Source organism: Gossypium hirsutum, chromosome D11 (genome assembly GCF_007990345.1).
Source record: "Gossypium hirsutum isolate 1008001.06 chromosome D11, Gossypium_hirsutum_v2.1, whole genome shotgun sequence".
Classification (NCBI taxonomy): Eukaryota; Viridiplantae; Streptophyta; class Magnoliopsida; order Malvales; family Malvaceae; genus Gossypium; species Gossypium hirsutum.
Window position 1 is genome coordinate 69,210,574 of NC_053447.1, and position 144,179 is coordinate 69,354,752.

At 31.9% G+C, this 144,179-nt stretch overlaps 10 protein-coding genes and 2 long non-coding RNA genes across 17 annotated transcripts in view; 5 read left to right on the forward strand and 7 right to left on the reverse strand.

Annotated features, from left to right (window-relative positions):
- Positions 1–15,149: 15,149 nt before the first annotated feature.
- On the forward strand, positions 15,150–16,744 carry LOC121223502 (acyl-CoA-binding protein-like). Its single transcript, XM_041105065.1, has 4 exons — positions 15,150–15,322; positions 16,157–16,274; positions 16,370–16,432; positions 16,527–16,744. The coding sequence occupies exons 1-4, from the start codon at positions 15,311–15,313 to the stop codon at positions 16,604–16,606; spliced, it is 273 nt and encodes a 90-aa protein (XP_040960999.1). The 5' UTR covers positions 15,150–15,310; the 3' UTR covers positions 16,607–16,744.
- Positions 16,745–22,237: 5,493 nt separating this feature from the next.
- LOC107943045 (acyl-CoA-binding protein-like) lies at positions 22,238–24,156 on the reverse strand. Its single transcript, XM_016876771.2, has 4 exons — positions 23,959–24,156; positions 23,272–23,389; positions 23,115–23,177; positions 22,238–22,546 (listed from the first exon to the last, which is right to left on the reverse strand). The coding sequence occupies exons 1-4, from the start codon at positions 23,968–23,970 to the stop codon at positions 22,470–22,472; spliced, it is 270 nt and encodes an 89-aa protein (XP_016732260.1). The 5' UTR covers positions 23,971–24,156; the 3' UTR covers positions 22,238–22,469.
- Positions 24,157–29,366: 5,210 nt separating this feature from the next.
- LOC107943042 (plastid division protein CDP1, chloroplastic) lies at positions 29,367–37,938 on the reverse strand. Of its 3 annotated transcripts, none has more exons than XM_041105067.1 (12): positions 37,304–37,936; positions 37,085–37,222; positions 36,373–36,477; positions 36,156–36,278; positions 35,418–35,786; positions 35,195–35,290; positions 34,945–35,064; positions 33,203–33,268; positions 32,349–33,137; positions 31,453–31,643; positions 30,390–30,510; positions 29,367–29,582 (listed from the first exon to the last, which is right to left on the reverse strand). In XM_041105067.1, exons 1-11 carry the CDS (start codon positions 37,709–37,711, stop codon positions 30,426–30,428), a joined length of 2,490 nt encoding a protein of 829 aa, XP_040961001.1. In that variant the 5' UTR covers positions 37,712–37,936; the 3' UTR covers positions 29,367–29,582; positions 30,390–30,425. The 3 variants fall into 3 exon arrangements, 2 of the variants coding, with proteins under 2 accessions (XP_040961001.1, XP_040961000.1); XM_041105066.1 differs by having other exon boundaries at positions 29,367–29,586; XR_005920820.1 differs by lacking the exon at positions 29,367–29,582 and adding an exon at positions 30,702–31,392 and having other exon boundaries at positions 37,304–37,938.
- Positions 37,939–40,230: 2,292 nt separating this feature from the next.
- On the reverse strand, positions 40,231–44,127 carry LOC107943044 (GDT1-like protein 3). Its single transcript, XM_016876770.2, has 9 exons — positions 43,700–44,127; positions 43,524–43,592; positions 43,057–43,200; positions 42,750–42,848; positions 42,496–42,568; positions 42,169–42,254; positions 41,670–41,753; positions 41,495–41,554; positions 40,231–40,674 (listed from the first exon to the last, which is right to left on the reverse strand). Exons 1-9 carry the CDS (start codon positions 43,775–43,777, stop codon positions 40,486–40,488), a joined length of 882 nt encoding a protein of 293 aa, XP_016732259.1. The 5' UTR covers positions 43,778–44,127; the 3' UTR covers positions 40,231–40,485.
- A 19,367-nt stretch (positions 44,128–63,494) lies between these two features.
- Positions 63,495–66,440, forward strand: LOC121223503 (protein ASYMMETRIC LEAVES 2). Its single transcript, XM_041105068.1, has 3 exons — positions 63,495–63,758; positions 64,096–64,831; positions 66,135–66,440. Exon 2 carries the CDS (start codon positions 64,111–64,113, stop codon positions 64,786–64,788), a length of 678 nt encoding a protein of 225 aa, XP_040961002.1. The 5' UTR covers positions 63,495–63,758; positions 64,096–64,110; the 3' UTR covers positions 64,789–64,831; positions 66,135–66,440.
- Positions 66,441–79,226: 12,786 nt separating this feature from the next.
- LOC121223504 (uncharacterized) lies at positions 79,227–80,055 on the forward strand. Its single transcript, XM_041105070.1, has 2 exons — positions 79,227–79,470; positions 79,602–80,055. Exons 1-2 carry the CDS (start codon positions 79,370–79,372, stop codon positions 79,915–79,917), a joined length of 417 nt encoding a protein of 138 aa, XP_040961004.1. The 5' UTR covers positions 79,227–79,369; the 3' UTR covers positions 79,918–80,055.
- Positions 80,056–91,653: 11,598 nt separating this feature from the next.
- Positions 91,654–98,849, reverse strand: LOC121223506 (uncharacterized). Of its 2 annotated transcripts, none has more exons than XR_005920822.1 (2): positions 98,560–98,849; positions 91,654–92,695 (listed from the first exon to the last, which is right to left on the reverse strand). It is a non-coding gene; the product is annotated as an uncharacterized lncRNA (long non-coding RNA). The 2 variants fall into 2 exon arrangements; XR_005920821.1 differs by having other exon boundaries at positions 91,654–92,713.
- LOC121223505 (transcription repressor MYB5) lies at positions 91,876–93,107 on the forward strand. Its single transcript, XM_041105071.1, has 2 exons — positions 91,876–92,171; positions 92,475–93,107. Exons 1-2 carry the CDS (start codon positions 91,876–91,878, stop codon positions 92,923–92,925), a joined length of 747 nt encoding a protein of 248 aa, XP_040961005.1. The 3' UTR covers positions 92,926–93,107.
- Positions 98,850–101,383: 2,534 nt separating the features above from the next.
- LOC121223507 (uncharacterized) lies at positions 101,384–102,348 on the forward strand. The gene has a single exon (XM_041105072.1). The coding sequence runs from the start codon at positions 101,529–101,531 to the stop codon at positions 102,174–102,176; it is 648 nt and encodes a 215-aa protein (XP_040961006.1). The 5' UTR covers positions 101,384–101,528; the 3' UTR covers positions 102,177–102,348.
- Positions 102,349–103,481: 1,133 nt separating this feature from the next.
- LOC121223508 (probable E3 ubiquitin-protein ligase ARI8) lies at positions 103,482–112,377 on the reverse strand. Its single transcript, XM_041105073.1, has 16 exons — positions 112,159–112,377; positions 111,840–112,055; positions 110,452–110,576; positions 110,133–110,238; positions 109,910–110,000; positions 109,244–109,416; positions 108,629–108,733; positions 108,400–108,488; positions 107,590–107,697; positions 107,190–107,280; positions 106,984–107,073; positions 105,815–105,862; positions 105,193–105,264; positions 105,021–105,120; positions 104,392–104,518; positions 103,482–104,209 (listed from the first exon to the last, which is right to left on the reverse strand). The coding sequence occupies exons 2-16, from the start codon at positions 112,029–112,031 to the stop codon at positions 103,936–103,938; spliced, it is 1,791 nt and encodes a 596-aa protein (XP_040961007.1). The 5' UTR covers positions 112,032–112,055; positions 112,159–112,377; the 3' UTR covers positions 103,482–103,935.
- Positions 112,378–137,429: 25,052 nt separating this feature from the next.
- On the reverse strand, positions 137,430–138,774 carry LOC107938986 (uncharacterized). The gene is made up of 3 exons (XR_001695021.2): positions 138,674–138,774; positions 138,113–138,197; positions 137,430–137,474 (listed from the first exon to the last, which is right to left on the reverse strand). It is a non-coding gene; the product is annotated as an uncharacterized lncRNA (long non-coding RNA).
- Positions 138,775–140,706: 1,932 nt separating this feature from the next.
- Positions 140,707–144,179, reverse strand: part of LOC121203098 (ubiquitin-conjugating enzyme E2 22) — a 4,219-nt gene continuing 746 nt past the window's right edge. For all 3 annotated transcript variants that reach the window (XM_041105074.1, XM_041105077.1, XM_041105075.1), the window contains exons 2-7: positions 143,926–144,037; positions 143,580–143,724; positions 143,418–143,495; positions 142,647–142,759; positions 142,379–142,482; positions 140,707–141,198 (exon numbers count right to left, since the gene is read on the reverse strand). In XM_041105074.1, the coding sequence (XP_040961008.1) occupies positions 140,829–141,198; positions 142,379–142,482; positions 142,647–142,759; positions 143,418–143,495; positions 143,580–143,724; positions 143,926–143,928 (813 nt within the window). In that variant the 5' untranslated portion in view covers positions 143,929–144,037 and the 3' untranslated portion in view covers positions 140,707–140,828. The remainder of the gene's footprint in view (positions 141,199–142,378; positions 142,483–142,646; positions 142,760–143,417; positions 143,496–143,579; positions 143,725–143,925; positions 144,038–144,179) is intronic.

A 144,179-nucleotide genomic window follows, 5' to 3' on the forward strand; every position in this document is an offset into this window, starting at 1 on the left:
CTATTTGCAAAAGTCTTAAAAAACAAAAATTTCAAGAAAAGAGTAAGAATTGAACTCACATGTATCAAAATATGAAAACCAGCTTCTTAAGGGCTCTTAAATGGTGTTTTTGGCTGATAATTATGAAGAAATTCACTAGAATTCTCTTTTTTATTTCTATTTGTAAACTAAAATTTTCAATTTTCCAATTTTGCCCTTAATTCACCGATTTCTTTTGATTTTTCTCTACCTATGCCGCCCAAGCCATCATCTTTGGGCTAATTGGCCTTTTAAATCCTCCCTCATTTAACACTTGAGCTATTTAATTATTTTAGAAAGTTTTGCACCTTTTTCAATTTAGTCCTTTTTAATTAATTAACTATCAAAACGTTAAAATTTTCTAACTAAACTTTGATACTAACCTAATGACACTCCATAAATATTTATAAAAATATTTAAGACTCGTTTTATGAAATAAAAGTCTCGATACCTCGTTTTTGGAACCACTTAACCTTATAAATTCTTTTAAAACATAAATCACTAATTCAAAATTCTTTCTAAAATCACACTTAACTCATAAATAATAAAATTTTCAAACTCACTTGTCGAATTTAGTGATCTCAAATCACTGTTTTCGACACTACTGAAAATTGGGCTGTTACATTTACATTTTTACAAATAGAATGACATACATATTACATTTTTTTTTTAACAATCTCATTATAAGTTCTAATCATATCTACTTTTTTTAGATAATGCTTAGAACTACAAATAGCACCTCCTTAATCATTAAATAGGAGGATAATGCGCTTCAGCACACTCAAACCCACATCTTCGTACATTGACAACAATATCCATACCAATTGAGTTAAGACTCAATCGACATTTATTATTTTATTTCTAACACTACTATTTTTATTATATATTATTTTATCAAATCAAATATTAAAATGTTTATTTTAAAATTATTTATCCAAAAACTAAAATTACAATTGCTAAAATCTTAAATGGATCCAAAATTTTAAAGTTCATCATTTAAATGTTTCCTGATTATTTTTTGTATCATTAAATCAAATAATACCTGTAATAGGCCAATTTGCCCGGCCCATTTTGTTAAACCAAATAAAAAAGAAAAAAAAACAAACAAAATATTAAAGTTTAGCCCAAATGTCCATTTACAAACCCAATACAATATAAACCTAACCCGAATTACCCTAATACACCCCAGCCCAATAGCCAACTCAGCCCAAATGGCCCAATACCAGAATACACAACAGTAAACCCTAATGTCATGGGTTGCGCATGGGAACACGCAACCATGACAAACTTGTGCGATCCATCGTATTTGAAGGAGGTCATTTGGCCCAACCAAACTGGCCCGTTGCCCGAGGAGATTAAAAGCCCATCCCAAGGGCCTGATAAATAAGGGAAGAGACCCAAGAATATATGATTATTTAATCTTAGAGTTCTAATTGTATACAGCTTCTAATTATGTCTTAGAGTTCTAATTGTATACAGCTTTTAATTGTAGCCTTTGATTTACTTTGAGGCTCAACTATAAATAGAGACCTCTTTACTCATTGTAATTCATTCAGTTGTTAATAAGAATTTTGAGAAGTATTCACTCAAACCTTTCTCTCAAGTGTTCTTACTTTTGTTCATCTTTCAAGGCTCGTTCTTACTTCGTTCTTCTGCTGTTCTTCGTGAAAATCTTAAGGTAATTCTATTAAATACTTTATTGTTGCGAGTTAAGCTGACTTGGGCATTTTTGCTGTTGAATCCTTTTTTGTTTCAAGTTAGGCTAACTTAGGCGTTTTAAGCAGAAAAACTACCTAAGGTCGCACGGATTGCGTGGGAAAACTCTAAGTCCGTGACAGTTGGTATCCGAGCTAAGGTTCGTTGCTACCGTTGAAAGATGTCGAAACAAGTTGAGGGAATGGAGACCCGTGGGAGGGCAAGGAAAGCTAGTCGCTCGAGGGACATATTGTCAGCTTTAGAGGATCGTGTCGTCACTCTCGAAAATTCTGCGGGGGATATCAAGGAGAGGATTGATGATGTCGACGATAGGCTCCATGATGGATTGCAGTCCATGCAGGAGCAGCTCAAAGTGTATGTGACTGATAATGTGGAACAGTTGACTGGTAGAGATGATGCCATTGAGGCTATGGTGGCGGCCTTGAAGGGAGAGATTGCGGAGCTCAAGGGTGAACTCACAATCTACAAGGTTGCTTTGGGCAATGGTGGGTTAGCGGCTGTCGAACCCAAGCCCAATATTGATGTTCCCAAGCCCAAGGAGTTCAAGGGAACAAGGTCCGCAAGAGATGTGGACAACTTTTTGTGGGGAATCGAGCAATACTTCTGTGCCAAAGGCATCACGAAGGACGTCACTAAGGTAACTACTGCTGCAATGTATTTATTTGACGTTGCTTTGTTGTGGTGGCGTCGTAGGTCCACCGATGTGAGACGTGGTGGGACCGAAATCGAAACATGGGAGGAGTTTCGATGTGAGTTCAAAGCACAGTTTTACCCAGAGTATGCCGAGGATGAGGCTCGGGCAAAGTTACGTCGGCTTGCACAACAAGGCACTGTGAGGGAGTATGTGCAGGAGTTTAGCGAGCTTATGCTCCAAATCTCAGATATGGGGGAGAAAGAGGCATTCTTTTCCTTTATGGATGGATTGAAACCGTGGGCGAAGCAAGAGTTGCAACGCCGAGGAGTTCAAGAACTCACCAAGGCTATGTCAGTAGCAGAATCGCTTGCTGAATTTGGTGGAAAGAAAGATAGCCCCAATTCTTCAAAGCCTAGATTTAACCAAAAGAGTAATAGTGGGGGAGATAAAGAAAGGCACACTAGGAACGGCAATGGTAATAAGCCCTTGGACAAGAGAAAAAGTGGGCCTATAAGATGCTTTCACTGTGATGGTCCACATATGATCAAGGACTGCCCAAAGAAGGCCGCTCTCACGGCTATGGAAGCAAATGGGGAGTCCGACGTGGAGGATAACAATCTTGGTTCGATACTAGGGGGTGTCGAAGATAAAATGAGCCATGGTTTGATGTTTGTAGATATCATAGTGGCTGACAAAAAATTGAATACTCTCGTTGACACAGGCGCTTCTGATTTATTCATGTCCGAGGAGGCTGCTTGTAAACTAGGCCTCAAGATAGATAATGAAGTGGGTCGGATCAAAACAGTGAACTCAGAAAGTGTTCCAATCAAGGGGGTTGCAAAGGGAGTGGACCTTCAACTCGGCAATTGGTCAGGGAAGGTATCCATTAAGGTAATACCACTGGATGACTATGACTTTGTGGTTGGACTAAGCTTCCTTGATCAGTTAATGCTCTTATTTCCCCTTCGAGCAATTATATGGTGATTTCAGACGCGAAACATCAATGCATGGTGAAAGTGACAATGAAGAGAAGCTTTGAGGGAAAAACACTGTCAGCAATTCAGTTTGCTAAAGGTGTACGGAGAAATGAAGTCTCATATTTACCCACCTTGAAGATTAAAGAGATCGCTGAGTCTGTTAGTGAGACCCCGAAAGAAGTGGGACAATTGTTGCAATCATTTCAAGATGTAATGCCTGCTCAGTTGCCTAAAAGTTTGCCACCCAAGAGGGAGGTGGACCACAAAATCGAGTTAGCATCCAATGTGGTGCCGCCAGCAAGGGCCCCTATCGTATGTCTCCGCCAAAATTAGAAGAGTTGCAGAAACAATTGAAGGAACTTTTGGATGCGGGATTCATTAGACCATCTAAATCCCCATATGGTGCGCCAGTGTTGTTCCAAAAGAAACACGATGGGTCCTTGAGAATGTGCATCGATTATCGAGCTCTAAACAAGATCACTGTGAAGAATAGGTACCCTATTCCTCTTATTGCAGATTTGTTTGATCAGCTTGGTAGTGCAAGATGGTTTACCAAGTTAGATTTGAGATCGGGGTATCATCAAGTTCGGATAGCCGAGGGGGACGAACCAAAGACAGCTTGTGTGACACGGTACGGTTCGTATGAGTTCCTTGTGATGCCTTTCGGACTCACGAATGCTCCAGCTACATTCTGCACTCTAATGAATAAGGTACTTCAACCCTTTCTTGATCGTTTTATGGTTGTTTACCTTGACGATATTGTGGTGTATAGCAAGTCACTTGAAGAGCACATAGGACACTTGAGGGAGGTGTTCCAAACTTTGAGGGAAAATGAGTTGTTCGTCAAGGAGGAGAAATGCTCATTTGCCCAACAAGAGGTGTCATTCCTAGGCCACATTGTGGGAAGTGGCAAGATCCGAATGGACAAGAGCAAGGTTCGAGCCATTTCAGAGTGGGAGCCTCCAACCAAGGTAACGGAGCTGAGATCTTTCCTTGGGTTGGCAAATTACTATCGATGCTTTGTCGAAGGCTACTCCAGAATTGCCACTCCCTTGACAGACATGTTGAAGAAGGGGAAGGTATGGGATTGGAATCCGGAATGTGAGAAGGCCTTGAACCAATTGAAGCAAGAAATGACGAGGGAGCCCGTACTTGCCTTGCTAGATTTTACGAAGCCTTATGAGGTACGTACGGATGCATCAGATTATGCTATTGGGGGAGTACTGATGCAAGATGGACACCCAATTGCTTTCGAGAGTCGAAAGCTTAATGAGACAGAACGTAAATATACGGTCCAAGAGAAAGAGATGACTGCGGTAGTACACTGCTTGCGCACATGGAGACATTATTTATTGGGTTCTAGGTTCGTGGTCCTTACCGATAATGTTGCCAATAGTTACTTTCTAACCCAGAAAAAGTTGTCTCCCAAGCAGGCTCGTTGGCAAGTTTTACTAGCAGAGTTTGATTTCACAATGGAATATAAACCAGGAAGTGCCAACAATGTGGCTAATGCACTTAGTCGAAAGATGGAATTCGCAGCAATCAGTCAACCCAGTGGCTCTTTGTTGGAACGCATTCGAGAGGGATTGTCCCATGATCCTACGACCAAAAATTTAATTGAGCTTGCCAATGAGGGAAAAACAAGAAGATTTTGGCTTGATGGGGAGCTAGTATACACTCATGGACACCGCCTCTATGTGCCCCATTATGGGAAACTCCGTAAGGAAGTCATGAAGGAGTGTCATGACTCGAAATGGGCAGGCCACCCAGGGATGCATCGCACTTTGGCCCTTTTGGGGAACGTTATTACTGGCCTAACATGAGTGTTGATGTGGAAACCTATGTAAAAAATTATCTAGTATGCCAACAAGACAAGGTTGAGTTAAAGACTCCAGCCGGTTTGCTTCAACCCTTGCCAGTTCCGGAAAGGCCATGGGAGAGTTTATCCATGGATTTTATTATTGGTTTACCTAAGTCTGACGGGTTTGGGAGTATTCTTGTTGTGGAGGACAGGTTCTCAAAGTATGCGACTTTTATTCCAGCGACCAAGGAGTGCCCTGCTGAAGAAGCAGCTCGGTTGTTCCTTAGACACGTAGTGAAATATTGGGGAGTGCCACTGTCTATTATCAGTGATCGAGATGGACGATTTACGGGCCGGTTCTGGACGGAGTTGTTCAAGTCAATGGGCTCAGACTTGAACTTCTCCACAAGCATGCATCCACAAACCGATGGGCAAACTGAAAGAGTAAATGCATTGCTGGAGACATATCTTCGACACTACATAAGTGCCACACAAAGGGATTGGCCAAAGTTGTTGGATATTGCCCAATTTTCATACAACTTGCAGCGAAGTGGGGCCACAAATCAAAGTCCATTTGAAAATAGTGACGGGTCAACAGCCACTCACACCCAACGTTGTTGTGACCCATTATACAGGACCAAATCCGGCAGCCTATCGTTTCGCCAAAGATTGGCAAGAGAAGAATGACTTGGCTAGAGCTTGTTTACGCAAAGCAAGTAAGCGTAACAAGAAGTGGGCTGATAAAAAACGAAGGGATGTGCAGTTTCAAGTGGGTGACTCAGTCCTTACTAAACTCCACTTGATTCTACGATATACTGGCTTGCACAAGGGTCTTGTACGAAGGTATTAGGGGCCGTTCAAAGTTATGAAGAGAGTAGGCAAGGTGGCCTACAAGCTTGAGCTGCCAGCAAAATTTAAAGTCCACCTAGTCTTCCATGTAAGCATGCTTAAGCCATTTCATAGGGATCAAGAGGATCCAAATCGAGGTAAGTCCGAACGAGCACCGATGGGGGTAAAGGTGTCGTACGATCGTAAAGTTGAAAACATTGAGGCAGATCGGATAATTAGACAAAAGTACCACCGACCACGGCATGAGTACTTAGTTCGATGGAAGGGACTTCCTAATAGTGAAGCAAGTTGGGAACCTGCCGAGGCATTATGGCAGTTCCAAGAGAAGATTGACCAGTTCCATAAGGAAGATGCGACGAGGGCGTCGCTAGAACAAGTGGGGGAGAATGTCATGGGTTGCGCATGGGAACACGCAACCATGACAAACTTGTGCGATCCATCGTATTTGAAGGAGGTCATTTGGCCCAACCAAACTGGCTCGTTGCCCGAGGAGATTAAAAGCCCATCCCAAGGGCCTGATAAATAAGGGAAGAGACCCAAGAAGATATGATTATTTAATCTTAGAGTTCTAATTGTATACAGCTTCTAATTATGTCTTAGAGTTCTAATTGTATACAGCTTTTAATTGTAGCCTTTGATTTACTTTGAGGCTCAACTATAAATAGAGACCTCTTTACTCATTGTAATTCATTCAGTTGTTAATAAGAATTTTGAGAAGTATTCACTCAAACTTTTCTCTCAAGTGTTCTTACTTTTGTTCATCTTTCAAGGCTCGTTCTTACTTCGTTCTTCTGCTGTTCTTCGTGAAAATCTTAAGGGAATTCTATTGAATCTTTTATTGTTGCGAGTTAAGCTGACTTGGGCGTTTTTGCTGTTGAATCCTTTTTTTGTTTTAAGTTAGGCTGACTTAGGCGTTTTAAGCAGAAAAATTGCCTAAGGCCGCACGGATTGCGTGGGAAAACTCTAAGCCCGTGACACTAGCAGCTTCCTACCCTCGCGCCGCAATCAAACACAGGCTCTGCCCTCGTGCGTGCGCCACCTCTGAGCCGTTCCTCGCACGCGCTTCCGTACGCTCCAGCTGGTCGTACCTGCACACAAGCAAACAAACAGCAAGCAAAGGAAGCAAAATAACAAAAAAGGCCAGCGAATATAGAGATTTTTTTTTATTTACTGTAATTTCATTCGATTTTGGCTATAAAATGGCCAAAAGAATATGTACGAAGGATCCTTTTTTTACACACAATCAACACACGCATATTCGAATACAAAAAAAGACAGAGATTGAAATACAAAAAAAAAGAAATCAAAATTTTTAGGTAAATCTGAAAGTTTGTTTTAGTTTTTCCCTTTTTTATTTTCTTTTTCCTCCGATTTGTTCTTCATTTTCATATACACGAAACAAAAAAGAAAAGAGGGGGATCTTACCTCTACAAGCGCGCCGACGGAGCCCTCGTCTACTCCGCCCAAATCAGAGTTTGGATGGAGGTTTCATGTTTGAAACGGCGCAAATGGATAGGGTTTTTTTTTATTTCTAATGCGGCGCAAAAGGATGGTTTAGGGTTTCTTAGGTTTAGTTTTTTTATTTAATGCTGATTATTGAAACGGTGTCGTTTAGACCTTGTTTCAATGGTTTAAAACGGCACCATATTGAGCTTACCCGATGACCCAACCCAGATTGCGGCTAGATCCGCGTGTTCTGGAATGGGGAGGGGTAATTGCGCACTGAGTCCTTGTCTTGCGCTGTATTTCAATTCAATACCTCTTTTATTTTTATTTCCTTTTTAAATTTAATCTTTTATTTAATTTTTGTTTCGATTTGATCCGCAACGAAGTGCCGCGTTTTGAGGGACAGGAATATTTCCCTTTTGGTCCCCTTGTTATTCGCGTACTGCAGTCGGCCCCTCCGCTTTATTATTTTTTTGCCTTTCGATTTTACTTTTAGTTTGATTTAATCCCTACTATCTTAGTGTTACTATCTTTATAATTATTAGTATTATATTTGGTATTAATTTAGGCATTTATTTTCCTATGTATATTTTGTTTATATATATATAAATAATCGTTATGATGTATTTTATTATTTACATTATTACTCTAAGTTTTGTATTATCATCATACATTAATATGTAGTTTCATTACATTTTTTATGTAGTATTATTTATTTATCCATTTACAAATAAGTTTACATTACCATTTTGGATTTACTATATGTTATGTATTCTTTATACGTATATGTACATATATATAATATGTTATTTCATTTCAAACTATATATCGATATACCTATTTTCTACATGTATAGACATAGATATTTTATTTCTTTTAACAATCCAAATATATTTAGTTTATTTCACATTTTTCATATATTTGAATATTATATTGGCATGAAATTCCAGCCCCTAGGTGTTATTTATTTAAATTAATATATTATTTTGATTTATTTTTACATAATATTTACCTTAAAATTTATTTGGACACTATTATTTTATGTAGTATTTATCTTTAACCATATTTTTAATTTATTTCAAATTTTCATTTATATATTATTTATTTTAAATTTATTTTAATATATAATTCCCTTTCTTTCATGTAATTTTTCAAAACTAGTTGCATTTCTTTTATTGATCTGCTTGGAGCTTCGTTTAAGATTAGTTTTTAGTTTATTAGCTTTTGAATATTAAAACTACCATTTGTATGTGATGTGAGATAATTGCTCTTACGTGAATTGTATTGTTTGCTCGTACATCTCGCTTCTTTGACATTCATTAGTATACGTTTTAATTTATGAATCACCATTTCGCGTTGTATGTTATTTTTCATTGTTTTTATTTGCTCAAAAGATTACGTTTAACATCATTCAAGTATCGAGAGCATTTTTATACAAAGTCTTTCAAAATAACGCGACACTCGGAATTTGGGATTCTCGAAAAGATTGTGTCCTAACTCACTGGATTCCAATCTTTATCGGGATCTAAAAAACGAATATCCTTTTTAATTAAACATAAATAAAAAGCTCATTCTCGGGAGTTCGACACGTTGTGTCCTAACGCATTGGATATGACAGGTTGTTTTCTCGAGTTGAGGATTTTTCTAATAAGTGAAAATAAAGGCAATATTGGATATTTAGGAATTTTGTGAAATCGAGCCCTAACTTACTGAGTTTAGATTTCTCATTTGACCCAAATAATCAGATATCCTTCTCAAAACGCATGAATTTTTAAAATTTAAAAAAGGGACAAACCTAATTTCAAAGATTGAACTGTCGCACTTTAACTTATTGAGTGTGGCAATTCATCTCCTCGAAATAAGTGAGTCTTATCATCCAATTCATTTTATTCGAATTTTCTTTTTAAAGGATCGTATTTTAAATCTTTTCAAATTTTCGACATTAAGAAATTAAAAAATCAATTCGGTACCAATTTTGGGTGTCACAAGGGCGCTAACCCTTCCTCGTGCGTAACCGACTCTCGAACCTGTTTTCTCAAAATTCGCAGACCTAAAATTATTTTTTGGTGAACCGGTCACACCTCGATAAAGGATCGGTGGCGACTCCCATTTTATTTTCATTTTTTTTAGTCGACAACAAACTTTTTTTGTTTTTTCAAAAGAAAAATGGTTTCGACAATACCAATTTACTTAAAAATCATTTTATTAGGATTATTTATGCCTTAAAATAAAATATAAAAAAATCACCTCTGCCACTTAAAAAATTATTATTTATTTAAATTATATATTTTTACAAATTACTTTTTCTTTTCACCCTTAGTAATGTGATATATATAATTTATCATAAATATCTTTATATATAATTCATAATTTATGTCCACCACAACCAATGAGAGATTAGTTAATATGGCAAGTTAAAACCTTGAGAATTTTGATATTGTTAAGTTTAAGTCTCATTAAGAGAGTAGTGAAGGTGGTACTTTTGGATCAATAGTATAATTGTAGTTGTACTGTCTTTTAAATGTTAATTGTTCAATTTAATCCATTTTTATTTATATTTAATTGAAATAATTGTAATTTTGACTTTTTTTTTAGTTTAAAAACTAATTTAAGATATTTTAGTACAAAATTGTTTAGCTTTCGCACTTAATTTTTTTTAATTTTATCTCAACTCCTTCACATAAATTCTAATTTTGCCTTGGTAGATATATTTCTATATTCAATGTAATTGTGTTTTCTACATTTTAATTCTGATTATATTATTATATTATTTAGGGTAAAGTACATCAATAATCACTCAACTTTGGTTCCAATAATAAAATAATCACTCAACTTTCAACTCAGTCACTAAACTTTATGAAAATGACAAATAGGTCACTAGTGGACATTTTCCGTTACAATGTAATGGAAAACTTAGGTGACCCGTTAACTGGCCATATTGGAGGTTAACTAGCTACGATGGAACTCCAATTAAGAACCCTAACTTTTGGAAGAAAAAGAAGCAAAAGAGAAGAGAAGAAATGAAGATACCCATTGTTGATTTGAGTTTTCTCTTTCATTTTCTCTATTGATTTTCTCAGCATCCAAATAATGGAGAGTTTAGCCCTCTACGCCACGACTTCCTCTGGCTTCTCTTCAACCCCTTCTTTTTTTCATAATCTCTTCTCTTATCTCCTTTTCATTTTTGGCGGCCAGCTTTGTCTATTCCCTGCGATCCATTCCAGCCCTAAACCCTCGACCAAATAAAAGTTGTGCCTCGTGAGGGAGTTTGGTGTGATGCAGATAACGATGGTTCTTGGATTGCTTGCTATAGCAAATTCTTGTATTGGGATGCACCAAGTTAGTAACACAAACGCAGGAGAAGATTTTTATTTTTAGAAAAGGATTTCGGATGAGGGCTTAGCAGAATGGGAATCAGAGGTATTATTGGCGGTGTCATTAGAACGGTGGTGGTTTTCAAGGCAGCGCTTCTATAGGGCATGTTGTTCTTCAAGGCGCTGGAGCACAAGTTGTTCTTCTCCATTTCTTCTACAACTGATATGCACATGTTAGTGGGACAAATTACAGAAAGAAAAATGCAAAACCCTAGAAATAGAGAGAACAAGGGGGAATGAGGAAAGACCAACTTGAGACTTAACCTTAGCCTCGTTGAGGCATTTACTAAATTCGTAGAGCTTCTCAATTTGCTCGGATTCCTCGGAAGCATCATTCATCTGGTGGATTTAAAGGCTGAGAGAATACTAGAAGAAAACTAGGATGGCTTTTTTTTTTTAAAATTTTGATTAAAGAAAGGAACCCAACAGATTCAATGTGGGAAGTTAATTAGCCCCGCAACTGATATGAATATGTCCAACGTGATTAGTTAATGGCCACGTTACTTACGAATACTTCGTAGGCTTGTAACAGAAAATGTTAATGAGTAATTGATCTGTCATTTTTCGATAACGTTAGTGATTAATTTATTATTTTTTTAAAATTTAATTGAGTGATTATTAATATATTTTATCCTATTATTTATTATTGCACGCATATCAGTATTTGTATACTTGGAAAATGTGAAGTCCCTAAGAAAAATTATGGCTAGTAGACATATCATTTCGTGCAAGCAAACAAGAATCATCGAAAATATCGACATTATTATAATACTTAGGACTCCCAACAACTATATCAACAATTATTAACCTTAATAAATAAATAACTTCTTTGTTTTTTCCGCCACTCAATCTTTCCCATTTCCTTTACTACCTTTTTAATATTAATAATTTTATTATAAATTGTGATTGTATATGTTTTTTTGACATAATACTTAAAACTACTTATAGTCCTTCCTCAACCCATAAATAAAAAGATAATGCGTTTCAGCGCACTCGAACCCACATATTTCTACATTGACAATAATGCTTATACCAATCGAACTAACACTCAATCGACTTATTTAGACTAATTTTATGCGTTACTAATAAAAAATATTTCTTTTTAGTATTAATTTATTTTTTATGCAATGTGTAAATTTATTCATAACTTTTATTTTATATTTTTAATTTAATTCAATATCAAAAGGCATTGACTTCAACTACAATTAGTCACACATTAGAATTCTCATTTATAATTGTAGTATAATATTTTATAAAAAAATTTACTAAAATAGTTACACACACTCAAATTTGAAAGTTTACTTTTTTTTATTTAATTATTTTATGAATTTATTTAATTTTTATAATATTTCGTTAATAATTTGGTTATGAAATTAAACCAGGTTGATGCGTCGGCATGTAATAGTTGACAAATATCTTAGAATTAATTTAGAACTTATTGTTATTAAAATTAGTCTGAAACTCTACTTTTTTTTTTGTAAAAATAAGAAGGAACAACCCTTAACAACTAATCAACAGAAAGCTTAGCAAAACTTAGTCCTAAATAATCTGCTAACATACTTCTCCTATTCGAACCGAGGTTTAAAACCAAATTTCTCTTTAGGAGGATAAATGAAACGATTCAGGTGAGATTCAACGTAGATTAAATATTTTATTCACTCGAGAGATCTAGGCATTTCGAGAGAGACCACCACAGTTCCTCTTTTTTCGATAATCTATACATCTCTTGTCAATATATGAACAAGAGCACAAATGGAAAAATAATTTCTTCACGTACCAAGACGGAGGGATATATATGACATCTTGTGGAGGTTGAACGAACAAACGCACATCCCCATTACAGACAAACTAGACTTCACCAACCAATCAGCTACGAATTTTTTTTCCTTTGAAACATGAACCAAGCTCCAACAACAATCCCTACGCCATGCTCGTTGTATAGCGTCAATGAAGTAGAAATACGGATGTCGGTTTTTAACACCATTCAGAACAATCTCTGCAGCCATCGATGAATCCGATTCAATGATAATATTTGGAATATCCTTCCTCCATGCAATCCCAGTCCCATGGAAAATTCCCCACAACTCGGCAACAGTAATACTACAAAATTCCCACAAAATGCAGAGAATCCGACTACCCAATTCCTATACCAATCAGGAATGACGCCTCCAGAACCTGCTCTCGCCCATGACTGATCCCAACTCCCATCCACGTTTAGTTTAAAATAGTCACTGCCCGGCTTTTCCCAATGAACCAAAATACTCCGTGGCACACGGGAACAACTAACTATCTATATCACCAAAGCCATCTCGAGATTCAGACAGGACACAGAAGCTCTCCGGAGAAGACTCTAGCATTTCTCCAGTTCCAACTGAGCCAACACACTGTGCAGGCCAACTCCAATCACCAAATCTAACATTCTTCCAAGTGATTAGATGATAATGCCATCAATCATCAAACATAACCTTAAAGAACTGGGATGCCACAGCCGGACTCAATAACCTGGTCCAAACATCCTTCACCGAGGGGCAAGTCCGAAGAATATGATCCCTACTCTCCCTTACCTGCCAACATAAGCTACAGCTTGGGTCATTAGCTACAGCTTGGGTCATTAGCTAAATTACGAGCCACGCGATTCTCATTCCACATAAGTCCATCCTTCCATGCCAGTCAAACCCTATTTTATATATACTAAACAAGAAGAATAAAATAAGGCCTTTGATAAAAATAAATAAATGTTATATTTATTTTAATTCCGAAATCAATTTAAATTTAATTATAATATGATATGATTAATAGTGAAGTATATAATATAATATAATAATTAAATTAAATTAAAATATTATATAATGTTTCAAAATTTAATTTTAAACCGAAAAAATCAAAATTTAGGGGCAAAAAGGGATCATTTTCAATGAAAAGTGTGGTAAACCGCCTTCGGCAGTTTGTCAACGCGTAGATCTCGAAAAGTTATTCGAAATAAAAAAAATTCGTCTCAATCAGACAACCGAGCGAAAAGTTATGGCCTTTCAAAGTTTTCCAAGCTAAAAATGAGAAACTGTTCATCCACGTCAGCAAATCGCGTCCTAGAGGGCGCGATTTGTGTCCACGTAAGCAAATTGCGCTGACGTGGACGCGATTTCCTGACGCGTACCCTGACATCGCGCTGACGTGGACGCGATTTCGCGGAAAATAGACCATTCCGGTAAATAATTAAATAACTGGTCCATTTCAGTAATTTTTGAAAAAAAAAGGGCTTTTTTTGGTCATTTGCCCTGAGTTTTGCCCTTATTTATTTTGATTTAAGTCCAAATATATTTGGACTATAAATCCAATCACATTTTGTAATATTGATTCTACTTGTAATTTTTGGATATATTAATTGTAATTATTACACTTATAATTTATTTTTAAAAAATATAAAATCAAATTATTCCAAATTAAAATATAAAATTAAGTCTAGAATAAATAATTAAAGCTAGAGTATAATTATATTTTTGATAAACTACCCAATTTTGATGCTTTCATTTTAATAATCCAATCATTAAATTTCTAACGGCGGTTGAGTGCATAGGCAACATCATATTTATAACTTCATTTTGATCACCTAACTTCTAGAGCACTTACATTTTGGTCATCCAAAAAAATATCCTTTTTAAAATATTGAGGGGTAAAAAAAATAAGAATTAAAGTAAAAAACCAGTAGAAACTAAAATAATGCATTAAAAAGTTATCAGATCGTACTTGCTTATCCCTTCGTCAAAAGTTTTATTTTTTTCAATATTGAAATTTTAAATTTCAAAACACTAAATTAATTAAATAATTTATTGAAAAAATTTTATCTTTTAATTGTGTCAACTTTATTTTATGTTTCCAAATAATTCATAATGAAATCAACTCAATTAACTAATATTCAATAATTGTCTACGAAACTCAAATTTATTTTTTATTAGATGATCTTGAATATTCTATGTTAAGCTAAAAGTAAAGAAAAAAACATTACAATTAATGAAATTAATTAATTTTAATGTTATAGTAACAAATCGGTTGACATTATCACGGACAATTTGATAACTTTTTAATGCATTCTTTTAGTTTTTACCACTTTTTCACTTTAATCCTTAATTTTTTTACCCCGATTAGTACTTAAAAAAGATATTATTTTGAGTAACCAAAATGAAAGTGTAAATATTATATGGCGTGTACAATCAATCGTTTGGGTGACTAAAACGAAAGCACTCTAAAAGTTAAGTGATGAAATTTTAAATATTTCATTTTGAGTGATCAAAATGAACACGCCTTAAAATTAGGTGACCAACTGAAGAGTTTACCCACTTCATTTTCTTGTTTTATTTTCCCAAGAAAAGCTACCCCGCCACGCCATTGGCGGATTCCTTATAAGTAAACGGTAGTCTCTTGTGTCCAAGAAACAAAATCACAAAGAAATTTCAAGAAACTGCTCTCTCTGTCTTAACGCTATAATCATAGAAGAAAAATGGGTTTGAAGGTTTGATTTCCTTTCTGTTTTTTGTTTTTTTTTCCATTATAACTCCATTCATAATCTAATTTATTGTTTATTTTCTGGGTTTTTTTATCCTGTTTGTATGTTTTGGTGATTCATTCGTTCAACCGAAACTTTTTGATTAATTTGTTTATTTTGATCGATCTTATGATTCTTTTTTCTGTCTGATTAATTGCTTCCTTTTGATTTTCTTCGCAAAAATGTTAATTAATGTTAAAAAATTTGATCTGAAGTAGATTACTCCCATATCTGGAAATGTATTTGAATTGATTCCACTGAATTTTTAGTCCACAAATCTATGGATCTTGTTGAGTATTCTCGATTTTGTCGAGAAAAGTTTGTGAAGTGTTGTCTGTTGAGAGCGGCTATCCCTCAACACGTCTGGAGTTGTCTTTGGGGTTTTGTCTCCTAACTCTGTCATACAACGCAGACGACGCTTTATAGACTTCTTTTGGCTAGAGTCGGGAGACAAAATCCTCTCGGAGCAATTCCGAACGTGGCGGATGACACTTTGTAGACTTCTCTCGATAAAATCGAGAATCCTCTATCAGATCTATCTTTGCTTTGTACAAAGCTTAAATCTTGCTTGAAACATCTCTTATTTCTACTACTCTTAGTACAAGTACTCGCACTCTGCTTATATTTGTGTTCCATAAAAACAAAATCAAACAAGATTTTACTTAGAAGCTTCGCGGATTTCGACCCGATTACTAAACAAAAACATTGGGGTTTTCCTTTTAGCTATCATTTCACTTCAATCTCCATTAAATTTTGATATTTTAGTACGATAATCTTGTACCTTGATTGTTGACTGTATAGGAGGAATTCGAGGAGTATGCGGAGAAAGCTAAGACCCTTCCCGAGAACACTACCAACGACGACAAACTCATTCTCTATGGACTCTTCAAGCAAGCTACTGTTGGACCAGTGAACACCAGTTAGTATACACACATGTACATATATATATTTATATAGATATAGTCACCATGTAATAAAGGGACTAATTGGTTTTATCATTTTCGCTGTTCAAAGGCCGTCCTGGAATGTTCAACATGAAGGAAAAGTACAAGTGGGATGCATGGAAGGCTGTTGAAGGTAAGCTTATATTCGAATCAATATTCGATATTATTGTTTCGTTTCCATTGAAAATCCATTAATGAACCGGAATTGGGTTTTCGGTTTTTGATAGGGAAACCGAAGGAGGAAGCAATGAACGATTATATCACTAAGGTAAAACAGCTGCAAGAGGCTGCTGCTGCATCTTCTTGACGTGTGTGTGAATAGAAAATGGTGTAATTTTCAAGCCCTTTGATACCTATGGGTTTGAAAAGGTCTAAAACTATGAATAAGCAATGTACTATGTTTTATTGCTATTAAGTTATATTAATGAATTATGGTTTATTTAAAGTTAGATGTGTAAGTTTTTATTGTACTTATAGTATGAATGTGTTCAAACTAATCGATGTTTATGGTGTTTTGTGCTAATAGAAAACTACCTAAATACCTAAATTTAGTATAAGTCAATGCAATGGTGTAAGTTTCGAGCCTAAGACCGTATGTATTTTCGTATGTTGGTGCAAGTTCCGAGTCTAAGACTGCACGTGTTTTGTATAAGTTTTTCGAGTCTACTAAGGCTGCACGTATTCTCGATTAGGGATGTCAAATGTTGGTTCATGGTTATCTGTTTTTGTTGTTTAGCTAATAACAGTTCTGAAATTAAGTATTCATGAAAGTAGTATGGATTGGTGGTTTGGTCGATTTCCAGTTGTTAAGAATTTTTTCCGTTTATTTAATAATTTTGTTTTGGTAAATTACTCACTTTTTATTATCTAACTTTTAGAGTGTTTATTTTAATCATCTAAGCGTTAAATCTTTAATAATTTTAAATTAATTTCAATATTGTAATGTAAACATCAGAGTATAAATCGAATTTGACATTGTGTGAAAAAAAAATTAGTGATCAAAATAAAAATTAGGTCCTTTATAAAAATTTTATATACATGTTTTATCTTGTAGGAACATATAATATTTAGTGTAGTTAATTTTTAACATTAAGATAAATTGGAATTTTTTTAAAAAAATTACTTTATAATTTCAACAATAACTCAATTAAAGAGATCGTAAAAGCTCTTCAAGATATTCATGACTCATCTTCAGCTTTGACAAGAAGGATCTACATAATTTTATAAGCCATAAAACAATGGCAAATAAAGCATATCTTAAGGAAGAGAAATCAAGTTGTTGATTGCCTTGCTAAGATGACTACAGAAAAGAGTACAAATGTGCAGGTATTTGATGACGCCCCAAAGGAGTTAATAGTTGTTCTTGAGACTAATAAAGTAGCAAATTATTCAGTTATGTTCGTTTAATATAGATAGCTAGTTTATTCACAAAAAAAAAGGTTATTAACAAGGGTGTAATGATAATATATATTGTACTCTTAATTAAATAACATATGTTCGATTTTTTTTCTTTGAAGATGACACTATTAGGAGGAGCAGTTATGAACTCCAAATATAAATCATAAAACGGATATGAAAAATACCAAAATAATTATAGATTTGACATTGGCCACTTATGAAATGATTTTTACTCTCATTAATCCCAAGCATTTTGACTAGAAGTAGAGGTGTGCATGGCCCGGGCTGGGCCGGGCTCAACTAAAAATTTCGGCCCATTTGCTAGGCCTAGCCCGAAAAATGGGCCTAAAATTTTACTCAAGCCCGACCCAGATAAAAATGTTAAAACCTAGGCCCAACCCAGCCCGCTCAAATTAATTTTCATATTATTTTTATATAATTTTGAAATATATATAATACATCAAAAATACTAATAACATCAAAATAAATATTTCTCAACAAATTGAAAATAAATTTGTAAAAAAATGTATACTTAAATAACACTAAGATAGATGCAACTTAACAAGCAAATGCCTCTAAAATAATAACAAAATTAACAAATGTATTTAAAATAATAACAAAATTAACAATAAAATAAGTTTTATACAATATCCAAACAATAACAATAAAATAGTAGCAACATAATAGTAAAATGGTAGCAAAATAGGGAGAAAACAATAAGAAAATAATATTAAAAAACAAAAAAAAATTATCTTTTAGTGAATTCGGGCCAGGCCCAGGTCAAAATGCCTTACCCGAGGCTCGGCCCGTTTTTTAAACGGGCATTATTTTTTGTCCAATCTCATTTTTCGAGCCTATATTTTTGCTCAAACCCTCCCACATTTCGGGCAAGCCTTCGGGCGGAGCTAGGTGGCCCCAACCCATGAACAAGTCTAACCAAAAGAGGTCTAATGTCAACCTTAAAAGACACACATAATTATAAAAGAGTGTAATTATTAATATGGAAAGTCTCTTATAATTGTAGAAATTACAATTTTCGCAACTTCTTTTTTTAAGTGTTAAGTTTGCGTATTAATTTTTTTATATCATGTTTAGTAGTATAGCTGTAATTACACAACTATATAATTGAAAAGGAATAAAAAAAAACAAGTTTGGAAGTCATCATTACTAATTATTCAATGTAATTCTCCTAATTCTCATCGTCCTCTTAAAACTTGGATAAAATAATTGAGATGCTTCAATTATACACAATTATGTCGGACTTACTAATTATAATGGCCTTTTAAACATGCCATATACATATGAAATTACAAACAACTATATTTAAATCTAATTACTGGATGACTTCATAAAATGTCATTATATAATTTTAATAGGTAATCATGCAACGAAATTCTCCTCTTCTTTATCTCCCATAAGAATTGAAAGTAATTGAAATGTTATAATTACGTTCAATTCAATAAGAAACACTAATTACAATAATTATTTAAATATGTCACACATATTTAGGTAAAAGTATTATAAAGATCCCTGTATTAAGAGTTAAATTGTATATTAGATCAAAAAGCAAACTGGTCCTTTTTGTTAAAAATTTTATCAATTTCTACTATTAAAACCGGCATGGCCGACGAAATAACCGAATGGTTATACTTGGCGTACCACATGTATCTTATGTTGACATACATGAACGGACCGGTTTTTAATAGTAAAAATGGATGAAATTTTTAACTGAATAACTAATTTGCTCCTTGGTTTGATGTATAATTTACCATTCTTTAAGTAGAAAAACAAATTACAACGCCACTCTTAATACAACGATCTCTATAATACTTTTACCCACATATTTAATTTACAAATATAATTACATTCAAATTTAATCACGAAATCACTTTTCAAACCCACACTTAATGTGATTATGTAGTTAGAATTAGGTGGACGAAAAAGGCAACTCTAATATTCTCAAGATGATGCCAACGTATATATATCTACAATGATCAATGGTCCATAAGCATCAAATAGCATCAAGGACCACGCCCTTAGTGTGATTATGTTCTATTAGTAGTGATTGTACCATGGAGAATCTAAAAGCTATGGTGCTCCACATTCAAAGAACCCCAACAATTTTAGTGCAACACAACATAATTGATCAAAAGATCCTCATATTCCATTCCAACTATTACCATTATCACCCAACATTGTTCTCTATATTTTCAACAAACACAAATATTCCTTTCGTGTTGTGAATGAAAATGTGACAGTAATTTTTTAGGGTAAACTGAGATAAAAATGATAGTTCAAATATTAAAATGAGATAAAAAATTAAAATAAAGATCAAATTATAACTTAAAACCTATCGATAAAGCAGAATGGATTGTAAAATCAGCTTGGGTGAACTTGAAAATTATCAAAAATTTATACAAACAAATTTCGTATAAAAAATTTGAAGAGAAATGAAAATTTTTATATGTTATTCTTCTCTTAAAAGTCTTCACAACTTTAGGTTAGAGAGAGAAAAGAAAAAGAAAATGGAAACTAAAAGTGAGAAATCACAACCTTTGAATTTTGTTCATTTCTTTTCATTTTTCCAAGATTCTTTTTTTAAAGTTTGAAATTGTTTTCAAATATAAAATTTTAGGATGTTGTTTTCCTTTTTTTTTTCTCTCTCTCTTTCTGAAAGATTCCAAAATATTTTTAAGATAAAAATGGCTTTTAGAATAATTTCTCATAATATTATGGCATTATTTATAAATCAGAATTTTGGATGATAATTGTCCTTATATTTTTTTACTTTTAAATTGATTTAAAACGAACCGTTATCACCCTTGTTGATACACGGTATTGACAGAGGAAGCCCCCTTCTTAAATGGAGTGTCTGAGGTTACTTGAATCATAGGTATTTTGAGTTGTATAATCGGGTCGAATTTCAAGACAGATTATTATATATTTTATTATAATTGTATAACAGTATCTTTATTTATTAAGATATATTATAAAATATTTCAACATGATTATTAATAGGACATGTGTGAAGTTGATAAAATTTCAAAACATGTCAAATTAAAATATACGAGGCGGACAAAAATGTGAACATAATCAATTCTAAGAGTTCCAAACTGAAAAAATAGGAAAATATAATTCTTAATTTTTTAAATTACAAAAATAAATTTCAAACTTTTCCAATTCGAGGGTTTTTTTTTTCTTTTGCCGAGTAAATTTATAACAGTTCAATAATGTAAGTCGATGCAAATTGTGTAAAAAGATTTAATGCATGGAAAAAATAAGGTATAGTGTCAAATTTAGCCCTCAACGTTCATATTCATTGTCAATTTAGCTATTTTTTAAAACTAAATTTGACCCTTAACCTTTTAAAAAAATCAATTTGACCATAAACCTTTCAAAAAGAGTTAAATTGTTGTTGTTTTAATAGAAATATTGACTAAAACATTAAAATTTTAAACATGGTAGCTCGAATGATACTCCACATGTATTTCACGCTAATTTGTATGAACTTTTTATATTTTTTAATTTTAAATATTTTAATTTTTATATTTTTAAAATTATTTATTGACATGGCATATAAAACTAATAATGCTATGTCAGTATAAAGTACATGTGGAGTGCCATGTGGGTTGCCACACCATCATCGTTGAAAAAATTAATGTTTTAGTCAACATTTTCATTAAGAAAAACAATTTGAATCTTTTTTGAAAAGTTAAGAGTCAAATTTAGCTAAAAAAATAACAATGGTCAAATTAACAATAGATGCAAACGTTGAGGGTCAATTTTGATATTATACCAAAAATGGAAGACTTGACATTTTCTTAAGTCAACTTGAGGGTTAAAAAATTTAACTTTCAATGTATCAAATAATTACACATTATATATATATCTTTCTATATATTTTATATATTAAAGTTTTTGTGAATATATTATCTATTTGTATTATGCACAGGTGAAATCAGAAATATTTTACGAGCTAAATTGATTTATAAATTTTTGAAATATCAAAATATAAATTTTATTATGTATTAATTTATGATTTCATCATTTTTTAAAGGATTAAATTAAAAAATCGTTTTTGAGAATCAAAGCATAATTTTATCATATATTAATTTATAATAGATTAAAATTACAATTTTTCATTTTGAGGACCAAAGCTCCTATTTGCCCTTGTATTCGCCCCTCATTATACATACTAAATAATTATATATACCTAAATTATGTTTATGATTAATTTATAAATATACAACACTATGATATTAAATCGAAAACACATTAATAAAAATGAAATAAGGTGGAACAGTATGAAACATGTGGAGTTACACATATATATCCAACATCCATGAACCTAAATATTTTCAACATCAATGCAAACATATAAAACAGAGATATGGATAAGACAAGACAATATCCATATTACTGTCTCGTTTCATTATCATCCTTATCAAATGTTGAAAATATAACTGTCTCGGTTCATCACCATTGGAAATAACATGAAAAAGAGTACATGGTAACAATGTGACATTCATAACATAACATATATAAATGGATGAGACAATTCATGCAATTGCTCTCGCTCCGTTCCATTACCATCCTTGTGTAAAAATCTCCTTTGTAATAACCACAAGAATAAAAGTAAATCAAGGAGTTTCTACTATAAATAACATATAGCAATAGAAAAAGAGTACATAATTTATTCATAGTAATGAAAACCCCAAGTAACAAACAAGGGCTTGAAATTACACCATTTTCATTGGCCATACACACACACATCAAGAACTTCCAGCAGCCTCAAACAGTTGTTTTACTTTGGTGATATAATCCCCCATTGCTTCCTCCTTTGATTTCCCTATCAAAATGCCAAAAAACCCAAATTCAACACATAGTTTTAGTTCATAAATTGCTATCTGATAGTCACATTAAAGCCCCCAATTGAATTCAAAGTCGAAACTGATTCAAACCCCTAAACAAGAAATAAAGCTCCTCTAAAGTTGCTTTCTTTCTCCACAAGATTCCAACACAATATTGGTAAAAATATCATAGAGGTCCCTATATGAGAAGTCAAATTGCATTTTGTCATTTCTACTAAAAAGGAGCAAATTAATAAGTTAAAACAAAGAACAAACCAGACATTTGTATCAAAAATTTCATTCTTAAAAAATGGTGTGGCTGTGGCTGATGAAATAACTCGACAATGACATGTGGCGTGCCACATGTACCTTATGTTAATATATATGGACCAGTTTTTAATCATAGAAATAGATGGAATTTTAAAAAAAAATAAACAATTTACCCATTTTTTAGTAAAAGAGACAAAATATAATTCAACTCCCCTTACAGCAACCTCCATGGTACTTTTACCCCCCACAATACCTTACTTAAAAGGACATCGGATTGAACAACTAGCTATTACATACCTTCAACAGCCTTCCATGCATCCCACTTGTACCTTTCCCTCATGTTGAACATTCCAGGACGGCCTTTTTTATAGACAACAATACAAAACACCATGAATCCCTTTACTATATAGTGACTAAAAGAATATGATTAAATGAGTTATATATATGTACTAACCGGTATTCACTGGTCCAACAGTGGCTTGCTTGTACAGTCCATAGAGAATGAGCATGTCATCGTTCGAAGGGGCGGCCGGGAGGGTCTTAACTTTCTCGGCATGCTCCTCGAATTCCTCCTACAGTCAACAACAATCAAAGGGATTAGATTGAAGTGAAACAATAAACATACATGCAGTGATCTAATTACGGTTTTAATCTCTTCATTATACTGAAATTCGAGATTTATAATTAGCAAATCTGAACTGATAACACCCTTAGTAGCTGCAGATCACATTCAATCAATAACAAATTTACATACACTTAATAGAAGAGGCTAAAACCATAACCATATATAATTAGATCATATGTAGTTAGACATTTGGATTTAGGGGTTAGTTTAGAAATTCAAAAATCCTCAATTAGACGTATCAGTAGATTCAAGTTGATTGGCGTTAGATCTAGGATCCGATATCTGTAATTGTAATTCATTCACAAAAAAACTTCCAGATCTAAAGGTAATCTACTTCAATTGACTTCGTATTAAACCTAAAATCCCCCCCCCCCAATAAAAATGCAGATGCAGTTCTTTGGGGTGAATTAATGAATAGATCATCGGAACAGAAAACCAGAAACACAAGTAAACTAATTAATTAGATTAGATTAGATTATGAATGGAAGTGAAAGGAAAAAGGAAAGAAAATCAGACCTTCAAACCCATAATTTTGTGAGCGATGGATTAAAAGACGGGTGAAACTATGGGAAAGAGAGAGAGAACAGCAGCTTCTTGGTTTCAGTGTGTTTCAATGGATCCAAACTAGCATGTTATTTATAACTGTAAACCACTGCCATTAACACGTGGTGGGTAGACTTTGAAATTAAGTGTACTTATACAATTTATTACTATATGAAATTATTATTGATTTAGACTTATATAATATGAATTATCGTAATGATGCGGATTGAGTAATATTGGTATTGTTATCAGTGTAAAAAGATGGAGGTTCGAGCACGTTAAAACGCATTATTCTTTCATTTAAGAGTTGGGGAGAGACTATGGGTAATTCTAAGCATTTTATCAACATTAGGAGTAGGGATGAGGTAACAATGATTAGATTCGTGCCAAACAGGTGTGAAATAATTAATGTGATAAATTTATAAAAAAATATATTAAAATTAAACGTGTTCTTAAATTAATGTTAAAATATGTTATAGGTTTTTGTACTTTTCAGAAATTTGAAATTTAATTTTGTAATTGTATTTTGAGGAATGTAGTTCATCTACTTTTCAATTTTCAAAGTTTAAATATTATTGTTTCATTTTAGTTCTATTTTTTATCGTAAAAATAATTTATCAAGATCTTTTTATTTTCATCAATTTAGGTATTTGAACCTCTTTTAGAGTATTATCATTAGTTATTTACTGATCTTCTTCATTAGTACTTGCCTCTATGATACAACTATCTTGAGTGTTTACTCATTTTCTTTTACTTTTTACCTCTGGAACAAACTGGTTTACTATGCTTTAGGCGAGACTTACTTTCATTTGCACTAGCAATTTGTCTTATAGGGGCCTTGATTCGATTTGGAGCATTTTCAGCTGATATATGAGATTAAAAGCATCTAACAATTTATTTACAATATTTTACTAAAATAGGAAATGTTTAGTTCTTGATTAAAACCCAAGTACAATGGGAAGAATGTATGCTAAGTACTTATTAGTCCGATGCATGCAAGTGCTGCAACATGTAAAACAACATATCCCCAGGTTGAAACATAAAGCTTTATCCTCGTACGTTATGGTCTAGCAATTAATTGAAGGTGTTTAACGAATTATTCTACTAAACCATTTTGAATACGAACATGAGCAACAAGCCTTTCAATTATTATTCCAATAGACGTACAATACTCGTTAAAAGCTTAAGATACAAACTCACCGGCATTATCAAGACAAAGTTGTCTAGATTGCATAATTTTAATTATTTTCACAAATAATTTCGCGAATGTCAAGTTGCAAGTTTACAATAAACATGCATGGGACCATCCTGTAAATGAATTTATCAAAACCAGGAAATACTTAAATGACCCACATGATAAGTTAATAGGCCCACGTATATAAACTTGAATGCATTTCAAAAATGCAAATGATTCCAAATCAATTTTAATCAATATTGGTGTAGTAATTAATTTACCTTGAAAACAAGCAACACATGAAAATTCGAGTTGAAAAATCTTTTGTTTCTTCAATAGATCATCATGTGAGTTCTCAATAATTTGCTAAATAATAATTAGATTTGGATCTGTAATCTTCTAGTTTATTGCAACGTGTGTTTCAATTATATTAATAATTGTTTGTTATGATTTGCAGATACTCAATAATTTTTTCATTTTTAATCTCAATATAATATCTATTTCGACAACTTTTTTAATACTTAGATAAAAACGATACATATCTCTAATAATTTTTTTTCTCTGAATAATAATATTATAACTCTTCTAAAGCTTTCAATTAATTTTTCACTTGATATGATATTAATATTTGCATCACATGTTATTAGAGCTGCTTCAACGAGGATCTACAAGGCTAGACTTTTCTACCTTAAACAAGAAAGGACGACTACTTTTAAGCAAAATAGTGCTAATAACATATTTAAAAAAATTAAAAGGAAAGAGTGAGAAAAAAAAAAGACCAAGTTCAAAGAATTAGCTACAATAAAGTTGATGGGAACCTATATTAATTATTGCTTGATGAATATCTTCTTCAAACAAAGATCGAACATGATCAAACGGGTCTTTAAAAATCGAGAAATTGTTAAGATCACTAAGAACAACTTTAGCCATACAATCTGTTAGTCTATTATGCTCTTGCGGGACATGTTGAAATTTATGTTGCTAATCTTGCATTAAACGAAGTTTAAAAATTATTATCAATCATATAACTATTCCCAAATATATCAATCAGCAATGCATTGTCACTTTCGGTCACAATTTTTGGAAACTTTTTTTCCAAGATAAACTGAGTCGTCAGCCAGACTGTCAGCCTCCTGTTGAATAGCAGCATTAAAATACTGTAACGAGAGTGTCCATCGGTATTTATAATACAAAAAACGATAAAACTTACAAAATTAAAGATAAATAATGAATAAATAGTGATAATTAAGAAAAGATGAAGAAATGACTCATCTTCAATAATTGCATTATTTATTACTCTACACGGAGATGAGTTGCAGAGATTAAAGATAAATGGCGGAGAAAACAATGAAAATAAAATACCCAAAAAAATCAATGCAGGGTATATTTAATGCAGACAGCTAGACGTTGGATAATTTAATGGATATCTATGGAGGAGTGGATGGCAGCTGCTTATAATTTCGACCCCATTTCCTTTTATTTTCTAATGAATTTTAAATGTTATAATTTATTATTGCCTTAATTTTTATTTTAAAATTTATGTTGTTCATATTTGTACATTTTTCGCTTATTATTTATTTATATTTTTACATATTCTCATATTATTAATATTCACGTTCGTTATTAAGCATCTTTCATTTTTATTTTTTTTACTTATTTTAAATTACCTCATTTATTTTATTATTATGATGTTATTTTTAATATTAATTATAATTATGTTATTATTATAGTATTCTTTATTTACTTATTATTTATCATTCTACCCACATATCCATTTTAAATTATTTCATTATCAGTACATCAAACATTAGGTTTAAACATTTATCTATTTGTATATTATGCCCGAATAAGCTAAATGCACGATGCATAAAAAAAAGAAATTTTTTAAACCGAGGCAATGTTCATTGTTCTTGGAATTAGAAGAGTCGTGTTCCTAACTCACGGGATATGGCTTCTTTCTAAAACCGAAATAATCGAATGTCCATTTCAAAAATATAAAAACGAGATTCAAGCAACGATCAAATGGCGTTTATTCTTGATTTCGAGGATTTAAGGCATTATGTCCTAACTCACGGGACATGATCATTCCTTTTCGATTAACTTGAAATAAGCGCTTTTCATGAAAATTAATTTAGTAATGCCTTAATACAAAAAGAGATCGTGTTTTAAACTCCCTTCAAATTTTTAATTCTCAACACTAAGACATCAAGTAATGAACTAGGTACCAATTTTGAGTGTCACGAGAGTGCTAATCCTTTCTCATGCGTAATCGAATCCCAAACCCATTTCCTAAATTTCTTAGACCAAAAATCATTAATTTAGTAAATCAAACCCTTTACTAAAACGATCAAATTACGAGGTGACCCGATCACACCTTATAAAAAGGATTAGTGACGACTCCAATTTTTTGTTTTTTAGATAAAAGTCAATTTCAAAAATAGTTTCGGCAATAATTTAATTTGTATATGAAAGAGTGTTTTGATAATTTCATATTTGAATTTATGCTCAACTAATCCGTAACACAAACTCAATAAAATATTTCAAATAAATATAATAGTATAGATAGATGTAGGAGCGAAGCTAGGGGGCTAGCAAGTGACTCCCTCTCCCCCACCCCAAAATAAAAATTTTCACTTTTTTGATACTTTTATAATTTATAAAATTTTAAATTAGTATATAGTAAAATTACTTTTTGTTTCCCAAATGATAAAAATTAATTTAATCTTTTAAATATTATAAAGACATACTATTAAGGATAAAATTACATTTTTACTATTATAAAAATATATAACTTATTTCCACCCCTCCCAATATTATTTAGACTTCGCCCTAAATAGATAATATATTAATAACTGAAATTTTTATTAAGAATAAAAGAAAGCATTATTATATAATTTTTTATTTGATAAAAACACGTGACACTAACTATATTAAAAAATGAATAAATTTAATATTAGATCATCTTTTGTATATGTAATAAATAAACGATGGTATATTGGTATGGATGTTAAAAAATGTGAAAGATTAAATTAAAATTATACAATAATATTATAATAAAGGCAATTTTATATCATTGATCAAAGATAATAATAAAAAACTAATCATCCAAACTTTTAGTGCACTTTTATGTTAGGACTAAAATGAAATTTTTATAATTTCGTCACTCAATTTTTAGTACACTTCTATTTTAGTCACTCATGTACTAAATCTTTAACGACGATATACATCATATCATATTTACATTTTTATTTTGGTCACCCAAAAATATATATTTTTTAAGTATTGATCAAAGTAAAAGAAAAAAAATTAAGAATTAAAGTAAAAAACGATAAAAACTAAAATAATGCATTCAAATAACTCATATTTACCCTCTTGCTAAAAGTTCTATTTTTTTTCAATATTAAATAGTAAATTTCAAAACATCAAAACCAATTAAATAAATTACTAAAAACTTTTATCCCTTAATAGTGTTAGTCAATTTATTACTATAATATTCAAATTAATTAATTTGATTTACTAAAATTTTAAATTTTATTTAAAGTTTCCAAATTAAAATCAACTCAAATAATTCATATTTGACAAAAATTTCATAGTTTTTCACTTCTTTACCTAAAAGAAGGAAAAAAAGAAGCAATTAATTTGTTTAATTAAGAAAACTTCCTTTGAAGATTTGACATCATATAATAAAAAAAAATTATGTTTTGTAAGTAGTTATTAAATATGAGTTATTTGAATTATTTTTGTTAAAGCTAACTCAAAAACCTATTTTAAAATTTAAAATATTAAATTAATTAATTTTAATATTATAGTAATAAATAGTTGACAATATCAAATAAAAAAATTTAACAATTTATTTAATTTATTTGATGTTTAGATATTTAAGTTTTCAATATTATTTTTTTTTAAAAATTCAAAATTAAGATAAAGATGTACAATTTGACAATTTCATGTGTTATTTTAGATTCTACCTCTTTTTCACTTTAATTCATAATTTTTTTTAACCCAATCAATACTTAAAAAAGAGAGATTTTTTTATAACCGAAATGAAAACTATTTAAAAATTGAATGACTAAAACAAAAATGTAAATATGATATAATATATATAGTCAACTAGCGTTACAAATTTAACACTTGAATGACTAAAATGAAAACATTTTAAATGACCAAAATGAACACTCTAAAATTACTAACTTGTCAATCAATGCTCTAAAGATCAAACCAATTTTTTATTTAACAGACTTGTGATTCGTGAGTCTGACAATAATTAAATAAACACTTAAAATATATTAAAAATTTTATAAACCGATTCAACCATCTGCTTTGTCCTGGTTTCTCTGTTTTTACCTATTCCAAGCAATTCACTCAAAGGCCAAACTATGTCTGAACCAATATAGTGAACCATTTTCGGTTCAATCGGCTAGTCCTGTCTGGTTCCAACAATACAAGTGTCAATATATAAGTTCAAATCTGCTGTTAAGTCCCTATACTTCCACAAAATTTGATATTTAGTCATGTAATTAAAAAATTAAAAATTATGTCCTCTTACTTTTTTTTATTTAAAAATTTCAGTCCAATCATTAAAACACTATTACTATTTCCTATCAAAATTTATCAGCTTGACATGATTAAGCCATCTTCATATGATTGACAAAAACTTTAACGTGTTAACAAATTTTGACGAAAACTACCAACGACAATGATCGGACTATAATTTTTAAATAGAAAAAAGTAAAGAGTACTTAATTTTCAACTTTTTAAGTTCAGGGACTAAATCGCAGATTTTATTAAAATACAAAGACTAACAGCATTTGTTAACCCAATATATAAAAGTTTATAATTCCACAAACATGATTATATCGTGAAGCATAACACGAACACGATATGAATACATGAATTGCTATAGATCTAACTGAAATCTTAAGAAAGAACCACCTCAAAACCAAGCCTAATTTAATATAGCCGCATGGATCTATCCATTACTACCGAAACATACAGCCATTATATAACTTAACAGTGTGTGTAAAGCAAAAAAAAAAAACCCAATTTTACAATAAAATAAAAAAATAAATAGAAAATAGGTTCTCAAAAGGTTGGATTTGGACATTTAAAAATTGTTAGATCTTTTCTAATCAGGCAAATCCATCCATAAACTATTAGACTTATTATAACACAAAGGCTTCAATTAGAAACTAGAAACTAAGTTATGAAAAAGATTAGCAGTCAAACTGACCGTGGCTTGTTATGCATATGCTGTCTGTTTTTGGTCTCATGATGGCATTTCAATGTCACCTCCACAGAATTTCCATGATCCATCATCTTGCCTTCTAAGAATATATCGGATTTTATATGTGCTGCAAAAATCGATAAAAAACCGAATACATCTCAGTCCAATGAAACAATTTCGAGTTCTAGAGTTGATGGTAATGCATTGGCAGGTAAAATGTAGAAAATTTTCCCTCAGCGTGATTTTTGAAAGAATTTTTTTTACAAGTAGAAATACAATCCAAGTACAAGTAGGAGTAACTATAAAGTAGAATCAAACCATTATAATGCACGTATGGACGAATAACTGCAAATGATCCGGACTAAAACCTACACATGCATAATTGTGCATGGTAGGACTCGAACTTGGGCAGTCAGGATTCAAGACCTCAGACCTCAGGCCTCAGCCTTTGCCACGGCTTCGACCCCTCAGCATGTTTTTAAGCAGTGTAAATCTGTGGTAAAAATATCTCTCCAGTCCCTCTCAATTTCAAAAAATAGCAAATTGGTCCCTCTCAAAAAAATCGGAGCAATTTAATCCCAGTCAAATTCAAAAGTAATTAATTAAGGACAATTAATCACATCGTTAATGTTTTCTGTCAATTCTACATAACTTTGATTGGTATAATAACAAATTTAGCCCTTAAAGTTCACACATTCCGTCAATTTGGTAACGATTTAACAAATTTAGCCTGCAACATTTATGTTAATGTGTAAATGGTGAGGCTAAATTTGTTGAAATTTCTAAAATCTAGACCAAATTAACTAAACATGTAAACATCAAGAGCTAAATTTGTTGTTATACCAATCAAAACTAATACAATTGACTGAAGACATTAATGCAATGATTAATTGTCCTTAATTGCTCGTTTTCAAAATTGACAAGGATTAAATTGCTCCAATTTTTTTGAGAGGGACCAATTTGCTCAATTTCAAAATTAAGAAAGACTAAAGAGGTCTTTTTACCTAAACTGCAAATATGATACATTCAGAGCTCTGAAAATAGAGTAACCCAATGTGTATTTGCTTACCTGTAATAATTAGGATTCTTTGGCTGAGACTCATCGACAAGCTCTGCTGCTTCCTCTAGGAGAGCCTCAATTTCAGCAATCTCCCCCCTGTGAATATCCAATAGAATGTCCGCTCGCAGAATGGTCAATTGCAGCAAAACAAATCTCCAATAACAACATCTAGCTTTCGCCATGTCGGCCAAAGCTTGCCACTGCAGACCACAATAATGTCAACAAAAGGAATTCAAAGGTTTTACACATCATGAATTCAGAGTTAGTGTCTTGCAAATGTTCAGTTTTGAAAATCGAAAAATCTCAGAAATGATTGAATCTTGATTTTATTTTGGTTTTGATTTTCCAAATGTTTAGTTCAGACGACATTCATTAAATTTTTTAGACTGATCAAGCTCCCCCAAATTTTGATTAACACGTGCTGTTCCTTTTCACCGCATGAGGGAAATAAAATCAAATAGGCAGCGCTAAATCACAGACAATTTGCCATCATCAATAATATCTAAAATCAGTTTCTCCAGAAGCAATGTTCTTATTTACCAAAGAATACACAAGTGGCACTAACTGATCAACGGTAGACACTCCTTTTAACCTATGCTGATTGGACCTAGATGTAAGTGTGGAGTATGGGTCTGTGTCTGACACAGGTATGGTTAGGTTTTTCTAAGTTGTTCCATGTATTTGGAGGATCCTTTCATGTTCTCATGTCCAGGTGTCAAACAGGAGAACCGGACAGGGGTACTTCAACAAAAATTAAGAGTCTGAGCAACAGAGTTTTAACCTTTCTTATCCTCCCTTCTGAGGTTCGGGTGGTCAGGCAAGGAGACAAGAGAAAGTTCATGTATCATTTTATTGTTAACATAACAAAAGCATGAAATTAAACGAGACCCTTCAATAGATTTTACCTGAATTAACATTGACTCATCAAGGGCTTCAGAGAGGGTATCAACCTGATGGTTAGGTCCGAGAGCTTCAGCTTTAATTGCTTGCCATTGCCTGACAAGAGCTTCAGCTTCTTCCACAGACATTTGCTTTGTGTCAACTGTCGTGATTGAAGTTGACAGGCTAGCAGGAAGGCAGGAAGTTCTTGAATTCCTAGCTTCAGAAGGGTTCATGAATTGAACCTTAGCCAAATCCAAAAGTTTCTTTATCCTAACACCAATACCACTTGCCTTGTTACGAGGAGAGCCTATATTGTAATCCAAGAAAGAATCTCCTTTACTGGTAAGGGAACTTGTGTTCATATGTGGTTTACTGGAGGCCCATATTGACATACGCCTGACCCCACTTAAGTTCATTCCAGATAGCTTACAGCTTGTTAAAACAATGCACCCTAATATAGCAACAAAAGTTACCCTTTCGGTGACATTACTTTGCGAAAACCAGCTTTCCCAAGTTTTATTCTGGTTTACTCCAAATTTTCTTTCCAACTGAACAGAAGATGCACTGACATTGCTTCCACCGCTACTGTCACCCATTACCAAAGGACTCTGCAAATCAGTTGGTCCTAATTGCTTAACAGCTGACACAATATGAAGAGAAGATTTCATACGGGGAAGGGAATCCTCAAAATCTTTCCTCTCCGATGCAAGAGCAGTAGGTAGTGATCTATGGCCTAGATTAGGGATGGTTTGAGGGGAACCTTTAATTTTCTTGCTCCTAGGAGCTCTTCTTTCACCACCAAAATAGTTGGCCTGCAGACAAGTACATATGTTAGTACATCCTTGTTAATCTGATAACTCAATCATTGTGCTCTTACCAAAGAAGGAGAACAATCTCTTGTATCAGGAAAGAGAGAAAGCACAGCATCCTTCAGCCAAATTTCCTGATTAAGTCAGAAGTCAGTTTGATATTAGAGAATGCATCAATCTTGATGATAAACAAGAACTTCAAACGACACGATCCAACTAGTGACTGAATAATGACTATTTTCAAATGCACAACCTCACCAACTTACCCGTCTTCAAAACATAAGATAAGGAATGAAGAAAAAATAAAAATCACCCCAGGTGCAAAAAGGTGTGCTCACTTGAGTGGAGACACTAATTTCAAAAGGAAAATTAATAACTACAGGATAAAAGCATTCTCTGTATTGTGTCTAATAGCTTAAAAAATATTAGAGATTACACCATTACAGTACCTAATGTGCTCCAAAAGACATGAATTATCACAAGCAACGTCCCTTTTATGACCACTAATTTTTTATTCCCATAAATAGAGTAGAAAATGTCCCCTTTTAACCACTGAAACAATAGCTAACAAAAGATGAGAAAAACTTGAGAAACCAAAGGACACTAGAGTCAGGCATGTTTTTTCTCTGCCTTTAGCCTAGGAGAAGGAAAAAAGCAAATGCCTAGGCACAAAAGACATGCATCTTATTGAACACACCTTCCTGAAGGGGTGTAAGGAGCTTTGCTTGATTGACACAGTACCTTAGCACCTAGGTATGTGCCCTGACAATGTTGTATCTACCTCATGGAATCAGCTACAAGGAACATTGTGTTCTTTTCAGAATCCTAATTAGGGTAATATCATTAAACGCTAAATTGCAAGTTTTCTCCTATCTCTTCATTGCAGAATCCTTCCTGCTTTTGAAATGAACTTTCGCCATTAAATCATAGACTCCCAACAAAAGCATTTACAGACCTCTGTCCCACATAGCCAAACCATTACACACACCTCCATGTTTTATGCTTACTACTGTTTCCACCTTTTCCTGAAGGCCTGTGTGCATTCACAATCCTTTTTTTTTAATAAGCTCAAATATTTTTGCAGCATCCTCGTTTAACTACTTCCATCTTTGCTTAACCACCCAAAATTCAATAGCATAAAGCAATTGTGGTGTTATTGCTATCATGCAGAAGTCTGCCTTAAGCTTAAGAGGTATTTGCTGTCACACAAGTAATTTCTCCTATGTTTGCATGATTGAGCCAAGATACTAAAACAAATCACTTTGCAGTATATATCTTTTTCTCTAATTTTTACACTTGCTTCATTGCCAGTCCTTTACTGAGTGTTCATCTCATAAACTTTCTTGTAGATTTACTAAACACTTTTGATTCTATGGTTTCCCTCCATAGCTCAAGCATTAGTCATGGCTCTCATCTCACCCACCAGATTGATATATCATTTACAAAAGCATATACCAACAAATTGATCGATCACCAAGGAAAATAGATAGGGCTCAAGGCTTACCCTTGGTTAAATTACTGCTAGTGAGCAATGCTCCATCACCCCCTCTATTAATCTTTAAACAAGTCACTACATTATATGTAACATTCATTACCTGAAATAACACACCGACTCCCTAATTCTCCTAAAGTTCCTAAGCAAACATAAAATCACAATTTGATAGTCAATCCAAAATAAGTAATAATGAATCAAAAAGGTAACATCCACAGTCAAAAGAGTAAAAATTAAGCATATTTGATCTCCCAACTGTTGAACTTTCTACTCACTGCAATCTTAGATGCATAAGCAGGAAGATGGTTTGAGACATACCAGTGAGGAATTTGTACTAGAGCTGCTTAGTTTCTCCTTTCCTGTAATAGAATTTTGGGGAGCAGGATTTGAATCTGATTCAAGCTGTTGAAGCTTTTCAATAATCTCAGCCTCACTTCCCTAATAACCAACATATGAGTTATAAAAGTATTTCGATGAAAAAATGCTCCAGCTTCCAAAGACACAAAACTTTCAACTTTTACAATATTTAAATGCAACATTAGGTAAGGGGAAGATATAAAATCTATACCTGTCCAAGAAGGAACAAGCAGAAAGCCTCCTCAAGCTTTAGATCAGTACCCTCGGATGTTATCAAACACTCGCATATAGTTTTTGCTTTGATAATCTACAAAAATGTAGTAAAAAATAACAACAATAACAAAGTATTGATAGAAAACAGTCTCCTCACCCAACCACTCCAAAGCAGAACCCCCGAGTTATTATTCAGAGACCAAGCAGAATGGAGAGATTACCAGATCAGTTTGCCTGCTTGAAAATCCAAGAGCAATATGAGCAATCAATGCCATGTAGAAACAGGTAAAATCAATTACAACCCTTTGATTCTGTGATTCAATTGATTTCTTATTCTTCCTTGCCATAGCTAAATTATCCCAGGGAAGAATATCAACTACTTCTGAGGCCAACAGCCGATTAAGAGCTTGGCTCAAGAAGCTTGACCAATCTTGGACCTGGCAAGAAGATTCCACATCAAGCCCCTGTCTGAGCAGTTCGCGCAAGGCAGCAATCGCACCTCGTCGCCTGTCAGCATTTTCAGGTGATCGAGGCAAGCCTAATAATTCCAATGTGCACGCAGGTGCAAGTTCCTCCAAAGATTCTTCTATCTAAGAACCATAGCAAATAATTAATGTAAACAGAAGGCTATTACTAAACCTTCAAGAATAAGGAAAGCACATAATTACAGATTGTCTAAATGCGGCACCTATCCTCCGACATTATTGCAGTTGTCACTATGCAAAATATATTCAATTCTTAGCCATCAGAAGAATTCATTAGAAATTTTGTATTGTTTGGCTCTGTTTACCCTTTTTTTTTTTTTTTTGGTTACAAACAGTGTGCTAATGACAATTACCATTGTCATTAGCACACAAGAAACCAAGAGGATGCCTATTACTGATTAAAGCAAAGCAAGTTGTGGAAATCCTTGAATAAGTAAAATGAAGGCAAAAGCATAAAATAGAAACAACAATTACCTGAGATAACAACATCATTTGTTTAAGAGATTTTGTACTCCTCAGAAGACACTGAGCACGAGCAAGAGCTTCAAATCCTTCAGAGACCTTGTTCTTTTCGAAACCAATCTTTGCGATTGAACACTTCAAGAAAGCACCTATTATAAGAAAAGTGGGCATAGCAAAGTTGATGTTAAAGCTGGTAAAAGATGCTAAGCTCTTCACCTATTTATCTCACCTCAGCAAGTGCCATTGATAAAAGCAAATCATGAATATATGGCTTAGCATCTGTACGCTGAATAGCTGCCCTCCCAACTTCAAGGACAAGCTCCTCTTCTCCAACCTAATACACAAGAAACCCATACCATATCAGTTCTATCTATCCAAGCAGAAAAAAGATGTTTTTGCTACTTACGGTATACTTCCAAAAGCAAATAAATAAATATGTAAATTTAGATGATATGATTTTTGAATAATAATAAGTTAAAATTTTAACTTTATTAATAACAAAATGTACAATTTTAACTTGATATGCAACAATTACATTTGACTATCTGTTATACTTGTACATTTTTAGCCATTCACTAATGTTTTATGAAAGCCAATTAGCCTATTTAAAATTTTCTTAAACATAACGAGCAAATATGAAATCCCAGGTCTCATTAGCTTATTACCTTTTGCAATGCTTCCTCAAAATTTTAAAGCAAAAGCACAAAATAGAATGTGAAGTCACACTTGTTTTATAAGGACCAAATGACTAAAATATAACACCAATTCAAACATAGTGGTAACCATGAACACTGTTTTCTTAAATTTAATAACTTCTAGCACTTACTTTTACATTCAAATGCAAATCGAACATTATTTCTCTAAATGTTCAACAATATCACCCAAATACTCTAATTAACAATATCACCTAATTATAATAACTACAAATTAGAGAATTGCACCTCTTGAAGAAGGCAAACAGCAGCAGGCAACCAACGCCATGGAATTTGAAGAGATGATTTCGGCGGAATCTTCTCCTTCACATTTCCAGCGTACTCCGTTTCGAAAAGTAGCTTATCCCTCACATCCATCAGAATCTCCTACAATAAAGAGTGAAACGACACTGAAACAATAAAAAATATTTAAAAATACAAAAAAAACGATTTCTTCGATAGTTTTACCTGACGAGAAACGACAACGTCACTAGTATAACCATCATCAACCTCACTGCCCTTCAAATTCATCACCGACTTCACAATCTCATCTTTCTCAGCTTGACTCGAAACGCCGATCAGCTGGTAACAACTAACCGGTATGTCAACGACCGCGTTTCCAACGACGGAGGAAGAAGGAGAAGACGAAACAGGCGCCGCGTTGTTGTTGTTCTCCACAATGCCGACGCCACGAGTGTCGATAGCACCGGACTGAAATCGGCTTCTCACGGTCGGAAAACGGTAGCCGTTTGATTTGATTAGGGTTTCAAAACCTGAAACCTCACAGTAACTAGAGCTACGAATGAAGAAACAACAACAAGAAGACGAAGAAGAAGGAGGAACAATAGGAGCCAACGTCAAATTACTCAGTGCCATTTCCCACTCCAAAAAAAAATTGAAAAAAAATTGGAAAAAAAATTAGAAAAAAATGGAAGCTTATTTGTTTACATGAATGAAATTTAACGGAATTATTTGAGTGAATTGCTGTTATTTCGTGTTTATGGATTTAGATTGCGTTTGTTTAGCTCAATGGAAAAATTGAAAAAAAGAACAAAAATTGATGGGTAAAGCTAAAAAGTGCTAATGCCGTCGGTCCGGATAGCGGTCCGATCTTTTTTAAAGGTTAATATTCCTTCGGTTTGGTTAATTTATTATTTTAGAAAATGTTTTATAATTAAATTTAGGGATAAATTACACTCAAAGTCACTAAACTATTAATAATTTTATATTTTGATCACTCAACTTCAAAAAGTTATAAACTTGTCACTAAACTATTCGAAAGTTTTCAATTAAATCACTCAATTGTTAAGATCTTTATTTTATGACCCTCTCTTTATTCTCATCCCCTCTCCAAAGCTCTCCTTCCCCTTCCCTTTTATAGTTTTTTTTACATAAAATAATTTTAAACATCGTAAATTTGTAAATCAAAATTCAAACATCTTTAGCCTTTAAATTTCAACACTTAATACGCTAATAACATAAAACGAAAACATTCGTACAGGTTTTTTTTTTAATTTACTAAAAATATACGAAATGGTTCTACCAAATATATATATATATGAAATATATGAAATGGCAAAATAGTAAATAATGAATATCATATTTAAAAATAAAAAATATATAGACAGACGATCTTGGTTTAGCAAATTTCTATATAAATAGAGTTAAATGAGTTTAGTTTAATTATTTATAAATATTAAATAAAAATAAATTTAAAAATAATATAAATGAATTTATATGGGATTAAGTTAATTATTTTTAAATACGGTAGTTGGATCAAATAATTATATATAGATTTTATGTTATATATGAACCTGACTAAACTCAGTGTGTATGAATATCTCTAATTGATCCTAGATAGTAGAGAGAATATGTCTTTATGAAATGTAGTACTTGCATATAGACTTGTCCAGTAGGCTTGGTTCGACTTAAGATGGTTTTGGACAAGGAAATTTGTGTATCGAGTCAACTAGATCTAGCCTGAATTTAATTTATATAATAAAAATATTTTTTTATTTTCAAGAAGACTGAGAGATTTGAATCTGCAACATTTTAGCCACACACATCCATTGATCTTCACCAAAAACCATGTTGGAGGCAAAGAGATTGATTAGTCTGTGAGAAACCATTGTTCAGTCCAACCTAATCCCCCTACTCAATAAGTCGAATGTCTATGATTTTTGTGATGAATCTTGCAACGGGTTTGTTTACCATTGTTTTTCATGCGAGTTCGACCTTGACGTCTCATGCACTTTCTGCCCTATCGAGTGACCTTGGGATTTCCTAGAGCTCAAGCAGTTCAGCCACCGATATTAGTCGGTTTTCGTTGGAAATCATGACGAAAATGTTTGTTGCTTCGAATACAAGGAAGTGATATATGGTCTTGGATACAATTGCTCTCGGTGTGAATTCTTCTTTCAAATGAAATGTTCGATGTTATCCCTAAGATTAATCACCTCTACCACCGCGACCATCCCGGACTGTACTATTCCAGTTGCATCTGCAATTTTCGTCACAAAACATGTTGAGGCTTCGTTTATCACTGCTCTGCTTGCAAGTTCGATCTCAACGTCAAATGCACTTTGCTTCGTTGATGCATTATCAAACCTGAAAATCACAAACACCAATTCATCCACTTGATGAAGCTACTCTCATTTACATCGACGCCTGTGACATAGACGGTGAATGTTGCCCTTACTTGTATGTACACCATGCCAAGTAAATACTCCATGAAGAATGTAGATTTTTGCCCAACACCATTGAAATCATAGACCATTGCCATCTTGTTACACAATTCTGCCATCTTGTTACACAATTCTATTTCCTTGAAGGAACCAGTGATTCGAGCAACCATCTTTTGGGAGGGGATATTAACATAATGGCTATGGTTGTCAAGCATCCACACAATTTAACCCTTAACCCTCAATGAAAAGGTAGTCAATAGTGCCATGGCTTCGCCAACCGCAAGCAATGCCTTTTCAACCTCGATGTTCAGTGCAGTTCATTCTCGAACATTGTTAAACACAAAGCACATGGGCGTCCCCTTTTTCGGCATGGGAAACAAATGCAGTGATTACACCGGTTATGGTTACCGTAATGAGGCCTTACAACTTTGCCTTGGACTTCGGCTACACTTCGTTACCAAGTACCGCAATGCATAAGCACCACAAACACCCTCTTGATCTCACTTGCAGAGATGCCACGGATCAGATATAAAACGACATTTGTGAAGAGGACATCAACCCGAAGCACTGGTTCTACTACTGCAAAGCATACAGCTTTCCGGCTCACCTGAAACGTGCTTCGGGGCAATATCTGTACATCAGGTTGGGAAATACATACACGTATAAACTATATAAAAGGCAAAAAAACTATATATATTTAAACACAGTAGATAAAAACCGACATTTAAGATTAAAATTGATTGACGAAAAACTTGATTGATAACACCTTACCCTAAGAAACCATACATGTATGCATGTGTACAAAAAAAAGGAAAAGGACATTGATCTGGTTTTTAACCAGTTAGTATAAAACACTTTCAGTGTTGCATATATAAACTATAAAGGCAAAAACAATGAGAAAAATTGAATTGAAAGGAGCAACGGGAGTTGGGTTCTTCAAAAGAATCATGTTTAACCTACAAATCATCATAGGGGAGGATAGAAATACGAGGAAAGGGAAAAGCCAAGGAAGAGAAAGCCGCCGATTGCGGCCACTGTTCGCTGCGAGATCTTGGCCGCCAACATGCTCCCTCCCACCACGGCCAGTGACGTACAGATGGTGTGTCCTATTATGGCTCCCACCGCTACCCCCACTGCATTTTTATGTGTTGCTAGCTGAAACATCAGAAAGAAAACTAGTGATGAAAAACTTTATTGTAACTCTTTGCACCGATTACAGACCAGTTTTTTTTTTTTAAAAGATTACAACAGTTTCAATAGAATCAATCATTACAAGTATTGAACTGGATAACTAACTCAACAACTAATTCAATTCGATCGAACTAATTAATCAACCAGAATAAATCTGGAGGAGAACCCACACATTTACAAATGGTGAGACATGAACTTCGGATCCTAAACTTCTCAAGGCCTCAACCTTACCATTGAACCGAGGCTTCATTGACCTCCTTTTACTGATTACATACTATTATCAAAGGGTTTTCACATATCAAAAAATTTTACTTGTATCTCTGTAAATAAGTCAAAAACCTAAGGTTTTATGGTGTTGTTAACTCTAAAAAAACATAGGGTTATCAACATCTCTGGTCTCTGTCTATTACTTGAGAGAAAATAATAATGATATGGCCATAAAACTTGTTTTACAACACAAGGTTTAATCCTAACCCTAGATTTAAACCATAAAGATAATTAATAATCCTAGTCATCTTTTTATATCTAATAATAGTAAATAAGTTCCTGCATCATTTTAGACTAGCATAAGTAACTTTTGACCTAAGTGCCAAGACCAAGGAGGTTTATTATTTTTATATAGCAACAGAGGTGATCTGCGATTTTTAAGAAAACATGTTAGCTATTGTTCCTTAAAAACTTCTACTCAAGAACAAGAACCCGAAAATATGAGTAACCATTAGAAACAAATGAACAAATTGGAATCATGGTAATAACTTAAGATCAAGGATGGGAATCATCTTACAGCAATTGTGGCAATTTGGCTTCGATCCCCCCATTCGGCTAGAAATGTTAAAATAAATGACTGCATAGAAGGGAAAAAGAACAAACACAATTCAGTGACAATAGATGATTTGAACAATGAGTGAAAATAAACTACATGTAAATATTTAAGACGAGGAGTAAAGTGGAAACAAAACCTCCAAAAAGATAGGTGTACAAAATCTGGTAAGAAAGCGCCGGTAATATGTCTTCCCTTGGCCAGTCTCAAGTTTCTCTTCTACCTGCAAATGCGAGTTAACCAAAAGCGCATTCAAAAGAAGTTCACATGCTATATGATGCAATCTATAAATATAGTACAACTCATTAATATTAGATAGGTTACAATCCAAAGAATACATATGTATATGAAAGAATGTGCACCCATTACACATGAATAAGAAAAGTTCAAGATCCTCTAAAAGAATTTACACACTTCCCCGAAAAGGAACATGAGCTTTTCCAACCTTTCATAGTGTAGAAAACGGAGAAAGGAAACACTTTGGTAATCCGACTCACAAAATTACAAGTATAAACATTTAGACTTCCGCAAAATTAAATGTCACCTTATACCGATTTTTTTATTGTGAGAAGCATCTCTTATATATGTAAAATGGATGCATAAAAGGAAAGATCAAACTGAGAGTTAGAGAGACATACTTCTTCCATTTCCTTTTTCTGAGACCCCTTTGTATCTGCTCTCCAAGCAATGTAAAGTAACCGAAGCCCAAAAAATGCATAGAGAACTGTGTATCATCACAAATGGTTATAACAAAATGACCATACAATGAAGTCAGGAAAAAGATTAATGCATGGCGAGCAAAAAACAAAATGAACACAAGAAAACCTATTATGAAAAATTCATGGTACATAAACTAGGGGCAATAACAGTTTGATTCGGTTTTGAAGAAAAATTAGGTTGTCTCGGTTTTCTTGCTCAACCCTAGCCCTAAGAATAACGTGAAAAGACAAAGTCAATATATATACCTGTAGCTGCACTATTTGTGTGCTTCCTTGATATCAAATTCGGTACAATCCTACCTAGTCCAGTGGAAAGTACCTAATTGGCAAGAAAAATTGAATACTGATAACATTATGACTTTAGAATAAATATCTTAGGCAGTACCAAAAGCATTTTCATCACACCATGCAATTGAATTGTATTCTATGGAACAGAAAAAAGGGGCAGGGACTTGAAACATTTCATAGGTCAAGAAAAAAAATGGGAACAGCTAACTTACTGTCATAACAAACAGGGCAGCTAATGCACCGGATAAAACAGTTGACTTTGGGTGTCGCATAGCCATAAGAGCTGCTATTATAAAAGTTTCATCTCCAATCTGTCATTGTATCCATATAACATATCAGTTATAAAATATATATATATGTGATGAATTTAAGTAAAATAGTTGGCAATGGAATAGCCATTTGACATGCATCTTAGTAGAAAATCTTCCTTTCAAGCACATGATAGTAAGATCAGTGGACAATCATATCATTTTTCAAATATATATATAGAGAGAGAGAGAGAGAACTCAATGCACAAACCTCACTGACAATTATCATGGAAAAACTTGCAAAGAATGCATCAAGGACGCCGAGACCAGCTGGATCGAAACCAAGATTAGTACCTATGGAATCGGTACCGACCTTCTCGTCTAGTACACCATTCTCAGAGTTCTTTGAAACAATCTGTACTCCCATAAATCAACTCATCAATATAATTCAAATACCAACACAAATTACAACATCTTTAAGAAGAACCCACAATTCCCAAGGATGAAGAGGTTGCATAACATTGTAAGTTGCAAGTTAAAACATGAAAATCTCAAAATGAAGCTAAAGTTTACGCTTTCATGTGAATTAAATTAGAAACAGTTAATAACTAAGCAATTAAAAAACAAGTTAAAGAAATAATTCTCCACAAAATAAAACTAAATAAGCCATTTGAACTCTATAATTTCTAATTTTCCCAACAAACAAACAGCAAAAAAAAGGGGGTGGGGAAAGCAAACCATGCCGCGGCGGCCGAGATCTTTAATTGACCCATCAGATTCCTCCTTCTCAGCTTGAAAACCTGAATCCTAGTAAATTAAACAAACAAGTAAAACCCCATTTTAATTATTTACATAAATTTGAAAAAAAAAAGGCTTTAATTTTTTTTTAAAGTAAAAAGAGGGATGAATAATACCTGAGAAAAAGTAACGGAAGCGAAAACGAAGAAGAAAAAGGAAACAATGAAGAGAAAGCGAATTGGAGTGAAACCCATTACGAAAAATGAAAGAAAAAACTGGGTTTGTGAGAGAAAATCGAGGGATCGTGAGATTTAATCAAAAGATAATTCTTTTTCTTTCTAAAAACGTCAAAAAACTGAATCACAGAAGAGAGATCTGAAACATGGGATAGAGATCTAAAGGAACGTTTGATAGAATGGAAGGATTCATTTGTGAGTCAATGAGATCGGAGAGTATGAAAAGAGAGAAGAGATGACGCGAATGGGGGAAGATCTTCCCATCGAAAATACACACTAGCTGTTCTTATTGATTAGCTAAATTTTTCTTAGTTTAAAGTTAACTTTTGATAAAAATTTTAAATATATATCGTAATCAACACCTTATTTTAAAAATAAATATTAATTGCAACTTGCATCAAGCTTGTATACATATTTTATTTGCGAGTAGCCTAGAATTGTTCATTCATCCAATCATATGATTATTTATTTGATTCGATTAGATTTGAATTTGGGTAAAAAAATTTTGTTGTTGAGATAGTTTGATTTAATTCGAATTTAAATTAAATAATTTTAAATATATTTTTATCGGGGTGAATTGAATTAAGTTAAATTTGAGATCGAGCTCAAGCCTTTTTTTTAATTTGATCGTGATCTAGCCTAATCTATGAATATCGATTATTATTGTTTGGTAATAAGATAGATTGCAAATAATGTAATAACATAGTTTAATTGGATCCTAATATTATGTGACTAAACATACCATAATCCAATAGCAAAATCCATTTTTTAGGCCATTAAGATGACTTTTTGGGGACGTTTGGTTCATCGAATATAATATTACGACTTGTGTAATGTTACATTCCAGAATGAGATTACGATGTTTTGATTGTCAACATTTTGGAGATCTCGTAATCTCACATTATTGAATAGTGTTAAGATGTTATAATATAGGGTATAATCTCATTACGGTCTATTCCTCATGTTTACTTAGGTTATAAGTGTAATCTTAAATTTTGAACTATTTTGCGTTTTGCTTTTATTATTTTGTCAATTTAAGCTTTTTTATTAAATAAAGTTTAAGATTAGTTTAAAACAAAAGGATTTTTTTCTTAGTAGTGAACCAATGAAAGTCATGCATTACAAGTACAATTATTATATTTTATTAATAATTAATTTATTTATATATTAATTGTAGTTGTAATTATAATTATGGTTGGTGTTGTAATCACTTTCCATCAATTATTATAATTATGATTTATAAATTTATTTCAACATCATGTATTTACTTATTAATATATAAATTGTAATAAAAAGTAAGAATTCTAATAATTTATCATAATTGAAATTTGAGACTAAAAAAAATATTAAAGCCAAAGGAATCAACTAAACTAGAGGTGCTCATGGGCCAGGCGGCCTGGCCCGGCCCGATGGCCCGCCCGAAATATGGGAGGGTTCGGGTAAAAAATAGGCCCGAAATAGGGGTTTCGGCAAAAAACGAGGCCCGTTTAGAAAACGGGTCGAGCCTCAGGCACCACTTTTTTCGCCCGAGCCCGGCCTAGTCCGGCTCGAATATAATAAATAAATATTTTTTTTATTTTTTTATTTTAAAATATTTTTAAAATACTGTTATTTATTTATTTATTTTTAAAATAAATTTTTGGTGTTTATTAAAAATAGGCCAGCCGGGCCGGGCTGGGCTCGAGCTTAAGAATCTTTTCCCTGGCCAGGCCTAGACCAAATTTTAGGCCCATATTTCGGGCCGAGCCGGGCCCGAGCCTAAGACGCGGGTCAAAATTTTTTCTGGTCTCGGCCCAAATCGGACCCGACCCGGCCCATGAGCACCTCTAAACTAAACTTGTTAAGAAAATAACTTTTATAACAAAGACAATTGAGTAAAATTTGTTTCTATGTAATCTTACGTTCCTTTAGCTAAACACCTAAATCTTACCTTCCAGCGAAATGAAAAGTTGTGGTATGTGTCTCACATTTATTGGATACATTGCAGACACTTAAGACAAGAATAGACAAGAAATCAAAAAGGAGTAGAAAGCCACAAGACGTCAGGACGAAGAGGTCCCAGACGTCGGGACGATGCGACGTTTCTTTGGAAACCAAGCAAGGCTGGGACATCGACAATCAGGTAGGCTCAAATACAGTCACATTTTTTTACTCTCAACAAGACTTCTTTTCTCAGTTAAACTTTATTTCTTATAGGGTTATTTTAGTCATATTAGACCCACATCCTAAGCCTATTTAAATGGCCTTTGAAACCCTGTTTAGAAATAAAAAAATAGATTTAGAGAATCAAATTTGCGTTAAATATCTTTTGTATGAAATATGTTAAAGAGTTTTTGGGGAGAGTTTTTTAGAGAGCTTTCGTATTTGGGATATTTGGGTTTCTTTTGAGATTTACTTTTTGTATTCAGGTTTTGGATACTCTCCATCATTGTACTCTTTGTTTTTTGCTTAGTGAAAAGTTGAAGCCTCTTTTGCCAGTGATTTTTTATCTTTCAATGAGGGTTTTTCAGATAAATATTTATGTTCATTATTCTCTACTTCTACTATCTCATTGTTCATACAAGTTGATCCCCAACAAACTGGTATCGAAGCCTGATTCAAGCTTTCTCAAATTGACTCGTTCAGGATGGCAACAACGAGATTCGACATTAAGCAGTTTGATGGGATCACAAATTTCAATTTATGGCAGGTTCGGATGATAGTACTTCTAGTTTAGATTGGCTTAAAGAATGTCGTTAAGGGTAAAAATCCCAAAGGTACGGAAAAATCGGAATGGGAAGAGGTTGATGAAAAAGCTTTATCTACAATTCAGTTATGCCTCACAAATAATGTATTACATGAAGTACTCATAGAAAAAACATCGGTTGCTTTATGGATGAAATTAGAAACCCTTTATATGAAAAAATTGCTGGCCAATCGGTTGGTATTGAAGTGGCGCTTGTACACATTTCGTATGAACGAAATAATGTTCATTGGGGCTCACGTTAGTGAGTTTATTACACTTCTGAATAACCTGAAGAACATTTAGGTTGACATAGATGACAAATATCAGGTTATGTTATTGTTGTGTTGTTTGTCCCTTTCGTATAAATCTTTTAGGGAGACATTGATTTATGGCAGAGATAAACTCTTATTTAAGGATGTGAAGGGAAATTTGTTGGGTAAACAAAAACTCAACAATGAATTACGCTCAAGCAAAAAGTCTAATGAAAAAGCTTCGGTTTTGGTTGCCAGAGGTAGGCAACAGTCTAAGTCAAGGTCAAAATCGAGGAACCATGACAAAATATGCAACTACTGCAAAAAGTTGGGTCACATAAAGGCAGAATTTTATAGTTTAAAAAATAAAAATAGGAGGGTTGTAGAGAGCGACGAGGATGAATAGCAAAATACTGAGGTAGCCAATGCTAATGTGACCGTAGAAAAAGGTGATGGTTTCTTATTGGTGTCAAGAAGCAAAAGCTCCAAACTTATGTCCGAGTGGATCCTAGATTCGAGATGTTCTTTTCACATGTGTCCCAACAGGGACTGATTTTCCACATACAGTTCAGTTGAAGGTAGAGTTGTGCATATGGGGAAAGACTCATCTTGTAAAGTAATTGGCATTGGTACCGTTCAGATTAGGATGCATGACAAGACAATCAAGACACTATCAGATGTCAAGCATGTTCCTGATTTAAAGAGAAATCTCATCTCATTGGGAAATTTAGACTCGAAGGGTTGTAGAATCAACATCAAGTCAAACGACAGTAGGGAGTCCCGTGGTTCTTTCGTTTTGATAAGAGGTCGAAAGAATGATAGTCTTTATATTCCGCAAGGATCAATGATAAAAGATAAAAATACAAGTTCCTCGTTGCTTAAAGAGTTAGATTCGACTCAGTTAAGGCATAAACGACTTGACCATACATGCGAAAAAGGTATGAACATTCTAGACAAAAGAAGTGCTCTTTCATGTACAGAAGTTATAAAAATAGTGCATTGCATTCATGGGAAGAAAAATCAAGTCAATTTTGATTTGGCAATGCACAAGAAAAAGACTAGAAGCCTTTCGATTTCAAAGTTCAAGTAGGGCTTGAGCTCAGTTAAAATCATGTAAAGTTCAAGATAGTCCCGTAGCAGGCTTTGATAAAGGAAGCACGATAAATACGAGTCAAGGTTGGGATTTGTGGGATGTGTCTCGCATTTACCCGATAGGTTGTAGGCACTTAAGACGAAAATTGACGAGAAATCGAAAAAGATCAGAAAGCCACATGATGTAGGGACGATGCGGTGTTAGGCAGCCAAGCAAAGATACATTGTGACGAGTAAAGTAGGCCACATCACGATGAGGCAATGCTTTTTGCTCAAATACAATCACATTTTTTTTACTCTCAATAGGACTTCTTCTCCTAGTTAAACTTTATTTCCTATGGGGTTATTTTAGTCATATTGGACCGACGTCCCAAGCCTATTTAAAGGGCCTTTGGAACCTTGTTTTAAAAAAAATAGATTCAAAGATCATATTTCCGTTAAATATCTCTTGTGTGAGATTTGTTAAAGAGTTTTTGGTAAGAGTTTTTTAAAGAGCTTTTGTATTTGGGATATTTGAGTTGCTTTTGAGATTTGCTCATGTTTTCGGGTTTTGGATACTCCCTATCGTTGTACTCTTTGTTTGCTACTTAGTGAAAAGTCGAAGACTCCTTTGCCCGTGATTTTTTATCCTTCAGTGAGGGTTTTCCATGTAAATACTCGTGTTCATTCTTCTCTATTTTTACTATCTCATTGTTCATACGGGTCAATCACCAACAAAGGTAATCTCACATTTCACTAATGACATTACATTCTCATAATTTTTATTACAAAACGTAATCTAAATTTTGGCGAACCAACCGCACCATTAGTACTTCAACCCTAATTTAGATGGCTAAACATATTAGTACTTGGGTCTTAATGTTAGATGGTTAAACATATAAAAAAACTAATAGCAAATTTTAGTTTTTTTCTTATGTCTTTAACAATATAAACAATAAAATATTGGAATGATTTACAATTGAGGTACATCTAAATCCACTTTAGTTTTTGACGAGCTAGAACACTAAAACACACAAGCATATCCCCAACATTATTGGGATCTTTCTTAAAGCAACCATAATTTCATTTTTGATTTTTCCTTCAATTTTGGACAACTTTTTAAACAAGGTTTCATATTTTTTAAATAGCCATTGTCTTAGTTCCAAAGTTCTTACCTAAACTATTCAGTGAAGACTCGAACCTATCACCAAGCTCTTTTACCATATCAACAAGATCACATGTTTCATTGATTTCCTTCTTCTTGTTAGCCTTAGTAAAACTAGTAGCTTTGTCCCCTTTTACATATGTTGACGTAGTTAAGGTCAGGGGCGAAGCTAAGAATTATGTGATGAGGGTAGAAATAAAATTAAAAAATTTTGGGAGGCCAAAGTTAAAAATTTTGTATTAAAATTACTTCAATTGAACTTTTTAACTTGTTGAAAAGGGCCAAAATTACAATTTTTCTATTTAAAACAAGCTAAAAAAATATTAAAATAAACCATTTACGTTTAGAAGACACTTAAATAATAATTAAACAATTCAACTAAGGGGCCAAGGCCCTTGCCTATCCTATTAGCTACGCCTCTGCCAATATCTTATTATCAACAAATTTTTTGGAGAATCCAAGTCCTTGTACATGCCTTTATCATTATCTTCTTTTTTGTTAATCTTGTCCAAGCTATTTGTTGATTGGAGTCGATTCCTTCAAAAGAAGTTTTTGAAATGTCGTCTATTAGACAGTTGATTAATCCCTCAACAACTAAAGGTATTGTCCCCCAATAGGGATTTTGGCTTATGTTCTCTACCATAAGTAACTACCTGATGGACCTCATTCACAGAGCCAACAGGGCCTCGATTGGTGGACCTGCAAGACTCAGGAGAGGTGTTAGTATTTCTCATGAGAATAATTATGAAGTTACCTAAGCATGGGGAGAATTGAGCCACCAACTTGAAGCATATAGACCATCTACCTGCAACCATAGTACCACTTAGACAAACAAATTAATGTATCATTTTAAATTTTATTAGAGCTCGAACCAAACTCGACCCAACCTGATCTATGAACAACTCTAATATATATACAACAAACTTGTGTATATGAAATAAAGTTATATACTGCTAAACATCCATTTTAAACCCGTGCATACGATATATACAACAAGATGGTACCTAATAATGTTATTGAATTTTGGAAATCAAGCATAGAGTATAAATGGGAGAGATTTTGTTATGCTTTTTATTTGTACAAATCGTTACACCATGTTTCGATTGAGATTGTGTAATGTATTGCCATGATATTATTGTATCATAATTTCTATAAGGCTTAAATGGCGTTACAAGCACTCAATTTTTTTAAAAAAAAGTAATTAAGTCTCTATTTTTTTCACATTGAATACTTGAACTTTCAAAGTGTATCAAAAAGGCCCTCAAACTTTTTCAAGAAAAAGCAATTAACCCATTGTTTTTTTCACTCAATTGAGTACTTGAACTGCCAAAATACATCAAAAAGGCCCTCAAAATTTTTTAAAAAAGCAATTAAGTCCCTGCTTATTTTTTGCACTCAATTGCCAAAATGCATCAAAAAAGCCATTTTACCGTTAACTTTAACGATTGACTGTTAAATTTAACAGTTGACCATTAAAGCTAACAGTCGCTATTTTTTTAATTAAAGTCACCACGTGTCACAACCACGACATGACATGTGGCAAAAAAAGATAAAAATCAATAAAAATTATTAAATTTTACTAAAAAATTTAAGAAATATTTATTTTTTATTAAAATTTAGAAAAATATTATAAAAATAATAAAATATTATAAAATATATAGAGATATAGAAAAAATATATAAAATTTTATAAAGTCGTAAGAAAATGATAAAAAAATGTAAAGAATTATAAAATTCGTAAAAGAATTATAAAATTTTCATACCAAAAGAAACATTTTATAATTTTTCTATAACTTTTATTGATTTTTATTTTTTATCATTTTTCACTACATGTCACGCTGTGTTGCAACACGTTATGGCATTAGCTGAAAAAAATGGGGAACGTTAACTTTAACAGTCAACAGTTGAAGTTAATGGTTAAAGTTCCTTTTTAATGCATTTTATATTTTTTTATTTTTATAAAATTTTCCAATTTTTAATACTTTTTTATGATTTTTTCTAATTTTGAGTAACTTTTTAATATATTTATTAAAGTTTAATAAATTTTATAAATTTTATTGATTTTTATTTTTTATAATTTTTTTGTCACATGTGACGTAATGGTTATGACACGAGGTGACTTTAATTGAAAAAATTAGGGATAGTTAACTTTAATGGTCAACTGTTAAAGTTTACAGTTAAAGGGCCTTTTTGATGCATTTTGGTAATTGAGTGCAAAAAAAAAAGCAAGGGCTTACTTATTTTTTTAGATAAATTTCGAGAGTTTTTTTTATACATTTTGACTGTTTAAATATCTAATTAAGTGCAAAAAAAAGCGGCTTAATATTTTCTTTTGAAAAAGTTTGAGGGCCTTTTTGATTCATTTTAAAAGTTCAAGTAACCAATTTAATATAAATAAAAAAGCAGGGGCTTAATTGCTACTTTTTTTTTTAAGTTTGAGGGCTTTTTACCCCCTTAAGCCTTTCTATAAATATACACCAAAACATGACAATTTCAAAAGAAGAAAAAAAAATTACAGAAAATCAAAGGTTTGATCGTCGAGGCTTAAAGTTTTGAAAATTCTAATTATATCCTTAATATTTTAATAAATCTTAATTAGGTCTTCAAATTTTTTGAAAACTCCTATTAAATATTTGGAAATTTTTAAAAATTTTAATTAGACTCTTCAAATTTTTTTGTAAATTTCTATTAAACCTCTAAAATATTTGAAAGTTTTCATTAGAACTACCAAAATTTTTTAAATTTTTTATTAAACCTCAAATTTTTTAAAATTTTAATTAGACCGACCAAAACTTAATGTTAAAATCTATCATTGTAAAAAATTAAGAATTATTTTAATAACATTTATTATATTTGGCAATTTCTTTGACAATTTTGTGTTACAATTCCACATTTTCTTTTTTGATGAAAATGGGTTTGGAATGACAAATACTCATAAACCCATGCAACCTTACAGCATGCCTAGCATTTTTGGGGTTGAGTACAAAAAAATTCACATTGCGAGCTTATTCTCAACAGCTTCGTTTTGCCCAGACACCAAGGTTGCCCTTGTCCTAACGACCTAACATAACAACCATCTATCGGTTGTCTTGAGGACAATCTGACCTCAAAAACACAGAATCTATCGTTGTAGAAAGCATTTAAGAGTTCTTACCTTAACTCTTTAATCCATAAGTTAGAAGGGGTAAGGAAACTTACTAGTTACTAAATTCCTCCACTATCAGATTTCCACTCACACAACAACCGCAACATACAAAGCTTTTTTCGGTTGAATTATCCTCCTTTCAGGGTAGCTAGAGAAGATGATGCTACCTGAAGAAGAATGTATAAAACAAATTTGAGGAATCCGGTCTTCATACGTGCCTATCTATATATATAATTCTTTGGCATGATTTTCATTGATTTCCACCACCGTACGTTCTTAATCATTTTGTCTCCCACTATGGAACCAGTCATTTCCATCCTAACCGAACCGAAATTGAGATCCAACTATTCACATTTCAGCCACTAAATTTTCTAATGTCCTACTGGAGCTCGTAAATATCCTAGTCCATTCAATTAAATCCTAGAAATTCTGATTATGATTACAATATATTCATGATACATGTGATTCATGTGAACACGAAGGTCATTATATGATTAAATGATAGAAATAAATAATGAATTGTGTTTAGTGATTTGTATATTATTTAGTGAAAATGCATGAGTTAATTAATATATAGATCGTACAAGTAACTTGTCAATTTGTTTTAATTTAAATATTTTAATTATGTTTGAATAAATGGATGGTAAGTTTCTGAATTCAATTAGGTGTTTACTCAAATAACATAACTTTTCACAATCAACAACACAATACCAAGTTAAACTTGCTTAATAAACTTACTATGGAAACAATATAGCTACCACAAACCGAAAGTTGTTACTCATCGATGATTATTTCTTTTCTTTGGAAGATTCGACTACCTCATTGGTTAAAAGCATCCTCCATGCACTAAAACTAAATTAGAAATACAAATTCGAGTAATAAAACCATAAAAAAACTAAACATATAACGCACCTCGCATTCACTCGACTCCTTAAGGCTCTACGAACTGATTTTTCCATAGCTCAAAATCCACTCGTTTGAATTCAATTTTCTTAATAGGTATACACTATAAGAACCTTAAACTATTCAAAACTCACGTAAAATTCAAAACCTAACGTTATCTTCCCCCTTGATTACCCGAGCACTCAACAATGGGAATTCGCCCAATGTTCTAACTTGATATTTGATTAATCCAACCTATTCTAAACTTATTCTCATAAAAAATTAAACCCAAAACAACAAGAAACAAATGAATCAAAGCCCTTTTCTTCCAAAATGAAAATCTCACAAAAATAGAGGAAAATGTAAAATAAATTGAAAATCATACTAAATGATCAAAAATCATAATTCGAGAGAAACATTTATCAATGCAAAAATTTTGATAGGGGAATAAAAGAGTGTTGAAAAAGAAGAAAACCTTTCCCTCTCTTTTATTCATAAAAATGGGTATTTTTCTTAGATACCCTTGGTAGAATTATCACATAAAGACCTCTTTTGTTTAAAATCATATTTTTTGAAAATCTCACATTGACTCCACTAATTTTACTAACTTCACAATATAGCCCTTAAGCCTCAATTACTAACTCTACTGATTTAATCTCTCCCTAATTCTAATTAAGCCTAATTTCCCACTAATAATTTCTAACTATATTGCCGTAACCATTCCAAGAATAACTTGATTTAAGAATTCGACCCAAAATCAAATTTTTTGAGCCAACGAAAAATGGGTCATTACATTTATTTAGCTACAAAATAAATTATAAATTCGTGAGTACTTGAGTTAGTGTTTTTTAGTTTTGGTTACCTTAGAGAAATTAAACTTTACCCACTAAAAAGTTACAGTTTTCATTCTATGTTCGGTTCAAATTAAGAGCCCATTCTCTTAGAAATTGAGTGTTCAATGATAGCAGAGAAGATCATTTGATTGAAAGTTAAGAACCAGCAAGTCTCACAGCTAGTCCAAAAACTCATATGCTAAGTTTGGTAAAATTTATTGTCATAGACAATACAACAAAGGTTTGATTTTATAAAAAAATTTAAATTTTCGTTGTGCAACAAAACTATTTTTATAAATAAAATTTCCAACAATAACTTGCTTTAATACATTCTCATTTTTTCTCAATGAACCAAATTCACCACATATATATAATTGGCCCTTAGAACGTAATGCCAAGATTCACCACTGAAACTAATACATATTAGATACTTTCATTGAATGGAATGCATGTATTTTTTTCTCAATCAAATTCTGGTATTAGTATTTTTATTTTAAAAAAGTCGTGGGTTTAGTCCTTATACTTTTAATTGGTTTCGTCCTTGTACTACTCAAAATTTAAAATTTCACTTATCGCCAAACAATAATTGTTAAATTCATTAAGTTCTATTTTCAAAATTTGATGCAGCAAACATATTATCATATATGTAATGTAATTTCAACTTATTATTCACTAAAAATCCAGTTAATGGATTAATGATTGTTATTTACGCCAGACTGAATTTCAAAAATAAAAAATTACAAGGACTTAAAATGATTCAATTACAGAATATGGACTAAATTTACAACCATACACAAAGTATAACACTAGTAATAGAATTTAACCCAGCAGATCTAACTGCTATTATTCGGGTCAAGACTAAAATTTTAAATTTCAAAAAGTGAAGGGACTAAGATTAATCAAATTAAAGCATAGGGCTAAATCAATAATTTTGTAAAGTACAGGGACTAATAACAAAATTTAGCCTTTTTCACAAATAGTCAAATGCTGTTTCCTTTTCTTAACAAATGCCTTTAGTCATTGGTCTGTGGAATGACCTTATTTGTTTGTGTCAAATTTTGAAGTAAAAATTTGAAGTTTCAAATATTCTCTAAGTTTCTATATAGTTTGTGCATTAGAATTCAGTCTTCTACTTCTATTTTCAGAATTTAAGCCCTCTACTTTTCAAATTTAAAAATTCAGGTCCAATTATTGTCATTGTTAAATTTTTTTTATTAAATTTACTAGAGTGGTATTTTGATTTGACATTTTTAACTTTTTGAAATAATTAATAACATTATAAAAATATAGAGATCAAATTATGTTAGAAATTAAAGTATAGCGATTAAATTATAAATTTAGGAATAATAGAATAGCCAAAATTGAAGTTTAACCATTAATCTATAATACGAAAGAAAGAAAAAAACATCACAGCATGAGATGCCACGTGTCAATAGACTTTTGTTTTATATATAGTTTATAGATGGCCAAATGCTACTATTAAAATCTTTCTTAACGTTATCATTTTTTCCTTTGTTAGTATTTTTTTTAACTCTACAAAAAGAATTAAATGAATAACATATATCTATTTTGATTTTTTTTTAAAATTTTAAAAATTATTTAAAAACACATGGTAGTAATTTACAATTGCTTGGGGAGTTTTTTTTTAACTTTACTAGTGGATCAAATAATTTTTCGTTTTAGTCTTCAACAGATTGTAAAATGATAGCAAGTCTTTCTGTTTTTAGTTTAATAGTGTCATTTACCACAGAAACTTATGAAGATAATGTAAAGTTGTTGAAGCTAAGACTAAAGAGAAGGAAAAGGTTAGCGGTTCACACGAAGTTATACAAAGAAAGAGCCACTTATGGAAGAGTTTAAGCTAAATTTTTGGCGTTACAGTTAGAAGTCTGTCTTAATGGTGAAGGAAAAAGGTTTATATAGGTAAGGTTGGTCACCCCTTTCTATATAGCCTTGACATGTTTTCGTACAAGTCTTATATTGGTTTGCTCTATAAGGGACATGACAACCTTCTAGCTCTGTGACGATGAGATTAATGTATCTGGTGATCATATTGCGATTAGACTTCCATGGCCTTAATGAATCTCCACATTCCATTCACTCAGTAGGGAGGTTGAATACCTGTTTAAGTGAGGTAGATTGAAGGTACTCTATGTGTAATACTCGTTACCCGGTCCAATCATTGAACCCGAGTAATAGGATGCTATAAACAAATACAGAATAATTACATACCATTCATATTTCGAAATCTCAATAAAATATCATTTCACAACATATGATCATGAATACATGCAATTTAGTCGATTTCAGGTTTAAATCGAGCTTGCGAAAGCTTTAAAGTAACTCGGAATCAATCAGGATCAATTTGAAACAAATATAGAAAGTTGAGAAAAAATTGTAAATAGGGGTCACACAGTCGTGTCCCTAAAAGTGTGAAAGGTTGAGGATGTGTGGGGATGAGACACACGGCCGTGTGGGCAAGCCTTGTAACAGCCTAATGCTGTGTGGAGTTGGAGTCACACAATCGTGCGAACAAACCATGTAACTCACTGATGTCGTGTAGGTTAAAAATGCAATTATTCAAAAGATGTCACACGACCGTATCGTCGGGCCATGTACCAGATTGTGGTCATGTGCACCAATTATCACTCAAAACATACAGACGGCATGACCATGCCATACGCTCGTGTATGACACACGATTGTGTATGAAACCGTGTATACTGGAGAAACCTTTCAAAACAAGCTTCTAGTCCTAGTCCACTTGAGCCACAAGCAAGCACTATACCATTTTTCAACCAATTCAAAAGCATCACAATCATGTCAAAAACATCACTTGTAACAATCGTCCTAAGTGTCTAACCAATATGCCACAATTGACACTTCAAAACAACAATTCAAAATCAACCAAATTATTACATTCAACCCATTTCAACATGCCTTCAAAGGCACCTCAATACAATCGACAAATTTTCTTCTATTTAGCCATTCAAGAAACCTCAATTCAACCTTATAAGCATGCACTCTTCCAACCTATTGCATAGCACATTATCTAATCAATTTTTAAGTGTAAGTACCAAACCATTCAACAAGATGACATTGCCATCACATACATATATACATATGCATGATTCTCAAAATGCTAACAAAACTCAAGATAGAACATTGTATAACCAAATGACACCTTAGGTCATGCCATGACCAAAATAAAAACATCACCAACACTTGAGTCCGGGATTGCCACTAAATGTTGAAGTTGACGATCAAATCGAAAAGTACCTAGCTTGCGCACGGAAAACAAAATTGTACGCTAAGTATAACTAGTTGTATTTCTATAATCCGAACATTAATATAACATAAGTCATCTAAAATGCCTAAGTTAAAAATAAAAAATGATATGAAATTAACATGTCAATTATGCCAATTCACACGTTCTTTGTTCAAATTTAACACATTTTACGAATATTAAGACATGATAAATCCACTTCATATATCATTTGATATCTCAATTCATATGGTGGCACATTCCAACTCAATTTCCAAATTCATGAATTTAATGAACATAACTATCAATGTTCCAAATCATCTCACAATTGAATATTTCATTTCACATTTCACTGCCATTTCTTAACCATTTGTCAATTCAATATAAAACATTACATCTCATATAGATTCTTCAATCTCATGCATTGGAGGACTTGTTCATCAACATCAATTCAATTATGAATATTTCGTTGTTACCATTTATCCCCTATTAACACGACTCAGACTTAGACAGATACACAGATCCAACCAACACAGCAATTTGGAACCCAGTGCCTCATTGGATAAATCTGAAGCATAGTTGTGCCCAACACTTATCATTAAATTTGACACCCAGTGTCTTATCGGTATAACCGAAGCAATTTGGCACCTAGTGCCTCATCGGCTCATAGTCGAAGTAACCCTGAACTTTTCCTATCCTATAACATGCCAACTATATCCGACCCTACCCGAACAGTTAATAAGGTATTTATATCACCAATATTTATTAACCAATGTCTCAAATCATAATGTAATATCATAATCAAATCACTAGTTTAAGCATATGATAGCATAATTCATCTCAATATGAATACAATTCCACATCTATAACAATATACAGTACTATCACCTTTATTCAATTTAGTCCTTGTAATTATCAATCAATTCAAACAATTCATATTATCAATACAACTCACCTCATGATCGTACCATGCAAAACAATCCAATATACAACAATTCAAATGTAGTTTGGATTATAAAAACACAAACCGTAAACTCCGAGCTATTCGTCGACAACTTTGTCTTTTCCTCTCTTTTTCGAGAAATTCGGGTCGATATTAGCTACGGATTTATACAAACTTATAAAATTAACAATACACAAATAATTTCACATTCAATTGGTAATTTATGCAACTTTTTTATTTTATTCAATTTAGCCCCTAAAATCGAGATTAACATAACTTTCAAAGTTAGCCTCCAATTTTTATGCACTTTAGTCCTAATTGAACCCCGTATTTTTCATTTCTACCACAAATTTCAAAATTTGTGCAATTTAGTCCCTACTGAACAAAATCATTAATTGAATTTACAATTTAGACCTTTTTCAATTTCAATATTAAAATATATCAATTTGACACCTAAAACTTCAACTATTCAACAATGGTAACATCCTTAATCTTTAACAGTACTGAAAAATATGACATGGGTCAGCTAACTTAACCTCCTAGGATTCCGAAATTATAAAAAATACAAGGACTAAATTACACTAACCAATTTTTGAATTGAAGTTGAAAACCCCGAAGCCAAACGTCCTCTTCTCCCTTTTAGGTTTTGGTTTCTTTTGCATGCAAAGATGGAAGAAAATGTTTTGTGTTTCTTTCCACCAACTAAGTTTATTCTTATTTTTTTATTTAATAATTTTATAACATTTTCAACATTTAAAACCCATGTTATCGTCCACTCTTATTAACACACTGGTTTAATTACTTCATAAGTCGCTTAGTCTTATTCTAATTAAGATTCCTTAGAAATTGAACTTTAAACACTTTTATGATTTAGTCCCTGTACCCTAATTAAGCACTAATTTGACAAAATTACCTATCTAAAATTCAAATAACTTCTAATATAACTCTATAAATATTTTAATAATAATATTTACAAGTCTGATTTATGAAAATGGGGTCTCAATACCACACTTTTCGACACAATTGACTTTCAGGTCATTACACCATGTATCATGCACACCATACACTAACGAGGTCCGTAATCAACGAGGTATAAATGGTGGATAAGGTGATCTCAACCATGGCTAGCGAGAGATCCTCCTTGACATGGTACGCGTACGATGGAAGGAAAGTAAAAGAGAAAGATTGAATAAGTTAACCATTAAATTGAATAGTAAAGAATTCGATGCGTGTTAAACAAAATCTCTTATTTGAGTCTTGTAGATAAAGAAAATATCAGTAAGAGAACTTTACTTTTCATTTCATTTCATTTCATAATGGCCCAATATGAATCGATTCTAAATTTAATCGAAACTTGATATCCAAATATCTAAAAAAAGAACAAGAGATGGGGTTGTACAACAAAAAGGAGAGTTGATCATAGAAACCAGATATTGAGGATTTCAGTTTGACCAGCCAAGAACATGTGTCCAAATGCGACCAAATCTGCATACTGATTAAAGCCCACGCACCACTATTTCCCATTCAAAGCTTTCTTCATTGTGGAAAAGAAAGGATATAAGGAGTTTCATACGTGGAACCATATCCACCATAGATCTTCAACTATTGCAAACAAATATATCTCCCAAATGCTACCAAATTCATAATAATTATCACCAAGCAACTCCTGCACCGTTGATTAGACTTGTCCATGCAACAAAATCCCAGTTTTAATTTTAGGATAAATTGCACTACTAGTAACTCAATTATTAGTGAATTTCCTTTTTAATTATCTAATTGCAAAAAGTTACAATTTAATCATTCAATTATTCGTATTTTTTGTCACTCAACTATTCAATTTTGTCTTTTTTTAATCACTCAATTATCTTGAATTTTTAGTTGTTTCTATTTTTACGTTAGATAGCTGGTAATAAAAAAGAAGAAAATAAAATTGAATAATTGAGTGACTATTTTGTAATTTTTATAGTTGGATGACAAAAAAAATTTACTAATAGTCGGTGATCATTTTATATCATAATTAAATGATTAAAAAATAAATTTACGAATAGGCAAATGATTACTAAACGAATTTACCTTTTGATTTAAATAAAAGTCCAAAAATTTTAAATTAAAGAAATATTTTAATTTGGATTAAATTCGAATTCATATATCATAATATATTTTATAAGAAATATTGAGAACAATGTTTTATTCGCATGTATTGAAATAAATGTTTTATGTTGTTACATCATTATTTAATAATTTCGTCCATTAAATGCTCCATGTAAATATGTTAATACTTTTACATTTGAAAATATAAAAATTAGAGGATTAGTTCTATATTTTTTTAAAGAAATAATTTCTTCAAAGTATAAATATAATTAATTAAGTATTAAGTACATCTTCTAACAACTATAAAATAGAATTAAATCAATGCAACATAAAGATGGATAGAAAATCGAAAATGATATGGACTAAAATCGACGCAGCGCAATCATGTATGATGAGATTGAAGACTTATATGAGTACAATTGCGCACGATGAGACTCGAATCTGGACGCTCTGAACTCAAGATCTCAACTTTTACCTATGATATCAAGGCTTTATTGGTGGGACGAACATTATTATACACCCTCAAACTATGACATAAATTTTAATTTGGTCATCGAACTTTAAATTTTAAAACATTCTAACTAATCTTAAAGCATCCTTATCATATCGATGAGATCGATCCTTTCATTAATTTGAGTATTAAGTATCATCTAAAATATGACGTGAAGTGTAACTAAAATGATTAAATTAATGATGATTGAGTCTTGGCTCAGTTGGTATCGGTATTCTTATCAATGTAAGGAGAATGTGGGTTCGAGTGTGTTAAAACGTATTATCCTCTTATTTTAGAGTTAGGGGAGGGGCTATAGGTAATTCTAGGCAGTTCTAGGCATTGTATCGAAAAACAAAGACTAAGAAATAAATAAAAAGTGGAATTAATTTAAAATTAAATTAATAATTTTTGTTTACTATGGGAATTATATTATCTCGTATAAAAGTTGTAATTCAGAAACTTTTTGCATTGTTTTAAGGATCGACTCCATTGAGATATCGATCTAAAATACAAGTTTAAACTTATTGATTTATAAATTAGTTGAATCGTTTATTTTTATTTTTATAATTTATTCAATTAAATCCAACTATTTAATTTAACTGATCGGACCAAAAATTGATGATTTATCAGTTTCTGAAAATCTTGACTTTTTTTGGGGTTAATAATTTGACCATTGAAAAAGTAAGTAGGTGGGTGGGTAAAAACAAGAAGAGAGACACATGCACAACCTGAAAGACTAATAAAAACCATAAAAACAAATAAGAAAAGAAGAGATGGTACAAACAAAAAGCAGTATACAGAGAAAGAAAAGAGAGGAAGGGTCATGTCACAGCAACCCAACATGCCCCAAAAATCTCTGATATGTCTCAGTAATTATAGGAAAAAGCAAACAGCTACCCATTGCTATTTAATAGAAAGAGAAAATGTAGAAAGAATGCAGTCAAAATTCCATAAATGGTCCTTCTACTATACATTTTTAATTTTTTAGACCTCCTTTTATATTTTGATGTTTTTGAAAAGGTATATTTTTCAGTCTAGAAATTTATTTTGTAATTAATTTGACATTGTTTCTTTAGAGTTTATAAATGTAAATACAATTATAAATACACGTAGGAGCACCTACAAAATAAAATCAAACTAATGTAAAACACAAACGGATTAAAAAATCAAAATATAATCGAACAAAATTCATACGTGGCAATTGCGTAAAGTGAGACTAAAGACCCCACACATAGTAGTCTTGGATATTCAAAAACTCAAGGTTCCTACCTTTATCGATAATGCTAAGGCCTCGTTGGCTTAATGTTTTCTCTTTTTTTATCTTATATACATACAAAAATTAATTCAATTTTTAAATTATGATACACCTACGATGTGAGTTAAAAATTTATATAATAAATTTATAAAAGAGACTAAAAAACGGAATGTGACTTTAATTGAAGTGATGAAATTGAGATAGTAAAAAATACAATGCATTCTGTTCAAATCTCATGATTTTTACTATTTGTTTATATTTTTCTAGATTTAACAAAACATAAAAAAGATATAAATATACTTGATAATTTTAGAATTGAATTGAAGACCCGATTAATGGATCGGATCCAATTGATAGATAAGATTAACTTCATCAAGCTCTTAATAATAGTAAGTATAAATACAAAAATATCTCAAAATAATAATAAAAAAATACTCATTTCCATCCGAGTTTGAGCGTCTAGGGGAGCAAGTAGTAGACCTTTATTTGGTCAACTCCCTTTGGACTTAGTATATGCATGTATGGCGTGGGTATGTCCCTAGCGTGTGTGTATGAGTATTAACCCTCTAATTTTACAATACCAAAAATTAAAGAGACTAAACTCTCCAAATTACAAATACAAAGGACCTTTTTGTAGAACTAGAATCCACTCGAGTTCAATCCTCTAAGGAACCAAGTGGTAGACCTTTATTTAACCAGCTTCCTCTCGATGTAACGTGTGAATACATGGTGTGGGTATGTTTTTACCGTATGTATATAAGTACTAATATTCTAATAAGGGACTAAATTCTCCAAATCAAGAAATAAGAAGGACCCCTTTGTAGAATTTAACCAAAGAAACCCCCTTCTTCACCACCCTAAAAAAACTCACTCATTGCAAAATTGCCTGCTTGCTTTCTCCCCGTCCCCTTAGCCTTTGCTCATGGGGGACTTTCCCTCATAAACCCCTTTGTTTCTTTCTTTCTCTCTCATCCCTATTTTACCTTATAGCTTCCCTAGTTTTCTTGTTTTTACTCTACATTCATCACCCATCATCATCATCAGCCTCTTTATATGCACCTTTTCATTCCCCCCCCCCCTGGTTTTTTTCCGGCCAAACTTATAGCCCCCATCAAACGCACAACACCCACACACTGTTTCAGTATTTACATATTTATATTATATATATATATATTCCCAACGCCATAAAAAGGAGTTGCAGTAAAAAGGGTTTGCAGGAAAGTAATCAAAAAAATAAAGAAAAAAAATAAATATAAGGGTTTGACTGAAGAAACCGAGGCCACCCACGCTCGTCTAGTACTAGTATCACACACCCTATACCCAATCTTCTTTTTTTAAGTTCTAATTTATTATTTATTTATTTTATTAAACTCCCAAGACAAAAAGAATAAGAATAATAGGCAAAATTCTTCATCCCAAGATCTTCTTCCTCATAGTCAGAGTCAGACACCCCTTCTTTCTCCATCTTTTTCCATCTCTTCTTTTCGCTATATTTTTAATTATTATATTTTTTCATTATTCAGTTTTTATCAAATTTAAAATCGAATTATTACAAAAATAAATAAAATATATTTAAATATATAAAATTTAATACACAATAATAACATATTACTAAAAGAGTTGATTTAATATGCCATCATTCGAAAAATCAGTGAATGAAATATAAACCCAATTTAATTATTTTTCGCTATAATAAAGTTTCATTACTTTTACACCTTTTAACAAAGCCTAAATGAAGCTGCAGCTAGTAACACAATATAGTATTTTTCTATGAAATTCAAGCAAGACCTGTTCCCCAAAAGCTTCTCTCCCTCACCATCGAAAGTTGTGAAGTAAGAAAGGTCTTCCTTTTGCGAGATCCAATCCCACCATTAACATACTGGTAAAAAGATATCAACTACCCCCCATTTTCATCATCTTCTTCCTCAAAAACCCTAAAATATTTTTACAGTTCTATTTAAATCCTTCATATAGTCCACAAAAATGGATTCTTTTGGTTCTATGCAAGTAAATATTTGATATAAATTCTGGGTTTTTTGCCGAGAAAATATTTTCTCAAGATTTCCATAAATAAGCTTCGTTTTATACACGTAAAGTTGTAAAAAATAAAATCCGTCAACTTTCCTTTTTTTGTTTGATATATTGTGTTTTTTTCTTAAAGATTGTGAAAAAAAAGTTAATGTTTTGTTTTTGTGGATGATTTTATTATGGTTTTGCAGAGAAAAAAGTGGAATATGGCTTCATCGTCTTCATCGTCGTCGAATTCTCCGTGTGCGGCTTGTAAGTTTTTAAGGCGGAAATGTCAGCCGGAGTGTGTTTTCGCGCCGTATTTTCCGCCAGACCAGCCACAAAAGTTCGTGAATGTTCACAAGGTGTTCGGTGCTAGCAACGTTACGAAGCTACTCAACGAGCTGCACCCGTCGCAACGGGAGGACGCGGTTAATTCGCTGGCGTATGAGGCGGATATGCGGCTGAGAGACCCCGTTTACGGTTGCGTTGGGGTTATATCCCTCCTCCAGCACCAACTCCGGCAACTGCAAATGGATCTCAGCTGTGCTAAGTCCGAACTGTCAAAGTACCAGAGCTTGGGTATAACGGGACACGCTGGTCTTATAGCGGCAGCAGCGGCTGCTACGGCTACGACCCATCAGAACTTAGGGATCAATCTGATCGGTAGCGGCGGCGGTGGTGGAGGAGGAGGACGGGAACATCATTTCCACCGCCATCAATTCTTCCCCAGGGATCATCACCATCACCATCAACAACAGATGTTAATGAGCTTCGATGCTGGCAGTAACTGTGACACAAATCTCCTCGCCATGAACGTCTCTTCAGGGATCGGTCAACTCAGTCAGTTCCAATCACCTCGTGCAGCGGCCGGTGATGACCGCCGTACCATTCACCCCTCTTAGGGTTAGGGTTTCATTACTCCTAAATCATCATAGCCACTCACAGGTACACTTGGTCCTTCTCTTCTATTATTATTATTATTATTTGGTCCGTTATTTACGATAATCACTTTGTACTTCCATTTTCGATTCTATTTACATTTTATTATTATAATAATAAAAGGGTATTGAAAACCATGGCTATTGATTCACTGTCACAATCACAAACTAGGGTTCATATCCAATTTTGCTTTCTGGGGAAATACAAAATGTTAAAATTAGGGTTTTTAATAGAAATCTTTAAATTTAGCAATCTCTATTTTTTAAAAAATTTCCATAAATTTTCTTTTTTATTATCATCTAAACACCAATTATTTTCAAAACTTTGAAAATCACATATGATCTTAAATTTTCAGAATTATTTCCAAAATATGATTTAATTTAATTTTAGATTCTTTGAATAGGAGCATTAAATAGCATAAGACTTGCATTCTAGTTTACATCTAATTTTTCTTTTCTTTTTTCTCATAGGGAAATCAAGCAAAATTACAATTTTTAGGGGTTTTTTTTTGTCATACTAAACCCTAATGCATAAAATAATAAGTAATTACCTATAATTTGATGAAACTAATGTACTAAATAAAACCTATTACTTTGGACCAACAATTTAAGTTTATTTTTAAAGAAATAATAATTTAATTAACTTAACAACTTCGTTAACAAAGGCACACACTCTTTAAGTTGCTATATAAAATAATATTTTTAGCCTATTTATTAGAATATAAATAAATAGCCTTAAATAGAACACTTAAAACATGGGGTTACCTAAAAATCCCTTCTTCTTTCAAGGGAAACTTAAAAACATTCCTGACCAGGTCACTGTGAAACCCTAGTTTTAAATTTTACCATAAATAAAAACAAAGGTTGATTATAAGTGGAAATTATTTTGCCAATTTTCAAAGTCTTGATTCGTTAGTCGAATTAAGTGTACCATAACAAAATCTAAAATAAAATAGTCACAAAGGAGGGTGAGACACAGTTCCCATTGTTGTTGACCAAACAGCCTACTAAAAATTATATATGGAAAAGGCAAATGGGCATAAAAGATGAAGTATAATTGAAGCAGAAGCTGCTGCACAGTGATGACTTGATCATGCATGCAGAATTATTGATTTTTGTGTTTATACTCCTTCATCATACTTAATATTTATATATTCGGATTATTCGGGTTTAAGTTAATTAGGGTTTTGAATCTTTTATATCTTGGATCATTTTAAGTTCATTCCAGTTATTTCTATTGTCTCACCCAATAATCTCGTCTTAGTGGGAGAATATTTCTTTAATCAATAAACTTGTTGCTTGTAATGCAGGTCAGGGTGTTGAATTTCAACCAAAGATTCAGCGTTGAGAGACTGCCGTTTTATTTTAATTATTATTAAAATTATTAATAATAATTAAAATAGGGTTTCCTCTCTCTCTTCTGTTTTGCTTTTGGTAGACATAAATATATATTATTAAAATAGACTTTTTTTTTCTTCTTAATTTAGCTTTAAATTTTAATTTATCATCATCATCATAATGTTATATATATATTTGAGCTGCTAAAAATTGTACCCCAATAACACCATTGGGGCTTTTGCCTCTTAAAATGTGCCAATTGCCTTCTATTCCTTTTATTTTGTTTTCTTTCTTTTGAACTTTTTCTCTTTAAATTGTTCATTCTCTTGTTTTGTTGGCGTGTATATATATATATATGTATTATTTTAGCTTTGTTATTTAGGTTCATAGAGTTTAAAAAGCACTGAAAATTAAATTATGAGGTATTCATGATACGTGAATTTGATATAAAAATTAAATATAATTTTGATTGAAATGAGAAAATTGAGGGAATGAATATTATGGCATTTTAGATTTTATATAAATATATAAAATTATAAAAAAATATCAGATAAGAACAATAGATTTTTAGTAATTTAAGAATTGAGTTGGATGTAACTCCCTTTCAAAAATGGCCGCTCTAGAAATTGTAAGATTAAAAATTACATTTTAATTTCGATTTTTTTTACTTATATTGAATTTGATATATTTATACCACTTATAACGTTGCTAATTGAGTTAATGTCATAAATTAATCAAACACCAATTCAATTAAAAAATTAAAATCATTTAAAAAATATATATATTATAAGAATATTTATATTTTTCTATAATTTTTTGTAAAAATACCTTAAAATAATTCTCAAATAGATAAGGATTAAATTAAAAGATTCTAGGCTAAATTAGGGTTATATGCCAAAAATTAAAAATATTTAGTCAAATAGGTTGATTTTGGAGAGAGTACGTGAAAGCACGTCCAACTGAGCACGCTTTTTACACGATTAGCAGGAAAACGCGTCCACCCTTCTTTAGCCGAGGAGAGGGAAAGGAAATTAGACGTGCTTTCACACATTCTCTCCAAAATCGATTTATTTCCTTAAATTTAAAATAAATCGACATATATAAGTTTAATTCACCCAAAATTCTATATATACATTTTCTTTCACATGATCTATAACATCCTAAATATAAACATGATTGAATCTTCACCAATACTTATGTATCAAACTAGGTTATATATAATAAACTACAACATATTGTAACTACATTCTAATTTAGTCCATAAATAGTTTAGTTTTGGGTCAAATTGAAAACATGATAATAATGAATTAATATATATATATATATATGCTAAACAGAAGCCAACAGTTTAGAACATGAACTAGAGAGAGAAAGGGGAAAAAACCCTTAATAAACACTTACTGTCAATGCATTGAATGAAAAAGCCATCATTGCAAAAGTACGTCATCATTATAATGCATGCAAATGCAAAGAGCAGTGTGCTTGTTTTTTGTTTTTTATTTTATATTTTTTATTTTTTACATTAATGAATATGGCATTGGCCTGCCATTTGCGTTGGCATTGGCATAGGCATAGGCATAATGGATATTTCAAAATTATTTATTTATTGCTTTGGATTTAGGGATTGGAGTCTTAAATGCTCCAATTTTATTTTTCTTTTATTGTTACATATTTCTTTGTGTCAATGACAATTGACAATTGACAATTGACATTTCCTCTGCAACAGCATTTTTGTGAGCTTAAATTCCCACCCACCCTCCCGGTTTTGTCTTCCTTGTCTTATTCTCTTGTCTTTCTGTTTTCTTCTTCAAAATTACCTAACCTATCTATGCTATTTAATGCTAATATGTGAATTTGAATCTTAAAGTTATTAGTGTTGGGAAATTTTTCATCTCAATATAACTTTAATTCGAGTAAGATTAATCTGTAAAACGGACAAGAACACTTGTGATTATGTGAAAATACGTTCATGTTTTGGAAACGTCTGGTTTGATTATTGAAGGTTGGCTACTTGAACTCTAAACGACTTAAATTCAAAGGACTCGACCTAAAATACTTGATTGACAAATGTGAACGAACTGAACCTAAAACAACTTAACACCGTATTATTCAAATAATAATACAAAAGTGGGTTTTCGTTAAATAGTTGAGGTTGAAATTAATTAATTGTGCTTTGGACTAATAAGTGAAAATTGTTAAATTGAGTCGTTAAAAGTTGAAGCTTAGATTTTATAAAGGATAGAAATGGAGGGTTTTATAAAACAATTGTACCAAGGACCCCTTTTGCTAATAACCCAAAAGAGAAATGGCACTATTGTTTTTTTGACTCTCTTCTCTTCAACCATCACTAGAGAAAGGTAATAATCTTTTCGCTCAAAGTGTCGAAATTTAGTTTGCAATTAGATTACTTTGATACTTTACTAATCTTAAAATGTCATGTCAATGTTTAAAATTTGAAAATTAATTGATGATGTAAAATAATATCATAATATCACGTCATTATTCTTTTACAATATCTATGTTTATAGACTAAAATGAGAAAATCGATTAAATTTAAGTACTAAAGTAGACTAAAAATGTGCCAAAGTGAACTTAATTTCTAAGTTTAGGGGGCAAAAATTACATTAACCCCTGAATATAAAATACGAAAAGCATTATATCAAATCAAAAGAAGAAATGGAAGAGAAAAAATGTGTTACATAAATAATTCAACAGTGACTCTCTAAATCTCCAATGCCATTCATATATTCATAATATGATTATTTGAAAGCTTCAAAATTCAAGTTACTTTTCAAGTTTTGAAAGATAAAAAAGGAAAAGAAAAGAAAAGACTACAAAATAGAAAATCCTAAATTATTTACATGAAAAAGGATAATAAAGAGACATAGTTATTTTTTGAGTTAAATGACCATTTTACCCCTTGAATGGTTTAGAATTTGATGACTCGAAGCTTTTTGCTATGATGCACATATGTTTGTGTCACGATGCACCAAGGCTAACAATAAACATCCTTAACCATATTTGAGTGCTTATATCACGACACACCATGTCGTAGGTGTGTAGCATGGCCTCGTGTCTATTTCCTCTTCGGCTTCAATCCAATATACAAGAAAAGCATTGAATAAGTCCACAAAATTGTGGTTATTCCAAAAACATAAAATGCATGAAAGCACTAAAAACAAGGAAAATACTCTTTTCAAGATAAATTACTGAAAATCAAGGTAAAAGACTCTGAAAACATTTTACTTAAGAGGATGTCAAGTTAAGCTTGAAATGAAGGTAAAATTGATGCACTCCTAGAGAGTGATTAGAAAACCCTAAAGCTCTCCATAATCTAGTTGCGTTAACATAAAGGAGATAAAATTCATTTTTCAATATCAAGTTTCGAAGATCCCTAAAGCGAATCTCATTAACCTAAAATTAAGGCTCAAAGACCAATGGATCAAAATGTAACATCCTTAACACCCCTTGAGATGAGAAGAATATTATTTCAGGATTTGCACGTGTTTTAATCTTTGAAGTAAATAAAATAGGAATTGGTAGTGTTAGTAGAGAAGGTAGTTGGATACCATAAGAAATTAAAAGGACTTTTGAATTGAGAGAAATTAATTTGAGATATTGACTAAATCGCAACAGTGTGAAAAGTGTTGGGGCAAAAGTGTGAAAATTAAAAGTAAGAATGATTAAACTGAAGTAAATGGGGAAAGAGGAAGGATTAAAAGTGCAATTTAACCAAGAAAGTGTTATGAATTGTGGATGAAATTGAAATTAATCGTGGGCCACTAGATGTATATAATGATGTTTAGATATATTAGTTAAATATTATTAATAATTTAAAATGTTTAAATTCAATAGCTTTTTGTTATAGAAGAGTTTAAAAATCTCATTTATCATCATTCATCTTTATATCACCCTCCATCTCCTTTTTTAGTCATTTTTTATTTTGTTTCATTTTAGTAATTTCCACCAGTTACAACCACCTCAAGTTTAAAAACTTCAAATTCTTCCATGGATTCTTAGTGAAATTAATAGAGAAACCTTATAGCAAACTTAGTTTCTTATAAAGTTAACTAGTGTTCATATTTGGAGAGAGAGAAAAGTGAAGTTAGGAATTTGGGTAAAAGTTCAAGGTAAGGATGATAAGATTTCTTTAAGAAATCATGTTTATTTCATTAAAAGTACATGGAAATGATGTGTGATTATTGTTTTGATATTAAATCTCGTATATGTGCGATATGTTAATAAAGAGAAAGAGAAGAAAAGTGATCAACAATGTCTTGATAAGGGGAAAAAAGTAACAAAAGAGGGAATGAGGAAGTAAGCAATTCATCCAAGCATTTGATTGTAAGTACTACAAGAATTTTACTTTACCTAATAATACCTAAGTGAAAACTTGTTAAATTGGTTATGATAATACTTATGGGATTAATCTATATAAGAAAATTTTGATATTTATTATGGAATTTATTTAAAATTAAAGGGGATAAAAGGTGAATTTACATAACAAAGTGAATAGCTTATGTGTAGTGTATTTAAAGTAAAAAGGATTAAATTGCAAAGTGCATAAAAATTAGATAAGTGAAATAAAATAATTAGATATAGAACTTAAATGAAGTGACAAATAATAGTAAATTAAATTTCAAGTGATATTTTGATGATTGTTGACTTTTAAATGATAAATGACTAAATTGTAAAAAGTGTAAAGTTTGAATTACCTTTAATTGTTGAGTGAATATAAAGAAATTAATGTATAAAATGCTCATGTAGACAAAATGTGAACTTACATGCCATTAGAAAATTTGAATGCGCGTTAGTGATAGTAGCACTACGGTACAATTTAGAGATTTCGTACTTTGGTGCTAGTGTTAGTGGCACTTCGTTGTATTTCTTTAACTCTACACTTCGGTGTAAGATAGTGTATACACATTTGTGCTAATGATTCAGTAGTCATTCCTCATATCCTACATATTCTATTGAGTCTACAATTGGGCTAATAATTTAAATGGTAACTGGTCATATTAACGAAATTGGTAAGTGATTTATAGGATGCTAGTTTAAGAAGTCACCATGGTTACTTTCTATTAAATTTCATTGTATATTATTATTAATCATGTATTTAAATGTTAACATTGGGTGTTTTCAATGGTAAGTTTAATTCTTAATGTACTTACTAAGCTTTTGTGTAACACCCCATACCCCAATTTCATGCTAGTCTTTCGAAATGAAGAATTTACTTTTGACACTCATCGATACGACTGACACCCAGTGTCTCATCAGAAAAATCGAAATAATCCAATTGCGCTTAACGCTCATCAATTTAATTGGCACCTAGTGACTCATTCGGGTAAACCGAAACATTAATTGTACATTCATTAAGTAACAAATTTTTCCATAGAATTTTCAATTATATCCCAACAGCTAAAATTCATAACTCAATTAAACAAATCATCTCATAACATAATATTTTTCAATCCAATACAAGGTCAATTCCATATTTGCATCAAATATACTATTTTCCATCCTATACAGTTTAGTCCTTCATCACGAGAATCAACATTTCACAACAACTTAATTCCATCAATACTTTTTAAATTACTTTTACCATTGATCATACTAAGAAATGAAAGAACATAGAAACTTGAATGAATTAATTTATGAAGTTACAAACCTTAAGCTTCAAACTATGCATATACATTTAACAATGTAATATCATTATATACGTATCTATTTCAGAATCAAGTTCAACATCCACTAATTTTCATTCAATTCCATAGTAATTATTTTATACTATTAATCAATTGCTACTTATTCAATATCTATTTCACATATAGATATTTCATATTTTTCGGTTTAATCCTTTTGATGCCAAAAATATTATATAATAACAATTTAACTATAAAACAAAACAATATAATACAAATATATCATCAATTAATAAACTAAGTCCTATACGAACTTAATAAGAACAAATAGCAAGGATAGAAGCATTAGGGACTACTCTGAAATTTTTGTCATTTCCTCGATTTTCTTCAAATTGGTCCAATTTTCGAACAATCGAAGCTCAAAGCTTGAACGTTGGAAGCCCAAAGCTTGAACGTTGGAAGCCTTCATCTTCTTCCTTAGGTTCGGTTTTGGGAAAGAAAAGATGGAGAAAAATGATGTGTTTTCTTTCGTTTACTTTTAACTTTTATGTTATAAGATATTTTTAATACCTTTAATTATAATATAATATAATTTTAACATATAATTCATCCAAATCTATGCACTTACTGTCCAATAACTTTAAAAGTGGGCTTATTACCATTTAAAGCCTTAATTTTATACTATTTGTCCTTTTTAGCTAATAAAATTAATAATAGTTAACTTTCACCACTTTTACGATTTAGTCCTTATTCTTTAATTAACCACTAATTTGACTGCATTACCTATCCAAAATTCAATTAACTTATAAATGACTTTGTAAATATTTAATAATAATACTTAAGGGATCAATTTGTGAAAATGAGGTCCCGATACCTCATTTCCCAATACCACTGACTTTTAGTACGCACCACTTGTACATTGAATAACTAACCAATTAATAAAATATATCAAATCAAAATTCACAATAACACTATATCTATCTTGTAAATATTATTTAATAATATTTACAGACTTGATCATTAAATAATGGGATTTTGAAACCACATTTTTCGGCACAACTAAAAAGCGGGTCGTACAATTTATAAGCTTAACGGGTTATTTTTCAACGCGTAGGTAGAAACACTAGTTGAAGCTCTAAAGTGAATATACCATCACAACTCATCACATCTCAAAGATTGAAAGAGAGTATAGTTTTGATATTTTGGAAATAGATTATGACATGTACATAGGTTAAAACAAAGCATGTGCACAAGATTTCTAGTGTTGGATTATATGATGTTTTGATGGATATTTATGTTTTATAATGTTTAAAAGTGTTATGGAATGACTTATGATAGTTTAAACTTGGTTTTAGATGTTTCAGACATGGTTTGGGTAATCCGTCCTCAGTGTTGTGACATCAGAAATCAATGTTCCTTAAGCGTCGTGACATTACAGTGTTTTGCCCTCAATGTCACGACTCCCATTTCTCAGTGTTCGATATTGACATTTTTTTAACCCAAATAATCCCGAATGGTCCCCGTTTATAACTAAACTTTAAAGAAAGCCTAGAAATGAATTGAGTAGTTTCAAATGATTCTATTTATGTTTAAAAAAAAGAGTGGGTTAAAACTCTTGCTATACACTTGTCACACCTGGTTTCTCCTTAAGTCCTAAAATTAGAAATAATTTGAGGTTAAAAAAAGAGACAGTAAGTTGTCGACTTCTATTGAAAAATTAAGAAAATTTTAGTGGCTAATTTGGACATAGTTAAGTTCCAATTCTAATTTGGTTGGATGAAAACTAACTGGTTCTTTAGTGAGAGACAAAATGATAACCAATTGATGATTTTTATAAGGTTGATAATCATGCGTGGAGGGCTATAAATAGTTGAGAAGTGAATTCCCGGAGTGAATTATTCTAAATTCTGTTTAATTTTATTCTCTTCTTCATCTTTTTCTTTGGTTGCTCCGAATAATAGATAATTGCGGGAAGCTCAGCATGGAGCGATGATCATGAGGTTTGAGTCAAAAAAGTAGAGAATCCAATGAACTGTTGCCAGGTGAATGGAAGCTCCAGCATTCAGAAAAGCTGAGTTGTTGAGGCAAAAAAGCGTCAAGTGAGTTTCTTCACCCCATACATAGATGTGCATTAAATGTTATGTAAGTATAAGGATGAGTAAGTATATGAGTATCCGCAAGTGTGTCAGTATGTATAAAATGGTTGTGGTACAATATATAAATTTAACATACTCCATGTTATTATGTTTAAGTGATAATATGGTTGTGGCTGCGTGTATATAAATTGTGGAGTGTGGAGGGAAATTATTGACGGGATAGATGGAGTAGGATTCGACGTACGGAAGAATGAGCGAATGGATAGGGAAATAGAATTTTCGTTAGATTCCGTAACCCGATATTATTGGGTGCAAACCGTGATGTGCGAAGTTTTAGGCCTTGTAGAGGGGACACTATGGTGTTCGAGCATCAAGGTTAAAAGTAAGATGAAATGAATAAGCTGTAATAAGGAATAATGTGTAAGACCATAGCTTGACTATGGAAATATAGAGAGAGTTTGCCAGGACATTCAACATGAGGAATAATGTGTAAGACCATAGCTCGGCTATGGCAACATAAAGAGAGTCTATTAGGTCATTAACATGGGGAATAATGTCTAAGTCCATAACTCAACTATGGCAACATAGAAAGAGTCTGTCAAGACATTAAACATGAGACATGATGTGTAAAACCATAACTTGGCTATGGCAGCATATGGAGTTTACCGGGACAATAAGCACGGGGTAGTCTGCCAAGACGGTAAACATTGAATAGTCTGGGTTTTATAATATTGAATCCAAAAACATGGGGTAGTCCTTATTACTAAAATCAAAGACTCCAAAATTTCTCCATAATTATTTTTATATTTTTAAAAAATTTTAGTAATTTTTAACAATATTCTATAATATTTAATACTCTTTTAGGTTTTTATATATCTTTTAGATTTTTATATATTGAATAATATTTTAATAATTTTTAAGCTTAAATAATTAAAAATTGATTAAATTCTCGTAAAATAATTAAAAACTCAATTTATGTTATCCACCTCAACTGCCACGCCATTTGCCACATCAATATAGACTTAATGACCGTCGAGGCTTACATGAAAGTTGTTGTTCAAGGGCTTGATCGATTGCTTGTATTCAATTAGGAGCTCAATTGAATGTTGTTTTCAATTGAGGGCACAATTGATTATTGAATTATTTTACAAAGGTTTTTCCGTTATATTAAGCCTATATTTAACAATCTCTAAATTTAAGCATCAAAGTGAACCAAAATAAAATGTATATACTAAAGTGAATTTAATTACCAAGTTTAAGAACAAAAAAATATATTATCCCACCTACCAATGACCAAACTTTTCACACTCAATTAGGGATGACAAAAAACTCTAAACCTGATGGGTTACTTATAATGCCCCAAAATTTTGAGAATTTAATCGTAAGATTCTATAGTAATAAAGTTTATGTATTTGTCGTTATGTGTTCTACTATTGTGTTAAAGATCTAGAGTTTGAGTTGCATCGTTAGAAGTTTTATAATTTTAAAACAATCCCTATCCATGTGTTACATAGTTAAATTTAATTCGGTGTAAACTTGTGTTAAAAAATGAGCCTGCTAGTTCATTGGTTAAGCCTCTATATTTTGTCTGGTCTCGTGTTCAAGTCTCATTGTATGCATTTGGAATATTTTTGTCAAATGCTAGAAACCCACTTGGAAGTTAATTTATAATTAACGTTAATTTTACATTGTTGTTTTTTTTAGTTTTCTCTTCTCCTTTTTTTTCTTTCTTTCTTCGTTCTTTTCTTTTTCTTTTTAATTTTTAATTTGTTGATTGTGGTGGTAAGAATACATGATTAGTTGAAGTTTACACTGTTAGTCGTCGGTCATAAGGCTATTGAGTAAGTCACAGTCAATTCGTTGTTTGCACAATTTTCCTTTGTTCTTCGTAATTTGCTCTAAGTTAAGTATTGAGCGTTCTATGAGAATTGTTGATAGATGATTATTGTTTTCCTATTTAGGCAAAAATATCGAAAATGGTGAACAGCAACACGCCAATTCTAGCAATTATCGTTGAATTTTCGGTAGGTATTGGGTCAGTTGAAGGTTTCGTGCCAAAACTTTTGACTTAGACATTAGGCGTGTAATTGAGAATGGTTGTCGATAAAATGACTTAATTGTGTAATTGAAAGATTTTTTTAGGCTTCGGAGATTCTCTACGTTGTTATTGCTTCGAAATCTCTTCAGGTGCATGTCGAAAACCCTTAATTTTGTAAATTTCATATGCCAAAAAACGTGGTTGTTGACGCCACATGGCCAGGGACATGGATGTGTGCCAAGCCGTATGTGGCCATATTAATGCAAGGTTCACACGGGCAACAGACACGGGCATGTGTTTAGGCCGTGTAACTAAATGTTTATGTTTTAGGACCACATGGCCAAGGATATAGGCGTGTGCCCAGGCCGTGTGAACCACAAGATCAAGGACATGGATGTGTGTCCAGGTTGTGCAACTCACTATTTACGGTTTAGAGCCACAGGAGCAATGACATGGGTGTGTGTCCAGGCCGTGTGGCATATAAATAGGATTTGAATCTTATTTCTGAAGTCGTGAATGTTGTTCAACACAAGCATTGACCTCCACAATGTATACATGATCTGAATTTAATTGTATGAGGACTCTCTGATTCTCTAAGACTGATATATGAATGATATAAATGTTTGTGTACTGTGATGGCTATTTCTGATACTGATTTGTATTATCTATTGTGAAATAAATTGTAATGACTGAACACATGTTTTGGATATTTGTAATTTGCATTTACATGGGTTGGGATATTGTGAAGAAGGAAGTAATCTACTCTGAATCAGTGGCTAAGCCACAATACGTATAAATACGAATTTGGCGCTTTGTCGTATTTTGATCATGCAGCTAGGTTGCGTCTCTGCAAACATGTCAGACAGACACTCTATGGTGTGTAGGGTTGGTTGGGCATTGAACGCCCTTAACAGTGTGTTGGGATGGTCGAAGATGATGGGGGTAGGAATAACTGTATATGAATCTAATATGTTCTATATATTAAACTGAAATTGCTTCTGCTATGTAACTGATCTATTCTGTATCTCAGATGAAATTGCTTCTATTATCAAACCGAATCTTGGGATCCATGAACTATCTTATATATGTGTTTTAATTGAACGAACATCTTTTACGCACTGGGCTCACAACTCATTTCGTTGTTGACTGGATTTCAAGTAGCTTTCAGATTTGAACAGGTCGACGCTGCGGGAGCTTGTTCAAACCCTTTTATCTTTCCTTTAAATTCTACTATTAGTAATTTCAATATTTTATGCTATTGTGATGTTGGGAAGATTATGTAGTTAGTTAGTTGTTGTAGTGGATATACTATGTTGAATGGTTTCATTTTGACTGCGTTATAAGAATGGTTTCCTAATGTCGATGATGTCACTCCCTGGGCTTGGTCTGGACGTCTAGGCCATGTTTAGGGTGTTACATTCCTACTTGACCTGATTCGATAGGGCTAAAATTTTTTCTTTGAAATTGGATTTTGGTGCGAGTTAGTGTGACTTTAATTTTTCTAATTAGTAGGAAAAATCGACCACCCAAGATAATTTCTAAAATGCCCTTTACATATAATATTAGTTTAAATATATAAAAATTTTATATTAATATTTTACCAACATAATTATACCCAGAAAATAATTGACAGCTTCATTAAAAAAATTTGTTCTATTTTGATAATTTTATAAATAAATGAAAATTATGACATATTAGGTCAAAATAATGTAGAACTTTAATTTTCTTGATCGGGTTTGACGCAAATAATTTCATATTTAATTTTGGGTCAGACTAGGATCAAGTTATATTAGAGGATATATCAGGTCAGAATCAGGACAAGCAAAAAATTAACCCGCCAAGTTGCCATCTCTACACTCTTCAAGAAACTCTTTCCCACACGTGTTCCCAAGAGAGCAATAATAAAAGATGGCAAGCAAAAAGGTGGCTTGTCATGTTAGTATATTGTCACATGGTAACTTCTGGTGGCTTCTATCGACCACGTTAGCGCAGTAAATGATAAAACCATTCAACTAACAGTTTTTGTTAACGAAAAGGGCCAATTGATTTTTTTAAGGTCACTGAGAGCTCATTTGGATGCATATTTTTCATAAGGGCTTAATTGTTTTTTTTTCACTGAGGAATTTTTTGACCTTTTAACCTTAAAAGTAATTTAAAAAATAGTTTATTTTATTTTTATAAAATTAAAAAAAAAATTATGACATATCGAGTTGAAGTCAAGTATAACTTTAAATTTTTGGATCAAACTTGAAACAAATAAATTAAATTTTAGTTTAGATCAGATCAGGTGTTATTGAAAGACACAATGAGTCGAGATCAAAGTAGACAAAAACCTCCACCTCCCGCTCTGTTGCCATCTCTACACTCTCATTGAAGTCTCAAAAATCAAACCTAGTTACCCAACATCATCCTTGAAATCTCGACCTTCTCCTTCCTTCATAAGCCACCTCCTCATTGTTCAAATCTCTAAAAATCTACTTTGATACCCTTGAACCAACCCAAGCCCAAAACTTATATTCGATTAGAAGCTCAATTGAGTGATTTTTCAATTGAGAGCTAATTGATTATTAAATTATTTTTGAGGGACTTTTTGTTATATTAAGTTTTTTTCTAACAATTTCTAAATTTAAGCATCAAAGTCAAAATGTATATACTAAAGTAAATTTAATTACCAAGTTCCAAATAATTACATTATCCCACCAAGCAAGAACCAAAATCTTTCACACTCTATTGGGATGGTAAAAAATTCTAGACTAAATGGATTCCGACTTGACCTGATTCAACAAGATCGAGATTTTTAAAAAGAAATTAGGTTTTGGGGTGAATTTAATTTTTTTAATTATTTAAGTTAAAGTTTATGAAAAACCCACCACCTTGATATAATTATCAAAATACTATTATATATAATATTAATTTAAATATATATGATAATACAATTTACATTAATATTTGTCCTAACATAACTATACCTAGAAAGCAATGAACAATATATTTAAAATTAAAAAAATTAAAAAAATTTATTGTATTTTGATAAAATTATAAAAGAATAAAAATAAAACTTTAATTTTCTAGATCGGGTTTGACCCAGATAAATCCGGTCCGAATATAGCCGAGAAAAAAACCGCCCGGCTTGCCATCTCTACACTCAACAGGAAACTCTTTCCCACACGCGTCCCTAAGAGAGCAATAGTAAAAGACGGCAAGCCAAAAAAGGTGGCTTGATTGGAGGGTCCAACCCACGTGGTCTAATCACTAATGGCCAGCTTTGGGTCCTTGTCACCCTACCGTAATCTGACCAACAACACCCACCAACGACCCCCAAACCCTTCTTCTAACACGTTATAACTGCTCTCTCTATATATAGCAATCACCGTTCTCTTTTGCCATATTTGTTGTTCGAAGTCCAAAACCATTGGAAGAAGAGGAAAAGAATGGCCTTTTCAACTAGGTGCTGCCTCAACATGTCCCCTCCAACCCCAAATCCTCAGTTAGACAACTCTTGTTCCAACACCAAAGGATCCCAAGTTGCATGGTGAGTCCACATAAAACTTTATAGAATTTACTTTTCGCAATCATATTCAGGTTTCGTGGTTTTCATTCTCAAATGTATATTACTATTGCTCCCAAGATTCTGACATTGAAAAAGTTCTTCTTTATTATCAGGCCAAGGAATGATAAATGGAAAACGGGATGTGTAATAGGGTTAGCCTGCATGATAATTGGATTAGAAGCAAGTGATGTAAGTAAGACTAGCGCGGTCGCTGAAGAGATTCCGACGGTTATTGTTTTAGAATCGAATTCAAGAGTAGCGAGGTGGAGTGACAAAAGAATGTGCCCTCCATGGCAGGCTAATTCTTTGGAAACAATCGTGCCCGAGAATCTCCCGAGGCCATCGGCTCGTCGGAAATGGGAGGGTATCGGTTTCTCAAACAATGCCCCCGCAACCAAAGTGACAAGAGCTGGTTGCTTCTCTATGTAAATTTCTACATCGTCGAATACATCAAATCAAATACCTTTTACATTGTGAAATTAATGGTATAAATGGTTAAATACCCAAATTTATTAATTTCATAATTTGGTATTGTTGTTTTCAATAGGAATTTGGGGAATTGCAGTACTCGTTTGGTGTTATTTGAGTTTGGTTTAGTAGTACACATGCAGTACAAATTGGATGAATATCTAAGGTTAAAATATGCCTCAAGTCCTTATACTTTTCATGCATTTGGAATATAGTCCCTCTACTTATATTTTTAGGAAAATTTAGCCCCTCTATTTTTCAAATTTAAAAATCCAATTTCAATTGTTAATATCATTAAAATTCTTCTATTAATTTCATATCTATTACAATGTCAATTTTATTGATTTGTAGGCTACCGAGTTTTTCTTTAAACTTTAAAATGTCACACCAACGAATTTAATAGAATATTTTTGACGTTGTTAACAATTGGACCTTAATTTTTAAATTTTTAAATTAAAGGGACAAAATTCCTAGAAATAAAAGTATAATAACTAAATTACAAATATTTGAATAGTACAGGGACTTGGAGCATATTTTAACAAAATATCTTAATATCTATAGAGGAGCTGTGGTGGACCTCATATTCTTGAGTTCTTGGCCCATGCCATGAGATTTCAATTTTTGGGTTTTATTTTCGGCTTAGTAAAAAGCCGAAACTGATATTTTTAAGATAATTATTATTTTTAGAAATTAACATAATTAAAATTTTTAAAACTTTAAAACTTTATTTACATATATTTAAATTTTTATTATTTTTTTATCCATGAATTATTGGGTTAATTTTAATTATTTAATATATTTTTAAATAAAAATATTTATTAATTTTAAAAGTTATAATTAAGATGTTTTAAAATATAGATTAAAAAAATATTGTCTTAAATTATTGTTAAAATTTTTAATGTAAAAAAGTTATGTTATGGATATTATATATGATATTATAATAGTTAAAAAAAAGGGTAAACTATTAAAATAGTCATTTTGTTTACCTCGAGTTACATTTTAGTCAGTTATATTTGAAATGTTATTTTTTAGTCACTTACGTTATCGCGTTGTAACATTTTAATCACTGAGCCGTTAATTGCTATTAACAGTGTAACGATAAGCTGACGTGGCACGTTAAATCATTATTTCAAACAAAAATTTTAGGTTAATTTATACAATCGGTCCCTATATTTTTTCGTTTTGAGCAATTTAATTAATTTTTTTATGTTTTTTTTAACTTTCCTTTTCTTTTTCTTTATCTTCCATTCTATTCTGCTTCTCACTCTGTTTTTCTCCCTTCTCCATTTCTTTTAACGTAGTTTTTCTATGTTTTCCATTTGTTAAAACTAGTCCCTATACTTTTATATTTTTTGAACAATTTAATTTTTTCAAGTGAGGCGAGCTTGTGGACAAGTTTTAACAAATGAAAAACATAGAAAAACTACGTTAAAAGAAATGAAGTAGGGAGGAAAACGGAGGGAGAAGAAGAGAATGGAAAAAAAAAGAAAGTTAAAAGAACATAAAAGAAAAAAATTAAATTGCTCAAAAGGAAAAAAATATAGGGACCAATTGTAAATTTAACCTAAAATTTTCATTTGAAATGATGATTTAACGTGCCACGTCAACCTGCCGTTACATCGTTAACGGCAATTAATGGCTTGGTGACTAAAATATTACAATACAATAACGTAAGTGACTAAAATCTAACATTTCAAATATAAGTGACTAAAATGTACCTCGAGGCAAATAAAAGTGACTATTTTAATAGTTTACCATAAAAAATAACATGCATTAACAAGTGTTGGATAACAAATATGATAATAACTCTTTCAAAAACAATACTCAATTTTATTTTTTAGATAATATTATTAAAAACTATCTAAATAGATAATATAAGTATTTGATATATATAGCGATTGAGTCTTAGCTCAGTTGACATCTATATTATTGTTAGTGTAAGAAGACGTGAGTTTAAGTACACTCAAGCGCATTATCCTCTTATTCAATGGTTGTGAAGGAGCTATGAGTAGTTCTAATACTGTCATGTATCTTGAGGAAACATTAAAAAATTAAAAATAAATTAAAACAGACAAGTGTCATTTACTAAACATTGCTTGTGAAGTTAAAAAACTCCACTAGGAGTGGACAGAATACTAATCCTATATATTATATAACAATAATATATTAACCTAAAAGTGTTTTTGGATACCATAAAATAACTGGATGGAAATGTAATTACAAATGTAGTAATTACACCATCTTGTAATTATAATCATTTCGTATTTGTTGAGTTATTATACTTCGTCAATAAAATTACTAGATTATTTAGATGATATTAGTAAAATAATATATAATTATATTTTAAAAAATTTAAAATATATCCTAAAATTAAAATATTATCATTATTGTATAAAAATAACTTTTTAAACTTAAATCACGTATGTGTAAGTTTAGGAAGCCATGAGGCATAACTACTTCAATTCTCACCCTTCCCTTAAAAATTCGAGAGTGTGCAATTACATTCAATTCAGTCGAACCCATTGATTACATTGATTATCCAAACATGCAACGAATGTGTAATTACAAGTATTTACAATCAAATCCAATTACTAAGGGGCTTTTCAAACACGTCCTAAGTGAATAATTGTTAAGTGAATAGATAAAAAAAAATTAACGCCTAATGTTAATTTAGCCTTCAACTTTTACATCTTTTGCCAATTTGACCCTTATTCTTTCTTGTGTATTAAAATGAGTATTAATATCATTGAACTCTTTTCTAGCCGTTGGAGATGAATTATAGATGTTGTAATGTAAAAAATCGGGTTGAAAAAGTGTCATTACAATGTAAGTATCGATACCAACTAAGGGAACTAGTACTACTTATAAAAGTAGTCGTTAGTGACTGTCGAAAACAGCCAAGTATGGATACATACAGTGCAAGTATCGATACCTTGAGGTTGGGTATCAATACCTGAAGAACAAGTACCGATACTTTGCCCTCCTAGATTGCTCTGTGGCTGCTAACTTACAATGTATCAATACCTAAATTCTTAATATCGATACTTAGCCTTCTAATTGCTTTAAAAACATTTTAAATATTTTAAAACAACTTAGAATTGACTCAAAAACATTGGGAACATTATAGAGCACATATAGCACATGTTTTCTTAGTATTTTAATGTTTTGAAAATGTTTAATGATATTTCAATAATATTTTCACGAAAGGACTAGTTAAAATTTTTTATCTTTTTCCGAAAATTTATAGATTATGCATTTAAATGCAATTTGTAACCTCTTGTAGCATAGATTTTAAAAGAGAATTACTTTTAACATATTTTATATCGTAAAGATTTTTTGAAAAATAATAATCTAATTACAATATTTTTTTAAAATCTGATGTAGCAAGTCGATCCAAATCAAGAGAATTCGGTTTGGTTCAATTTGGTAACTTTTATATTTGATTCAATTTTTAGAAATTAGAATGATGAAGGGTACCCATTTTTTTTTCTAAAATTAATCTAGATCAAACCATTATTATCCTTATTTTAGACCTATCCATAAGTCGAGTAACATGGTGAAAAAAATTAAGTGTAAAACTCACCTAATAAAGAGAATTCAACCAACCTATGTAATGTGGGCATGGACCGAATTTTACAAAGCAAATAAATTTGAGTCTTAAAAATAATTCCGGGCCAAGGTGGAAAAAGAAAGTTTAGATAAAATAACTAAGTCCTAAAATGTGTAATGAATAAAGCCTTAAAATTATAAATTTAATAAATACATTGTTGAGCTAATTTATAATCAAAATTAGACATTTAAACTGAACCCAATATAATTTAAAAATTAATTTAAAATTCAAAATTTTTAAATCTCGTCTAAAAAATTTTGCTTGCACAGTTTTCCATTAAAACAATCATAACCAGGGGCGAAGTTAGAAAATCTTTTTAGGGGGTAAAAATTAAACTATAATTTTTACAATAATAAAAATGTAATTTCACCATTTGAATAGCTTATATTTTTATATTTTTAAATGATTAAATCAAATTTTTATCATTTTTAGGGGGGAAAGTGTAATTTTACCTTCACTAAATTAAAATTTTAAAAATTTTAAAAGGCCTAAATGGAAAATTTTTCATTTTAGGAGGGGTCGGGGCTCCTGCCAGCCCCCTAGATACGCCCCTGGTTATAGCTTGAGTTCCCGAACTCGAAATCAGGTGTTTCAAAATGTATTTTAAAGCTAAAAGATAGCTCTTGATCGATATAAAGACATCTCAACCCAGAAATGCTTGTATCACATCCAAAAACTAGTTGCAAGTCGAATGATCTTTTGAGCTAGCTTGAGAATTACCCCAACCATGCATGTACCATTGGATCAAGTTTGAACAAGATAATTTTTTTAGACTAGATTGGCCTAAATTCAAATTAAATAATAAATAATAGTTTTGTTTAAGTTTGAGTTTAAGGAATAATAACATAAATAGTCCTGTATTTTAGGGTTTGTTTTAATATGATACATCTACTTTCAAAATGTTAAATTTGGTGCTTGAAGTTTAATTTTGTTTATTAATGTGATACTTAATGCTAACACTATTAAATTTTTTTATTAATATTATATGTTGACCAATCAAGAGGTGCCACATGGCACATTGTTAACTTTTTAACAAGCAAACCAAAAGTCTCCTAGCAGAGTCTAAAAAATTTCTCTCTTTTTTTTCCCCAAAATTAAATTGAATAGAAAAGAACCTTTCTTTCTTTCTTTTCTACATTTTTTCTTAGTTTCATCATTTTCGATTAAAGGTGCTTATGAGGTAGGTTAGGTCAAGTTCAAGTCAGGCTTAAGTATAATATTAATACACTTTATGTTTACCCAAATCCAGCTCGACCTAAAATAAAGTAAAATTTTTTTACACAAGCCAGTCCATACATGTAAATGGCTAGCCCAATTCCATTTTATATTGTCCACATTATTCTTTTAATTTTCTTGAAAATTGTTTATATTATTTTAATTTAATATTCAATAATTTTATATAATTTTCTCATTTATTAAAATTATATATATGTAACATTTTTAAATGTATACATTATAGTATTGTATATTAGTATAGATTTAATTTTGTGTTATAAAATACATAATATATTAGAAACATAAAAAAACGAATCAGGCTCAAACCTTGAATATTGGAGCTTGAGCTCGACTCATATTTAAAACATGCTCTCTTATTTTTTTCTTTTAAAGTTCATTTTTTGAGTCTAATATTTTAACCCAAACACCTCAATTTCCAAATGGACTATCAAGCTTAAACGAGTAGCTCGATCCTTCAACAAGTCCATCTCCGATTTACCATCCATAGCTACCCAAATTATCCTAGCTTCATCATCTTCACCGAACATCCACCAATACCAACCAAAACGTCCCCATAACATTAAAAAAACTTATATCTTCTCTATAACCCTCTTAACTCAAGCCTTACACATCATCTCCTCCACATTTTTTGTCACAATCATCACCAACCATAGTATAACCACCCTCAAGCCTCTCACCACCATTGTGCCAACCAAGCTCTTATCAACCTCCAATATAATCACAATCATCATCTTTCCTCATATTCAACCTTTACTAACTAAATGCACACGCCACCACATGTCATACTTAGGTTTTGCTTGGTAAAATGAAAAGAAAATTAAAAAGATGAAAATTTGAAGGAATGGAAAAGTAGAAAGAAAATATAATTTTTCTTTCCATACCATAGGCGTACTTGGTAGGTAAGTTAAAAAATTTGAAAGAAAAAGTAATTTTTAAAGTTGAAAAATGGAAGGAAATGAAATAAAACATTTGAAAAATATATAATTTTGAACTAGCATTCACCCTTCTCTCATTTTCTCTCCTCTTATCATTCCAATTTGAAAGGATTGGTTTTTATGCATTAGGATAGAAAATGATCATCTCTCTTATTTTCGTTTCTCACTTTTCTTCTCTACCGAGCATACTCAATTTTTTTTTCTTTCCATTTTTTTCATTCTTTTCTGCCATCTCTCAACTTCTCCACCCAACCAAGCACACCCTTAATCCGAATCATCACAATAATCAAATAAAAAAAATCCAACATATAAAAATATATATGATGAAAAACGACGTTAAAGTCAGATACCACATTGATAAATGGAATTAAACTTCAAGTATCGAATTTTATATTTTGAAAGTAGATGTACCACATTAAAACAAACCCTAAAGTATAAGGGTTGTTTGTGTCATTATCCCTAAATTAATTATAAATGTGTAAAAATATATTTTAAATGTTCTATAACGAGTAAGGACCCACTTACACTAATATAAAACTATGGTTGTTTTACACATTTTTATAATTTTTTTTGTATGATTAATAGCTTTTAACGATTTGACTATCATATTTTATCTTTTGCTCCCGTAAATCATATATGTCGAATTTTAATTAAATTAATATAGTCCAACTATTTATTTGATATAAAATATTTTAAACTGTTAAATATATATTGATAAAAACAATATTCTCAATTGATATAATAAAGATATCAAATCGGTTTAAACCTTTACATACATAATAATAACAATTATATTAATAAATTCAACGATTCTAAACATTAAAAAAATTAAAATCAATTAACAATTTATATTAGGATAAGTAAAATGAATCATTATATCAAGTTAAACCAAATCCGATTTTAAATATTAAAAAGATTAGAAATTAAATCTCAACCTAACTCGACCCCAACCATGGTGTGTTACTAGACTTGTTCATGTTCGGCCCGGCCGAAAAGTGGGAGGGTTTGGGCAAAAATATACATTAAAAAAATAGGCATGGGTAAAAAAATAAGGTCCATTTAAAAAATGGATCGAACCTTGGGCAAGGCTTTTGAGCATGTGTAACGCCCTGTATAATTTATTTTTGTTTCTATAAATTTTAATATAAATGTGTATCTGTTTTAGTGGTTAAGTATTTTGTGTGTGTGTATGAGGTCTTGGGTTCAAGTCTCACATTTAGAAATTTTTGTTATTTTTGATCCAGGTCTTATTCCTGCTGAGTAGGCTTAAGTTATATTGTTTGTAAACTTATATTAAGATGAGCTTGATGGTTTGAGTGGTAAGGAGTTAGCTTGTTGAAGGTTTTGTGTTTGAATCCTTGTGTATACATAGATGTTAATTTTTGTGCCGATTGTGTAATAGGAGTTCGGTGGAAGTGAAATTCTGGGGTAGTTAAGAGTTAGTGGGTCGGTTATAGAGGTTCGGTGGAAGTGAAATTCTGGGGTAGTTGAGAGTTAGTGGGGGTTGAGATTATAGGGTTCTAATTTGATTTTATTTGATTTTATTTAATTTTAATTTTTCTCTCTTCCCAAAATTTTTCTGATGTCAGTTTTGTTCTCCCCTCTTTTTGTTGATTTCTTTTTCTTTCTCTGCTAACAATTTTTCTTTCTGATCCTCTAAAGTTTTGCCATAAATTTTCCCTTTTCAATTTTGGTTTTCTTCGTGCGGGTTGGTAAGTCGTGGTTGGAGGGCGAATTCTTTTAAGCAATTTCTCTTTTTTTTGATGATGTTGTTTTTTATGTTAAGTACTGAATTTGTGGTTTGGCAGCGGTGAATCGTGAGGTTCGGAGTTCTCCTCTTGCGGAATCATAGTCGGAATCGTTTGGGAAATCGGGTAAGTGTTGAACACTTGAATTTCACCGTTGACGATTTCGTTAGTTTGGTTTAATTGAAATTTTAGACTAATTTTGGGAGTTTGTTATGTCGATTTTAGGTTCTGGTGGTCTCGGGAGTGTTTTCACATCAAAATTGAACCAGATGTGTACTCTTAACACGAAACATTGAGCTTCGACGAAAGCCAAAAATGGAGTCTGTCGATGCCACATGGGTGTGTGGCCGACCGTGTGACCGAATGAGTGCGGCTGTGTGGGCCACACGGGCAATGCCAATCTAGGCGTGTGGGCCCACACAGGCATGTGGGCCCAAAATTCTAAAAATTTCTCTAGGGTCGCATAGGTCGATCCGATCAACTGTGGGTCTACCATAGGGTTAGTAAGGGCTAACCAAACCCTTTTCATGTGATCTGATATTTTGATAGCTTGATCTGTGTAGGAAACTGATATGTCTGTCTAACTGTTCTGTTTGAGTATATATGTTATCTGTATATGAGCATGATAAGCATGATAATTCTGTTAATTTTGATATATGTATCTGTGTTTGGGGTGGGATTCGCATATGTGGAGGAAGTGATCTGTACGTGACCTTTCGCCTATTATCTGGCAGCTTAGCTGCATACTATCTCTTATGTGTCGCATCGACACTGTATGGTGTGTAGGGTTGGGTGGGTGTTTTTAACCCCACATGGTGTGATGGGATGGACGGAGATGGTATGTAGAGGATGGGGGTAGGATTCTATATATTTGTTCTGTACATCCGATTCTGATGTCTGTATCTGTTAAGGGCTCAGGTCTGATTCTATATCTGTCTGCATTTAAGATTCTGTGAATGTTGCATGGCTATATCTGTTGGGTTACACACTGAGTTTACGAAAACTCACATCTGTTTGTTTGATCTATACAGATAACCTTCAGTTATAGGCAGGTTTGTGCAACAGAGGTTCAGCGGTGACCACTCGTTGGGAAACTATTTCCCCCATTACCATTAGTTTTGGTATTTTAAAATATGGATTTATTAGAGAATCTGTATTTTTTTTGGGACTCTCTAGACTATACGGTTTTAACTGTTGGTTTTGGTTTGGTTGCGTTTAAGTTTTTAAAATTATGGTGGTTGATAAATAGTGGTTTTATGTGAGTAAATGTTTTGAAAACACGAGCGAATGATTTTGTTTTAAACGATTTTCAAACTTCTGCTGCGAAATAATTGACTAACTTTGAAGAACATGTAACGGTTTCAACAACATAGATATATAAATATGTTTTACAGAACTTGGACGTTTTATCAAATAGCTAACCATTGAGTTATCGAAGTTTCATCAGTTTCAAAACCTTTCTTCGTAACACTCCCAGATTCGGCCATAACGTCTAGGCTGGGTTTTGGGTGTTACAGCATGGGCCTAACCTGACCTAACCTGAATTTGCAAAAAGAAAAAAATAATTGTCATTTCCTTGCTATTTTCTCACTGTATTTTTGCTACCATTTCATTATTATGTTGCTACTATTTGGATATTATATAACTTTTATTTTATTGTTAATTTTACTATCATTTTAGAGGCATTTGCTTATTAAGTTGCACCTATGTTAGTATTATTTAAGTATAAATATTTTTTTAAATTTATTTTCAATTTGTTAGAAAATATTTATTTTAATATTTTTAATATTTTTATGTAATATATATTTTAAATTATACAAAATTTAATACAGGTGAATCATACCCAAATTTAATATTTTTATCTGAGTCGAATTTAAATAAAATTTTAAATTTATTTTTAAATTAATTCAGACCTATTAAATGAGCCTAAAATTTAACCAGGCTCAACTCCAACCCGATCTGACCAACAAATCTATAGGTTACCTCCTGTAGATAATGTGATGAGATTGAAATTTGAAGAACAGTTAGTGGCCTTTAAATCCACGTGTACCTCTACCCAACTTAGCCATTTTGTAGTGTGCTGCTAGCCATTCAAGGTCAAGGCTCAATCTCCACCGTACGATCCTTAAATTGTCATCAAATCCATCTCTATAATAGAAATAGATGCTAATATAGTCTACTTTCTAATGGAAGTAAATTAAAACAGCTAATAAATGGGGGCAGTAAGTATCTCCTGCAGCCGCATCTATTCTACAATTTGTTAGGATCGGATCAAATACCGTTCGATCTTTCCTTAACCGGGAAGAGTCAGTAGTTGATCGAGTACGCCTATTGTGGGTCCCCCTATTATCAACACCCTCCTAGCTGTCCTCTTTTATATGTTGATAAAATCAGTTTCACTCGCATTTGAGAGAACGTCAACTCACGCTCATCTGAAATTATTTTTCAACATAATAACAAATTTAGCCCTTAACATTTACCTCTTCTATCACTTTGGTCCTAATTCTTTTTCTAAATCACCATAACTCTCAACTTGCAAAATTTAGTCAAATTACTTTTTATTGGATGAAAAATTTAGTTAAATTATTAAAATTTTAAAAGCTTTGATGTGATATATTTCATAAAGGTTCAACAAAATAAAAAAATTACCAACATTAACGATGTATACGTATGCTACTATGTTAGTGCTGTTAAAATTTTAATAGTTTAGTCAATTTTTCTGTCCAAAAAAAAACTAATTTAACTAAAATTTGAATGTTAAAAGCCAAAGTGATCCAAAGAAAAACAAATTATGACCAAATTAATCAAATGAATAAACTTTAAGGGTTAAAATTGTCATTATACTTTTTTTCCTTAACTTAAAAGGGAAGTTACTTTTAAATTTAGATTTTTATTTTACTTTTTGAATATAACTTAAAATTTTATTATAGTTATTTGAATGTCATATTATAATTGCGATTATATCTTCTTCTTTTTTAACACAATGTCTAGAGACGAGCTACTCATAGTCCCTCCTCAACCCATGAATAGAAAGATAATACGTTGAAACACACGAATCGAACCCATATCCTCCTGCATTTATAACAATGTCCATGCCAATCGAGCTAACAGTCAATCGACATTTTGACAATATTTTTAATTATATTTGTAAGTGTAACTTAAAATATATATTTAGTAGCTAAAATAATTTTTTATCTCCAATTGTTTTCAGGGGCATAAATACAATTATAAATACAAATAATTTGATTAATTTAAACCCGATTTCAATCATTATAAAAAAGCATAATTAAATTGAAATTGGAATATTTTCAAGAGTAAATAAAAATAAATCATTGGAAAAACTTAAATTTGTATTTATGATATATAATTAAAATTAATGGAATAATTATTCCTTTTTCCTAACAAATTGTCCAGCGCAGTAGTTGTCCAATAAATTTGAATTGGTACCTAATAATTGAATAATTTTGAAATAATTTGGAATTATTTTTCTGACACTTGCCTTTGCCTACACAACTTCACCATCCATAACCATAAAATAAAGTTCTAATTATGCCACAGATCCCTGTACTTCAATTAAATTTGAGATATAATCCCTATATTTTTTTTATACAACGCTTAGAACTACCCATAATCTCTTCTTAAACCTTAAATAGAACAATAAACCTATCATATTAAATATCAACTCTGTCCAGATTTATTCTGATATAGGTCCAAATATATTCCAATTTTTCGATTGTACTCGGTACTAAGCTAATTTTAGCTATTCCAATCACATATTTCAATGGAATAAAGCAACATTTAGTCACTGAATTTGATAACCCTTTCCAATTTAGTCTTGAAACTTGCTAATTTTTTTTCGATTTGGTCTCTGAACTTAGATTCCATTAAAGTGTAACCTTTTAACACCCTGGAATTGCATCATATCATCACCTGGAATTTTAAAATATATAATCTAAAAGAATAAAAATAAAAATTGTAAAGAAATTATTTTTTTTTAAATGTTTCAAGTGATAATGTGATACGATCTTAAAGTGTCATGTTATCATACATTAATGAAATGCAAATTCAAGGACCAAATTGAGAAAATATTCCAAGTTTCAAGACTAATATGCACGAAAAATGTTCAGAAATCTAGGTGAAATAAGTTTCTAAGTTGAAGGAGTAAATGTTAGTTTATCCCTATTTCAGCATAGCCTTCATAAATATAGTGGGATCCGCGCGTGTCTTCACAATAAATGGTAAGCAAGTGAAGATTCAAAATCCATACAGTCACAACAGTACTTCCAAAACATTGTAAGAAAAATTAAATGACAAAAAAAGAAACTGTAGCTATTGCTAACATCAAATCGCCGATCATCAAATTAGTTATCTCTCTAAGCTAAAAAAAAACATGAGAAACCCTACGAAGAAAGACAACGTTGGAACCAAGACGACGCCGTGTTGCAGCAAAGTAGGGTTGAAAAGAGGGCCATGGACGCCGGAAGAAGACGAGTTATTATCTAATTACATCAACAAAGAAGGCGAAGGACGGTGGCGGACTTTACCTAAACGGGCTGGTCTTCTCCGATGCGGAAAAAGTTGTCGTCTAAGATGGATGAATTATCTCCGACCTTCTGTTAAACGTGGCCAGATTGCTCCCGATGAAGAAGATCTCATCCTCCGCCTTCACCGCCTTTTAGGCAATCGGTAACTTTTTCCTCTCTTTTTTTTCAATGAATTTCATTTTAGGGTTTTGGATTAGATTTCTGGATATCTCAAGATAAACTGTCTAACTTAATTCGACTTCGAATTTAGTTAGATTCAATGCAGAAACCTCGAATCTTGTACAAAAAAGTTGTAGGTCTAGGGTTTCAGTGTTTTAGGGTTCTTAATGGATTCATTTTGTAATCATTTTTTGCATACGGTTTCTATATATATATACATGTGTGTGTGTGTGTGTGTGTGTGTATGCAACATGAATGAATGAATTTGCTGGGTTTTTTTATGTAGGTGGTCACTAATAGCTGGAAGAATACCAGGGCGTACAGATAACGAAATAAAGAACTACTGGAACACTCACCTGAGTAAGAAATTGATTAGTCAAGGGATCGATCCTCGAACGCACAAGCCTTTAAACCCTCAACAACTCTCACCATCACCACCAACACTCAAACCTTCACCTTCTTCATCATCATCCATGGCGAAACCAAACAATCCTCCTTCCCCTCTTCCTGTTCATGTCGTCAACGCTAACAAGCAAAATGATTATTATGATGGGAGCAATGAAGATCATCAAGGGATGATCATGAACAATGACCATTATCAGCAACAACAAGATCATGAGGATGATGTGTTCTCTTCTTTTCTGAATTCATTGATAAATGAAGATGATGATGCATTGGTTTCGAATTTGGGACTCTCACAAGGATGGGAATCTACTCCCTTCGATCAACCAAAATGACCCAATAGAGGGTTTGACGATGAATGTTATTTATATAGTTTTTTTTTCAAAGTGTGTTGATTGTATGTTTAAATCATGTTGTTGCCAAACTTAATTCATCAAACCTAATGGTTTTTTTATGTTGTGTTTGAAAGAAACATATGAATGTCTTGTTTTAATCAAAGATAGATATATTTGTGGAACACTACTTTGATATATAAACTTGTGTTTGGATGCATTTTCTTAATCAAATTCGAGTTTATATTTAATGTACAGATAGTGTATAATTCAATTAAATATCAAATAATGATAATGCCATTGAAAATGAAGTCGATTGAATTTTCTTTTAAATTTTTTTTGAAGAAGTGTCTATCATCTAATAGTATAAAAATACACTATTAACACATTGAAGTTTAAACTTTTAAAAAACCATTACATACTTATTTAGTAATGGATTTGAAATTCAAGGAGGAATTCATGAACTTGCGAAATTTTTATTTTTATTTTATAATTTTTAAATATATAGTTATTCATAATATATGAATTTCACCCAAATGCTAATTTGATCAAATCCCTTTCATTTGCTAACCTTAACTCTAATACATATTTTTAGACATTTTGTTATTTAGATTTTAGGGATTAATGGGTGTTTTACTTAGATTATGAAGAGCTTTTCAAGTATTAGAATTAAAAAAAAAAGCCATTTTACACTCAAATATTTGAAATAATTAAGTATTTTAACAATTAATTAAATTTATTAAAATGACATCAAATGTATAAATTTATACATTATTGACATTGTATAAATTTATACATTATCAATACATTAAATATGTATTCTTTGGACTAAATTTATATACATATTGAGAGTTGATCTTTTAATATATATTTTAATTTCCCTTCCATAATTGAGACCCTAAACCTTAATTTTTTAAAATAATTAAATTATTATCAAATAGTTTCTCTTTTACAACACTTAATCAATCCAAATCCAAATTTTCTAACACATTGTTGAGTAACAATGAGAACAAAGACAGCAAGCAAAGGCCAAAGGACTAAATTAAAACAGCAAGCAAAGCAAAAGGATTGATAAATAAAGGTAAATATGAGTAAATTACTTCAAAAAATAAACCCTAATTGTAGGTCTACTTTACTCTCAAAATTAAACTACCAGTCCTTTTAATTGGTAGCTGGTTCATTTTGTGCTACCTAATTTTTCATAGCTTCTACGTACCCGTTCTTCCATGCAAAAATAGATTTTTAAAATCGCCTAACGGTCAACCCTATATCTACGTAAAATAAAGTTTTTTTTTTTAGAAATAATAACTAGTAATTAAATTAAAGTATAATTTATCGATTGAGTCTTAACTTGACTGGCATGGACATTATTAGTAATGCAAGAGAATGTGGGTTTGAGTGCGCTGAATCGTATTAACTTTCTATTTATGGGTTGGATGGGGCTATAGGTAGTTCTAATCATTGCGCCAAAAAGAGCTGATATGATCAGATTGTTCAAAAAAAATTAAAGTGTATTTTTTTAGATTAATAATGATTTCATAAATTTTACTCACAATTTAGTTTTTTTTTATTTCACATGTTATTATTAATTAGTTTCAAACCGTAAGTTTCATTATTTATTTTATGATATTTTTAAACTAACATCTGTGTTCTAAGTTCATAAGTTTCATAGACATACGCATGTGATAAAATTTCTAATGTATATATATATTTTCTCAACAATTTCTAGTATATATATATAATTGTGTTGGATGTATTTTCATGCATTAATGATTATTTCTCAAAAATATGGATATGAAATTCACGAAGGAGTTTATAAATTCGACAAATTTATCCTTTTTTAAATATATAATTATTCATAATGTCTGCATTTTATTCTTACAATTTATTTATAAATGAAATCTAAATCTAGAATTTCAAATTCATGTTCCCAAATACAACATGAGTTAATTGATGGAAACCCTTTCATTTGTTAATCTTAGCTAATACATATATTTAGGCATTTTGTTAACTAGTAATTATATATACATTTGAAGAACATGTGAAGGCAATGGATTTTTGGGATTAATGGTTGTTTTGCTTAGTTTATGAAGAGTTTTTCAAGTATTAAAAGTAAGCCACTTTTAACACTATATCATTTTTTTTGGTGAATTATAAGAGGAAAGTAAAACTCTAACAACAACGCGACTAGCACGACTCAAATCCATACCATACCTGGGACAATCAACCCCCCAACCAAATGAAAGTACTATAATAAGCATGTTTAATGAAATTTTGTTTTGTAATATATATTTTAACTTTCCTTCAATAATTCATAAAAGTATAAAGAGGAGAATTCTTGTTCTTTTTCCATTTTTATGTTAAAATTTATGATTCGGTTTAGTAAAGTTGAGTCTTTAAAAAGGTTAAAAAAATTAAATTATTATCCTATAGTTTATCTACATTAAGATAAACCTTAAATTCTAACCTAAATGGACCGATCGAATAGGTTAGACCTGCGAACTAGTTGTATGATCGGTTCGACTTCTTCTAATTCTAAAAACCTTGCAAATTACATAATTACTTTAAAATGGAAATTTTTTCATTTAAGCCTTTTGTAATTTATAAAATTTTAAATAGTAATAGTAAAATTATACTTTGCACCCTCAAAAATGATAAATATTTGATTTAATCCTCTAAAAATTATAAAGATATAGGCTATTAAAATATTAAAATAACAAAATTATATTTTTACTATCATAAAAAATATATAATTTAATTTCGCCCCAAATTTTTTTTTTTGACTTTACACATACCCCTTAAGTTGTGTTTTGAATCCGCCACTAATTTAAATAAAGGTAAATATTTTTTAATTACTTGAAAAATAAAAATGAAAATCTTAATTTTAGGTCTACTTTAGGCTCAAAATTAAACTACTAGTCTTTCCAATTGGTAGCTGGCTTCATCTTGTGCTTACCTAAATTTTTTGTAGTTTCTACGTACCACCTGTTCTTCCATGCAAAACACAATTTTCTAAACCGCCTAACGGTCAACCGTTTTATCTACGTAAAATAAAGTTTTTCTATTTTAGAAATATATTATTAGTAATTAAATTAGAGTAGAATTTTTAGGTAAATAATATTATTATTTACTTATGTTAATAGGTAATGGCATATTGTTGGTTAAGGGCAGAGATACCGAGTCTTTAAACACTTAAATTCGAGTTTTATTATGCATAATTGTAATGTGTGGATTCAAGAAGAGGGACCAAAATTTAATTACAAACTTTTTAGAAGTCAAAATCGTATATTAATTTATAGTTTTATTATTTTAAAGGTGACTAAACAAGCAATTTTCCATTTGGGGCTCCCTTAAATTCACCGCTGAGTGGATCTCAAGCCCCATCATGTGCATATGTCACGCATTAGTTTTTTTTTTTTTCGATTTTCTTCATCTATTGTGTTTTATACTTGTTTGATTCTATGTTATAATTGTTCGTATAAATATTTATACTTATAGTATACTTGTAAATGTACCATATTTTAAGGCCAAATACAAGCTAAGTTGTTGAAATAGGTATTATAGGTAATTGTTCATAAACGACATAATAAATTTGATTAATTAATTTGTTGATAGGATAGGTATATATACCTTTTAACCTTATGAAATCATGATTAAAGTACATTTTTAATGTATTATTTTAATGTTAATTAGGACCATAAATGAACTGACTTAAATAAATTTATAGTAAAAATTTTAAAATAATATTTGTGTTCGTTTATTTAAACTTTTGTGTGTTTATATTGATTCGTTTAAGTTAAATGAGTTTATTCCTAAATATTAAATAAACAGGTTCTTGAACATATAACTAAGCATATTCACAAACAATATTCATGAATAATAAGATATAAATAAACTTATTATTCGTTTAATAAATGAGCTTCAAAATCTTATTCGTTTTTATTTATTTAAGATAAGCTAATAAAATCCAAACTAGTTTTGTCTATTTACTATTATAGGGAATTGAGTTAGGAGGCAATTTTAGGTTGACTATTCAATATTTTCATTATGAGATAGAGATTTTTAAATTCTTCAATCTTCATAGAATAAAAATAAATAAAATTTATTTTCAATAAAAAATATAATATAAAAAATTTTATTGTCAGAAGGGTTCTTTTATTAATAAAATAAAAAAAATGATATTTAAATATTATTTAAAAAATTCTTTTCTTTGGACTTTAACTTTTGAATTTTTCAATTTTCCAAAACATTGATGAATATAATGAAGAATTTTTTTAATTTTTTTATACATATTTGTATGTTAATTTTATTTTGAAAGATATTCTTTATTTTCTCATATCAAACACATAATATTGTTTAAATTTAAATTATTAATTTATTTCAATTAAAATATTGTACTTGGTATTTATATCACACATGGGAAACTTTCCACGATATGAGAGGGTTGGTCAACACACGCAAAAAAGTATTTGCATAACTAGGGCCGAAATTAGAATATTTTGGTGGGAACGGAATTAAGTTGTATATTTTTATTATAGTAAAAATATATTTATATTATTTTAATAGCCTATATCTTTATAATTTTTAAAGGATTAAATCAAAATTTTATTATTTTAGGGGTCAAAGTACAATTTTATTATTACTAATTTAAAATTTTATAAATTATAAAAGGGAAAATTTTCATTTTAAACAGGTCAAGCTATCTACAAAAGTTCAAAATGTCTGATATTTGAAAATGTTTGGACAAAATATTAAGCCTAAAAAAATAGACTTGAACAAAAATTAAATGTTTAAAGTATGAGTCGAGCCCAGGTTCCAACATTCAAGGCCTAAGCTTAACCTATTTCGATCTATTTTACTTATGTAATATAATGTATCTAACACTACCCAAACATTAAAAAAAATTGTTATCTATATGTTTAAATTTTTAATACAAGTTTATAAAAAAAATTAAAAATAACACAAGCATGCCTAAAATGAGCTTGGGCTACTCATTTACAAACATGGACGAACTTGAACAAAGTTGTAAGTCCATAATTTGAGTCGAGTTTAACTTGAACAAGTATAAAGTGTTTTAATGTCATACATAGGTCTAGTCCAAATTCGATTCGGCTCGACCATAAACACCTCTAAGTCACGGGAGTAAAATTATTTTCCGAAATTATATTTAAAATGACATTCATTATGATTAAAATAATTTAATAAATTCGAATTCAAATAATTTTAACACTAACAATAAAAACTATACGTGAAAGTATAAATTAAAACATACACAATTTCATAAAATGTTTATAAATTACAATATTACAAATTAATTTCTACTATATAATGAGTAAATAATCATCAATTTCATACTTTTAATCTTATTATATAATGTAAAAATATATATAATAATTCTCCCACGAAGAAAATCGAAATTAGTGTAACAATAATAATTACTTTTAATTAATATCTCAAATTAATGTATTTTTTTATAATTATTTTGATCTTTTTTTCAACATTTTGAAGTTCTTTTACATTTATTTGTGCCAAGAAAAAAAAGTCAAAATTCACCATTTTTCAACAAAATCATCAACCACAATGTTATGAACGAACAAATATATATATAAATGGAAAAAAATAAAGAACAAGACTAACCTGGAAAAAAAAACCTTGTTTAGCGGTTTGATCCGGCTCGTTTTTTAAATTTAATTGTGTTCCAATATGATTATCGAACATCGAAAACGGTTTCCGAAATGAATGCATTGACATGTATTTTTGAAAAATAAAAAATATTATGAACTTAAAAATATAAAGAAAAAAAGAGAGGACATAAGAAAGGAAGAAGAACTTTTTGGGGAGTGTTTAATGTATGAGCAAAATAATAGTAATGATGATAATAGAAAGGGTTTTAAGGGTGCAATAACCTGCAACTTAAGGACACGTGTAGGTTATATGTTGGATGATGGAAGTATTTTTATAGGCTAATGGGAGAATAAAATGGGGGGGGATTGAATGGTAGATTTTGAGATTGTTACCGGCTATAGCAGGTTATAAGGTGCAGTCAATGATTTGGACTAACCAAACATTCTAACTGGTGAAATGAAGAGTCAGAAAAATATCGGACTGACCAACTTTTCTAAGTTAGTTTGGCTTTGGGTTAATTTCACTATAAGTCCCTAAAGTATGATTTGAGATTTGAATTGGTTCTTGAATCTTAAAACTAAAATATTGTTCCAATCAGGCTTTTTTGGTCAGTCTAGCCGTCAAATTTGGTGCTAAATGCAGTGCTATTGGAACCGGATCAAGAACCGACCAATATACTAGTTCAAATAAAGGGATAAATAGGCCTAGAGCGAACCGATAAAAAATAGAACCCGGGACAAAAAATTGACGATTGAACCGTTTTATAAATCTTTAACAATTTTTAATTGTTTGTTTAATTATTGTTGGACCAGGAACAGATGATCTAACCGATTCAACCTTTGACTCGAATTTTAAAACATTAGCTAAATGTTAGCTTTTATTTAACTTGTTTAAAAGAATTACTGAATTATATGTGTTTAAAATAGAAGGAACCACCGCGGATCCGAACTGATATTTAACATTAAATTTGATAGTTTGATTGATGAAATGACTTAATTGAAATGATAATTTAGTTTGATGATTCAGTTATTTGTTTTAAAAGTTTAAGGATCAATTTAAAAATTTAGCCATAATTTAAGGATCTTTAGTGCTATTAAGTATGAACCCTTTTAGACGCATAACAAATCTACCATTTGGAGAAATATCCACTTTTCCTTGCACGGGGCTGATAGTTCGTTGGAGTTAGATCTGCACGCTGTCGTTTTGATTCGTGTTGAAAATTTGTTAAGATTTTCAAGTTCCGTTCTATCATTTTATTTTTTCTAGTTTATAGTTACCGCTTTTGAAAAGAGTAGGATTCATCCGTTACATCGGGAATCGATCGAGATAGTAGTCCGAAATTGTTATGAACCGACGATTGAACCGATTAAATTGGGCTAAAGGAATTTGTTGAATTAGTTTTTTATTTTATTTTATGATTTTTTAATAAATTATTCAATTGAATTGGACAAATCAATTAAATCGAAAATCATTGATCTAATCGGTTCAACTAATAACCTGATTTCAGAAACCTTGATAATAAAAGTTAAATCAGAAAAACATGATTTATGCAATAAGATGTCGACAACAAATGATGCCAAAATATAAAATATTTTTTTATTATTATTCTAGAAAGGAGAATTATGCATAATCGAATTATATTTTGTAAATGATATTATGGAAGGACTTACATTGACAATATATAAATTTATATTTTGTAAATCATATTATGGCACATGATTGATAAACAATCAAACAAGTTTAAAATTCTTAAATATAAATATAGTATATTTTTTTATAACAAATAAAATTATATTATGGAATTAATAAATTCAAGATCAATTTGATTTTAAACTGAGTTAATTTTTGTTTTTAACCTTTTTCTAGATTATTTGGTTGCGATCATTTTGGATTTTAATCACATTTAGATTATTTCGAGTTTAAGTGTTTTTTTTGTTTAGGATCATTTTAGATTTAAATCATTTGAATTTTTTGAGTTAAGATATTTCAAGTTCGGATAATTTTAAGTTTAAATTAGATAAATTTTACAAATTTAGTTAGGTCAAGTCCGAGTTAATTTGGTTTAACTTTTGAGTTTAGATCAAAATTTATGGATCTAGGTGATGTCATAAAATTCACTTAACGTATATTGTGTACTTTTAATGAATCAAATATAAATTCCTAAATTTATTAACTAAAATAAAAATATTTAAATCTATGATATTTAAAATAACAAAAAAAAATCGAATTGAATCCAATAATACAAAAATATATTTTTTTTAACTATGCATTATCATCCTTCATCAAATCCAATCTAGGGGTGTAATTGAGTTGAGCAGAGCTCGAATATTGTCAAGTTCTAGTTAGAGCTCAACTCGAAATTCAAAACTTGATATTCAACTTAAACTTAATTGAACATCTATTATTAAGTCTAAACATAGCTCGAGATACAATTGAACTACTCAAGCTCAATTAAATTTGTTTATCAATTGCTAATTGAGTCTTAGCTCAGCTAGTATCAGTGTTGTCGCCAGTGCAGGAAGATTTAAGGGTTGGGGAGGGGCTATAGATAGTTCTAGGCATTGTATTAAAAAACAAAGATTAAGAATCGTGATGTTACACTCATATGAAAGGAAGTAAATGAAAAAAAAAAGTGTTTATCAATTTTTGTACTCAAGCTTGACTAAGCTTGTATGTATTCAAGCTCAAACTTAAATTCAACTCGATAATTAAATATTAATACAAAAATATTTAAAATATATGATAAAATAAAAAGTTTGATAAAATTTACAAACTGTTCGAGATAAATATTACTAAACTTGAATTCGAGTTAATGAATAGCTTGAGCTGTTAAATCGATTTTAATCCATTTTTAATCAAAGCTTTTAAAAAGTATCCAAAGAAAAAATAGCCGTTAAGCAAGTGCATAAACAAAGTAGGCCCTCACAAACGGTCACTTAATACACAATTTTAATGTTACAAAAATTATCCGTTATTCCGCCATGGCTGCTTCCTTATATAATCTTCATCATCCAAATCCGACCCATCATTCAAAATCATCAAAATTCAATCAGATCACAACAATGGGTATTCACTTGAACACAATCCCGCAATCCACAATCACAAAATCCCATTACCACACCCACAAAATCTTCCTCTTTTGCAATTACATCCTCCTTTCCGCCGCTTCCAGCTGCATCTTCCTAACCCTCGCCCTCCGCCTCTGTCCTTCCCTCTCCGGCCTCTTCTTAATCCTCCTCCACGTCATAACCATCGCCGGAGCAATCTCCGGTTGCGCAGCTGCTTCTTCGGGTACAAACGGATGGTACGCCACACACATGGTGGCAACGGTGCTGACGGCCATATTTCAAGGGTCAGTTTCAGTGCTGATATTCACTAAGACAAGTGATTTTATGGGGTATTTGAGATCTTACGTAAGGGAAGAAGATGGTGAGGTGATATTGAAACTGGCTGGTGGGTTGTGTGCGGTGATTTTTGTGCTTGAATGGGTGGTGATGACATTGGCTTTTTTCTTGAAGTATTATGATTATGTGGAAGGTGGTGATGAGAATGGGGTTTGTATGAAGAGTAGTGCTAAAGTGTATCAAGATGAGGATCTGAAGGATTGGCCATGGCCTTTTCAAGTTTAAAATTTATGTATAATAGAACAAATGTGTGTATGTATATATCTATATGGCTTATATATAGATATGGGTTGGGATTTGGGGGAGATGATGAGGGTTTTGGGTTTGTGGCCATGGAAGCTCAAACTTGTGTTATTTTTTAAATTCAATTATTATTTAATTGTTTCACTTTGTTTTCTTTCTTGGGATTCCTAGCTGAGAATTGAGATGCTAATTATTTTTTATTTAGTTTTTATGTGATAATGGCTCAAAAGTTTGCTCGAAACTTGAAATATTTTAACAAGAATATTAAGATTAAAAATTGAGATTCGAAAAAAGAAATTCATTTAAAATATGATTTGAGCTAGGATTCAAGCATTTAAAGTCGAAGCTTGACCTTTTCCGTTTTCAAATTTTGTACTATATTATTCTTTATATATGAAATATTTCTAACACATAAAAATGAAATTTATAGTAATAAATAATACTATAATGCAAATATATTTAAAAGATTTAACATTTTTTAAATAATGAAAGAATGTTTCACTTGCATTCAAGGTATCAAGTAAAGTTGACCAAGCTTACAATTTAAACATTTTGATATCCATCGATAAGTATTGAGTGCAATGATAAAATGCATTTTACTCCGAATGAGATTACTTAAGATTGAATTTAAGAACAACATTATTAATAGAGATAATCACATAAAAAATACCAAACCAAAAAAAATGTTTCACCATTTCCCAAATAACAAACAAAACCTAATTTCAAAGATAACGCTACTACTCCCTTCTTTTTAAAGTATACATCTTTTTAAATCTATCCCCCAACGATATTATTTCTAAATTTTAAATTTTAATTGATTCTCTCTCGACTAGTTCCCCAACATTACTTTAAAAACTTGCATGCAATATTACTTGAATTCAATATGACTTACCGCTAAACCCATCACCCAACACTAAGCCGTGCTTTTAAAATGCAACAGATTTTGGTTTTACCAAAAATAAAAACCTCAAGCTAGAAAGACCTAACTATCGAAAATATATGAAAACCACAGATGAAATGATAATAAAGTTTTTTTTTTTTTCCATTTCAGCATTGGATTGGAACAACCCAGATAATAACAAAAAGATAAAAGAAAATTATTTTTTTTAATCAAAATGTGATGTTTTTCTACTCCATCGGTGACCCATGCAAATGATACAAGACAACCTATCTACAATGTTAAACGTAGGAAAAAAGCACATAAATGTACAAGTACTAACAAAAAGAAGTCCCCGATTTCAAAAGGACAATATGACCAAATTATACATACAACAATACAAAAGCACATAAGAAATTCAGTGCCCCCCATGTAATTAAAAGAAAAAAAGGGTTACAACAAATTATTTATCATTGCAGAATGGTCACAATGCAGCCTATCCTTCCCCAATTTCATTTGCTAGTTCCCACTTTAAACCCTTAAAGCTTTTTCTCCAAATCCATTGTTTGTTTGTTTTTGTTTTTGTTCTTTGCTACAACCCTAGAAATAACATAATATGAATACAAGCAAGCTCAAGGGTTTTTGGACCTACACAAGTATAAACTATATACAATTCACATAACATAAAAACATACCCCCCATCTTCTCCATTATCACAGCACGGCTGTCTGCGATGTGTCACAGCTACTTTTAGATAGAAAAGAGAAGTGGGATATCTTTTGGCAATCCTCTAAAGCTCTATGCCATGGGAATCAGATGAATTGTCCATCTAGGCAGGTTGGGTTGGGTGTGTGGTCGATGGAATTATCGACGCTGCTGGCACATTAGGCAAATGGTGGCTGACTTGACGTTTGCAAAGGTGCAATATTCGCAGGACCAATGGCCGGAGTCGTCAATGTTTCTGCTAGAGCTGCTGGGTCTAGAGGTTGAACCTTTGCCCTTTCCGCTTCTTCCCCTACTGCTACCGCCTCCTAAGCCCTTTGAATTCCCCATCCTGCTGCAGGCTCCACGGGAGTCCACATCCGATAAACCATTTTCTAAAGCTCGAACTAAGTTCTCAAAGTAGTTCCGGGTCACACTGTCACAAAGTTCATACAAGTAACTAATTTAGAAAGCAAGCCAATTCTCTAAAAAGATTTAATTGAAAGATAAACATCTCTTTCTCCAGTATATTTTCATGATAAGATGATGACATTCTACTTCATACTGAGTTTCATAAGGAATCTACATTGGTTAATATATATTTTAAACAAAAATTACCTTGTCAATCCAGCAAGTTTTGTCCGAAACTCGTTAAAGTCTTTTGATGGGCCATCTGCATTGAGATAAACCTGCAGCTCCTTCTCTGCACATTGATGAAGTCGTTCTAACCCAGACTCAGCCTCACCTGCAAGACAGTAACAAGCATGAGTAATGCAAAACCAATGATGGAAGGCACAAAGCGCAGTTTTGGTGCTATAACTCTTACATTGCCCAAGGCGAAAGGCACTAAAAGGCACCAACATGCAATATTTGTGGATTTTTTGTGTATCCACATATATAAATAATATACGCTTAAAGATATATAATCATAACATGCAATTTTTTCCCCCTTTTTGTTGTCCATAGGTTTGATTTCCTTATGGTTCTATGTCTATTGTCAAGAACTCATACTGAGACGTAGAGACTTACTTACTAGTTAAAAAGAAAAAGTGTGCTTTTTAGCACTGCCATACAAAAAAGTGCGCCACAGCAAGCGCCTGGTCAAATATGCCTTGTTTGAAAAGGTCTGAACTGCTTTTGTTCAAGGCACAATGCAAAGGCACACACCTTGACAACACTGGTGCAAATTGCAAGTAGCAAATAGAACAGAAATATAAAGCTATAGATTATAAATGGAGAGTTGTTGCCTTGCAAGTATTCAAAGAACTGTCTTTTAGCATGTTCATGTTCCGGCAAATAATATCCATAGGCATATGTCCATTTGAGAACTCTCCTACATTCTACTATCTGCACAATTAAAGTAGCAGTAATGAGCTCAAGTAGCAAGGAGCTAAGAGCCAAGTGAATTACAGAAATTACCTGTAGCCATGCCTCAGTGATGAATTTCAACTGTGACTCAGGTTGGCACTGTATGTCACTCAGCTTCTCAAGCTGCAATTGATACATATTCCCCGTAAACTAAAAAACAAATGAAGTTTGAAGCAGGACAGATAAAGCGCTATCAAGTTGGGAGGGAACAGAACTATTAATCTTTCTCTCATCAACCCTCTTCTTTTCTTAAATATCTTCATTTTATTATTACTACTATTACTTGGTATGTTTGTGGTTTTCAGGAAATTTTCACTTTAACCCATGAAATGCTTCAACATTAACAGAAAGATTATCCCAATAAATTTCCCATCAGGTACAGTGGTCTTTAGAATTTGGTATTTGATGAGTGCTATTGCCACAACTTGGAGATCCAACAAAATTAATGGATGAAAAGAACATGTAAAAGTCATGAGAAAAATTTGGAAGAATCAAATTAATAAAGAAAAAGAATCTGTAAATGTCATGAACCAGCAATAATTAATTATAGTTATCCAATGTTTCTGATAGCCTTCAAGAACCATCTCCCTGACATCCATGATAAATGGTACTAAGATAGTTGTCTTAACCAGCATCACTAATAGGAAGTAAAAATTTATATGGTTTAGCTTACATGTACAGACTGCATTTGCTGTAGATCTGCCAGTGCCTTTTGCCTAGACTGCATCAAGTAAAAAAGAGTTTTAGAAGTACATACCAACAAGTGTTTCTTCGTTTAAGTATATGGTGGCTATAAATCCAGGAAGTGTTCCCAGTGGACTTAAGCAGTCAAAAGAAAGAAGTCAATAATGCATTACGTGCATTCAAGCTCATATATGGTTGGCTGTGCCAAGAGCTAATTAATCAAGTAATTCTCACCTAAACAAATGAGCACAAACAAAGCAAAGATAACTGCACATGCACAATGATGCGCATGTTTTCTCAAGCCATTTGTTTGCGCTAAACTGAAAAATCTCCAAAAAGTACACGACATGACTTCAAGAAGTCATACATAACTGAGAAAATTATCACCTTCAAGCTGATTGTAAGATTTTCTTCAACCTACCAGTCTTTATCTTTTTAATAACTATTTCTATCAAAAAGAATACCATCTAAATTCCTTCCAATAACTGTCCCCAATTCCATGACCTCAAAACTACTAAAATTTCTCCACACTAATTCTATTTTTACCAACATGCCTCTCAACCCAAAGAAGCCCCCTTGAGAACAAGTTCATCTCAGCCCAGTTCATCCTACGGTCCTTTTTAGAATAGTATAGCCAAAAAATATTTAACAGGTACAATAGAGCTTTAGTGAGGTTTTAGAATGGGATATTCCTAGCAGTTAAACACCAGACTAGCGAGCTTAACATTTGTATAATCATGTCAATCCATTTGACACAAAAACATCCATGTCTTATGCAGGTTGACCTGCTTCACATGTATACGACACATTTTTACACGCATAATTAACAGTATTAACAGCATAATTTGTGTGATTCAACATATCTAGCCCATTATAAAATTAAAATGGAAAAATACAAAAATAATCTTTGGTTCAGCTCACTGGTCAAACTTGCATCTCAGCCCTTTTAAAGGCCCAAAAGACAATCAGACTTCACAATGGACCCACCTGGGGGGGGGGAAAGGTTTGTAATGCTTAATTCACGATAGAATTTAGTAACATGAACTTAAAGGACTATAAGCTAGAAGAATCTTTGTTATGCCAACTGGTTATTCAAATTCAATAACGGTGACCAGCATCATGTCATCTTTCACTATAAACCTCACAAGTAAAACATACCGATTGGTTGGTTGCCCATCGTTCATAATAGTGTGTATATCTCTCTAGAGAATTTTTAGCCATCTCTCTTCGTTTCTCCGCCTCATCATACTGTAAATAAATACCATGAATCAGAAACACAACTGGACAGTTAAATAATTACACAAAATGACTAATGATAAGCCCCCGGAAATGTGGACTGCCAAAGGAAAGCATTAGTTCCATACCACACCATCTTGCTTTGCTGTCTCATAACGGTTGCAAGCATAAAAACCACCAGTTCTCTCACCATGCTCAGACCATGAACCAAGGCAAAGCCTGCATATATCTATGGTCAACTGACAGCAATTCTTATAGAAAAAAGAGAAACAACACACTACGCATACAAAAAGAAGAGATCAATTTGTTTTTGAGACAAAATCTTCAGTCCAGCCCTCATTTACCAAAAACACTCACACTTATTCAGTACACCATAAAGCTAAACAAACAATAGGAAAACTAGGATTAAGACAAATGAATAGGAGAATTATTTATTTTGCTTTTCAATAATAAAAAAACATACACAGTAGAGGTGTAAGAGTTCCACCAAAATACAAACAATGCATATGTAAGCAGAAGCAAGCTCACCAGCAAAATTCAAATTTACAAGGTGGTGTGCATGTAATATGCATACACCCCTGGTTCTTCTCAATTGGGCGCTTGCATTTTGGACAAGGCTTAGAATTAGCCAATATCCTGAAAGATTAAGATAGGCATGGTGATTGAGAAACAGACCATGAAGACAAAATAGCATAGCATGATATGATATTGCAGAATTTTATTATTCACCATCAGGTTCTGTATATATATTCACCTTCAGGTCCATTGGTAGAAGGGGAAAAAAATGAAACAACATTCATTTTGTTCACTTCAAACATTAACATATTCCAAAGAAAGATAAATGGTAAATGATTTAAAATATAAAATTGACATTAGTGTAGATGTACAAGGGAACACTTATTTCACTACTCCATGTAGTAGCAAAATTAGTTCATAGAGCATAAATGAGAAACCTAGACCCATCATTACCATTTTCACAGCCCTCTAACGTATCATATGACCCCCCCCCCTTTTGAAATCCAACACAGCCTCAATCCCTTCCTCTATTTCTAAGGTTCAAAATCATGATTTATGGTTGGAAGGACTGAATCTAGACAAGCTTTCCCCATAGCCCCAGTGACTATCTAGAATAAGTGATCTTCAGATAATGAAGCATTCTACATGCATACTGCTAGATTTCTAGATGCAAAACTCCTGGCTCACTTAGCACATGTAGTGGGGAGAGTAACCAAATTTCTCCTTTTACTTGTACCAATACAGCACCAATTTAACCTCTCTCGTCAGAATGAATTAAACAACCTCACTGTATTGGAATAAATCTAATTACTTCATCCCTACCAATTCATATTTTCAGACTCTGCACTATTTTTCAGTATCCACTTGGCGACAGTGCCACAATCAACAGGACGATGAGCTTCCTCAGCACACTGCAAGGTCAAATACACATTATGGGTCACAATTCATTTTAGCAATTTTGAAAGTGAAATAGAATTAAGCCAAAACCCATATGCATGAATTATTGGAAGTAAAATAAAGTATAACCAAAAAGGCCGCGAAAGAATCTTACATTCCAACAAAAGCTATATGAGCAGTGACAAGTAACATCATAACTTCCACTGCCCAAAATAAATTCCACAGCATAATCACACCCTGGTGCAGGACACCATTTGGTCTACAAAATAACACAAGAAAAAATAGAAAATGGTTTACAATACCAAAGAGGTGAAAATGAAATGATGAAAAGGAATATAACTAGTTATTATACAATTCATTTTTTATTCCAAACATTTATAGCAAACGTCAAAAACCATTGGGAAAAAGAACTTTAAATCCAACAAGTCAGAACACATACTTCTCAAGGTAAATAAGCCAAAGCACATACTATATGATATGAAAGTGGTTACTATCTTTTTAAGCAAAACTGTCAAAGAGTAGAAAAGATTTTCAAATCATCCCCAAGTAAATACTAACCATAAAACATAATCCACAACCTTACAACTCCAATACCATTGCAGTGGCACCCCCATCCTTCAACCCAAAATAAAAATATTATAAAAATATAAAAGGATATAACTTTTAAAATCTCATGTAAATTTAACAAGTGGAGCAAAAATAAATGCATACGTTAAATGTTGCGCATGTACAATTGACCAATTAGTCAAGCTGTCTTAAGTATTATTACCTTTCTATTGTCTTCAACATAAGATCTAATGAAATAACGGAAGTACTTCTGTCTGTCTTCTACAGAAGCCAATGCATTTACCATATCTTGACCAACAACAGCAGCACAGGATGGATCAGGACACCGCAACATCAAACATCCAGGACCATCATTGATGGCTGTACTAATATAACCTAAGCAAGAAAACATAAGAGTATGTATAAGAAATTTTCACAAGAAAATACAAAACAGTTGGTAAACACTCAAAACTCCAAATAGTTACATGTAGACTCTCAGACAGAAAAATCATTAAGATGAAGATCACTTCCATTGACAAGTTGACAAGATACAGCTGAAAGATCTGAAGTACAGCTAGGTTGGCAATTGAGCTTAAAAACATACAACTAAAGTACAATGTGAATAATCATGTAAAAAATAACTTTTACATGTACAAGGGCAATGTTTAGCTGCTTTGATTGTTCCAAAATATGGATTATTCATCATTATTAGGATAAATGGTACAAATAAAGAATTATTCTCAGACCATTAGCCCTTTACCACTGCAAAGCCAGCTTAACGTGTGCAACCATTGCTTTGACCAAAATTTTTTTTTCCAAAATCTGACCCAGAATTCTTGAAACAACTCTGAAACTAAAAAACATAAGGAGTGCCAGGATCAAAACAGACCTGCCCAGCAAGATTTACAAAAAGGATGACCACATGCAGCAGCGTGCAGCCTATCATAAGAATAGTTTTCGAAACATATCCCACAAGTCATCTGCCAGAAGACAAAATATGAAGAAAAATAAAAGGTATAAGCTGTCAAAGAGCACAAGAGCAAACAAGCACAGGAAATTGTCACTCAAAAATAAAAATGTGAAAATTCTCAGTTGAGTGTTCCGCCACTCACTTCTCTACCATCAGGAAATGGAACTACAGGCTTCTCCAATAAGCCAACAGACCTGCGAACCTTTTCCTCATCTGCAAACCATTCATCATGTACTTTACTAACGCTCCTGTAAATCCAAAATAAAAATAAATAATTTAGATCACGGCATACAAATACAGCATTGCCAAGAGAGTGCAAAATAGATTCATATTGAACAAAGCAGTTAAAGTCCATTAAAAATAAATTGTAAAAAAGTATTAAAAAACTCTAGGAAATTTGAAAAGGAACAAAAGTAAAGAGATTTTAGATAACGGAATTTAAACCAATCGAGACCACTCACCAACTATAGTACCGTAACAGGACGCTTGCTTCAACCTTTGAGATGGAAAGCACGGTGGATATCCTCATGATATCATCCTCTTGATGCTGACGAATATCTACTTCACTTAAAATGGTATAATTTTGCTAAGACAAAAGAGACATCGGTTTAGGACAAACTGGTTTGAGAAGAAAATAAATAAATAATTAACAAATCAAGGGCCCAAAAACCACAAAATTTGTGTGCACAAGGATGAGAAAAGTTGTGAGCTTGTATGGTGGACAACAGTGTTATAACAAAGGAACTGAATGCATGCCATGCAAGTTCAAAGCAGAAACTATAGCCTTTGTAGGACATAATTGTAAAATTGACCAAGTGAAGATGTTTCAATTTCAGACATTAAATAGGGCTGTAAGTAGTAACATTGCAGCCATTAGAAAAAGGGTAGGTTTTTCTAACATTCACCATGGACTCTTAACTTAAGCAAGCTTAGTGCTGCACATGGTCCAATGGTTCCAGATCAAGTAAAAGCTTTGATTGCAAAAGCAAAGAATAGTTGAATTCCTTTCACAGCTGAAGCCTCCTTTCTAGTTTTCAGGGTGCAATGACACTACTTGATTTAAACCAAATCCACCAATGAACCAAAAAGTTTCAAAATCCTTGCGTATCTTGTCAAATTTAGAAAAACAAGACAAAACCAAAATCAAGCATGCTGTTGATAGCCAAAGCTTTGAAAGCACTATCTCATCAAAATACTACATTTTGTTTAAAAAGATGCTATCTATGCAAACCTTATTCTTGCATTCAAGGGCAATTCACAAAATCATACGTACACCCAAAAAAATTATTACAATTAGGAAAGTTCAAATTAGCACGAAATAATTATATGCTAGAATTTGCCATTCTCACCTTGTATGCGAAGAAAAAATAGATTTTATATATATTTAGTATTTTGAAACATGATGGCATTTTTTTTAAATAAGTGATAAATTTGTTAAAAAAGAGTGGACAATTTACTTTTTTATTCTTTTTTTGAGGATAATAAGTTACATGGATAATAATAGACAATTTACTTAAGCACAAAAAATAAGCAACTATTTTTAGAAATAAGGCTTTTATAAAAAAAAATTACATAAAAAGTAAAAACATATAATATTTTTTTAACTGATGATTTTATTCGTTGTTTTGCACTTCCACATTCACCATTTCAGTTGGTCATTTACCTCGTCATACCAAACTAAATAGTATAGATTTGACAAACATCCTAACAAAAACCAACCGACATCATCAAATAACAACATAATACTCAAAAATAACACTAATAAAATCACGGTAAAAAATAGCTCTAATTTCTTTTTTTTCTAAATGAAAAATCAAAGCAAAAAATAAAGCAAAATCGAACAAATTACCTGGTGTCGATGAGAGATAAGATCATCGGAATCATCAGAATCATTATCGATGAACTCATAATCAGCAACATCGGCATCTGAATCATCATAAACAGCCATAGCTCCGGCATCATCTTCACCGCCACTATAGAAATCATCTTCTCCAGATTCGTTGTTAGCTTCGTGCATATCGAAGTCATCCTCCGATTCCATTCTTCACCTGCGTTTTCCTTTTTCCTAAAATTATCAATACATATATAAAAAGCAATAACAAAATTAATCAGTAAATTAAATATTAAAAAATTCAGAAATTTAAAAAAAATAGAAAAAAAATACAAACCCTAGAGAGAAGAATCAGACGGTGAGAAATCAATGGCCGATGATGAAGTGAAGAGAGCAGAAATGGATTGCGGCGCAGCTAAAGAAAAAGAAAGAGAAGGTGAGAGAAAAAGAAAGAGACAGAAATAAATAAAAAGTCCAAATAAGTAAATATGGTTAATTCATTCAATTTAGCATTTTTGATGGAGCAAATATGAAAAAGAAAGTGTATTTATTGACTGAATAGTTTTAGATTTTAAGAGGAAGGTGTTTGTACTGTGCTGTAACACTGCTAATAAACTACAATTGTTCACCTACATCGTGAAATTTCTTCTTCTTCTTTTTAATAAATAATGTATTTAATAATTTAACCAGAAAAAAAAAAGTGAAATTTTATATTAATTTTTTTAATATAAATTTTCTGACTTCACTCTTTTAAGTATTATCTAAATTACTCACTTGATTAGATTTTTTTTTTTAACGGAAGGTGACTTTGTGTAATGGTTATCGTTTCATTGCTAGTTGGGTCATTTTGTTGACAAAATTTTTAATTGGATTTTACCATTTATAATGAGGTCCAGATAAGAAATCTATCTGGATTTTGTTATTTGTGAATAGCCAAATTTATTAATGACAGTGAGTGTTAGGAATGGCGATTCTAGTGGCTTAAGTAGTGTTCGTTGTTTGAAAAAAATGTTAAACCTTAATAGAGTGGGACACATGGTAGGCTGTCTAATGGTACGAAGGTGACCCTTCATGGGCCGCTCAAAGAATTAGCCTACAGGTGGTTCACAATTCACTCCTCGTTAAGGCCACCTGAGCTTAATCGTTTTGTATAATCTCAAGAACAGAAGTATCAGAACAAGACAAGTCATAACACAGGTGGGATCACACAATATGTACCATGGAAATAACCAACATGAAACTATACTAACATCCAATTAGCCCACACAACTATGCAGGACATTGTACAGACCACCACACAACACTAAGAGACGAGGGCCAACCATTATATAAGTTTAGGTACACTAAGGAACATGGATTCTCCTCCCTCCATCATCACTAACACCTTCTTCTCCTCCTTCCTTCCTTTTCCTTCTCCTCAAGAGAACATTCTCTTCTCTCATCCTCCTACTGTTGGCTCTCCACCTTACATAGGTGAACTGATACTCCTTCTGCCATCATGACCTCCTTGTTGGTAAATCGTATCAACAAAAACAAATATCGAGAGAGAAACTACTCTAAATGGCCTTCACCATAAATTTGTTATACTCGAGAAGCAAGATGATAATAAATTCTCTTGAGATGATAATCAAGCAGTACGTTAAGAGGTTTTAAATGAAATAAAGTATGTTAAAGTAAAAAAAAACATTTACCATGAGGGAAAATACGAAAAAGGGCTTGAAATTGAGTAAACATATTGAACATAAGAGCCTAGCGAAACCTATTTTAGCATAATGGCTAGAGTCATTTTCCAAGCAACTTGACTCACATGTTCTTATCGGGTTTCTAGGGATGATGGGTGTAGTCCATGCAAATTCTCTAAGTGATAGGAGTGCAAATCATACCAACACGCAAAGGGAAGTGATACATACACGAATGGGGTGAAATTTATTAAAGTCAATTCAACAAAGCTGTCAATTTTTAAGTTTGGAAGATTAGTCGACTTGAGATGAATATTTAGATGGAATCCAGGCATTTCTGGGTTGAGATGTCTGTACAGCGTTCAAAGAGTTATCTCTTAGCTTCAAAACATACTTTGAATTACTCGATTTAGAGCCTGGGAGCTCAAGTTATGACCATTTTACTAAAGATTGTGCAAGCAAAATTTTTGGATGGGATTATTACGAGAAATTACAAGTTTCAGGCTTTAATTCGAGTTTAAGGCCTAATTTTGATTATATAAGAGCCCAATATTGTATCTATTAGGTTTTATTATTTTATTATTTATTTATTTGAATTTTAGGATATATTTAAGTATTTAAAGTTGTTTAGGAGTTTTATGTTTCTTAGTCATTAAGAAAGTTTAGTTATACTAAAACTATTTGTTTAGATTAATTAGAGTTTCATTATACTTAAGAGTTTTATTTGAATGGAATTAACTAGCTTATTCTATTCATTATTCATTAAAGGCATTGATTCATTCATTAATAATTTTCAAGTGCAATATTATTTTCTCGCAATTTTTAGATGCGGTTTTCTTCTCAATTTGCTTTAAAAAGTCATGGGAATTCATTTTTCATCCTTCAACTTGTCAATGATTATTTATTGGAGGGTTGATTAAAGTCATTAATTGAATTTGCTGGGTTTATATCTCAAAGGATTCAGTTGGACAATTATCTTCTATCCATATCCATCAGTTTATTCGATTTACCTTCCACTTGTTAATTTTTGTTTTCTTTATTTATTGTTTTGAATCTTTATTTTTTATTAAATTTGTTCTTTTAGTTTTTTTTATTCCCTTAATTTTTTAAATTTGTTTGATTTCTTTTTTCAGGTCAAATTCGAATATTTTTTCAAGTCGAACAACTTGAATACGGTCTTGGTCCTCTATCCTTATCAGGAAGTGAGTGTAATTGTTGGTTCTCAAGAAGAAGTAAGTGTTTGAAATGCGGTGTCCACCAAAGGTAACGAGATTACTGACATAATAGAGGATGATGACCAGTGATTAGGTCTATTCTTTTATCTGAACTTATTTTATGTGTGTGAATAATTATTGTTTTGGAATTATCAATGAGCAAGTAGCTCTAAGTTGGAAGAATTTTGAAGAATATTTTGTTGTCACATAAAACCAAAGTTGTAACTTTGTTGGAAACTAGGGTGAGTAGAAAGAAAGTTGATGATGTCATTAGAAAGATAGGTTTTGATCATTCATCCAGAGTAGATGCTCAAGGTTTTTCGAACAAAATTTGAGTGTTGTAGAATGTTGAACTAAAAGTGGAGATGATAGAAATTGCTAGTTAATATGTACATGTTTGTTGTAGGAAAATGGGTGAATACATATAAACTTTTCTTACGATCATTTAAGGTAGTCCAAGTGCTACCAAATGTAAACTACTTCGAGATCAACTTTCTGATCTAACACCTCAGAATGATGTTCCGTGGTTGTTTTGTGGAGATTTTAATTTTATTATATACCAGGATGAGCATAAATGAGGTACTTTCAATTGACATGGGTTAAGTCAACTATTTACTAAGTTTATTTTTATGGCAATCTACATTATCTTAGCTTTAAGGGTTCGTCTTTTACACGAGTAGAAAGGAGCATGTATGTCAATGTTTTTTTAAAGCACATAAATGTTTATGCAATGAAAAATGGGTGGTTTTGTTTCTTGAATTCACATATTTCCATCTTTGAAAGGATTGGGTCAGATAGCAAATCAATTCGATTGAAATCCGATGCAACTCGTGAGGCACTTGGATCTCGCCCTTTTAAGTTCATTGTGGCAAAATCACCCAAAGTTTGTTAAGTTTATCAAAAATACTTAGAAAATAGATGTGGATATTATTACTTATGTGGATTTTTTCACTAATGCAATTAAATTAATGGAATAAGGAAGTCTTTGGTTGTATTAAGAAAAAAAACTCTTGTTGAGGTTTATGTGTGTCGAGAAAGTGTTAGAAGTCTTACAATCAAAATTTCTATTGAATTTAGAAAAGCAGTTGAAAAATAACCTTGATGATGTTTTGGCTTAAAAGAAAACCTTATGGCACCATAATTCATGGAGTCAATAGACTATCAATGGGGATAAAAATAACGTTTTTTTTCTATCCAAGCACCTTTAATATAAGAAGAGCTAATGTTATTAAATCCTTGAATCTTAGTGATGGTGAGCAATGCAATGAACAAGTGATGGTGAGCAATGCAATGAACAATCCATCTTGAATCAAGTGGTTATGGATTTTTATATAAATCTTTTCATCAAAGATGAGACCATGGTTCGTGAATATAGTACCTGATATTATTTTCATAGATTAAGCAGTAGTAAACTTAATTAATTGAGTAATATTTTTTATGAGGAAATAAAGTGGCATTTGATTTGCAGTTGCTAAAAGCATTGGGAATTGATGGGATGCAAGGTTTATTTTATCAAAAAAATTTAGAATAAAAGTGTGTGAGATCTTGTTCATGGCATTATGGAGGGCTTGAAAGGATAGGTGGCTAAATCAAACTCTCATTGTTTTAATACTAAAAGTTGATAATCCAAAATTAGCCGAACAATTTTGCACAATTAGTATTTGTATGGTTCTTTATAATACTTTCACCTAGACTATTATTAATGGGTTGAAGCCTTTTGTGCATAATTGATGCATCCAAACCAAACGAGTTTCTTTTTAGGATAAGTATCATCGATAAAATTATTATCACTTAGAAGGAAAATGAGTAAAAAAGTATGGATGACAGTAAAAATTGATCTTGAAAAGGCTTACAACAATTCAAACTAGGATTTCATTGACGTAGCCTTAATTGGTATTGGTGTTCTTGTTAGCTAAAAAGGGTTATTATGCATTGTGTGAGCTCCATGTCAACGCAAATTATTTGGAAACGTAGTATGATAGATGTTTTTAGGTTAGCGAAGGGTATTCGAAAAGGTTATCATTTGTCGCCATACTTGTTTATCTTTTTGCATGGAGAGGTTGGCTTAATGAATTTCTTATGAGGATAATAGTAGGCTATGGAACTCGATCAAGCTTGTTAAGAATGGATTGTGTTTATCCCACTTATTTTTTTTCCAAACGGTTTAATTGTTTTTATTGAGGCTTCCAAATATCATATGGGAATTATTAGGAAAGTTTTAGATGGGTTTTGTCAAATCTCATGTCGCTGAGTTAACAGCCAAAACCCTCAATTTTTATTTTCCAATAATGTTCCTTTACATCTTAAAAAGGGTCTTAGTTGTAGTATTGACTTTGCTCATGTGGATGGATTAAGAAGGTATTTGTTGTTGATTTATTAGATGGATATGATTCAAAAGATGATGTAGAAGTCGATAGGATAGAAGTCTAAAAGTCTTTCAATCACTAGTAGAGTCACTCACAAAAGCAATTTTGGCAGCTATGCTAATGTATGCTATGCAATCAACTTTAATTTCTAAAAAAGATTATCTAAGAATGGGAAATAATCATGAATTTTGTTTGGGGCAATACTTAAAAGAAAAAAAATGTGACAATTTGTTAAATGGGAAGATTTTTGTAATCTTACTAATCAAATGGGGGCTTATGATTAAAAACTTGATCAACAAAATTAGTCATTTCTTATAAAAGTTTATTTTAATTTACAGTTGAAGAAAGATAATTTATTGGATAAAATATTGTGATCTAATAAATGGGAAGAGAATTTGTTGATAGTTTTAAAAAGCACCAATTGTTCTCATTTGTATAAGAAAGTTGGTGAGGTGTAAGAAGATATTAGAAAAAAAAGGCATTCTCTAAAAGGTTGAGAATGTTAAATTGATAGATTTTCTTAGGAATAATTGGCTAAGTGATCATAGCTCATTATTGGACATTTGCGACCACTCAAGCATGGTTCTACACAACCACATCACTACGTGTTCTATAGCCTTGTTGAATGGTTATTGGACTTGGAACAACTTTAGTTCCATGATATTGAATTTGGTTATCCTTGAAATTTTAACTTATAAATTGCCATCCATTTTTGATGTTGATGACTATCATGGGTGGTTATGAAATGAGAAGAGAATAGCTCCCCATCTATATGAATTGATAAATGATGGCAATAGATTTAGAGGTTTCAAGGTCACCAAAGAATGAAAGTGTTCTTATGTCTAGTTTGTAATAACAAACACTACACCAAAACAGGTTTTTAGCGGCATTTTTTTAGGCCTTTAGCGGCGCTTTTTAACGCCACTAAAGATATTTGCGGCGCTTCTTCAAGCGCCGGAAAAAATGCCGCTAATGAAAACGTCGCAAATGTTTGCAGCGTTTACAAACAAAAACGCCGTTAAAGACCATGTTCTTTAGCGGCGCTTAGAAAAAAACGCCGCTAAAGATCATGTTCTTTAGCGGCGCTTAGAAAAAAACGCCGCTAAAGATCATGTTCTTTAGCGGCGCTTAGAAAAAACGCCGCTAAAGAACATGTTCTTTAGCGGCGTTTGTAAAAAAATGCCACTAAAGACCATGTTCTTTAGCGGCGCTTAGGAAAAAACGCCGCTAAAGAACATGTTCTTTAGCGGCGCTTAATGGAAAACGCCGCTAAAGATCATGTTCTTTAGCGGCGTTTTTTTTCTAATCGCCGCTAAAGAACATGTTCTTTAGTGGCATTTTTTACAAACGCCGCAAAAGAACATGTTCTTTAGTGGCGCTTTTATACAAAAACGCCACTATTTTTGGGATTTTTTTATTAAATTTTTCATTTTTTCTGCCCTCCTGTAGCAAAATTTCAAAAGCAACATTTCAAAAGCAACCAATAGCAATAAATTTATATAATATTTCAACATAAGGGAATAAAATAATATTAATATCAATAAATAAAAGTGAATTCATATTGTTTTTGCAAAAAATGTTAAATGTTAAATGTTAAAATGATAAAAATATTTATGTCATACACTATGAAGGTGGAAGTTGCGACTTAAACATCTTCATCATAATCTGAAGCTGCTGCTGAAGTTCGTCGTACTTTTTGCTCTGCTCTGCTTCTCTTGCTGCAGCCTCCGCTTCCCTCGCTGCAGTCGCTGCTTCCTTCGCTTCCGCCTCTGCTTTAAGTTGTAGCTGGAGTTCTTCATATTTCCTTTGAACCTCAATTGTAGTCGCTTGCATCTGAGCCATTTGGTCTTTTAACCTCTGAACTTCAGCTTGAGCCTGACTCCCCGAAGCCATGTATTGGTGGGAGCTGGATCCAAAATATTGGGTTGGGCTAACAAAAGATCCTTGAAATCGAACCCGACCATACCTTTCAGGACCCAAAACTTCAGTAATAATCCGATTATCAATATCTTCAAGATGAACCGAACTATCACTAGAAGCAATTGCTTCGTACTCCGCCTTTTTATCATTTAGTTTTTCCTAATAAATATATCACATAGTTAGGAACACAATATTATATATTGAAAAACATATGCAACATAACAATAGTCGCATTAACTGCAATGAATTAAACCATTAGAAAATAAACACTATAAATAACTAAAATAAGTCAAATCGTATTAAGTAAACGTACCATTATTTCAGCAGCTTCAGGAGTCATGGGAGATCCATCTTTCTTCCTATGTGTAATTTCAAAAAGTTGAAGGCGTCCAACTTTTTGACCGGACGACCGTTCCTACAATATAGTAGTATAAATATTATTTAATAGAAAGTTATACATATTCGACAATATTAAAAAATTTAAAAATACCTCCGCCTCAGCTACACATGCGAAACTTCTCGACCCGGCTGTGTGGGTGAATTTTTGTTTCTGCCTGCTGCTTATTCCAACTTGTTCACGATCCTACGTTATGAAATTTTTTAGTACGTAAATAGAAAATACTATAAACCAAAATAATTACAATAGTTTAGAAGGACGTCAGACCTCGCCTTTATTCGAATGCCAAAATCTAACCGCATCTTCCCATTGGTACCTCAACATACCCGGCGGGACATTTTGCAATTTCTCATCGAGGGTTGTTTTTGTCTTATAATAATTTTTCTTCAAAGTACTTTTGTTGTCTCTCCATCTTTTTCCCAATGCCTTCTTTACATAAGCATCCGAGACCTCTAAAGCAAACCTCGCCTGCAAAAAACAAAAAACACAAGTTAATAAAGTAAATATAAATGAAACTATTTCCCAAGCATTATAGATGACATTAACATTTTGTTACCTTAATATTATCGAGGGCTTGGTTTTTGTTGCTATCGGGCATTTGATGCCATGACTCGTAGTTTATAGGTAACATATTCGGATTTCGTGCTAAAATGCCCATGTATCCAGCTAAAAGTCGAGCTTCTGATCCAACAGGCTGACCAAAACTGTTTCGTCCAACTTTGACACGCTCGACTGAATCTAACTCGTACAACTCTCTAAGTAGCGTACGTCCTCGACCTCTGCGCGTCCCACCATTTTCAGCTACAAATGGTATATTATAATATAAGAATTTGAAAAATAAATCAACTATAACAGAAACACGCATGTAAATTAAATGAAAAATTACTTTGAACTTCTGTAGGATCCTCAGCTGTAATCGGAACATTTGAAGATCCAACTGCTGTCTGTTGTTCAGTACTATTAGTTTCTGTCGAGTTTGGATTATTTTGAACAATGCTTCCCCTTAGAATTTTTCTTCTAGGCATTTTATCTACAATACACATAAAATAGTTAATAACTTAATAGCTAATTACAACAATAACAGCACATATAAAACAGTTGAAACATATAATAAGACGAAGATTTAAATTATGATATTATATATAATTAAACAATCGTAAAATCTTACTACATCATTATTCGTAAATGTCTTCATCGGTATCCTGACGAACCCATCCAAATTGTGCACTAGTACTAGGGATATTATCGTTTAAGTTTAGTTCTGGAAAGGGTAAAGTTACTGATCTATCTTCGATGTTATCTCTACTTCCACTGCCCATATCAAACAAGTCTCTAGGGATGTTACGGAGTACAACGTACCAACCCTCATCAGTTGGATCTTTTGAGTAAAAAACTTGTTTGACTTGAGATGAGAATACATACGGCTCATCTATCAGTTGTTGTCCTGTGTGAATCAATCGGTCAAAGTTCACCATTGTAAAACCAAATTAATCTTGCTTAATTCCACGAGCTGTATTAACATCGGCCCAATCACCACGAAATAAGACAACTTTCCATTTGCCGTAGTAATCCAACTCAATTATGTCAGTAAGTTGTCCGAAATATTCCACATTTCCCTCGACAGGATTATTGTCCCTAGCACTAGCATAACTCGTAATTGCAGAATTGACAACAATTCCACAATTTTGCGTTCTCCTCAACCTCTCGCGATATTTTGTATGAAATCTGAATCCGTTGATGAGGAACGCACTATATCTTTTAACCACTCGATTTGGACCTTGGGAGAGCCATTTAACATCGTCGTTTACGTTCTTCCCGCTCCAAACCTATTGAATGGAAAGTAAACTGAGTAATTCATTTGTTATGAGAAAACATTATTATTTGTAAGCGGAAGCTCGAACTGCATACCGTTTGGCTTAACCATTCATAAAATGATTCTGTAAACAACTTATTGATATCTCGATGTTGTGTTCTTCGGGAGCGCAAACGAGATCTCAATATTTGTTTGTACTCACTGTGTTAAAAAAATGTGATCTTTGTTAGAAGATAAACAATTATTAGTTTGATAAATATTTATCAAATTTGTAGAACTTACTTCCGTAAAGGTTCCAATAAATCATGGTGAAACAGAACATATCGATGTGCTTGTACCCACGATAAATGATCTAATTCTGTAATTTCAACTTTTCCGATTGGTTCTCCAAAACTTTGGAACAAATAAGTATCGGCTAAGTTATGGTCCGTGAGTCCAGCATTCCTATTTGGTCTGTTTAACCTTATTTCAACATCTTTCAAATATCTTGAGCAGAAGGTCATACATTCTTCTGCCAAGTAGCCTTCAGCAATCGATCCTTCTGGATATCGCTTGTTGCGGCAGTAAGACTTTAATTTGGATAGAAACCTAAACATAATATACAACATTTCTTAATTATTGAAACTAAAGGCATAAAGGTGAATGAAGGAAAACTTTAAAACTTTTAATTAACACATTTCTATGGGATACATCCATCGATAGAAAACGGGTCCGCCAAGAATTACTTCGTGCGGGAGATGGATTATCAAGTGAACCATAATGGTGAAGAAGGAAGGTGGGAAGATTTTCTCCATGTTGCATAAAATTAAAGCGGTTCGATCCTGTACCTTCTGAAGTTCTTGAACGTCCAAAACTTTGCCACAAATGGCTTTCATTATGTTGGATAGTTCAATTATACAAGACGTCACCTTCTTGGACATACAACATCGTAGAGCCACTGGCAGTAAATCTTGCATCAAGATGTGATAGTCATGTGATTTTAGCGAATATAATCTTCTATCTTTAACACTAACACATCGAGATATATTTGATGCATACGCATCTGGAACCTTTATATCCTTCAACACCGTGCAGAACAATTCTTTTTCCGTCTTTGACATTGAAAAAATAGAAGGCGGCAACCGATATTTCCCATTCGGAAGTGGATTGGGATGAAGATCAGGTCGGATTCCCATTTGGACTAAATCAAGTCGACTCTGAAGATTGTCTTTTGATTTTCCGTCGACATTCAAAACTGTACCCACAATGTTCTCGCAGACATTTTTCTCAATGTGCATAACATCAAGATTGTGTCGTAGAAGGTGATGCTCCCAATAAGGTAACTGAAAAAAAAATACTTCTTTTTTTCCACAACTCCGCCTCATTAGGATCGTCCTCTTCATCAGAGTCATCATCAGCTTCATCATTGGATCTTCTATTTCTTTGCGTGTTTGGCGGTTGGTTCATCTTCCCATAAATAAAATTCATATCTTCCAACATGAACAAGATTTCAGAGCCACTGGTCTGTGAAGGAGCTTCTCTGAACTCTTCAGTACCGTCAAATACAGAACTCTGAAATCTAAATCTATGATTTTCCGGTAACCACCGACGATGCCCCATGTAAGAGAACTTCTTCCCATTGTATAACCATTGCGAACATGTTTGTGCAGCACAACAAGGACACGCATAACGACCCTTGGTACTCCAACCGGATAAATTGGCATAAGCGAGAAAGTCATTAATGGTCCACATTAAAGCTGCACGTAAATTAAAGTTCTCCTTTCTCAGCACATCGTATGTCTCAACACCAACCCACAATTGTTTTAACTCTTCAATAAGTGGCTGCAAATAAATGTCGATATCATTCCCGGGCCCTTTCTCTCCAGGGATAATCATAGATAAGATTAGGGAAGATTGCTTCATGCAAATCCATGGAGGCAGATTGTAAGGAACAAGCACTACTGGCCAAGTACTGTAGGCAGTGCTCATGATCTTGAAAGGATTAAATCCATCAGATGCTAGCCCAAGCCTCACACTCCTAGGATCGCTTGCGAAGCTTGTAAATTTATTGTCAAATGATTTCCAAGCTAAAGAATCTGCCGGATGCCTTAGTAATCCATCAACGGTTCGTCCATCATGGTGCCATGTCATTGACTCCGCTGTCTTCGACGATAAAAAAAGCCTTTGAAGCCTTGGTATCAACGGAAAATACCGTAAAATCTTGGCTGGCTTCTTCCGTGACTGTGCATCATTTTCATCGTCGTTCCCATCTTCTGTGTTTCTACTTGTCCAACGAGAGTGGCCGCATACATGACAGCACTGTTGGTTTCTCCGATCGCCCCAATACAACATGCAGTCATTTGGGCAACTATGGATTTTGTTATACCCAAGGCCTAAATCTTTTATCATCTTCTTCATATCTTTGCAGGACCGAGGGATTTTTGCAAACGGGAACATTTCTCTCAAAAACTCTAACAGCATTGTCAACGAGTTTCTCGTCCACCCTCCCAAACACTTTAATTGAAAAAGACGAACACAGAAGGACATCTTTGGAAATTTTGATCCCTCATACAGTTCTTCGTTCATGTCATTAAGTAGCGCGTAGAACTTCGCCGCTTCTCCATTCGGCTCTTCATGACGTACACTACTTCCCGGTTCGGTAAAAGTATTTCCACCAATATTACAATCATCAGAGGCCATAAAGTCCGCTGGGAATGATTCGACACCATGATTGTGCATATTAAATGCATCCCGCAACATACCTTCCATGTCATCCCCTCTACCAGACTGATGGTAAGCAGTATCAGGATAAGTTACATCCATACTTGAAGAGGAAGTACTAGGCGGGCATTCTCCATGAAATAACCATTGTTTATAACCCCGAACAAACCCATCAACAATTAGATGCTCGTATACAACTTCACGATAATGCCAGTTTATGTTGACACACTTCTTACACGGGCAAAGAATCATGTTCTCTTGGCTTGCATATTGAAATGCAAAATTTAGAAAAGTCTGTACTCCATTTCGATAACCGTCGCTTACCCTTAACAAATTCATCCAAGACCGGTCCATTTCTTAGATCTTGAAGTCTGATTTTCACCAGAAATTGCAATGGTAAGTTATGTAAGTTATGTAAGTTAAATGTATTATGTAAGTTAAATGTAAGTTGTAAGTTATTATGTATTATGTAAGTTGTAAGTTAAATGTATTGTGTAAGTTGTAAGTTAAATGTATTATGTAAGTTGTAAGTTATTATGTATTATGTAAGTTGTAAGTTATTATGTATTGTGTAAGTTGCAAGTTAAATGTATTATGTAAGTTGTAAGTTATTATGTATTATGTAAGTTGTAAGTTATTATGTATTGTGTAAGTTGTAAGTTATTATGTATTATGTAAGTTGTAAGTTATTATGTATTGTGTAAGTTGTAAGTTAAATGTATTATGTCAGTCAAATGTATTATGTAAGTTGTAAGTTAAATGTATTATGTAAGTTGTAAGTTATTATGTATTATGTAAGTAATGTAAGTTAAATGTATTATGTAAGTTGTAAGTTATTATGTATTATTTAATAAAATAATATATAATTTAATAACATTACTAATATAATTATTAATAATATTTAATAAAATAACATTTTATTTTAATAGTCAATTTTAATATTCCACATATTTTTTTATAATTATTAATAATATTTAATAAAATAACATTTTATTTTAATAGTCAATTTTAATATTCCACATATTTTTTTATATATTATTTTATCTTTTATGATAACATGATAACAAAAATTAATTATAAGGTATACTCTTTAATAAATGGTTTATTTATAGCAATCTTTTGGTTACGTAAGATATGTATGATGTAAGTATAGCACTTTTATGCATCTTATTTATAATTATTTAAGTAATAAATTTAAGTAACATATTTAAGTAATAAATTTAAGTAACATATTTAAGTAATAAATTTAAACAAATTTTAGTAAGTAATGTATTTTAGTAAGTAATGTATTTTAGTAATAAATTTAAACAAATTTTAGTAAGTAATGTATTTAAGTAATTAATAAATTTAAACAAATTTTAGTAAGTAATGTATTTTAGTAAGTAATGTATTTTAGTAATAAATTTAAACAAATTTTAGTAAGTAATGTATTTTAGAAATAAATTTAAACAAATTTATGTAAGTAATGTATTTTAGTAAGTAATGTATTTTAGTAATAAATTTAAACAAATTTTAGTAAGTAATTTATTTTAGTAAGTAATGTATTTTAGTAATAAATTTAACATTCAATCGCATAAATGAGAACTAACGTCGATAATTTATTAATTGACAAGATCCTTGAAAATCGATAATTTGTTCACTTTAAAACGAATCCACTATTTGCCCATAATTTATTCACTTACTCAAATATATAAACTGATTTAAGAATTTTAATCATTTGCTTAATTATTTTTGTTTGGGTAAAAAATACGTACAAGAATTACAATCATAGTTTATACCTTGCAGTTATGGAAAAATTTGGCAAAGTAACATGCAAATTGAGCCAGCAACATATAAATAAAAAATGATAAATAAACCAATACCGACAGCGTAAAAAAAAATTTTTAATTAAAACTCCCTTTTAAAACTCAAAAATAATAATTAAAGTAACAAAATCCAAAATTTAAACATTTGGAGGTGTTTTTTTAAGAAAACCGAGGTGGGAAACATAGGAATAAATACCTCAATTTCCTGGACTTCGAAGCAAACTACTGCAAAAAATAAAAATAAAAAGGAAAACATAAGTAAGTTAGTTCCAAATAAACAGGAAAGAATTAGTATAAAACTTAAATATAACAAAATCCAAAATCCATCATGTACAACGCTATTAAACTTTAAGTTATTTTATGAGTTTTCTTCCAAAAAAAAATCTAAACAAAATAATCACAATATGTCATGCGTTGATAAATTATAATGTAGAATTAAACCAATCATGATTGGACATATGTCATGTGTTGATAAAAATAATTAATGTTATCTTCAATACTCAATTTTGAATCATATATGAAGTTTTAAAATTAACTATAAAGATTCATAAAACAATTATATGGGGCGGGTGACAGTTTATGAACAATCTTTCAAGTGAGATTATTCAGCCGTCCATAGTTTAACTTAGTCACTCCCTTTATCCAACTTTTAACCAAAGGAACATGTACATGTTAAACTTCTTTAATTGTAGGCTTCTTTTAGTTATAATCGACATCAGATTCAGTCGTTTTGAGGCTCTTCCAAGTTGGTTCATTCCTAGGCTTTTAACAAAATCTAACTTTTTGAAACCCCATATTGTACATGATTCATCATTTTCTTCATCCCTTGCCAACATTGTTTCCAAAAGAAAACAAACCAGAAAAAGCAAAATCTGCTAAAGAACAGAACAATATCAGGTTGTTTAATGTATTAAAGGCAAACTAGATTCCCCAATTTGGTAAGAAAGGCATATATTCTCGATAACACAATAACCAAGACTACATATATACTGACATATAAAACAGTTTTGCTTATTGTCCTAGTTGCCACATATGTTTAAAAGGAACCCAGATTAAACTCTAGAATCCACAGCCATAAAGATGATAATACATTAGTTACCCATTAGTTACCCACTAGTTACCCATAGTTTGAGATATTCAAATTTAGTTACCCATTAGTTACCCAAATACTACCATTAGTTACCCTTTTATGCTTCTCCAAAAATCGCTGTAATGGAAAAACAGCAGGCTAAGATGAATACTTTTGAACAATATAGTTGGAATCCCCCCTCATCTCCAATCATGGAAATTGAAAGAGAGAAAACCCCAAAACCACTTGAAATAAAATAACATCTGAACCATTGCCTTCACAATTACAAATCAGATTCTAAAAGAAGCTAAAATACCTTGATAAAAGTAAGGAAATTATTCTACACATATCCAACTCTTCATATTTTACAAATGCAATCTAATTTGGCAAAATACCTCACCATCAAAATCTGAATATAGAATTAACTAATATATGAGATGATAATGCATTTGTAGGATTTCCCTATTTTGGAGAAACTAATATGATAATGGATTAGTTGGCTAAATGATTCTCAAGTAAATTAAGAAAATAGAAAAGAGCAGTGTACTAAATAAAGAAAATAGAAAGAATAGCAAACCAGAAAATAGTAATGTACCGGTTTGAAAGGGTTACTGATGCTGCAAACTAACAACACCCAATTACTTCTGCATTGTTTGGGGACGGTCGCAAAAGAAGACAACATCAATGTTTTGTATTACAACCAAGCAGACGAGGCAGAAAGAAAAAAAAATTATAATTTTTTCCCACACTAAAAATATAACTTACCGGTGGTTGCGGGAGCAGAGAGAGACGGTGACGGTGACGGTGATGCAGTAGATGAGACGGCGATGGTGATGAAGCAGGCGACGGTCACGGTCACGGCGAAGCTGGTCGGGTTTGGGGAGATTAGGGACTAAGGAAGCTAGGGATTTCGGCTAAACAATTGGGGGAAACTGATGAAGAAGAATCGGGTTTTGCCTGGTTAAAAGGGCTGGAAAGAAAACGACGTCGTTTCGGTAGATAAATGAACCCACTGATAGCGGCGTTTGTAAATAAGCGCCACAAAATGTCCACATAAACGAAGTCGTTTCAGGAACAGACAGTCAAATTTCTGGCGTTTTGGCATAAAACGCCACTCACAACATTAAAAAACGACGACGTTTTCAATGACTAAACTAACAAATTTGCGGCGTTTCTAAATAAGCGCCACTAAACAAACCCAAAAACGATGACGTTTCCCAAACAGTTATGACAAAATTAACCCATTTGCGGCGTTTATTACAAAGCGCCACAAAATAAAATTACAAACGATGTCGTTCCTCAGCCAGTTAGTCAAATTTGTGGCGTTTAGGCATAAGCGCCACTCAATTAACAGTGACTAAACGACTAACGTTGCGGCGTTTACACAAAAGCGCCACTAAATTAACCGTCCAAACGGTGTCATTTTTAAAAAAAGTAGGACAAGTGTTAACATTTTACAAACCTCTGTATCAAATTAAACTTCATGTAAACAATTGAACATTTAATCATTATTCATGTACGGTTTTGGGATTTAACCCATTTTGGTATATATTTATATTTTTTAAATTGATAATTTATATATATCTTTTTTAGATTCAGAAAATATAAAAAACTTAAATTAAACCCTAAACCCTAAATTAACCATAATTAATCCTAAACCATATTTTCAAGAATTCGTGTTGCTAATGTTAGTGTGTAGTACAAAACATATATTTTAACCTTAAATTATAAAATGCAAACCGTTAACCACAAGCATCAAGCCCTAAAACACTAATTAACCTCTTAACATGACTAAAGCGGCCTAAACCTCAAACCGTAAACTCTAAACTTCTAAACCCTAAACACCAAAACCTACTTCATAAATCCTAAACTCAAAACTCTAATATTCACAAAATAATAAACATTATATAATGATTAAACCTAAAACCCTAAACTATATACAATATTAAACTTTTTAACTTATAATAATCACTGAACCTTAATCACTAAACTCTCAAACCCTAAACCAAAAACACTAAACCTACATCGTAAACCCTAAACCCTAAACTCTAAACCCTAAACTAGAATTCAAAAATAATAAACATTATATAATATCCTATTTCCTACATTATATAATAACCTACATTATATAATAAACTACATATATAATAATCTAGCGGCGCTTCCCACAACGCGCCGCTAATAATATGTTTTACCGGCGTTTTACCATAAGCGCCACAACTGGTAGTATACATCAAGACCAAAGCGCTGCGTTTTGGTTAATGTTTTGCGGCGCTTTACAATAAGCGCCGCTAATACTATGATTTAGCGGCGTTTTCAAATAAGCGCCACTAATCGTAATGTACCTCAAGACCAAACTCTGCGTTTTGGTTAAGAAATATTGCGGCGCTTTTCACTACTCGCCGCTAATACTATTCTTTAGCAGCGTTTTAATATAAGCGCCACTACTGCTAGTATACATCAAGACCAAAGCGCTGCGTTTTGGTTAATATTTTGCGGCGTTTTCCAATAAGCGCCACTAATCCTAATATACCGCAAGACCAAACTCTGCGTTTTGGTTAAGAAATCTTGCGGCGCTTTTCACTACTCGCTGCTAATACTATTCTTTAGTAGCGTTTTAATATAAGTGCCACTACTGGTAGTATACATCAAGACCAAAGCGCTGCGTTTTGGTTAATATTTTGCGACGCTTTACAATAAGCGCCGCTACTACTATGCGTTAGCGGCGTTTTTAAATAAGCGCCACTAATCCTAATGTACCTCAAGACCAAACTCTGCGTTTTGGTTAAGAAATATTGCGGCGCTTTTCAGTACTCGCCGCTAATACTATACTTTAGCGGCGTTTGAATATAAGCGCCACTAAGGCTACTATACATCAAGACCAAAGCGCTGCGTTTTGGATAAGAGCTTTTGCGGCGCTTGGTAGTAAACGTCGCTAAAGATGTTCTTTTACGGCGTTTATTCAAAAAACGACACTGTATGTCTGACTTTTACCGGCGTTTTATTAGAATCGCCGCTATTGATACATCTTCAGCGGCGTTTTATGATTTGCGCCGCTAATTCTCGATTTTTAGGGCGTTTTTAATCCAAACGCCACAAAAGGTGCCGCTAAAGGTCTGTTTTGGTGTAGTGAAACTTCTCACAAATAAGGAAAGGATAATGTGATACTTAATTACCTAAATTGTATGTTATGTGGGAACCAAATTGAGGATGTCAGTCTTGTTATTAAAACTTTTTTTGTTGCTATGTGTATTTGGCCAAGGTTTGTTAAAATTTATAAGATGATTGATATCTTTATTTTGGAGATTAAAGACTACGTACATGTTAATTTATCAAACCCTTCATACTTTGCAAAAGATGATAATGGTTGGGAGTCCTATTGGGTCTATATGTTGGAATCTTTAGATTCAAAGGAATAAAAGGATTTTTAATGATGACTTTCTGGGAATAATGCATTTTCAATAGAAGTTTACTATTGTAAGCTAAGGTTCTTCAAACACTTCATGATAAGCATGTTGAGAATGTTCAAGATCATAATCAGGTTTATCGTTTGATTCATTAAGGGATCTAACTTATGTGATGATATAAGGTCAACGTCGATGGAGCTGTTAACATAAAGGTTGATACAGCTTCTCTAGGAGGAGCAATAAAGGATTATAATGGAGAGTGAGTGTTGAGTTTTGCAAGCAATATAGGGTATTGCAATGCGACTGATGCCATTTGTAAAGTGCTTATGATGGTTTATATCAAGCTTAGTTTATTAAGGCAAGAAGAATGTTTCTTAACATGGATAGTTTAGTTGTCGTCAACCTATAATGTATATTAAAAAGATGAATTAGTTTTTATTTTTATTTTAAAAAGATGAACAGTTAAATGTATTTTTAATCTTATAATTCTATATTTTAAAGTTCATGTCTATGTATATTAGTTTCACTTACTACGTTATTGCTTAATTGATTTCATAAGAGAGGTATGAGATGGTAATATGGCAACACAAGTATCTTTCTAAGTGTATTAGAAAAACTAAAAAGTAAATGAATTGAATATATGGCGGTAGACTGATCCATTGAGAAGGTCAAGTTGATTTTGCGTCAGGTCAATTTGAGTTATCAAATTTTTAATTTATTTGTGTTTAAGTAAATTTTGGGTTTCACTTGTTATTTCAAATTTAATCATTTGAGTTTACTAATCAAGTTTTGTAACAACCCGTTTTTGAGTCTGATCGGAACAGTGGTTTCGGGACCACTTAACCGAGTAAAAATATTTATTATATTATTTTAATAAGTTTTACAGCATGATGGAATTATAGTATAAAAATTTCGTTAAGAAATTTTACCGTTTAAATACTTAATTTGATAAAAATGACTTAATCGCTTAAATTGTAAACGTAGCATGCTATAAGTTAAGAGTAATTATTTGCTGATAAGTTGAATGAGAGGTCCTTATTATGTTATTGGACCAATGATAGTGGTGCTGGTCATAAATGACCTTAAAACATGTGAATTATGCTTTTATTTCATTAAGGTTAATTTGGTAAAATGGTTAGTAACATTGATTTAAAGTAAAAACAAAACAGAAAGTGGCAGTCATTTTTCCTTCTGCACGATTTTAAAGTTTAGAAAGCCAAAGTCATGGCTTTTACATTCGGCCAAGCTTAGATTTTCAATTAGGGTATGGTTTTTATTTCGTTTTTAATAATTTTTATGTTTTTAATATGTTGTTTTGTATTCTAGCTAGCCCGTACCTCAATTTCTGAAAATTTTGATGATTTTGAAATATGTCATTTTTGAATACTAGTATATTTTGAAGTATTATGCTAGATTATTGATGGTATTGAAATATATACAAGTTTTATAAAGTAAATTTTGACAAAATGAGCTTTAGGGATTTAAAAAAAAGAAATATTATGTTAGAAATGTGAAATAAATGAAAATATGGGCTGATTAGAAGATATATATTATTCGGCTAAGATTAGGTATAAAGAAATTTCGTATATTTTGTGTATTTGTGAATTAGGAACTAAAGTGTCAAAATGTGAAAATATGAAGGCTATTTTGTAAAAATGCCAAAATATATTTATATGGATTGAATTGATTGATTTGGTGAATAAATGAGTTAAATTTGAATTTATATAGATCAAGATAAACAAATACCGGAACTTGATCGGGGGAAACAAAAGTTAGACGGGTAGACGAAAGTATTCGAGCAAATACAAGCTAAGTTCGTGTAGCTAGAATTGAATTATTAAATATTTGTAATTGTCCAAAAATGAATGTATGTAAGTTGAATGAATGATATACTTGAATTTTAAATTATCGGTATACTATTATATTACTGTTTACATGAATGCAAATGAAATGTTACAAATACTATATATGTTATATAGATTTGGCATGATAACAGGCATTGAATATGAAATTTTGAGTATTTAAATGTATGTACTTAATAATATTAGATATATATATACACATATGAATTGAGAAATTGAGTTATTGATTTTTCATTGCTTAATTGATGAAATTGGATAATACTGAGCCCGTTTGAACTTTAGAAAATTGTCGGATACGAGTGACTTGTCACTAGAGTTACCGTTTGGTCGAGCTCCTGCATTTGTTGCAGACTCACCACAGCTCGTATGAGCTTACCGTTTCAGCTCTACGAAGCTTACCGTTTCAGCTCAATAGAGCTTACCGATCATGGCTCGAAAGAGCGAAAATGACAATGAATTGACGAATTTCTGATAAATACACTTATAGTGTATCACCCGTGTATCCCTCGATGTTCTAATAGGTTCAACGGGCATAATTATTGTTACTGATTATATGAATAAGCTATGTAATTATATGGATGAATTACCGTTGATATGTATAAGTTACGGATAAATTTCTGTTATTACCGATGAATTGCAGGTTATACGAATAGGAAAGAATTGATATAAATGTTATATGATTTACATGATTTAAAAGTTACATGAAATACATGATTTACATCGATTGTTGTTTTATGAATATATGAATTATAAGGACGACATGATATATTTGGCTATATGACTAACTCTTGGATGGTGATGTGAATAAACATTGTGGACAAATGAATTGATTTTAATTGTTTTAATGCTTAGATATTAAATTGGAAAATTTTAATTCTATATTATACGGCTTACTAAGCTTAGTGCTTACTTCATTCATTTTCTTATGTTCTATAGATTCGAAAGCTAGCTCGATTTTGGACAAGGTCGGAGATTGGCTATCACACTATCAAAACGATTTTTGGTACTTTTGGACCTCATGCAATTAATGTAAATATGGCATGTATAGTTAGTTTTTGGTATGAATTTTTGGGTTTGACCAAGCTATGTGATATGGCTTGAGTTGGAAATGTATAGTTTAGAATGGAAACATTATGTGTTATGTTCATTTTGGGTGCACTTTGATAAAGGGTATTTTGGTATAATTTAGTATATAAATGCATTGGTTGAAATTTGAAATTTGCAGGGAAGGTTCAATAGTTATAAAGGGGTTATATTCAATTTTTTTTTAAATGAAGTCAATTAGTAAGAATTTATATGAATTTATGATTATATATGTTTGTTTTTTAATTTTTTTTTTGTAAATTATCCAAGATATACGATAATGCCTTGGAACCCAATTTTGGCGACGGTTTGAGGTTATAGGGTGTTACAAGTTTTTTTGAATTAGATCATAGTTCGAGTTATATTTTTTTATGGTTAAATTAGGTTATACAAAATTCAAATTCAAGTTAATCGGATTAGATTTTCTAGTTCTAGTCAAAATTGACATGTTTATGACATGTGATATTAATTCCATATTAAAGACATAGAGTTTTTGTAGTTTAAAGGACACCACGTGTCACACTAGTAACAACCCTTGTAGAGTTTTTTGTATTCCACTACTATAAATCTAGATTCACTTGTAGAGTTTTTTTTTACTCCACTGATGGTAAATAAAATAATTATCCTATATAGACTAGATTATATCATATCCATGATGTGAATGAAACAAAATGATTGCCAACAACCTCTTGACTTAGTGGCAAGAGTATTATTTCACAAGTAACCTCATCCCCTTTCTCCAATTATCAAAAGAAAAAAGTGCATTAAAAATATAAGGGATAAAGCAACTTTAGTCCCTAACTCGACAATTTTCCCATTTTATCCCCTGAACTTGAATTCCATTAAGGTGTGATGACATGATATTCTAAGATTATGTCATCTAATCACATGAAAAGTTTAAAAAAATACAACAAAATTATTAAATTTTTATAAACATGCTATAAAAAATGTTTAGACGGTTACGTGACATGATCTGAAAGTGCCATATCATCGTATCTTAACGGAATCTAAGTTTAAGAACTAAATGGGAAAAGTTTCCAAGGACAAATGTGAATAAAAAAATTCAATAACCTACAAGAAAAAGTTGTCAAGTTCACAGGCTAAATATTGCTTTATCACAAAATATATTTATAAAGGACTTAACAACTACAAGAAATTTTCCCATTTTATCCCCTGAACTTGAATTCCATTTAGGTGTGATGACATGATATTCTAAGATTATGTCATCTAATCACATGAAAAGTTTAAAAAATTATATAAAATCTAAAAAAATACAACAAAATTATTAAAATTTTATAAACATGTTATAAAAAATGTTTAGACGGTTACGTGACATGATCTCAAAGTGCCATATCATCGTATCTTAACGGAATCCAAGTTTAAGAACTAAATGGGAAAAGTTTCCAAGGACAAATGTGAATAAAAAAATTCAATAACCTACAAGAAAAAAGTTGTCAAGTTCACGGGCTAAATATTGCTTTATCACAAAATATATTTATAAAGGACTTAACAACTATGTTAGGATCAATAATCACCAAGAGGAGGGATGAATTGGTGTTTAAAAATTTTAAGCAAAGATGGCAAACAATATAGACACAAAAATTTATAGCGGTTCGGCCCTAATTGCCTACCTCCATTATCTTAACTTGCAACAACTAAGGATTTTCCAAATTCACTAGATTTGAACATTTTAAAAACAATGTTTAACCTCTACAATTTTTATCTTTTCATAAGGTAATAGAAGGCCACTTCCCTTTAAGGTTTTTGGGTATAAAACCTTAATTAAATCCTCTCACAAATGAGAAATAAAGTTAGGAAAGAATTATCACCTCTAGAAAGTTTATATATAACAATAAAACACTCTCACACAATAATACAACACTTGAAAGAATGAATCACGACTAAACCCACAAGTGTGTACCAGAGAAATGAGAATAATAATAAGAAATTATTGGAATTAAGCTTTTGAGCTTTATGCACTTGTTTTTTCTTTTCATATGAGTGTCTTTGAATATAACTCCTTCATTTATGGAAGAATCTGGACAATATATTAACTTTGCCAAGTCTAGAGTGGTTTTCTCTCTTAATTGACTTTCTAATATTAAGGAGCGTATTAGCAAATCGCTAGGCATTAGAGAAACTTTAGATTTGGATTTTCCCATTCAGTCAAGTAGAGTAACCTGTGGGGATTGTGATTTTATTATTGGCAAAGTGAAAAGTAAATTGAATGCTTGGAAAGTGAATCTTCTCTCTCCAACAAGTTGTTTAGTTCTTATTTAGTACACTATGGCTACCATCCCAAACTATTTCATCCAATTTCAATTACTTCTGACCTCTATTTTGAATCATCTTGATCATATCAATAGAAATTTCCTATGGGGAGGAAGTGAGTCAGTTTCAAAGCTACACTTAATTAAGTGGGAAACTGTTACTCACCGTAAGGATAAAAGGAGATACGGGTATACCTCAAGCCAAACAAAAAAAAACTCAAGCCTTCCTGGTTAAATTAGGTTGGAGACTATTTCATGAGGACAATCTCTGGCCCCAAACTCTTAAAGCTAAATACCTTCGGGACCCAAGGAACCCTCATGCTGTGAAGAATGTTTTTACCATATGGAACTCCATACGTAAGATTAGTCCAATTCTTGCTTCGCGGATTGGATGGATCATTCAAAATGGTAGAATAGTTAATTTTTTGTTTGATAATTAGTCAGGACTTGGACCAGTACGAGAACAAATCCAAGGCCTACTTAGGCAAAAGGAAGGTAACTAAATGTTTAGTCATACGAGAGTCAAATAGGATGAATATAGACCCCATTGTTTTTCTATCCATATTCTAGGAGATATGGTTGATGCTTTCTTAAGTACCCAAATACTAGAGTCATCTATGGAAAGTGATATTATTTGTTGGGGACCATCGAAGACGGGTTGTTTCACACTTGCGTGTGCGTATTCTATGGCTTTAGAGAAGTGTCTGTATAACACCCCTAACCCGTATCCGTCGCCGGATTAGGGTTGAGAGGCATTACAGAACAGAACACTGCTCAAAACAGGTATTCATTACATTTCATGATCCATAAAATAATCATTTTAATTCACTAACCCTAGTCAAATTTCTAAGCTTAATAGTACTATATGCTTAACGTTCATATATTAAAATTTACTATTTAAGCTTATAAAAATTTCAATACATACATTTTATAAGCTGGATATCAAATATAAGAAAATACTCATGCGCATATAACCATATTAAATTGAACCATTCAAGAAAAAAAAATCATGTGCACACCATGCCATTTATTCTTTCCTTTACTCAATTAACAATTACCATATAAAAATATACTCAAATCATGCAGAACCCATTTAATTAATAATAGTCAACAATCCAAACATTTGCAACCAAGACACATATATGCATATATAGATACACATTCTACTTGCCTAACTTTAACCAATTTTGCATGTGCATTATTACCAACTATAGACCTATTTACAAGACAATTATACATCAATTTATAAGACCAAAACATCCTTATTTTCTTATTACAAGTTTATCCATATAAACATACATTAATTGAATCATTTCTGAACACCCATACTAAACATATCACTTTGTATATACTTATTCTCTCAACACAAGTTTGTACGTATATAAACATATTAATTTGAACCATTTTAAGCACATATAACACTAAAAATACACCGAATCTGCATGCTTAACATACATACACATAACTAATTACTTATCCGCGTATTCGGACATCCAATATGACTTCAATACATGACATAACCATATCACATACTCAATAATATGAGTTTAATATTTTAACCGAATATACATATACACTTTATTCAACATTTCTATCCAATTTACTAATGCAATCATATCATTTCAAATTGCCAACTATCCGAGTATAGCATAATTCCCACATAACGAATACAACCAATTTCAACATTAACATATAACTAAACAATTAACTACATGAATAAATTACCATTGCCAAACCATAATTTCTATATTTGTGATTTAAGCTAACACATGACTGATTATCACTATCTTTAGCATCATTAACAATCCACAACCAAAACACATCATATATCAAAATTTACCACACGCATATACCATGACCAAATTTACTTAAACATTGATCATTAGCTTTAAGATCAAGCCATTTTTGCATGGCTAAACATATACAAATTTCAAGACCAACCAAAACAAATGCTAGCCTATACATGCCATAAGTTCAAAATTCAAGCTTCAAAAAAATACCAAAATAGCGTTCGATAGTGTGACGGATTTCCTTGACGATCCCCGAGCTCGTAACTAACTTTCAAAATCTATAAAACAACGAAAGAACGAACACACAGTAAGCTTGAATAGCTTAGTAAGTCATAAGCAAATAGTTTAACAAAGAACATATATAATTCATACAAGTAGGCCAAAAACTCTCAATCTTGAACACACATAAATATAAACATATTTAAGCGATTAATTCACATTATCATGTTATACTACAATACTTACCTTTACTTCCAAACTTTATATAAGTCAAATATACCTGAACCGTTTAATTCAAACTCATATTCGGTTTTGCCGTAACATTTTCCGTTGAGCCATTCAGAATCAAAAGGATACTCGGATAGCTCAAAAAGCTCGAACAATGCCAACGTCCCAGACATGGTCTTACATGTAATCAAATAACGATGTCACTGTCCCAGACAGTGTCTTACACGTAATCATATACGATACCAATGTCCCAGACATGGTCTTACACGTAAATCTCAAATCGATGCTGTCGTCCCAGACGTGGTCTTACACGAAATCACATATTGGAATCCTATGATTCGTAAGGCTTTCGGATGTCGTAATTCAATCGAATTAAGCTCGTAACTAATCAATCTATGTTGAATTTAATTCGGCAATGTATATAAAAAATACATTCAATTTAACATAATTTATTCACTTATGAACTTACCTCGGACGAAGACAAGCGGATGAAATCGACTACTCAACCACTTTCGACTTTCCCCGATCTAAGTCCGTTTTCTTTTATTCTTGATCTATATAAATTCAAATTCGGCTATTTAATAACACATTTCATACAAATTTATTCCAAAAACACATAAATGGGAAAATTTCATTTTAGCCCCTAACATTTTACATTTTTCATAATTTAGCCCCTATTTCACAAAGCATAAAATACACATACTTTAAAAATATCCTAGCCTTGGCCGAATATCCCTATAGCTCATATAAGCCCATATATTTCATTTAATTCAAAATTTTTCCCCTTAATTTTTCATTTTCACAAATAAATCCCTAATTTGGATTTTTATCAAAAAATTACTGAACAAAATTTAATAATCTATCAACAAATATTTATTTATCATCATCAAACAACAAAAACAACAATTTCTTATCAATGGCAATTCTCAAAATCATCATCAATTCCAAAATTTAAAACATGGGCTAGGTAATATACAAAGTAACGATCTCAAAAATGTAAAAATTATCAAAAACCGAGCAAAGAACATACCTTAATCTAGCTAAACAAGTGCCGAACCTAATGAAGCTTCGAACATTTCTTTTTCTTTTGTGTTTCGGCAAAAATAGATGATAATGGCCATTTGCATGTTTGTTTTTATTTAATTAATAATAACACAACAATTACTATTTTAACCTTAGCCATATAACATTAAAAATCCACTAACTAATGTTCATACTTGTCCATGCATTAATTCAATGATTCATTTGCATCTTAAGGACCTCATACTTAAAAAGCCATGTCAATTCGGCACTTTAACAGATGGCACCAAACTTTTGCATTTTTTGCAATTAAGTCCTTTTTCACAAATCGGCTCATAAACGATAAAATTAATTCACAAAAATTTCACACATGTCAATTCACATACTATAAGCACGAAAAATAATATTAAAATATTTTTCTGACTCGACTTTGTGATCCTGAAACCACTACCTGACTAAGGTCTAAACCGGGCTGTTAGAGTCTGTCAGTGCCTAGTCCAAACTCTCACTTGTGGACATATATTTAGGGATCTAAGTTGCCTTCGAAACTGAAAATATTCCTATAAAAATGTGGGTTTAAATTTGTCCAGACTAAAACTTTCCTTTAGCATAGAAATTTCCTAGAGGATTGATGCCCATTGTGCATCAATCCACATAAAGATATTCAACATTTATTTAGGGATGGCCAAGTTACTAGTTGGTTTTAGGGTTTGATTTACGCTTCTGCCCAAATCTCTCCCATAACTGGTGCCACTTGGGAGAACGAGCTTGCAACTAATCTATCTTCCAAAATTTGGGCAACCAATCCAAAAATTCATTGAAATGTCCTTTTTACTTTCACCTAGACCTGTTCATAGGCCGGACTAGGTCAGGTTTGGATCAAGGTTAAGCGTGATATTAACACATTTTATGCTTGCTCAAGCCCGGCTCGACCCAACCCAAAGTATGGGCCTAAAATTTTGCCCAAGCCTTCCATATTTGCAAAAGGCTAACCCAAGCTCGTTTTAAGTCTGCCCATATTATTTTTAATTTTAACAAATATATATTTATATTATTTTAATTTAATATATTTTTTATTTATTAAAATTTCTTATATAGTCATCTTAACATTTTTCTAATGTTTACATTAGAGTAGTATTATATATTTAATATAGATTTTTTTTTTTATGTGTTATAAATTGCATGCATAAAAAGAACATAATATAAGGTATTATAAATTTAAATTTGGGTCGGGTTGGGCCAAGCTCAAGCCTTAGATGTTCAATTTGAGCCTAACTTTTATTTTAAACAAGCCTAAATTTTTTGCCCAAACCCTCTCAAATTTTTGGGTGAGCCTTTGTACTTAGATAAATAGTCCGACCCATGAACAGGTCTACTTTCACCTTATGGGAGATTTGGCTTACACATAATGCTCTTACCTTTGGGCCTAACTGCCTAGCGAGTGGGGGTTGGTTCAAACTTAATATTGACAGATAATCCATCGAAAACCCTCAAAGAGTGGGGGCTGGACTTGTCATTAGGAATCATTCATGTGGTTGGATAGTTAGAGCATATTGGCATGACATATTCCAAGAGCCACCAGCATTGAAGGGAAGGTATAGGCATTGAGAGATGAGTTTTCAATAGCCAAGGATTTGAATATTACTACTCATGAAATTAAAGTAGATGCTACTACCATTATTCAATTTATGTCTACTGCTAAAGTCTCTAACATGCATTTATTCTCTCTAATTGATGAGTGTAGAATGCTCCTCCACATTATGACTTCTAAGTCACTTACGCATGATTCATGAGTGTAGAATGCTCTCTGATGTGTTAGCCCGAATTGGAGGTAACTTTCAACTTGACTCATCTACGGATGATGTTTTATCAGTTCATAATATATTTTTTATGTAGTAGTCCTCTTAGCTATTTAAATTCTTTTAACTAACGACATGCAAGGATGTACCTTATATCGAACAGTATCCTAATTTTGGATTAATGATATATATGCAACCCTGTCTATGCAGCCATAAGCCCACAAATATGAGATGGAAAACAACGTGCAAATTTGATCCATCACCTTCTCAGAATGAAGCATCCATTACACCAGAAAACAACCAATTTCCGAACCCTTACAAAGTTCTTTTAATTATATCTTATTACTTATAAAAAAACCTATGGTTTTACAATCTCTTGAGACTTTTCTTTCTAGCATCCATTTTCTTCTTGTCTGCAGGGATTTTCGACAGACCTTCCTTCTTAGGAGCAGTTCCCGAGATTCCTACGACGGCGGTTCCACTAACTCCAGTTTCAGTTGCCGGAACTATAGGCTGCTGCTGCGGCTGCGACTGATGGTCTGGATTGTTGCCTCCTTTTGTCGATGACGGAGCGAGTGGGGATGGCAATGATAACCCGGCACCACTTGCTGCATTTTTCTGCTCGATATTCAGAACCGAGGTGTTATGCTGCTCCACGTTCAATGCTGTAGTTGACTCGCAAATAGCTCCTGATTTCAACTTCGGTTTTGGTTTCGCATGGATTCCAGTATAAAGCCTGTGTTTTAAGAACAGAAGATTGTGAGACCTGCATTTTTTGTGGGCAATTCCGATTGAATTCCTTTAAGAATGCATCACTCATACCATCTTTAGACCTTCCTATTTCAATCTTAAAACTAACAAAACAATAAAGTCAAATTCTGCTATTAGACCCTGTACTTTGCATAAATTGTGGACTTAGTACCTGTACTTTAATTTGATTGATTTTAGTCCCCGTACTTTTCAAATTTTAAAATTTTAATCCTGACCCAATGGTAACAATTAAATATGTTTGGTTAAATTATGTCATTAGTCCTGTATTATGCCTAAAGTTATAGATTTAGTACAATTCACCAATTGGATCAGTATTAGTGGCTATATATTTTAATTTTAAAATTTTAATCTTAATGCAAACGACAATCATTAAATCTATTAACTAATTTTTTTGTGAATAATATGTGAAAAATAACAAACAAACATAGCATTACACATATGATAATATGTTTGACATATTAAAATTTAAAAATAACAACTTTATGAATTTAATAGTTGTCATTTGGTTAGGACTTTTCAAATTCTAAAAGTACATGAACTATAAATGACCAAATTTAAGTACATGTACTAAATTCACAACTTACGCAAAGTACAAGGTCTAATAGCAGAATTTGACCAAACAATAATGGGTCCACTTTGGTACCGTGGTTTTTTATTTGCTCACTTTAGTATTCGAACTTGACAAATGTAAAAGTTTAATTAAGCCATGTCACCTGAAAATCACACCAAACTTTTACATTTGCCAAGTTCAAAAACCAAAATGGACCTAGTTGCCAAAGTTTAGGTACCAAGTGGACCTAATTGCCACGTTTAAGGGCTAATAGCTATATTAACCCTATACTATACTATAATCTAGTATCTGTAGGGCACAATATACCACTGTATTTGAAATCTTGACTGTCCGGTCGTAGAAAAAGTCAAACAATTAAAGTGGTATTACCCGAAAGCAAAGACAATGGATTCAGCCAAGGTTAGCCGAGTTTATGCCCTTCCAGCTGAAGGAATTTCTAATAGAAACAACAAAACAACACTTTGTCCTGTTCCAAATTCTATCGCATTTAATGTTCTACGGTTCCACATCGTGAAATATTAAACGAATAACGTATAAAGGTGTTAGATATAGAGATGGGTTAGGCAAGCCTCACCTGGCATGCCGGGCATACTCGTCATAATTTTCAAGCAGCATCTTGCCAGCCTGTTCATTTAGTGCAGATTCTGGATATGGCTCAATCAATAAACACCTAACTATCTGCAGTGGCATTGATTGGTGCCAAGTAAAATAAAAGACATGATGAAGCCGGAGAAGTAAAAGCTGAAATTCTAAATGAAATTCACAATTCTCGAGCAGATCTTATCAAACAAACTGATAAAAAGAGATATATAGTATGAAGTCTACGGTTCAGTGGAACTTACGATGAGTACATGTCGTAATCCAAGACTTGGATTCCAATCCTTTTTTAGTGTGTTTACACAAATTTCCCCATTGGGTGCAATATTTGGATGAAAAATCTTGGTCAGAAAGTAGCCTGCAGTACAGATGGACTTCAGATATTCAGTACATAAAAAGGTTAAATTCTGCTATTAGTCCCTGTACTTTGCAAAAATTCGAGATTTAGTCTCTGTACTTTAATTTGATCAATTTTAATCCCTGCATTTCCCAAATTGGTCAATTTTAATCCCTGTACTATGCATATAATTGTAGATTTAGTCCATATTCTCCAATTGGATCATTTTAAGTCCCTAATACTTTTCAAATTTTGAAATTTCAATCTTGACACAATGACAGTTGTTAATCCATCAACTGAATTTTTAGCAAGTAATACTTTGAAATAACAAGCTGACATGTCATTACACATATAATAATATTCTTGTCACATCACATTCTGAAAATAGCAAAACTTAACTGAATGAATTTAATGGTTATCATTTGGTAAGCACTGAAATTTTAAAATTCAAAAAGTACAGGGACTAAAAAGTAAAAACAACAAAATTATAGGGACTAAATCCACAACTTTTGCAAAGTACAGGGACTTATAGCAGAGTTTAACCAAAATAAAACAGTTTTTCAACATATGGAATCACCATAAGGTTTGAATACCGAAAATACAGTATGATTGGCTTAAAAACGGACCGAAACAAAAATCACAAGCAATGTAGTTGAGGAAAATTAAAAACCTGACATACCTTTCGGAGGAGAATGAGGGAAATCATGAGACAGTAACAACTTCATACGGAAAACACCATTTTCATATGGAGTCCCAGCTGCAAAGCCAAAAAAATTATCAGTATCAAAACGTAACAAGCATGCCACAAAGGAAGTAAATATGTTCGGACAGAATTACGTGCCTGGCCCTTCAATGTCAGCATAAATGATCGAAAAATCATCATCATTTACACCAACTTTAATTCCTTCCGGAGGTGATTCGTCAAGACCCTTCAATTCCTTTGCCAGTTGCTTTATAACATTTGGTGGAAGATTTTCATTGGTTGCCTAACAAAAACACAATAGATTGAAATAAGAATCCACACAATACACACACACATATATATAGGACCATTTTTTTTTCTTTAATTCGAACTATATACAACAAAAAAAAACTTGTGACCATCAACCTAAGAAAGAACGAATTAATCTTTTCCAACAAAACAGTCAAAAGATACAAACAGTGTAAAGCAAACCGCAGAAAATTACCATGCTAAGGAAGAACAAGAATCCTCGAATGAAGGCTCTGAACCTCAGAAAGAACACGTCCCCAAAAGTTCACCGACTTTTGCACTTATTTACAGCGAGAAAAGTGAGAATTCTGCAACTCCAAAACAATTAAACAACACATTAAAAACAAAGAATCAGAAAATAAAGCTAACATTTCATACTCCAGATGAAACAAAACGAAATCAAATTCCACTTTGCTTTTTGCATTCAAACAGACACAACTAGCATCCATA

Bases quoted from the DNA above. Each gene is read 5' to 3' on its own strand.
- LOC121223502 (XM_041105065.1), top strand. The intron at 16,275-16,369 runs GTTAGTATACAC...CGCTGTTCAAAG, and splicing joins TGTTGGACCAGTGAACACCA to GCCGTCCTGGAATGTTCAAC. The intron at 16,433-16,526 runs GTAAGCTTATAT...GGTTTTTGATAG, and splicing joins TGCATGGAAGGCTGTTGAAG to GGAAACCGAAGGAGGAAGCA.
- LOC107943045 (XM_016876771.2), bottom strand. The intron at 23,178-23,271 runs GTTAGTACATAT...TCTATAAAAAAG, and splicing joins TGTTGGACCAGTGAATACCG to GCCGTCCTGGAATGTTCAAC. The intron at 22,547-23,114 runs GTATGTAATAGC...GCATTTTGATAG, and splicing joins TGCATGGAAGGCTGTTGAAG to GGAAATCAAAGGAGGAAGCA.
- LOC107943042 (XM_041105067.1), bottom strand. From the start codon at position 37,711: ATGGCACTGAGTAATTTGACGTTGGCTCCTATTGTTCCTCCTTCTTCT. The intron at 37,223-37,303 runs GTAAAACTATCG...TCTTTATTGTAG, and splicing joins ACGTTGTCGTTTCTCGTCAG to GAGATTCTGATGGATGTGAG. The intron at 33,138-33,202 runs GTAAGAGCACAA...ACTTGTCTGCAG, and splicing joins GAGATTGTTCTCCTTCTTTG to GCCAACTATTTTGGTGGTGA.
- LOC107943044 (XM_016876770.2), bottom strand. From the start codon at position 43,777: ATGGGTTTCACTCCAATTCGCTTTCTCTTCATTGTTTCCTTTTTCTTC. The intron at 43,201-43,523 runs GTTTGCTTTCCC...ATGGGAGTACAG, and splicing joins ATCTCGGCCGCCGCGGCATG to ATTGTTTCAAAGAACTCTGA. The intron at 40,675-41,494 runs GTAAGATGATTC...CTGATGTTTCAG, and splicing joins GCCAAATTGCCACAATTGCT to CTAGCAACACATAAAAATGC.
- LOC121223503 (XM_041105068.1), top strand. From the start codon at position 64,111: ATGGCTTCATCGTCTTCATCGTCGTCGAATTCTCCGTGTGCGGCTTGT.
- LOC121223504 (XM_041105070.1), top strand. From the start codon at position 79,370: ATGGCCTTTTCAACTAGGTGCTGCCTCAACATGTCCCCTCCAACCCCA. The intron at 79,471-79,601 runs GTGAGTCCACAT...CTTTATTATCAG, and splicing joins AAAGGATCCCAAGTTGCATG to GCCAAGGAATGATAAATGGA.
- LOC121223505 (XM_041105071.1), top strand. From the start codon at position 91,876: ATGAGAAACCCTACGAAGAAAGACAACGTTGGAACCAAGACGACGCCG. The intron at 92,172-92,474 runs GTAACTTTTTCC...TTTTTTATGTAG, and splicing joins CACCGCCTTTTAGGCAATCG to GTGGTCACTAATAGCTGGAA.
- LOC121223507 (XM_041105072.1), top strand. From the start codon at position 101,529: ATGGCTGCTTCCTTATATAATCTTCATCATCCAAATCCGACCCATCAT.
- LOC121223508 (XM_041105073.1), bottom strand. From the start codon at position 112,031: ATGGAATCGGAGGATGACTTCGATATGCACGAAGCTAACAACGAATCT. The intron at 108,734-109,243 runs GTAATAATACTT...GTTATTTTGTAG, and splicing joins ATGTTGAAGACAATAGAAAG to ACCAAATGGTGTCCTGCACC. The intron at 108,489-108,628 runs GTAAGATTCTTT...TTGACCTTGCAG, and splicing joins CATATAGCTTTTGTTGGAAT to TGTGCTGAGGAAGCTCATCG.